At 42.3% G+C, this 142,855-nt stretch overlaps 7 protein-coding genes and 1 long non-coding RNA gene across 13 annotated transcripts in view; 3 read left to right on the top strand and 5 right to left on the bottom strand.

The window, feature by feature from the left end:
* The window catches only part of rrn3 (RRN3 homolog, RNA polymerase I transcription factor), a 23,404-nt gene extending 4,866 nt beyond the window's left edge, over window positions 1-18,538 (top strand). Inside the window, exons 7-17 of the mRNA XM_080905453.1 lie at window positions 1,649-1,718; window positions 2,237-2,335; window positions 3,811-3,906; window positions 5,314-5,437; window positions 5,841-5,971; window positions 10,430-10,560; window positions 10,660-10,847; window positions 11,970-12,078; window positions 12,384-12,536; window positions 14,574-14,658; window positions 17,894-18,538. Coding sequence (XP_080761579.1) covers window positions 1,649-1,718; window positions 2,237-2,335; window positions 3,811-3,906; window positions 5,314-5,437; window positions 5,841-5,971; window positions 10,430-10,560; window positions 10,660-10,847; window positions 11,970-12,078; window positions 12,384-12,536; window positions 14,574-14,658; window positions 17,894-18,043 — 1,336 coding nt within the window. The 3' untranslated portion in view covers window positions 18,044-18,538. The remainder of the gene's footprint in view (window positions 1-1,648; window positions 1,719-2,236; window positions 2,336-3,810; window positions 3,907-5,313; window positions 5,438-5,840; window positions 5,972-10,429; window positions 10,561-10,659; window positions 10,848-11,969; window positions 12,079-12,383; window positions 12,537-14,573; window positions 14,659-17,893) is intronic.
* A 30,168-nt stretch (window positions 18,539-48,706) lies between these two features.
* LOC308411031 lies at window positions 48,707-49,976 on the bottom strand. Its single transcript, XR_013974326.1, has 2 exons — window positions 49,934-49,976; window positions 48,707-49,285 (listed from the first exon to the last, which is right to left on the bottom strand). It is a non-coding gene; the product is annotated as an uncharacterized lncRNA (long non-coding RNA).
* A 22,226-nt stretch (window positions 49,977-72,202) lies between these two features.
* LOC308412206 (ferritin, middle subunit) lies at window positions 72,203-73,903 on the bottom strand. The gene is made up of 4 exons (XM_080906379.1): window positions 73,584-73,903; window positions 73,023-73,169; window positions 72,720-72,845; window positions 72,203-72,615 (listed from the first exon to the last, which is right to left on the bottom strand). Exons 1-4 carry the CDS (start codon window positions 73,683-73,685, stop codon window positions 72,460-72,462), a joined length of 531 nt encoding a protein of 176 aa, XP_080762505.1. The 5' UTR covers window positions 73,686-73,903; the 3' UTR covers window positions 72,203-72,459.
* A 6,140-nt stretch (window positions 73,904-80,043) lies between these two features.
* On the bottom strand, window positions 80,044-81,746 carry LOC308412087 (ferritin, middle subunit). The gene is made up of 4 exons (XM_080906179.1): window positions 81,423-81,746; window positions 80,862-81,008; window positions 80,559-80,684; window positions 80,044-80,454 (listed from the first exon to the last, which is right to left on the bottom strand). The coding sequence occupies exons 1-4, from the start codon at window positions 81,522-81,524 to the stop codon at window positions 80,299-80,301; spliced, it is 531 nt and encodes a 176-aa protein (XP_080762305.1). The 5' UTR covers window positions 81,525-81,746; the 3' UTR covers window positions 80,044-80,298.
* Window positions 81,747-87,216: 5,470 nt separating this feature from the next.
* On the bottom strand, window positions 87,217-98,917 carry aldh16a1 (aldehyde dehydrogenase 16 family, member A1). The gene is made up of 17 exons (XM_080905801.1): window positions 98,645-98,917; window positions 97,358-97,457; window positions 97,103-97,229; window positions 96,859-97,016; window positions 96,696-96,773; window positions 95,961-96,148; window positions 95,240-95,398; window positions 94,998-95,156; window positions 94,670-94,826; window positions 94,446-94,521; window positions 94,090-94,195; window positions 93,666-93,799; window positions 93,398-93,571; window positions 92,226-92,430; window positions 91,938-92,123; window positions 90,192-90,317; window positions 87,217-90,053 (listed from the first exon to the last, which is right to left on the bottom strand). The coding sequence occupies exons 1-17, from the start codon at window positions 98,732-98,734 to the stop codon at window positions 89,880-89,882; spliced, it is 2,397 nt and encodes a 798-aa protein (XP_080761927.1). The 5' UTR covers window positions 98,735-98,917; the 3' UTR covers window positions 87,217-89,879.
* Window positions 98,918-100,159: 1,242 nt separating this feature from the next.
* Window positions 100,160-117,544, top strand: LOC308411621 (histone acetyltransferase KAT7-like). 3 transcript variants are annotated; one of them, XM_080905582.1, is made up of 15 exons: window positions 100,160-100,369; window positions 101,926-102,070; window positions 103,144-103,344; window positions 105,924-106,208; window positions 106,316-106,398; window positions 106,556-106,642; window positions 108,563-108,661; window positions 108,749-108,838; window positions 109,643-109,834; window positions 111,318-111,407; window positions 112,015-112,155; window positions 112,447-112,540; window positions 112,685-112,831; window positions 114,366-114,472; window positions 114,603-117,544. In XM_080905582.1, exons 1-15 carry the CDS (start codon window positions 100,355-100,357, stop codon window positions 114,699-114,701), a joined length of 1,875 nt encoding a protein of 624 aa, XP_080761708.1. In that variant the 5' UTR covers window positions 100,160-100,354; the 3' UTR covers window positions 114,702-117,544. The 3 variants fall into 3 exon arrangements, with proteins under 3 accessions (XP_080761708.1, XP_080761707.1, XP_080761706.1); XM_080905581.1 differs by having other exon boundaries at window positions 100,161-100,369; window positions 105,927-106,208; window positions 108,749-108,859; XM_080905580.1 differs by having other exon boundaries at window positions 100,161-100,369; window positions 108,749-108,859.
* Window positions 117,545-120,983: 3,439 nt separating this feature from the next.
* tac4 (tachykinin precursor 4) lies at window positions 120,984-123,654 on the bottom strand. Of its 2 annotated transcripts, none has more exons than XM_080905889.1 (5): window positions 123,360-123,654; window positions 121,824-121,923; window positions 121,675-121,707; window positions 121,514-121,567; window positions 120,984-121,325 (listed from the first exon to the last, which is right to left on the bottom strand). In XM_080905889.1, exons 1-5 carry the CDS (start codon window positions 123,483-123,485, stop codon window positions 121,291-121,293), a joined length of 348 nt encoding a protein of 115 aa, XP_080762015.1. In that variant the 5' UTR covers window positions 123,486-123,654; the 3' UTR covers window positions 120,984-121,290. The 2 variants fall into 2 exon arrangements, with proteins under 2 accessions (XP_080762015.1, XP_080762016.1); XM_080905890.1 differs by having other exon boundaries at window positions 121,824-121,920; window positions 123,360-123,649.
* Window positions 123,655-124,194: 540 nt separating this feature from the next.
* Window positions 124,195-127,587, top strand: LOC308411859 (uncharacterized protein). 3 transcript variants are annotated; one of them, XM_080905896.1, is made up of 4 exons: window positions 124,195-124,322; window positions 125,835-125,887; window positions 126,145-126,240; window positions 126,809-127,587. In XM_080905896.1, exons 1-4 carry the CDS (start codon window positions 124,232-124,234, stop codon window positions 127,124-127,126), a joined length of 558 nt encoding a protein of 185 aa, XP_080762022.1. In that variant the 5' UTR covers window positions 124,195-124,231; the 3' UTR covers window positions 127,127-127,587. The 3 variants fall into 3 exon arrangements, 1 of the variants encoding a protein (XP_080762022.1); XR_013974461.1 differs by lacking the exon at window positions 124,195-124,322 and adding an exon at window positions 124,548-124,687; XR_013974462.1 differs by lacking the exon at window positions 124,195-124,322 and adding an exon at window positions 124,582-124,678.
* The last annotated feature ends 15,268 nt before the right edge of the window (window positions 127,588-142,855 follow it).

The raw sequence follows: 142,855 nt of genomic DNA, 5'->3' as shown, positions 1-142,855 counted from the left end.
TGTAAATAAAAGACTGAGTGAAAACGTGGCGCTTCCAGCTGATTTATAATCACAATGATCAAACCTGCTGTTTGAGTTTGTGTTGTCTCAGCTGCACACTCGCTGCTGTTTAAAGGTTAAGAGCAAAGATTTCATATAAAACACAGACTCGGTCTACGTACACATTTGACATGAGGTCAGTAATTAGAGTGTCTGTGTCCTGTTCTAAGATCATATATGTAAAATTGTTCTTGGCCAACATGAGACAGTTAAATATAGTTGTGTCTGTGACTTTATATTACTGATAGCCATCAGGGAAACACAAAGACTGGAGGCAGACGGGCTGTTTTCATCATCAACACATTTCCATGTGTTTCACAGTTTTACAGCAGGACCCTGCTGTACATTAAACAGCTGGCACTTTTGTAACTTACTGGCGATATGAGTGTTTACGTTTTTCATTACAAAAAAGTTGTCGGACTTTTTAACTAAAGTTAACTTGGAACACCGGGGCTGTGAGCTCGGTACACTCTGTTCACAGTACGCTCTGCTAACAGTCAGCTGGAACGTTGCCGGAAACATCATGTTCTATGTTGACAACCTGACCAGAGATGTGAAGATTACGCCACTACATTTTGAAATGCATTCTGGGATACCTGCTTCCCCACACTACCACCAGTTCATAGTGATTGATTATCTAGGATCGACCTGTCTTGATTAACTTTGCACAGTAACCAATCAGATGTTAGACAAGCTGCAGCGGCAGCATTAACCCCGCCCCCGGGTTTGCTGGGTGAGGCTGACAGATAACATTGATTCAAGAACACAGCCGCAGGGCCAGGAGTGCCAAAAAAATCATTAAATAATTAATTACATTTGTCATTAATGAAATAATTAAATGTGTCATGAATTAAATACAATTTGGAATAAATAAACACATAATTTATTAAATGTTTTAAATGAAATGAATGGGCATTTATTGAATTATTTAAACATTTATTTAATTAATTCCAATTTTAATGAATTAATGAAAGATTTAATTAATTATTTAATGGTGTATTTAATCAATTCCTTTTGGCACTCCTGGTCCTCCATATTCTTTCAACCCCTTTGTGTGTAAAGGTTAATGTCTCTAGTGCTGTAACTTCACAAAACCTCACAAAACCACGGGGTTGGTGGTACTGACCTTTAATAAACTGCAGTATTGTCCACATGTTCACATGCTAGGTATGTTTTTGGTAGTCATAACATGAGCAAGTATGATATAGATATCCAGCTAGCTTTAAATCTGGCAAAATCCCATTTCCAAATCTGCCCACGGATTTGATTTAACTAGCTTATCTTTTCCCTTTAAGGTGGTATTCTTATCTTGTAATTGCTGCAAGTGTATTTCTTCCCTTTTGTCTCAGCAGGCTTTATTATAGTATAACTTGCTTTCTTCTTATTATTTGACATTAATTTACCTACTAATACAAACAAGTAGCCACTAGCTTGTTACTGTAAAAAAAGTTATCTTGTAACTAATGTTGTTGCATAAATGGATACTTTGTATACACTTTGTTTTATTTGATGTCAGTCAGCCTGCATTGTGGTTTCACTGTGATTTTCACCCCTCGTGTTACATTTTTTAAATGTTTTTGTAATGTAAAGATTTTTCCTCTTCTTTTAGCACAAGTCGCTTTCTGATGCCCATTTTGCAAGAAAACTTTCCCTTCATACAGAAATCCTCAAGAACACTGGTAAGATACAGGCAAGACCCTGACGTCCCCATACTATTAATAGGCTGTGGTCTATAATTTAAAGAGTCCACTCTGTCTTCTTTGTAGATCATTGTTAAAACTTCTTCCTTCCAGGAGGTGCTATTTCCCTTTTCATTTCACCTAATTAAATGTCCTTACATAATTTCATCGTTTTTGTTTCATTATTATTTTGTTTTAGAACTCTTGCTAATAACCTCTAAAGTTGTATTTATTGTAGTTCATAACAGACTGGGATCTCTAGTCTTAATAACAGCTCTTTCAGCTTAATGTGTTTTTATTGATCCTTTGAGACGTCATTTTGTACCTCTGAATATTTTTGTGTGTGTTTGTTTGTTTAATTTGGGTCCTATCAAAGGCTTTTTAATGTAACTTTTTGTAGATTAGACATTGAGGAGATTAAAAAGACTGTACAAAATGGGACGTCATCAGTTTTATCAAAAAAGTTTTTGATTCTTTTTCAAAGTGTACGTCTCTGTTAACTGATGGATGCTTTACAGGAGTGTTACGTCCATAACCTCCTGAGGATAACAGTGTACGTCCCCTCCATTCGACGAGACCTACTTGAGCTGATCATTGGAAAACTGCTGAAGCTGGATGTGAGTGGTGCACCTCCAAATTCTGCTATTTGTAGTTTAATTTGAACGTAACAGTAGTAACTCAACATGAGTTGTGTGGTAGGTGCTCAGGTAGGTTTATTAAGTTTTGGATAGTGATACAGTTTGTCTGATTTTGTCTCTGGTTATCGCTGTAGTGCAGAGCTTTCATTCAAGAGGTTTAACAAAAGAAGCTGCATCCATACAGGGAGTGATTCAGTCATCACGCATCATTTTGAGGCTCCAGTTTCATAGATAATCCTTTAATGGCTGTATCTCACTCAGCACTGTCCTGCACTCTTATTGGTAGTTGCTTCAGCGCGTGGAAGTTCAGAGAAGTTTCTGGTCCTGCCCTCTTCACTTCTCCAGCTCAAAGATAAGAGACAGCGCTCATATCCCACTGATTTGGTGCCTGTCCATTGGGTTTCACCACAGTGGAGTCTGGACTGTTTTCTCTGCTTATGTGCCAAATAACCATTTCATGTCTTTTTCGAGTCTCGGGTGCTGTTTGGCAGTGTGACTGAGACCTGCAGTTTATGTCCATAGAAATCACCAGCATGAGCATGCACTTAGTAACAAGACAACCTAGGTCACAAGTCAATAATTGTGTTATTAACATCAGATCTACCGCCGAGTCCTGTTGAACTTGTTAGCCCGTGGAATGTGGAGGTAGCTGACAGGCCAAGTCTCTGGGAAAGGCTGAAGCAAAAATGTGGGTATGGGAGTAATTCACTGAGAGCCTGGAGCAATAATTTTGGTCTTCCTTGAGACGTTTCTGTCACATAACTTCCTGCTCACCGCATCACTGGTTACCTTTTGAATTCAGAGTCCATTTCAAGATTGTGGTTCTGACTTTTAGAGCTCTTCATGGAGAAGCATCTGCTTACATCAGTGAACTTTCATAGCTATGCATCTCCAGCAGGTTCCTGAGGCCTTGTGATCAGGGCCTACTTATTGTACCTAAACTAAAAGAGACAGAGCTTTTGCAACAGTAGCCCCCAGACTCTGAAACTCTCTCTCCCTGAATTTGATATATGTGTACTCTGTGATTCCACCGAGTCACAAGTGGACTTGATTAATGTGGAATCACCGACAGTACCTCCGGATCAACACTTGCCAGGATACTGGAGAGGAAAGTATCAGTTAGTCGAATCTTGGATCCAGGAGGAACAATGCGGTTATGGAACACATGGGACTTTAGAGAGACAAAATTACACAAAAGTATCATCTTTCAAAAACTTATGGACCTTGTTGTATAGTCTCTTAGAGGCCTGTCAATACCAAAATATGTAGAAACGTATGCATGCAAATAAATTAGTCATATCTGACTTATCTGTTGCAGAAGGACATGTTCAGACATAAAATTGATCAATTCATTTTTTTCTGAACAAGTAGCATCAGTTCACACATCACCTGCTGCTTTCTTCTGGAAACTGGTGAGATATGTCAAAGGTGCACATGTGTGCGGTACATTTTAGGTGAACGCATCCCGCACACATATTGAGGAGGCTGAAGAAAACCGAGTGCAGACCCAGAAAGCAGAGGAGCAGACTGAGGAGTGTCTTTTTGACATGGTAAGAGCCAGCAGGGTTTGATGATAGTAATGTTTTTCCACAGATAAAATAAAAATGACTTATTCCAAAGCATATGAATAATTGTCATGACAGTGAATAAATTAAATAACTTAAGAAGTCAACGTTTTCGGCCAGCATGTATGAGAGCTCAAATGAAACTGTAGTTGGGTTAGGTTATTGGACATTTTTGGCACATGTGAAATCTGATGTGAAGGAGGTGACATGTTGTTGATTGTTGTGCTGTTAAATCAGCGACAGTTTTTTAAAACCAAGTTTTCAGGCTTTAAGGGAAAAAACACCAATATAGAAAATGTCAATAAATGTACTTTCTGCGTAAAACATAACGACTCTGCACAAAAAGTCAGGCTGCTGTTCTTTTAAAAGGTTGAGTCTGGGTGTACTAGTGGTGCAAGTGTCAGGCTGTAGTGGGTGAGTGGGTGTAGGGTTAGGTCAGTGCAGTGGTTTAGTGTGCAGGTGATCTTGTTTAAAAAGTTCAGGGCAGTTGAGGAAAGATGACGAAGGGAAGATCTCTGTTCCTGCAGTAACTCATAAAGCCAAATATGCAGATGATGGAGATGGCTAAACTTCACTGCAGTGGACCGGAGATGATACGCTGCTTTCCAGTGGCCCATAGGCTGTCCACAAGGTGCACAAAGTCTCGTTTGAAGTTCACAGGCTGACAGAAGTCATTAGTATGGACAACGATTGCAAAGGCCTTGTGGTTTTCAACAGCTGCAGATTAGTTGGAGCAATATCTGTCACACAGACACCAGCAGAGCACAAGGTACGGCCACACGTCAGACCATAGAAGTACCAATACCAACCACCATGACTTAATGCAGTCTTGGGAGCCGATGAGGTTCAGCCAGGTGGCAGCAGTAAGGCTGAGTCAGTGGTGTCTGTGAGGCAGAAACCAAGATGGTGTCAGAACCTTCATACTGCTCTGGAGCAGATGATTGTTCCACACCTTGGCTGGTCTTTCAGGTGACCCCGAACTGGAGAGCGTGGTATGATCTACATTTTCCATTTAATAACATTTCTTGAGCTAACATTCCTGGTGTTTCATGAGCACAGAGAGGTGTGTCACACTTCCTTTGCTCACATACTGTCCTCCTTTATACGTTAAAGACCCAGTAATTCATTCAGTCTTTAAGTCTGTGGTTGAACCCAACACCTCGCCACTGAAACTGCATGTGTAAGGCACCACATGAAGTCATCTGAACATGAGACCTGGGTGTGTTGGACTATAACTGAAACATCTAAGTGGACAGCCTGAATAAAACTATTCCTAGACATAAAATCTAAATAAGGAAACATGGGCAGCGTCCTGGACCCAAATTTGAATTTGTTCTCTTTATTCTTTCTTTTAATCCTGATAACCTCTGTGTGTATCCGGGTTTCTGTTAGGATGAAGACGTGTCAGCAGATGAGCCCACCAGGACGACTGTGATGGCCCATCCAGTGGCAGAAAGACTAGATACTCTCATGGCCGTGCTTATGGCTTACATCAAGGATGTCTGCTACGTTGATGGTAGATGCAGAAAAAAAGCTTTTTATACATGTAAATCCATAAATATTTGGACAGTGACTATATTTTTGTCGTTTTGTCTTTATATACTACTAAAGTGCATTTAAATCAAGCAACCTTTGAAAAGGGTTTTATTAAATAAAAATGGCTCCTAATGCATTCATGCACTACTTTAAGTAATTGAATTGAAGCTCAAAGCCTGATTCAATCACATCTTTATTGATTGATTTTAGTCCAAATACTAACCATTGTTTAACCCTGACTTCTTAAGATTAGACCATCTTTTCCAGGCCCGACTGATACTGAATCCTTCAGTTTCTAAACTTTTGTAATGTAGGAAGATGGAGAATATTTATACTAAGCTGTACGTTAATATTTTTATGTATTGTATTGTCTCGTGTTTCAGGGTCTTTTCATGCGGAAAGGACAAAGGAGCTGTACAGAGATTTGTTGACTGTATTTGACAAGCTCATTCTGCCAACACATGCTTCTTGTCATGTGCAGTACACTCTCTTTTACCTCTGCAGCTTCAAACCGGTCAGTACTCCCCACATATACTGGGACCAGTTAACTTTGGTTTTTGCATTTTACTGGCAGTCTGGGTTTCAGCGATGAGATGTACAGGCACAGGAAAGTTTCCAAACTCTTACATCTTAGATAAAGATAAAATAGATAATTTGAGAATGATTTTAAATTCAATTCTGGAGAAGAGAAGCCATATATGAGAAAAATAATAATAATAATAATATTAATTGTGTCAGTCCTCTTACTGTAGCATTCTGGATCAACTCAAGGCTTTTAAAGGAGCATTTGGAGCAGCCTGGTAATTAGAAATTGTAATATTCCAGCCTAGAAGTAGGATAGCTTTATCTGATGTAAACACCACTTTCTGCATCTGTAAGGGCTGCTTTACCTCACAAATGGCACAGTATGACAAAGTACAGCTGGTGTGGGTGCCTGTGGAATCAGGAGACAGACACTATCTCTACTTTCAAGATTAGGCTTCAAACTTTCCTTTTTGCTAAAGCATATAGTTAGGGCTGGACCAGGTGACCCTGGATCCTCCCTTAGTTATGCTGCAATAGACGTAGGCTGCCGGGGATTCCCATGATGCATTGGGTGTTTCTTTGTCACCTTTCTCACTGGGAGGTAGAGCTGGGCGATATAAGATTTTTTCATATCACGATATGTTTTTTTCATTTCAGGCGATAACGATATCTATCACGATATCAGCCAAATAACTATATTTGTAAGATTTAAATGTGCCGTTGCTCACAAGTAAAATGTGAAATAATCAGCAGCTTGTTTTGATTTAAATATTTATTTCCCATAATAAGTTCAACAGGGTAGATGTACTTAAGGAACATGAGACTTTTTCAGATAAATAAAGGCAAATATTGCAAACTACACAAAAGGCAGCCGCTAAAGCGTTTAAGTTTCAAAATAGAACAAACGAAACAGACTAAATTGTCAATTCCACTTAGAAACAAAATATTAATTCTAAAAATAAATCTTAGTTTGTTTTACAGAAGAACAGACAAAACTGACTAATTTTTGTCAATATCAAATAAACTGAGAACTAAAAGGAAATTCTCAATCTCTCCTTGTTGTATAGCTGAGCTTTTCAAACAGTTTTAACAGTTACTTTAGTCTGACAAAAGCCGAATGACGAATTAGCGCTTCCAGTCAGAGACTGAGCTGCACCGCTTTATTGTATTTCCAGACTTGCTTTCGGCACAATTTACAGTGCACGCTACTCTGTTTTTGTCAGACTTGAAATAGCCGAAATACCTTCACACTACGGGACTTCTATGGCTCTTCTGTTCAACAATCTCTCCGGCGTTGGAACCATCATCTGTTTTCTCTTCGGTCACGCTCTCGTTGATTTTTCTCTAGTCAGCGCACTCACTTCCTCCATTACCGCTGGCTGCTTCCCAAACAAATACACATGTGCGGCTTGGCACTTGCGCTGTACGTAACAAGTCACGTGACGTGACGCTGTGGCTGTGATTGGTTCGGCTCTGCACTACTTAATTTGGATTGGCTGTTCTTTTTTTTTTTTTTTAAGAGGACAAGAGCGGTGAGGCCTATCGCGATAGTTTAATTTTTCTATCGAGAAAAAGTTATTTCGCGATACATATCGTTATATCGCCCAGCTCTACTGGGAGGGTTTAAAAAAATTGATTTTCCGTTTCAAATCGAGTTTAGCTTGAATAAAGCCACATCGATTCATTCAATCCTAAATCCATTTTTAAATATAAATGTATTTTGCCAGAAACTCGGGTTAAAGCTCACGAAACTATTTCACCGCCACCAAACAGCTAAAGCAGTAAATGAGAGCAGGAAGACGGATTGTGCACAAAGATGTAAACACGGAGTGTGGATGGAGCCCCGACAGCACGTGTGCAGACACGTCGCTGCTGAACGCCGACACCTCACAGACTCTGATGCTGCAGGTTTCATCACTCGGACCAAAATTCACTGAACCAGCAGCAAAAGAAGATCAAACTACATGTTTGATCAACATCGTCATTAATTCACTCGGACTTTGGCTGTTTAGCTTCCGCCACAATAAGATCTCACTTCCTGCGCAGCTCTGTCTCTCTGTGTACTTCAGGAACAGCTTCCAGTCTCAGATCTCTGTTTTCTGCATTATTTGTACTAGAGATGGCACGATACCACTTTTTTATGTCCGATACCGATACCGATATCATAAATTTGGATATCTGCCGATACCGATATGAATCCGATATAGTGTTTTTTAATCAACAAAACAGTTTTTTTTAAATATCTTGCTGCATTTTGTATAAGTTCATACTCAAGTTTAAAACAACAACTACACTAAAGCTATTCTGTTATACCTGTATGCAAAAAAAAAATATTTATAGTTCAGCAACACTGATCAATCTAATAAACTTAAACCTACACCATCCTCCCTATTCTGGTATTTTAAAGAGTACTTAGCGTAAATATTAAGCAACCTAACTAATAGGGTTCCAACTCCCAGCAACAACAAAAATAAATAAATAAAAAATAGGGAACCACCCCTCACGCTCCACCTCATGATGCTTAATCGACGTAATCAACCTTAATTTGATGCAGTGTGAAAAAAAATGCACAGAAATCAATTATTTTTCAAGAAATATTAAATAGATTCAACATCTTTCTTCAACAAAATTGCAGACTGCACAGATGGTACCTTCCCAAAGGAAAAAGTACTATAGCTTACTAGGGTATATATATTAGACTTAATAGTCACTATATACAGTAATTGACTTCTATTCATTTTACATCAAATTAAAACTTTGGGTGTCAGATAATTATTTATTAAAAGCTCGACATTTTAAATGAGAATAAGAAAGAAAAGTATGTCTTTGTGCCCCCTTTTCCCTGTTAATGCCCTATCGGCCCCCCTGGCTAAACTTTGCTAGATCCGCCCCTGCACAGTTACCAGCGTCAGCTACGTAGAAAAAGATCCTCGAGTAGAAACTAATAATAAATAAATTCTAACAACAGCTGATCAAGCTTAAACGTGCTGCTGTTGTTCAGCCACTGGTTTCCTCTTTCTGGTGCAAAGTGGGCCAAAAACAAACCAGAGAGACGGACTCGCGACAGAAAAGCCGATCAGCTGATCATTAAGCAGTTTCATGATTGAAGTAGCAGCAAGAAGAGGCAGTCGCTTGTTAAGCTTAACGCAGGAATGCTTTACAAACATTCAGAGATGGACTTACACACTTGCTTTACTTCTCTCGGGGATAACTTTGTCGGAGATGAAATGCCGGGTTGCTAGCGAAGCTCCACATGCTATCCAGACCACCGACAGGTCCTGCATGCCACAGCCGCTCTATCACGTGATGCATACTGCTCCGACGTGCTAACGTTCTGAGGTGAGTTACGGGGTGTTGCAAGTTTTGTGAGGTGCTTTCGTGATATTTAATGGATCGGATTACATTTTTTATTTTTCTCCGATATCCGATCCAGTAATTTAGGTCAGTATCGGACCGATACCGATACGTAATATCGGATCGGTCCATCTCTAATTTGTACAGCAAAACTTCAAAAACGACTCTGGACGAGAAAGCCTCATTTCTGCTGTCAATACTGAAGAAATGTCAACTTTTACAAAACTCTCAGCTGTGTCTCTAATCAAACCTCTGTGACTTCAGCAGCATCAGGTCATGTTCAGATGCTGATTCGTGGTTTTCTTCAGTTTTTGTTCTACTGCAGAATATTTTTAAGGCTGCTGTAAAAAGTCGGGCCAGGAAAATCTGCTTCATGTTTTTCTGTTTTATGCTCACTTACTTTGACACAAAGGCCTCTGCTGTGATGAGGTCTCACAAGTGCCAACTTTGTTTTTATACATAGATATAAAAATATGTATCTGATATGGATAATGATCAGAATTATAATATTTCTCTCTGAGTCCAAATGGAATCGAATTGAATCAATTATAGAAATGAGTGATGATACGCAGCCCTAATAGAGAGTGAAGAAGAAACGCTCAGTACATCATAGGAAGGCCCCAGCAGCCTATCGCAGCAGGGATGGTCACCTGATCCAACCCTGACTATAGTCAGGAAAACGCCCCACAACATGACACACCATTAGCCTGACTGATACAGGATGGATCCATCAGACCAGACTACAGTTTGCTTCTATCGTCCAGTCTTGGTGAGACTGGATCTGACAGGAGTGCCGCCCAGTGTGTCTCCTACTGCTGTTGTAGAGCTCTTCCATAGATTCAGGCTTTCAGAGTGCCCTGTCTCTTATATCTCAGCTGCCACTGACATTGCTACGCATATTATATTTACTCATGTTCATGGGTAGACTGGCTTTTTCTAAATCATCCTTGTCCTCAACATTCAGAATATATGATTTATAATGCATGTATTTATTTAGCTGGTTTATTCGTACTGACGTTTATCATTCATTACTTTGAGACTAAGAGCTTCTGGAGTTGTGTATATTATGTGTTTCCTGTGATATATGTCACAGGCCCTGGCAGAGGCCTTCTTGGATCACCTGTGGAAGATCCTGCAGAACCCGTCTCTGCCTGCTGTCCTTCGCCAGGCTGCTGCTGGATACCTGGGAAGTTTCCTGGCCCGAGCCAAGTTTATCCCATTGAGGTGAGTTTATGCGACACCTGCTTAAGACAGCACAAATGCAGCAGGTGCAGGTTTTTAACGGGTTCTTCTCTCATTCTGTGTCAATGATGATTCCTATAGCACTGTGCGGGCCTGTCTTGATTTACTGAGCTCCTGGATCCATCAGTACATCTACAGCCAGGACAGCTGTGGGAAACAAGTCTGCTGTGACGTCAGCTTGCACGGGCCCTTCTACACTTCCTGCCAGGCTGTCTTCTACACGATCATCTTCAGACACAGAGCATTGCTAGAGGCCAACATGAAGAAAGGTAGAATAGAAAACTTTGAGCTAATATCAGTTTATTTGTTTTAATTACAGGTAAAAAAAACAACAACAATAAAATAGCATGGGAGCAAAAATTACCTCAGGCTGCTTGGTTTAATTTACTAAAATCAGTTAGATGTAAGCACAGGTTTCAGCAATGGGTCTGAATCATTACCTGATTTAACTGTCTCTAGTGTCACATTAAAGATGTCTCATTATGTATTTTAATGGCTTTCAGCAAGGCAATTATTTGAGTTCACTCTGTAGAAATCCCTTCATTTCTGGGATGGGTGCTTTCTCTCTTCCTGCGTGCCACAACAGTGATCCTTTTTAATTTTCATGAAGTAGATGGCTGTCAGATCTGTTGAGGCCACCAGATGGGGAACAAAGATTGTTTTCAAAGCACTGTGCTGACGCACCATGACACAATGGCACACAGCATGGTTTAATAATAATAATAATAATAATGGATTGGATTTATATAGCGCTTTTCGGGGCCCTCAAAGCGCTTTACAATGCCACTATTCATTCACACACTGGTGGAGGCAGCTACAGTTGTAGCCACAGCTGCCCTGGGGCAGACTGACAGAAGCGAGGCTGCTATATCGCGCCATCGGCCCCTCTGGCCAACACCAGTAGGCGGCAGGTGAAGTGTCTTGCCCAAGGACACAACGACCGAAACTGTCCGAGCCGGGGCTCGAACCGGCAACCTTCCGGTTACAATACGAACTGCCAACTCTTTGAGCCACGATCGCCCGTTAGGACATTTCCTGTGACTCTTCTCCCTCAGATGCCTCAGGATGTTTCTTAGAACTTGGCGTTGACTAACTTTAAGCCTCTTAACTTGAAAACTGCTTGGTCATCACCAGAAACGATACTTTATGCAAAATTCCAGTCAGTTTGAGATATCCATGATAAAGAATAGCGCACAGTGTAAGCTGTCAGAATGAGGATTTTAGGGAAAATGGCAGACATGCTGGAATTCATTTAGACTGACTAGAACACATGAGCTTGATCAACTGTTTTTAAATCAGGTATGGTTTTTGTTTTTGATGCTCTCCGGACCTTTTGGTCACACCTTGTCGAATATGTTCTGACTCCTCCTCACTGGGTGTGTGTACGTCAGGTCTGGAATACCTGCAGAGTCTGAACCTGGAGCAGGTGGTGATGTGTCAGCTGAATCCTCTCAGAGTCTGCCTACCTTCAATCACCAACATGTTTGCTGCCATCACAAGGTGCACATGCCCCCAAATACCATTGACCTTCCTGTAATCCTGAACCCTCTAGATTATTTTCCAGGAACTTTTCAAGAACTAAATGATTATTAGACATGCTAATATTGAGGGGGCCTCTGGTCGACTTCAAGTAAAAGCTCTACATTTGTTTTCTAACTGATGTAAAAACGCTAAAGTGTACAGCATTGTCAGTAGATCACAGTGCACGCACTAGTGTGTAGACTAGAAGAAAGTCTTTGCATCAGTTATAAAATGCTGGTATTTTTCCTCCTCGTCATTCCTACCAGCAGTTGTTTTTGTTGCAGGAAGTACCAAGTGGTGTTCTGCTACACCATCATAGAGAGGAACAACCGGTGTGTGCTGCCAGTGGTCCGCAGCTCTGCAGGAGGAGACTGTGTGACCACCAACACCAACCCACTCGACAGTTTTTTCCCCTTCGACCCCTACCTGCTCAAGAGGTACACTCATTGTTTGATTTATTTCCATTTATTTTGGTTTACGCACTCAGCAGCTAGGCTTAAGCGACATTCTTCATACTCCGATTGCTCCCTTTGTTCCCCATCACCAATACTGATACCAAAGTCTCTGGAGTGGAGGGGTCGAGTTAATGTGCACCCATGAAGATGGTGCTATCCATCCTTCACTATGACACTGGTGCTGGGGAACACCCATGGGGGAGTTTATCTCCCACTTCCACCATGATGAGAAAAGAAAATTAGTACGAGAGTAAACAAACAGCTAAAATCATATTTGCTTGAAAGTACAAAACGTACACTTTTTGTACGTTTTGTACTAAATCAGCCACTTGAAGCATGTGACTTCAGCTCCAGCAGAAGCTGGAGACATGGGGAAAATGTAACTTTTCTCACATTAAAAGAAACGAACGGGAAGCTCTGCTACGTTTCCATTATTTTCCATACGTCTGTGAAGGTTCTCAGTCATCCAGGTCATCGTGGCTGGGTACTCTTCCTTTGAAAGAGCCAAGAGCCTCTTCAAAGGAAGAGTACCCAGCCACTGGTACAGATATGTGGACGACACCTGGGTCAAAATCAAGACACAAGAAGTGGAATCCTTCACTGCGCACATTAACGCTGTGGATAAAAACAGAAAGTTCACCAGGGAAGACACAAAGGACGACTGTTTGCCTTTCCTGGACTGCGCTGTGCACATTGAAGAGAACGGCAAACTCAACATCGAAGTTTACCGGAAGCCCACACACACGGACCAGTACCTCCTCTTTGACTCCCATCACCCTCTGGAACACAAACTTGGAGTAATCAGGACCCTACACCACCGGGCAGAACATGTTCCCTCTAAGCCTGAAGGAAAAAAGAAGGAACACACACATGTAAAGGAAGCACTCAAAACCTGCGGCTATCCTAAATGGGCGTTCTTAAAGTCAGCAAAGAGGCAGAGAAAAGAAGACCAGACACCAGCGAGGGAGGATAAGAAGGACAGACGCAACAACATTGTCATCCCCTATGTAGCCGGTGTACCAGAGAAACTCAGGAGAGTTTTCTCCAAGCATGACATCCCGGTGCATTTCAGACCCAGCAACACGCTCAGACAGAAACTGGTTCACCCGAAAGACAAAACGCCAAAACACAGACTTAACAATGTGGTGTATGCTGTACAGTGCAGCGAGGAATGCTCAGACCTCTACATTGGAGAGACCAAACAGCCACTTCACAAGCGCATGGCACAACACAGAAGAGCCACCTCCACAGGACAAGACTCAGCAGTCCATCTGCATCTTAAGGTCAAAGGTCACTCTTTCGAGGATGCCAATGTTCACATTTTGGACAGAGAGGACAGATGGTTTGAAAGAGGAGTGAAAGAAGCATCTATGTCCACTGTGAGCGACCATCTTTGAACAGAGGCGGGGGTTTACGACACCAACTCTCTGCCATCTATAATCCAGTTTTGAGATCCCTTCCCAGACGCCTTAACGCCCACTCACATCCTGGGCCATCTGACCTCAGGAATTCACATGATAAGGTGGGGCCAGGTTTCACAATGAGCTCACCCGAAACTCTGGCTGATTGGGACCCACGCCCAGTTTCCCACCTTGGCTCAGGCGATTAGAGGATCATCAGGGGTCCTTTTGTCCCTCTGTGGGGGGAAACTCCCACTAGGTTTATATCTGGGACTCACCACCATTTGACCTTAGAACTGAAGAAGCTTCTTGGATGAGAGGTGAAACGTCTTCAAGCAACTTACAGAAGTCCAGACGCTTTTCTTTGCAAGCTCCTTTGATTATTTTCCATACATTCATTGTTTAAGTGCATCTCGCACTTCTATTATTCTGTTTAGTCCTCTTTCTACTATTTCCACGATTTAGCAGTTAAACCATTTTACTTAGATTATTTTACTCTTTCCAATATGTTTATTGGAAATTTGATTCCTGATTATATGGAAAAAACTGAAGCATGATAGTTTTCCCAGCACTTATGTCTGCACAAACAGGATTGTAAATATAAACTGTATATTTACAGGTCTGGTCAGCTCATTGAACCGTTGTACCAGGTTTGGGATGATCTATCAGACACAGAGCCATTTCCCACCAAAAGAGGGCAACAGGTAAGATGATGATTGTAACAGATTTATGAGGGGTTTTTTAAAAGTAGGGGATTTGGACAGGACAAAAAAATAAGCAGGCCTATAACTTCTTTTTTTTTTTTTTGTTGCCTGTCCCGTTTGGCTCTTCTGCATCAGAATTGTTGTCTAAAGGTGAAGAAAGATGCCCAACGGATTTACTTTACCAAATTGACCATACCAGCCGTGCCGTAATGGTCTATTTGATTCACCTTTTATTGTTTATTTTATTTTCACTTGCTAAACATGGGACAGATTTGACTGGGGGAAAGAAAAGGGAGAAAGAAAGAGGGAAAGAAAAACAGCAGGGAAGAGGGACGGGGATAAAGGGCAAAAAACAAAAACCAACAAAACTAACAGACAAAAAATACAAATATCGATCACCTGGATCAGCTGCTGAGAAAGAAAGAAGAAAAAAAAAGAGCAACATAATAAACAACATCACGATGATATGATAATAAGTTTTCTTCGTCCCACTCCTTTTTCAGGCAAGTTTTGTTTTTTGTTTTGTGTATTTTATGTTCAATATAGGTATTTGTTGTGCCTGAAAATGAATAAATAAATGAAATGAAATGAAATATATGGGAATATAACAGTAAATACTAAATATTAAACATTATTGTGCAGCACGTAAGTTTGACAGCGCACAGTGTGCTTTGAATTTATTTATTTAAAAGGTTCCTTCATGTAATGATCTGCTAGAGCAGTGGTTCCCAAACTTTTTTTGCTGGGCCCACCTTTGTTTTACAAGAAAAATGTTCGTGCACATGCGCACATCCTCCAACCACACACGCCCATATTTTGCTCCATTGTGGTTTATTTCACACCTCAAACATTTAGTAAACAATTAAGCAAATACAATAATCTGCAATAAATTACAGGTAGTAAGAAAATGAACTACTAACTCTTTTACGCTGCGTCCGCACCTACACGGGTGTTTTTGAACACGCAGCTGTTTCGTCCACGTAAACGGCGTTTCGAATCACCGAAAACTGAGATTTTTAAAAACTCCTTTTTTTACGTTTCCGTGTGGACGAGGAATACAGAGTTGGTCACACAACGTCAAAGGTATGTGCCTTTTTCACGTCACGCTGTGGCCACGTTATTGTTTACATGGGATGAATTGCAGAATGACAGATAGAGACGAAATACTGTTAATCTGACTGTCTGCAGGTTTTACGCGCAGGTACTGTCCCTCCATTTACAAAGGCAGAGGCGTCACAGTGTCATTATTTTACTGTAGTTGTTTTTTTCCTGTGTAATAATGTTCAACATTGCATCAATACATTTTTCAAAAAATGCTTCTCTGTGCAAAATAGGTTTAAAAACATAAACAGCTGTGGGATCCTGTTTGTCCGTGATTTGAACCGAGGGAACAAATCGTGTCAGGATCAGCCTGATGTTATTTGTATCCAGCTGTAACTTTTACTGTAGAAAGAGCAAACATCTCCAACATGTCAGGAGCAGTTAGTCATTACAACAAGTGTTTGTGAACTAAAAGTCAAGAATGTGGGATCCTGTTTATCTGTGATTTGAACAGCCCAGCGCTGCTCCCGACACAGGAAAAACTAATCCTGCAGGGAGACCTACCTCGGCACTTGTGCAGGTGAAGCCAAAGGGAAGATTTGCTTCACCATGTTTTCTAGTCTTTGGCTTAGAATGAAGTTGCTCTGGAAACATTTTCAGCGATGCTTCATCTCCTGCTTTGCGTTGTCCCAGAGAGGTGGCGTCTGATACTCGACCTGAGAATCCAAAAGAAAATCCAAGCATCTTACCAGTCTTCCTAACCTAAACAAGAGAAAAGGTTTTAAACAATGGTGGTGCCACAAAAGCAGAAATTTCTGATGCACGATGGAAAAGCGTCACCTGCCAGTCTGGACAGGTCCCAAATTATACTCAGCCCTATTCAGTCTCCAAGCACTGATCAGCTGCCACCTGAAACAACAGACAAAATGAACAGTTACACACCCAGGTGTGGAGGCACACATACCATGCATAAAATTATAACCTGGTTCATAAACTTTTAAAGCACCAATGAACCTAACCCCACTAACAGTGCTAATCATCACACCACTGCGCTTCCCACTGCCTAACATGTAAAAGCAAAATAATGAATAGTTAACTTTTCTCTCTTTTATAGTTTAGAGATTATCAAGTTACATTTATGCTAGTATGATAAATGGACTTATGGTTCTTATATAGCGCTTTTCTTTTGTCTACTCTGCTTGAGCACTTATAGCACTTTTTACAATTTTTTCACACACATTTCACACACAAGCACTTTTTTTTCAACATCTAAGGGCTTTTTATCTAACATTCACTCTGAGTTGAACCTATCTAGAGCAACGTGGGTTTAGTATATTGCCCAAGGATACTCGGGCATACAGACTGGAGCAACCTGCGATGGACCACCAAATCTAGCACCTCAGCCACACTATATATGTCAGATCCACAAACATAAACCCACACCATCATCTTTTCTTTTGTACCATTCTCTGGTGGAACTTTTGTTCACTTGCAGGTGCAGTGAAAGTGCATGCCTCTGACTAGAGAGCACTATCTGCTTCGATCATAACACAAACTGAGATTATATCTCTATAGCCAGCAAGGTGTATTTGCACTGGCACAAGCATAAATTCTTAACAGCATAGAAAATGTAGACATGACAAATACAGGCTTTTAATATTTGTGTGGAAAAGACCTAAAAGCTGAGAGAAGACAATAAAAAGAAACTAATAATAAATGCAGCTAAATTTGTCAAATAGCCAACATGTTAGCTGTTGGGCCTGCTGCACTGTAGTACCAACGACTACTAGAAACCTGGCTGCACAGTTACAGGAGGCTGCTGTTGCTAGCAGTTGGAGGACCTGCTCAGGAGGTAGAGCAGGTCATCTACTGATCAGATGGTTGGTGGTTCGATCCCTGGCTCCCCCCAATCTGCATGCCAAATATCTTTCATATTAACCCATTGCAGTAAGAATCTGTGTGAATGGTAGTTAGGGAGCACTTAAAAGCATAGAAGAAAGTCCTTGTGTGAATGGGTGAATGTGACATGTTGTATAGAGCGCTTTGAGTACTCCAGGAGAGTAGAAAAGCACTATATAAGAACTCAATACTGTTCCCCCTCAGACTGCAACCAACTGCAAGGGGAAATATTAAAACTCATGAGAACATTAAAATGTAAATGCCTGACTGTGATTGTTCATTCTGTGTGTTTCAGGGCTCGAAGGAGGATGAGGATGACTTCCTATGTGGAGAGACGCCTCAAGCCGAGGGCATTGTGGGACTGACGCCCAACTCCTATGATTCAAATTTCCACAGTCCAAGCAGCTTAGGCTCACCACCCAACACCCTCCAGAGGCCATTTTAGTTTCATTTGTATGGCATGTACTAGTAAGGGCTGTTGACTTCTTCAAGTTGTGAAGAAAGACAGCAGATCCTGTACCATATGATGCTTTTATAAGCTCCAACCACAGTCTGGAGAACACCAGCCCAGGACAACATGGTTGTGACTGAAGCACTTTTTAGATCTGGGATAACATTATTTTATTAAAGTGACAGAATTCAGACATTGATCAGTTTTATGTTAATGTTCTTCACCACCCACAAATACTTATGGTAGTGACAGAGAGTGTGCACTAGTACTAAAATGTTCTCTCCAACCTTGTTAGTTTGTTTAGGTGTGTGTGTCTGTGTCTCCGTGCGTGCGTGCATGAGTGAGTGAATCTTTTCAATTGGGAAAATGCATGACGCTGCAAGTTAAAGCAGACTTAGTAAGAAACCATTGTGTACAGGTTATTTATGTTTAGTCATTTTCAAGTAACCAATAAATGAACTGCGACTTATGCAGCACTTTTCTACTCTATTTGAGCACTCAAAGCACTTTTGTTACTACAAGCCTTATTCACACAAACACTTTGTTATATTCCTGATCTCTTTTAACCTAAAATTCTCATACTGACAGTCCAATGCATGGATCGGGGAAATTCAGGACTCAGTATCTTGCCCAGTGAGAGTGAAGGTGGCCCCCCCACCTTCTTCAAATCCAACAAAAGTGGTATCAAAAGTTTGTGGTGGTTTGTGCCACTTTCATTTTAAAGATATTAAAGAAAATTTACAGAGGTCATCTGAGGTCAAGCAGCCCCCCCATTACCCAAATCAAACAAAATTGATGTCAAACATTTGTGCTGGTTTGTGCTGCTATCATTAGGTCTGTAATTTTTTATTATTTTTTTTATGTTTTTTGCCATTTTTTTCTGCATAAAGCTTTTAAGTAACTTTAGTTCTTTTCATAAATATAAAATAGTTATTACTTTTTAAATTTTTAACCCTTTAAACACCAGTTTGTTTGTCCGCTGCACTAGCTGGAAGACAACCTCAAATCTCGCAATTTTATATAATTGCATTGCTACTGAAATTTCTTGTATTATTAATAGTAGAGTCTGGGGCATGTAATTGATTCACATCAACATTGTTTATAATGCATTGTTATTTTTGTGCAGCGACAGAAAAACATAAAAACTCCCTCGCAGCTTGTTCGTGGCCAAAAGTGGCCACCCCTTGTTTACGTTTATAAAATGCTATAAAATTCATATGTATTAAGAAAAAGTTCCACTTTTTTTGACTTGTTTTTTTTAGATTAGCATCAGTGCTGTTCATCAAGACCAAAATTTCAATCAAAACCATAATTTTAACCCTTTAAATACCAGTTAAATCACATAATTTTAATGATTTACATAGGGATAAAAGTAGGGGTGGGTTTTTATAATCGATTTATCGATTAAAATCGATTCTGGCTTGGATAACGTAAAATCGATTCATTAAAATCCTGAATCGATTTTTTAATATTAATTTATTTTGCCCGAAATGCCAGAATCTCAGGTGAAAGATCACAAAAGTTCAACAACCACCAAACAGCTAAGACAGTAAATGAGAGCAGGTACACGGCTTCTGCACAAAGACGTAAACACACAGCGCGACCCGCGGATCAGAATCAGTGAGATGTCGCCTTTCTCAGCTGACAGTCGGGGCTGAAAGCCGACAGCTCGCTGATTCTGATCCGCGGGTCCGCGCTGTGTGTTTACGCCCTTTTTTTAGCTCCCTAGCTGGGTCTAGAGAGTATTTTAAATTCAGGGAATTTAAAATAGAAAGTAGCTCGTCCACAGAAGGACTGGTAGCTCCCCTTACGATAAGGGTTCAGATCGCGCGAACAGGTGTGAAATGTGTGTTTAGTTAGTTTGTTTTAATCAATTTTAAATCATGCTTTTTATTTGTTTTTGTTTCTAATGTCTCTGTAAAGCACTTTGAATCACCTTGTTGTTGAATTGTGCTATACAAATAAATTTGCCTTGCCTTGCCTTTTTGCGCTGATCATATGGCTGTTAGTTTTATCTCTCTCCAAACAATATTGACCGAACCAGCAGCAAAAGAAGATCCAAACCACGCTTCACATAAACATCGTCATGAATTCCCTCTGACTTTTGCTGACTTTTCAGGATAAAAATCACACTTCATGCACAGCTCTCTCTCTCTCTCTCTCTCTCTCTTTTCTGTATTATTCGCTTGCTTGTTACGCACCAGTCTACTGTTGTTTACAGGCTGTCGGCCGACGTTTTTTTTTTTCCCTTTTACTTACTTCCGAAAAGTAAACCTAATTTCTGCCGTTCAATATTGAACAAATTTAAACTTTTTAAAATTAAGCAAAATGCAAAACGCTTAGCCGTGTCTCTAATAAAACCGCTGTAACTTCAGAGGTAATGTTCATATGTTGATTAATGGTTTTCTTTCGTTTTTGATGTACTGCAGAATATTTTTATAAAATCCAGGCCAGGAAAACCACCTTCATGTTTTTCTGTGTTTTATCTTCAGCTACTTTGACACAAAGGCCTCTGCTGTGACGCTCACACCTTTGATAAAGTCTTGCGTGTGTCAGCTTCCTTTTAATAGATACAAAAATATGTAAATGTACTGATCTGAATTATAATATTTCTGACTGTCAAAATTTCCCAGAATCGAATCAAATCGAATTAAATCGAATCGTGGATCGAATCGATTCGGGACCTTGTGAATCGGAATTGAATCGATTCTAGAAATCAGTGACGATACCCAGCCCTAGATAAAAGCATAAAATCCCAAATGCAAACTGATTTATTTTCTAACCATGACGGAGGTTAGATGTGTAGCAATAATTAAAAGTATCAATGAGTTTTATGCATCTTTGTTTTGTTTTTTTTGCAGTGACAGAAAAACAAAAACACTCCCTCTCAGCTTGTTCGTGGCCAAAAATGGCCATCCCCTGTTTGCGTTTACAAAATACTATAAAATTAATATATATTAAAACATTTTTCTACTTTCATTGACTTGATTTTTTAAATTAGCACCAGTCCTAGTCATGAAAGCCAAAATATAATTCAAATTCAGATATTATACCCTTTGAATATCAGTCAGATTATTACTACGCTCACTGCTCGTCTGTGGGCTTTATTAAATGGAAAACTTCCACAACACTACAACTTTCATGTGTTGAGTTTAGAATGAAAGCAATTTTATCTAAATCGCATGATATAGTACTGCCAATAACAAGGGATCAAAAAAGGTCGTTATAATGGGTTTCAATTGGCCAAAATGGTCACGATAGAGTCAAGAGGAACAATTTGGTGTATAGTGAATATTATTGACATTATTAAGGAGCTGATGTTGAAAATTAAAAAATCTGAAAAAAATACACACCTTTGGGAAGTTTCATTCCATTAACAGAACAAAAATGGTTGAAAAAAGAAAAGTGAACTGGCCACAAATGGCCAGGATAGAGCCCAGAGGGTTAATCATCCAGGTAAGTAAATCCCAAAAGGTTGATTCTGTTCATCTGGACGTAGCGTTTTCAGTGGGAGAAACCTTTCTTCAGTCTCAGCTGACTGCAGGTTTCCCCAATCTTATAAACAGGACCTGTACAGTGAAGAGAGACGTTATATCTCTCTTCACTTACATCCCAGTCACGGAAGCGTTGGAGGTAGTCCTATTCCTCTGCGGGGCAACCTGCATATGGCCAATAAAGCATTCATTCTATTCAATGAACGCTGAGGTAAAAACAGTAACTACTAAACTGAGGACAGGCTATGAAATGGTGACCAAATTATAAAAGCTATGACGAGACTATGGTGTAGGAAAACGGATGACCTGACAATGAAGCACAGAAAACAGAGGACTTAAATACACAGGAGGTAATCAGGGGAAGTGAGAACACATGGGGAAACAACTGACTGAAATTAAACATAATGATGTCACAGGGAAGTGAAGCTAAACACAATGACAAAAACACACCATACCCTTTCAGAATAAAACAGGAAACAGAGTTAAATACAATAATCAACAAAATAAAACAAAAATACACAAAACACTGGGTCTCAGACCCAGTACCGTGACAGTTATCCTACCCAGGAACACCACCAAGTCATTGGTTCAGGTATGCGGATGACACCAGGGTGAAAATCAAATCTCAGGACATACCAAAATTTACGGATCACATTTGGTGGACCAACACATCAAATTCAGTAGGGAGGATATGAAAGTGGCAGGTTAGCCTTCTTAGACTGTGAGATTTCCATCATTAATAGGGGACATCTAAAAGCTGACGTGTACCGTAAACCTACGCATACGGATCAGTATCTCATCATCCACTGGAGCATAAACTGGGTGTCATCAGGACGCTACAACATAGAGCGAACACCATCCCCACTGACACAGCAGCCAGGGAGGCAACCCAGTACCATGTTGTCATGGTACTGGGTCTACGACACAGTGTTTTGTGTGTTCTAGTTTTATTCTTTGATTATTGTTATTTTCTCAGTTTTTCTTGGTTTATTTTGAAAGAGTCTTGAGTAGGGATGGGTACCGGTGTCCAGTGCCTTGATGGCACCGGTTCTGACATAAACGGTAGTAACCAGACGGAAAAGCAGCGCACATTTCGGTGCTTTATTTCGGTGCTTTTTTTTCCTGAGCTGTGATACACTTTAGATTCTAGCCAATCATTTTACGTTTCCGAGGATAGTAGGCGGGTCCAGGTACGTACGTTCTTTTAGAGCAGAGCTACAGATTAAAAATGCCCAAGGCGAAGCGGTCAAAAGTCTGGCTGTACTTCACAGCAAAAGATGCAAACTCAGCAGCCTGCAACAAGTGCTTTAAGCTGATACTGTGATACTGTCAAAGGAGGTAACACCAAGAATCTGATGAAACACCTGGAGACGCATAGCGTTTTTTTTAAAAGCCGAAAAATGCGCCGTATTTGATAGCTTGCTGCGAGACCTCACACCGAGCACATCTACTGCGGGTGTGGTGCCTGTTATGCAACATCCCCCAAAAACACGAAGAGGAGAGTCCTGGCCCCTAGCCCTGCCAGTGTAGCAGAAATGATGAGGATGATGATGCAGCAGCAGCCGTTCTTCTCTGCGTGAGTAGCTTAATGTTGTTCGTGTGTAATTTACGTTGAGTAGGCTAACCACGTTATTACATTAATGCATGTAAGGTGAACTAGCAAACATCATCATAGCTACATGCTGCTGTCTTCTTGTTTGATGGCAGATACTCCCTTCACCCTGGCCAAAAAAGCTAAAATGACCAAAGAAAAAGCGGAAAACAGTTAAACATGAGAGGTTTTTGGACAAAGTTTGTGTTTTTTCCATTGTTTAAGCACTGCTTCCAGCCAAGAGTGATACCATATATGCCCCATAGCTGCAGAAAAGGCTAACATTGTTATATTTTTACAAAAAACAGCTGAACATGAGAGGTTTTTGGACAAAGTTTGTGTTCTCCATTCGTTAAGCACCGGTTTGAGCACCGTTTAAGCACCGGCACCGTTTCAAAAGTACCGGTTTGGCACCGGTATCGGATAAAACCTAAACGATACCCATCCCTAGTCTTGAGTGTCTTTTTCAATGTGTTTAGTTTCTCTTTCCCTGTGGTGTCATTATGTTCATTTGTGTCATTGTTTTGTGGACAATGTTTTCACCACCCAGAGAGGAGATTACAAAGGCCTCTCCCTCCCCCACCTTGGTGCCTCTGATCACATCACTGTTGTGCTAATGCCAGCATACAGGCCCCTGGTCAAAGTCACCAAACCAGTTCGTAAGCAGGTACGTGTGTGGCCAGAAGGGTCCTCAGAGGCACTGCAAGACTGCTTTTCCACTACAGACTGGGAGATCTTTAAACAGTCTGCGACACACAACAACACCACAGACTTTCAGGAATATACAGAAACTGTCACTGCCTACATCCCAAAATGCATCGATGATGTCACCTAGACCAGGACTATTACCAATCAGAAACCATGGCTCACAGGTGAGTTCTAAAGGCTCCTAAAGTTGAGAAATGCAGCCTTCAGAGCTGGGGATTAGGTGAGCCTAAGAACAGCAAGGACAAACCTGTCACGTGCCATCAGAGGCAATACAAACCATCACAGACTACAAGCCCACTCTGCAAACCGTGGCGACATAATCCCCAGACAGTGTGTGGAGATCCCTTGCCAAAATCAATACATGCAAAGCTCCAGGTCCTGATAATATCCTTGGACGAGCTATGCTGTGGAACTCACAAATGCCTTCACAGACATCTTTGACACATCATTAGGGTCAGGCTGTCGTTCCCACATGCACTGAAGCCTCCACCATCATTAGTGTACCAAAGAAGTCATCTATCTCCTGCTTTAAGGACTACCGTCCGGTTGCACTCACCTCCATCATTATGAATTGCTTTGAACAGTTAGTCATGCATCAAATCAAATTATCTCTTTCCCCCAACCTGGATACCAGTCAAAACGCTCAACCGATGATACAATTTCAACTGCCCTTCACTCAGCCCTCACACATCTGGACACTAGAGACTCATATGTTAGAATGCTGTTCATAGACTTCAGTTCAGCATTCAACACCATCATTACCTAGTAACTCATTCACAAACTGGATCTGCTGGGGATCAGCACCCCACTGTGTAACTGGATGCTGGATTTCCTGACAGGAAGACAGCAGACAGTACGGGTCGGCAGCAACACCTCCAGCCCAAGAACACTGAATACGGGGACTCCCCAAGGATGTGTGTTGAGCCCCCTTCTCTTTACTCTGCTTACCCACGACTGCACACCATCACACAGCTCCAACCTTTTCATCAAGTTTGCAGACGAAACAACTGTGGTAGGTCACGTCAGCAACAATGATGAGGCCTACTACAGGAATGAAGCTAAACATCTGGCCAAGTGGTGCAGCAACAACAACCTGCTGGTTGACTTCTGATGACCTCTAGAAATTTTTATTATTATCTTTAAAATGATATCAGCACAAACGAAAATTTTTGCAACACCAACCAGCACAAATGTAGCACAAATGTTTGACATCAATTTTGTTGGATTTAATTAATGTGGGGGGGGCTGCTTGACCTCCGATGACCTCTAGAAATTTTCTTTAATATCTTTAAAATGATAGTGGCACAAACAAAATGTTTTGCAGCACAAACCAGCACAAATGTAGCACAAACGTTTGATACCACTTTTGTTGGATTTGGAAAAAAAGCGGCCTCATACGGCGTGCGGCGCGCGGTGAGAGATGCCAAACGCCGGTACCGGGAACGTGTGGAGTCCCGCTTCCACCAGGGCGACACACGGAGTATGTGGCACGGACTACGCACCATTACGGACTACAAAGCCAGGGACACTGCGCCGATCAACGCCGACTCTGCATTCACCAACGAGCTGAATCGGTTCTACGCCCGTTTCAAGGTTAGCCAGGCGGCTAATGCTATCTACCGCCTGACTACCGAGGACAGTGACGTCATCAGCGAGAGACCGGTGACCAGCATCGCGGAGCATGACGTCCGAGCGGCACTGAGGAGAGTGAACACAAGGAAAGCGGCGGGGCCAGACGGCATCACCGGCCGTCTGCTGCGCTGCTGTGCTGACCAGCTAGCAGGTGTGTTCACTTACATCTTCAACGAGTCCCTGGCGAAGTCTGTGGTCCCCACATGCTTCAAAAGATCCACCATCATCCCTGTGCCCAAGAACAGCAAACCCTCATCCCTGAACGATTACCGGCCAGTTGCACTGACCTCGGTAGTAATGAAGGTGTTTAAGATAAGATAAGATAGAACTTTATTAATCCCTCGGGTGGGTTCCTCTGGGAAATTCGACTTCCAAAAAGCACAGCAACGACCGAAGTTACAGTTACAGAATTGTTATATATATATATATATATATATATATATATATATATATATACACACACACACACACACATATATATAAATACAGAGACAAATATAAATAAAATATACAAAGGGGATAAATAGAATAAATAGGAATAAAAAATAAAAATACAAGTGAATTGCACATTTCAAGTATTGAGTCTATTGCACTGTTGACTATTTACAAAAAGTATTGCACAAGGTATTGCACAGTGAGGTGAAGAGGCACTACAGCTTAGTTGTTCCCCCCTCCTTTGTCCCCCTGTCTCCCCTCCCTCTCCCCTTCAGAGAGGAGTTAAACAGTCTGATGGCGTGTGGGACAAAGGAGTTTTTAAGTCTGTTAGTTCTTGTCTTGGGGAGAAGCAACCTGTCACTGAACAGACTCTTCTGGTTGTTAATGGCCGTGTGCAGAGGATGCCCAGCATTGTTCATAATGTCCATCAGTTTCTTTAATGTCCTTTTCTCTGCCACTGTCACCAGAGTGTCCAGCTTCATGCCGACCACAGAGCTAGCCTTCCTGATCAGTTTCTCCAGCCTGGATGAGTCCCTCTTTGCTGTGCTGCTCCCCCAGCACACCACAGCATAGAAAAGTACTCCAGCAACCACCGACTGGTAAAACATCCTCAGGAGCTTCCTGCAGATGTTAAAAGACCTCAGCCTCCTGAGGAAGTACAGTCGGCTTTGGGCTTTTTTATACAGGTGCTCTGTGTTGCATGACCAGTCCAGTTTATTGTCCACCCACAGCCCGAGGTACTTGTACTTGTTGACCACCTCCACCTCCTCCCCCTCTATCTGAACCGGCAGTGGACCTTCTCTGGACCTCCCGAAGTCCACAACCAGTTCCTTAGTCTTTGAGGTGTTGAGTTGCAGGTGGTTTGTGTGACTCCATGCGACAAAGTTCCTCACCAGACTTCTGTACTCCTCTTCCTGATCATCCCAGATACACCCCATGATGGCCGTGTCATCTGCAAACTTCTGAATATGGCATAATTCAGAGTTGTAGCAGAAGTCAGAGGTGTACAGGGTGAAGAGAAGGGGGGACAGCACAGTTCCCTGTGGTGCTCCTGTGCTGCTGACCACTGTGTCAGACGTGATGTCCTTCAGCCTGACGTACTGTGGTCTGTCGGTGAGGTAGTCGGAGATCCAAGCCACCAGGCAGGGGTCCACCTCCATCCTGTTCAGTTTTTCCTGAAGCATACAGGGCCGGATGGTATTAAAGGCACTGGAAAAGTCAAGAAACAGTATCCTGACCGTGCCTTTTCCCTCATCCAGGTGTGAGTGGGCTCTGTGTAGGAGGTACAGGATGGCATCCTCCACTCTGACATCTGCCTTGTATGCAAACTGTAGTGGGTCCTGGGCATGTTGTACCTGTGGTCGGAGGAAGTTGAGGAAGAGCCGCTCTAGAGTCTTCATAAGATGTGACGTCAGTGCCACCGGTCGGAAGTCATTCAGCTCATTGGGCCGGTTCTTTTTGGGGACCGGGACGATGCAGGATGTCTTCCATAGGGCGGGCACTCTCCCCAGTCGCAGACTGAGGTTGAAGACTCGTTGTAGCGGCTCCCCAAGTTCAGCAGCACATGCCTTAAGCATCCTAGGACACACCTTGTCTGGGCCTGCTGCCTTTCTGGGGCGAAGCTTCCTCAGAATAGAATTAAATGAGATAATTGATAAAAAACACAAAATTCTTAGTACAAAGACTACGCCTACAAAATTATGAACATGGTAATAAATCCGGACAATTTCTAGCAAACCAGCTAAAAATAAATAAAGAAAAAACAACTATATGTGCTGTTCAAGATTAATCTGGGAACACATTATATGAACCGATACAAATAAACAACATTTTCAGGGATTTCTATAAAACGTTGTATTCACCACAAATAAACCCATCTAAAAAAGAAATTGATCAGTTTTTGGACAACATAACTCTTCCAAAATTATTAGACACTCAAGCAATGGCACTGGATTCGCCACTGACACCAGGTGAACTCCAGGAAGCCCTGATAAGTATGCCCAATAATAAGGCTCCAGGTCCAGACGGCTTTCCTGCAGAATTCTACAAAGAATTCTGGTCGATTCTAGCACCAGTTTTCTACAGAGCGTTGTTGGAAATCAAAGAAAAGGGCAGACTTCCATCAAATATGAATTCTGCAAACATTAATCTCCTGCTAAAACCAGGCAAAGACCCTGTATATCCCTCAAGCTATCGTCCAATATCCCTTATAAACGTAGACCTTAAAATAATCTGCAAAGCTCTCTCAAAGAGACTGGAGAAAATAACCCCCCTCTTAATTCATCCTGACCAAACTGGTTTCATAAAAGGTAGGCACTCATCAACAAATACACGTAGATTACTTAATTTGATAGACTACTCATACAGTAAAAACCTAGAAACTACAATATTCTCTTTAGACGCAGAAAAAGCATTCGACAGAGTTAACTGGAAATTTCTATTTGCAACTTTACACAAATTTGGTTTTGGATCCTCTTTCATAAACTGGTTAAAAATATTATATAATTCCCCAACAGCTTGTGTTAGAACAAATGACCAAACATCCTCCAGCTTCTGCCTCCTGAGGGGACCATGTGGATTCATGGATTTTTTTTTCACATTCTGTCTCTCACAGTTGAAGTGTACCTCTGGTGCAAATTACTGACCTCTGTCATCATTTTAAGTGGGGGAACTTGCACAATCGGTGGCTGACTAAATACTTTTTTGCCCCACTGTATTAAGATGAATGTGGTGAATGGATGTTTCATTTTTCTCATTTTAGCACCTTTTCTTACCTTAGTTTTTAAATTTTTAAACTTTTCTTCCCCTCACTTATGTGCCATGGCTGTCCCAATGATCCTTTTCTGCAGGATAAAATCTGAAAGTGTCTAACTACAAAGGACATCTATGCATGTATAATATCTACTTAATTGGCTTAGCACACTGTATACACACACACTGTGTATTGGACCAGTGATTATTTATTGTGGTCTGTTAATGAGGAATTCAGTGATAAATGTATTCATTGTGATAATGAAACAAAAGCTGTCGTCAATATTGGCCACTGAATGGACTGCTTTAAAAGGAGCAGGTTTTTTGTTTGTTTGTTTTTGTTTTGCACAATTCAGCTTTTAAATTAGCACCAACATTGATACATGATATGTTTATATGGTCTAAAAGTGACTGATTCTTAAATAAAGTCTACATTTCTGGGAGTTTTTGAACTGGCTGCAAGCATTTGTGCCATTTTACAGAAGCTCTGATGGTAAGTACAGGTAAGAAGTGACTACAATCCTTTAGGGTTCTCATTTATTACACTTTATTACACAAGAAAACATTGGACGCAGAGGTTACATTTTACTTTTTACTACAGAATTTGTAGTAGCACAAACCTCGAATACAGGAGGAACAATGTGGTTTTCGTCCTGGTCGTGGAACACTGGACCAGCTCTCAAGGATACTTGAGGGTGCATGGCAGTTTGCCCAACCAGTCTACATGCGCTTTGTGGACTTGGAGAAGGCATTCGACTGTGTCCCTCGGGAGGTCCAGTGGGGGGTGCTCCAGGACTATGAGGTGCCTGGCCCATTGCTTCGGGCCATTCAGTCATTATATGACCGTTGCAAGAGCTTGGGCCGCATAGCCGGCAATAAGTCAGACTTGTTCCTGGTGGGTGATGGGCTCCGCCAGGGCTGCCCTTTGTCACCAATTCTGTTCATAATTTTTATGGACAGAATTTCTAGGTGTAGCCAAGTGGCTGAAAGCTATCACTTCAGTGGTCTCAGGATCTCATCTCTGCTTTTTGCAGATGATGTGGTTCTGTTGGCTTCATCAGGTGATGGCCTCCAGCTTGCCTTGGAACAGTTCGCAGCTGAGTGTGAAGCGGTGGGAACCAGAATCAGCACCTCCAAATCTGAGGCCATGGTCCTCAGCCGGAAAAGGGTAGAGTGCCCACTTCAGGTCGGGGATGAGTTCCTGCCCCAAGTGGAGGAGTTCAAGTATCTCGGGGTCTTGTTCACAAGTGATGGGAGAAGGGAGCAGAAGATCGACGGACGGATTGGTGCAGTGGCTGCAGTGATGCGGATACCGTACCGGTCTGTTGTGGTGAAGAGAGAGCTGAGTGTAAAAGTGAAGCTCTCAATTTACTGGTCAAATACAAGCGGCGGAAATCGGCTTCCTTCGAAGGGTGGCTGGCCTCTCCCTTAGAGATAGGGTGAGAAGTTCGGCCATTTGGGAGGGGCTCAGAGTAGAGCCACTGCTCCTCCACATTGAAAGGAGCCAGTTGAGGTGGTTCGGGCATCTGACAAGGAAGCCTCCTGGGCGCCTCCTGGGTGAGGTTTTCCGGGCATTTTCCGGGCATGTCCGGATGTCCGGAAAACCTCACCCGGGAGGGAGCAGGCCCTGGGGCAGACCCAGGACACGCTGGAGAGATTATATCTCTCGGCTGGCCTGGGAACACATTGGTGTTCCCCCGGATAAGCTGGAGGAGGTGGATGGGGAGAGGAAGGTCTGGGCTTCTCTGCTTGGGCTGCTGCCCCCACGACCCGGCCCCAGATAAGCGGAAGAAAATGGATGGATGGATGGACTACAGAGTTTAACTTATCTGAAACCATTAAGACAGGAAACATGAGCTCAAATGTAAAATCCTACATGTTAATTTATAACCTGGAGCAAATGGCAGCTTTAATTTGAGATAAGAAGGCTTCTGTGTTTGACTATGTTATAACAGTATCACAAAGTTGCAAAAAAAAGCTGCAAAACTGCAGATTTGTCAGCTGCACATTCACGATCCATGAACCTCCTGCTAAACCACATCCCAAAGATGCTCTAATAGACTGAAATCTGGTGAATGTGGAAGTCATTTATGTTCAAGAAAGCAGTTTGAGATCATTTGAGCTTTGTCATGTGTTGCATTGTCCAACTGGAAGCAACAGAAGATAGGTACACTGTGATCTTGAGGGGCTCGACATGGTCAGCAATAATACTTGGGAAGGCTGTGATGTTTAAACAATGCTCAGCTGGTATTAATGATCCCAAAGTGTGCCAAGAAAATATCCCACACATTATTACACCACTATCAGCCTGAGCTGATCAGGATGGTTCTGTACTTTATGTTGTTTGCACCAAAATCTGACCCAATACCACAAATGGAGACTCATCAGACAAGGCGATACTTTTCCAGTCTTGTATTGTCCAATTTTGGTGAGCCTGCACAAATTATAGCCTCAGGTTTCTGTTCTTAGCTGACACAAGTGGCACCCGGATAGGTCTGTGTTTGGTGTCTGAAAACAGCTGCATTTTTCCTGAGTACAAAAACAAAACAAGAAGCAACAATTGTGTCCCTTTGAGCAATATGGCTCATTTGAAAGAACCAAATTTAGTATTGCGGTCTAGACAACCCAAAATGGGATGTCCCCATATGTGGATGCCAGGTCCTAGGAGGTTAAAATTTATGACGACTCAAAATTGAAACCTGACAAATTAAAACCCTGAATCATCATCACTAGTGTGAACTAAAGGGTGTCATCTTTTTTCTTTTCAATCCATTAACTGCCACATTTTGTAGACTGAGCAAGAAAAGAAGTAAGCTCTTCATGGTGACCCCAGAAAATTTCTTGTATGACTTTCTAGCATACAGCTGACACTGTTGGACATCTTACGGAGTCCCGCCACAAGGAGGCACTACAGGCTTTCAAACCAACTGTTTCTGTTTCCAAAGCGGCGCAAACCATCACCACCGACCATGGTATTCTAGCCTATGGATGTATGTTTGTGTTGATACATAACTTAAAGCCACCGCTGTGAAGGCATCACATTACAGGGGTTGAAAAAAAAAAAACCCTTTGCACTGACTATAGAAGTACTACAACCCGGCCTTTAAAAAAACAAACATTTTTTGCAGTCCTATATTTGAGAAATGTTGGTCTTTATCTGCTAGAATAAGGATTCGGGCAAACACTTTTGATTGTTTGTTTTTAATCAAATATGTTTTATTATTGATATTGAAATGGGTGTTAATCAGGTTGGTACAATTATTGTTGGGTTATTTCTTAGTTACACCGTAGCAATGTTACAATAATTAAAAGCTACACTTCAACTGTGGTGTGTCAAACAGCCCACTATGACCTTAAGTGGGTCGCACCAGTCAGTCAGTCAAAGTCAAATTTATTTATATAGCACGTTACAACAAACAACAAATGTTGATCAAGGTGCTGTACAATTAAGATAATCAAAAGCAATAAAACATGATAAACAGACATGATAAAAGTTAAGGAAACAATCATAAAATAAGAAGATTTGAGCAAGAAGTAAGATAAATAAAAGTAAAACAAACTCATTCTGATTTAAAAACCATGGCGTAAAAGTGTGTTTTCAGACGGGGTTTTAAAAGTGTCCCGTGTTGGGGAGGTCCTGATGTGAAGGGCCAGTTCGGTTCACAATTTAGGAGCAGTTACAGCAAAGGCCCGAACTCCTCTGTGCTTTAATCTGGATCTCGGGACAACCAGGAGCAGACCTCAGTGATCCGCAGACCTCAGTGATCTTCAGCCTCAGTAAAGATTTTTATACTGACTGAAGATCACTGGGATCTTCAGTCAGTATAAATAAGTTACATGTTTAACTGTTTTTCCACAGGACAAAGAAAAAGCTGCTGCAACAAAGAAAGACATCTGTCAGCACAACTCTTTGGTCTTAAATTGTAAGAAATAAACGTGTAAAATTACAGAAAAAATTCTGGTAGCTCAGACTGTCCAGTTTATAACTGCTCCTGAAGGTAATTCTTTTTGATGTTTGGAGTAGAATAAAGGGCCATGCTCCAACTTATGTTTAACCAGTATTTTAATCTTCTTTTCACCAGCAAACACCGTGAAAATATACGGTGAAATAAGAAATGAAAACACGGATATTATGTCAGCAAAATAAAATTACAACATAAAATGTACACAAAGTAAAATATACAAACGTACTGTGTGCGCCTTTCTTTTTTTTTTTTTTTTGTTTTTTTTTTTTGTTTGTTTTTTTGCCTGTCCCGTTTGGCTCTTTTGCCATCAGAATTGTTGTCTAAAGGCAAAGAAAGATGCCCAACGGATTTACTTTACCAAATTGACCATCCCAGCCTTGCCGTAATGGTCCATTTGATTCACCTTTTATTGTTTATTTTATTTTCACTTACTGAATACGGGACAGACTTGACTGGGGGAAAGAAGGGGAGAAAGAAAGAGGGAAAGAGAAACAGCTGAGAAGAGGGACGGGGGAGAAGGGCAAAAGACAAAAACCAACAGAACGGGCAGAGAAAAAAAATGCATATATCAATCACCTGGATCACCTGCTGAGAAAGAAAAAAGAAAACAAGCAGAAGAGAACAAGAGTAACAGAATAAACAACATCACAATGATATATGGGAATATGACAGTAAATACTAAATATTAAACATTATTGTGCAGCACATAAGATCAACAGAACACAGTGTGCTTTGAGGTAGGAGCTAAAAAGGGTGTAGTTTGTGGGTGTGATCACCCGTGTGTACACCTGTGAGCATGGACGCGCTTGTTTTTTGTTTTTTAAAAGGTTCCTTCATGTAATGATCTGCTAGAGGGTGTGGGGGGGCCACAGCCCCGTCCTCCAGGGCATGAAGCAGGTATGGAGGAGATCAAAACTCCAGACATCCAGAGGCCCCCAGAACACAAGAGACCAAGGAAGACCAACAGAGGGGCACCCGCGCCACTGTCCCAGAAAGAGCTGAGGAGAGTCCCAGATGAGGGCTCACTCAGCAGCCGCGGAGCAGAAGCCAGGGGGGGTTGCAGTGACGCGCCCGTGAGCTCCGCCGGCAGCCAGCCGCGCCTGAGTGACCGAGCCCCAGGCCGAGAGGCCGGGGGCACCCCACCTCCGAAGTGGCCCGAGCGAGCCCCAGGCTCCAGGCCCCGATAAGCGGCCGCCAAGGAGTGAGCCGGTGTGTACCTGGACGCCCATCCCCGGACACAAAGAACCACCAACGCACCGATGTCTGAGGGGGTCCGCCACTGGCAGGGGAAGTGGTGGTAGGGGGAGATAGGCCTCCAAACCTTGGAGGGCCTGAGATGTCCCCAGAGAGGTGGCGCCTGACACCCAACCTGACATATAGACACAGACATACAGGCACACACAGATACAAACATCCATTCCCACCCTCATGCTCTCATATGCACTTACTCCACACTCAACCAACGTGGAGACAGACATAAAGAGACGCTGTACACACGATCACACTCCCCAAGCGTACTCTACAAACCGGGTCTAGGTACCCTTGCCCCTGGAGGGGGGAACTGCACCCAGACCCAGGTGGTGTTACCCTTTTCCCTGCGGTGGGGGGAGGCAGACCGCCCCGACTCCGCAGCAGCAGGAAGGCCCCACACTCCAGACCGCAGTCGGACGGCCAACTCCTCCTCTTAGCCCCCCCGCTCCAGCAGGTCGCAGAGAATGGGGGTGAGAGAAGACTCCAAACCTCCCTCCACCCGCTCATTGTAGTGTTGATGCATGTGTGTTCTAAGGTGCATTTAAAACCCAGGAGGGCATGGAGCTACCTGCCAGAGAGCAGCAGGTAAGCGCATGGTCCCTCCTGCTAGCCCTCAATGTCTACGTGTGTGCGCCTTTCTACCAAACATCCATGGGCACTTTCAGTCCACAATATCGGTACACGGCCAGCTTGCTCTTTCTGGCTCAAGTCCTCTGTCTCTGGCGGAATATCCGCTTAATTGAACATCCGCCAAAAGCATGCACACCACAAGCACTCTCAACTCTCAAGTCCACCAGTAGGTGGCAACAACACAACATGCAACCAGATAAAACACCCAACTTTGAACATTGCAGTCACATAATAATTACATTTCAAATCGACAGCTACACAGTTAATTTCTTTCTTGTTCTTTTTAAACACTAGTCGAAAAAACAAACAAAAAACACCCCTTTCATATATTTTATTTACTTCATCTATTTTTAGTTTTTTTTGTTTGTTTGTTTTTTATTGTTTTTTGTCAGCTTTTCAGCTCCACTTTTTCGCCACTTCTTCCACACTAAAACTTTTTGACAAACTGCATGAGGACAGTGAAGGCATAGAAGGGGCCGGTCGCATTAAGATATTTGATTGGCCAATCCAGTGTCAGTAATGAAGATAAATGGGCTGTTGTATGCATGTACAGCTATGCTGTCGAGCAGAAGGCAAGAAGCAGAAGAAGAGACGGGGAGCAGCAGAGATGGCGGATGGTGGCAGGCGGCGGCGGCCACAAGAGGTGGCGGCGTTGGTGCGGTTTGGTGCAGCAGTGCGTGGCGACGGCATACGACGACCAGTGAGCGGAGAGGCAGAGGGCGCTGTGCTGCTGCTGAAGTAGCTTGATGCCAGACGACACTACAGTGGGGAATTGGTGGGCAGCGGGACAGCGCCCTACCTCCTGCGGCGAGACCACAGTGCTGGCGTGACACAGAAAGGTGGCGGGCGGAGTTGAGAGCTCTGCCCATCCGGGGTAAGTCCCGAAACGTATTGCGCTGCAATAATCCGGTCCACTCGAAGGAACAGTGACTGTCGCTGGCCCCTCTCTTTTCCAGTACTCCGGAGCGGAGAGACTGACAGGACGGCCAGGGACGCCGTCGGGTTTTCCTTGCCCCGCTCCGATTGACTGTTAAATGTCTCCTGACATTTCTGTCTGCATCATCTATTCAACCATAGCTTTAACACACTCCCACAGCCCATGGTCTCCAGAAGCCATTACAGTCAATAACTTGAGCAGTAATCACTGTACAGTTCCTTTGAACCAAAGTTGGCTGACCTAAAGTGTCATAGCTCAGTGCAGTTGGTTGCTGTCTTTGTCTTTGAGGTCGCTGCCTCACAGAGTCAGTCTCACCACCAGTTGCAGCTAGAATGTCAGTCATAGCATCACAACTCAGTGGCCTGTCAATGTCAGGGTCAGGGCCTTGGATCTGCCCAGGCACAGTCTCTTCGCTCTGTAGTGGCACATCCTCTTCTTGACAGCGGAGAGGTTGAGGTTGGAAGGACTCTGCCAAAGGGTTAACCGGAGTCTGCCTCTGTCGTCTCCCTGGAACCAGCCTGAGGTACCACTGGTAGGTGCCATGGTGTGTTCATCTGATGTGTCGCCATTCCCTGGCTGCTGCTGTCTACGTGGAGGTTTGAACTTCTTCCGTGTCACAGTCGGAGAGTCTTTTTGGGGCTGAATAGTAGGGCTGCCACGATTAGTCGACTAGTCACGATTACGTCGACTATCAAAATCATCGACGACTGATTTAATAGTCGACGCGTCATTTGAAAGATCACAAAAGACGCAGGAATAAGTAGTAGGATTTAAGAGCTCAGTTTACAACCAGTTAGTTTTAATATTACTCTTATTATTCTTTCTGGGTCACAAAATAAACGTTTAACATATTTTCAGGCGAGAATGTAGCTGTGGAAACCTCAAATATCTGCTCAGTTTATCAAGACACCACATATTTTCAAAAGCGCTCCGACGTTTCCGGAGACGTCTGTTACCCACTGGCTCGATAGCTAGCCGGGGGCAAGGTCACTAGAGCCGTGAGAACACCGGAGTCCCGGCAAATCATTTTCAAACCCACCGCCGTCTTTCGCTACTCAGGTTAAATATATATAAGTCACTTAGATAACTTAGAAATGTTATTGTTTGGCTTTTTTTTAGTATTTTATTTGTTCCTGAGTAAATCGGTTTGGCTGAGATTAAAGTTATAGTTTTTGCACAGCTGAATAAACGTCAAGCAGACAGCTGATTATCAGAAGTGTGAGATGCTCGAGAATTTACTCTGGTGTCCTGTTATATTTTAGATAGCAAGGAGTTTATTAAACTTCACCGAAACAATCTGCAAATTTCATTAAAATTTAATAAACTATCATCTTGTCTTTATTTTTAGTTAGCACCTTAAACACTTAAAGCTGTAAGCTAATGATAGTTATATAAGAGCAGATGCTGCTGGTGCAATAAGCTGTACGTTTTACGTCCAATGGATGATGATCTGATTAGTCGACCAATCGCAAAAATAATCGGTGACTAGTCGACTATCAAAATAATCGTTTGTGGCAGCCCTACTGAATAGTCTATGTTGATGGCAGGAAGTCACAGGGCAGTAGGAGATTTCTGTGCACCACTTTATCTCTGCCTTGGCCATTTTCAGGGCTGATCAGATACACTGGACTGTCATCTACTTTCCTCTCCTTCACTTGGTTCTCCCAAAAGGACTGGATCTTTGCGGGTCCACCTCTAGGAGTGAGATTTCAGAGGAGCACTCCATCCCCAGGCTGAAGATCCTTCCCTTTAACTTTCTTGTCATAGTATGCTTTGCCTCGAGCAGCTTCCTTGGTCACAGTTTGAGAAGCCACTGTGTACGCCTCCTGCATTCTCTTTTTCCAGCAGCTAACATTGTCATCATAGTCCACATGAGCTTCATCACTTTTCAGGTCGAAGAGCAAGTCGATGGGCAGGTGTAGGGAATGTCCGAAGATGAGGTAATATGGAGCGTAGCCTGTTGCGTCATTCTTCGTACAGTTGTACGCGTGGACGACTTTAGCTAGCGACTCTTCCCAATCATTCTTCTCCTTGTCCTCCAGGGTCCGCAACATGGACAGCAGGGTGTGGTTGAATCTCTCCACCTGTCCATTACCCTGCGGGTGGTAGGGTGTTGTGTGGGAGCCCTGGATACCTGAGAGTTCTTTCAATCTTGCCATGAGTTTGTTTTCAAACTCCTTGCCCATGTCGTGGTGTAGTCTGGTCAGGAAGCCAAACTTGAGTGCAAAGTCATTGAAGAGCTTGTCAGCGACTGTTTTAGCTGCTTTGTTCTTCGTTGCATAGGCTTGGGCAAACCTCGTGAAGTGATCCATGACAACAAGTATATACTCGTAGCCCTGCTTACACTTTTCCAGGTGAAGAAAGTCTATGGACACCAGCTGGAATGGGTAAGTGGACTGGATCGGGGACAGAGGTGCACGGGTCTGCTTACTCGGTTTCTTCTTCTTAAAACACTCACATTCTTCTGTAACAAAGTGTTCAACCTCTTTCGCCATCTGCGGCCAGTAGAACCTGTCTCGAATCAGGTCGAGCGTCCTTTCCACCCCTAAGTGGCCCATGTCTTGGTGGAGTTCTTTAAAAACCAGGGGACGATAGGCTTTAGGGACCAGTAGCTGCTCTCGGCGTGATGTTTGGCAACGCAAGACACCATTTTGGTCGACGTGAAGCTTCAACCACTGCTTGAGTAGTCCAGCTACTGCAGGATGCTCTGACTTCACCTCAGTTCTACTCGGTCTTCTACCCAGCGACTTATACCAGAGCACCCTTGCCAGAACTTCAGCTGCTTCCTGGGCTCTGTAAATCTGGTCTGGTGTAAAAGACTGAGTAGTGTCAGAATCTTTGATTAACTTCAGAGCACTCACCTGGATAACTCCAACGCTTTGGCAAGGGTCTCTCTCCTCGACCGTTACAGACTCCATTGATGCGCTTATGGCTTCCTGTCCAACTTCAGCTGTACAGCTCTTCATGTAGCTGTCAAAGTCCAGCGGCATTCGCGACAGCCCATCAGCATCTGCGTTGGTCTTGCCTGGACGGTAGCGGATGGTGAAGTTGTAGCTGGCCAGCTCCGCGACCCATCTGTGACCTGTGGGTTAAGCTTTGCAATAGTAGGCACATATGTTAGTGGGTTATTATCAGTGTACACCACAAACGATGGGGCATGGCACAGATAATCCTGGAAACGTTCACAAATCGCCCACTTCATAGCCAAAAACTCTAATTTGCCAGAGTGCAGGTGGTACTTTTTCTCTGCTGGACTCAGGGTGCGTGAGCCATATGCTATGACTCTCATCTTGCCTTGCTGCCGCTGATACAAAACAGCACCTAGCCCAACCTGTGATGCAACACAATGTAGCACAAAAGGCTCTGTGAAGTCGGAGCACCTGAGAATGGGGGGTCTTGTAAGTGCATCTACAAGCTGGTTCAATGTCTCTTGGTGGGAGGTCGTCCACTGAATGGGCGCCCGTGATGGTAAGTGCCCTTTACTTTTCTTCACTTCCTTTTTGGACTTGTCGACTGAGACTGGAGCAGAGTTCTCAGAAGATGGAGGGCTGAGCAGGCTGTAGAGTGGATGGGCTACACGGGAGAAGTTGGGGATGAACCGCCTGTAATAAGAGAGGAAACCAAGAATTTGACGTACCTCTCCGACGGTTGCAGGTGTCTTTTCCTTTAAAGCCATCACCGGGGCCAACTCTCCCGGGTCTATTGTGTAGCCTTCACCTGTTACCAGCTTTCCCAGAAACTTGACACTTCGCCTGAACTGTATTCATATGCACCACATCTATAAACTGCTTAAATCACAAAAATACATTTTACTATACACATGAATAACATAGTGAACTCTGATTATTGTTTTATATTGTTTTTACTACTGTTTTAATCTATTTATGAACCTGTCTTCTTAACTGTATTTTTCAAACTAGATCTCTTTCAAATAAATGTTTTTTTTTAACACATTTCTACAGCATTCACTCTTCATGAACTAAACATAAAGCAGTTCACATTTTCTCTTATTGTGCAAAATATATATCTTGTGGCTTTAACCCAAAAATACCTGCACCGGGTTCACAGAGTTTCTGTACTGTCTAACACTTGGATAGGCACAGGCTAACAACGGGATCGACTTGGAAATTAGCTCTCTAGCTTAACATTCGGCACAAAGAAGACATTTATCATTAATCGCCATTGCTGTCTGTCACATTTAGAACCTCTGTTTTATATTATCAACCACCCAGCTTACCTGTAAAAACAGAAAAATATGACAATCAGTTCTCTTTGGCGCGCGGGCCGCATGCTGCCTCTTCTTCTTCAGACAAGTTTAACGGCAGCTTGCATCCAAAACTGTTTCATTACTGCCATCTCCTGGCTGTTAACCGTCTGTCACTCCTGAACCCTCAGATCCTCTTGATGAGACCAGTACTTCTCAAAAAACGAAAAACCACCACTTTCCCTTCGCCATGACTTAACTTTTTAACCACTTGTTCAAACGTAAGTTCCCTTCCACCACTCAGTTCACCCCACATCACCCTCCTGTGACTTACATACTTCCTACAACTAAGGAGTACATGCTCAACCGTCTCCATATCAGTGCACCCATCACACAACCCAGTCGAATGTTTCCCTATCCGAAAAAGAGTACCATTTAAAAAGCAGTGGCCCGTTCATATTCGACTGATAACAACCTCCTCGCGTCTCTGCAATCCGCTACTCCTCTTAGCTTCTATTGTGTTTTGCACCCTATATAAATGTCTCCCTTTTGTTTCATTATCCCATGCCATTTGCCACAAGTTCCGACTTTCTGCCCAAACTACACTTTTCCCTTCAGATCTTGACAATGGTAACTGTACATCTATGTCGACTCTTTTAACAGCCGCTTTGGCCAACCTATCCGCTCTTTCATTACCCAAGATACCCACATGAGCCGGAGTCCGCATCATTACCACATGTTTATTTTGGTCAGACAGTCTATGATGAGCAAAAAGAATGTCATACAGAATTTGCTGATGGGTAGTTGTGTAACCCTGTTCAATACTTAATAATGCGGACAATGAATCACTGCATATCAGTACTTTTGAGACCCTGCTGTCCTCCACCCATTCTAGAGCCAGCAGTATGGCAAACAATTCAACTGCATATACACCCAGACAGGTTGATGTCCTTTTCGCAATCTTGATATGCAACACCGGAATTACCACTGCTACACCAGTTGCTTCTGTCTTAGGATCTTTTGACCCATCTGTATACACCTGTAAAAAGTCACAGTATTTGCTGTCCAATCTGTCATAGAATTTTTGACAAATATCTGTGGTCACTTTCCTCTTTTCAGTGTCCGTTAATGAGCTGTCCACGACAAGACACTTCAATGTCCATATGGGACGCAAAGGTCACAACACTGTCTGAGTAAAGACTATGTCAGACACTTGAAAAGTTCTGGCACTATCATCTCCAACCCACCCAAAACTATTTTTAAAAACCTTTCCTCTTTCCCAACAAGCCCCTAACACTTTCTTAACAGGATGGGTGTCGGCATGACCTTTCAAATTTATCCAATAATTAATCAACAGCTGTTGCCTTCTAATACACAGCGGCATTTCTCCCGATTCCACTTGTAGAGCACATATTAGCGTTGTTTTAACTGCCCCCAAGCAGAGTCTCAGTGCTTGTGCTTGAATTACATCCAGCTTCTTCAAGGAAGTCTTAGCCGCTGATCCATATACCACACACCCATAATCCAATCGTGATCGAATCAACGCAACATAAATACTCTTAAGTGCAGCAAAATTAGCACCCCATGACAGTCCCGCTAAACACCTCAAAATATTAAGAACCTTTTTACTATTCCCCACAACGTGCTCTACGTGACGTTTCCAAGTCAATCTCCTGTCAAAAACCACACCCCAAAAACGAAAACAATCCACCCTTTCTAACTCTTTCCCATACAAGTACAACAGGTCATTACCCCCAATTTTCTTATTTGTGAAAAACATTACTTTAGTTTTCTCAACAGAAAATTTAAAACCCCAGTCTACACCCCACTTTACCAATCCCCTCTTGAAGTTTCCGGACGAGATGGTCAACATTCCTCCCCCTCACCCATAATGCTCCATCGTCAGCAAGACGTGATTTACCATAACTACCAGACACATCTTTAAAAATATCATTGATCATAAGTGAGAAAACTGTTGGACTAACTACACTTCCCTGAGGAGTTCCATTTTCTATCACACACGGCTCAGAAACATGCGACCCTATTTTAACTTGAATTGTCCTGTCACATAAAAAGTCCAACACCCAATTAAACATACATCCCCCTATCCCAGCTGCATGCAGCTTAATCAGTCGCATGCTGCCTCTTCACCGCTGACACTACTTCTTCTAGTGTAGTCCGCTACCGATGAGTACGAGACTGAGCGCCCTCTGCTGGTGGAACTTATACAACAGTAAAGCTGACATTGCAGTGGCCTTACTAAAAGAAAGTGTCTCTGAGCATAAAATTAAATGGGGGGGATAATATTTTCATGTCTCTGTCGTTAACATAGTGCCACAACTGGAATTTAATTCTGTGGCTGACGCCACCGCACTTTTAATGTTTATGTTTTATTAATGAAGTGAAGAAAGTAATAAGGAAGCATACATGACTGTTAACCATGTAGCATGCATTAATATAGTGTTTGAAATCCACGCTGCGAGCAGCTTTTGACAAACTGTAGAAGAGAAGCTGGTGTCCGCCAGTTCTGTATTTCAGGTTTTCTGTTGTTTCATGTTTTACCGCCATCATAAGCTGTTTGCCGGTGGAGCAAATACACGACCGGCACAGATCGGTGTGAGACACGGTCTGCATCTATAGAGTGTAGTGTCTGGAGCGCAAACAGGAGTGCCGTGTTTTACTCTGAGGCAGTTTGGTCAAGGAAAAGTCAACACATCACAAATCATGTTCAGTAAATCTTTGACTCGACGTTCATCGGTGTGGACTCTGACACGATCCTTCCGCAAAAAGCAACGTTGCCAAACACGGTCGGTACGCCCGCTGAGCATTATAGCGCAGGCGGCGCATTGTGTACAACACCATACCTGGCAGAAAGTTTCATGTATGTTCCATTTGAATTCAAGTAGTTCATAAAACAATAGCGGCACCCAAAGTCTGTGCGTAAAAACACCAGGAGCACCGCTGCGCACGGTGTGCTGGAGTGGTGTACGTGTAAAGGGGGAGAGTGACACCGGTGGCGCGAGTTTCCTCGATGCACATTTTGTTCTTTACTGCCTGCGCTCTGAACCACGTCAGGAGAGGAAGAGCAGAGACTCCAGCGAATTCATGCACACTGAAAGATGTGCTTCAATTACGATAAAAGACACCGTACAGTAGAAATCTTTGAAATTCGTGTCAGTGAAGGGAAGACAGTAGTCGTGTATGCTTTCACTGATGAAAATCCACGCTGTGAGCACAGCAGGGGAGCGACGAAATGACTCTGGCAGTTGCGGGGAAATGCAGGCACACACTGACTCGCGGAGAGCCGGTCGCTGTGCACTCAGCTTCATCAACCAGCACCTGCGCGCACGGCCTCGTCCACGCTGCGAGCAGCTTTTGACAAACTGTAGAAGAGAAGCTGGTGTCCGCCAGTTCTGAATTTCAGGTTTCATGTTGTTTTATCCCCATCATAACCTATTTGTCGGTCGGGGACAGAGATCATCCAGTGGGGATGTCGGTGGAGGGGGAAAATCCACGACCGACAGAGAGCGGTCTAAGCCACCATCTCGAGGATCTTAACGACACCCTGAGATTCAGTGTTTGCAGCTCATACGCGGTTCCCATTACGACCTCTTTAGACAGACATCATTACGCGGGGATTTCCATCGAGGACGGCACGAGATCGGTGAAAGACACGATCCCGAGGACCTAGACTGACATCCACAGTACAGTATGTGGAGCGCAAACAGGTGTCCGTTAGTGGCGGAGGTGTGGTTCCTGGCTCAGCTTCAGGGGAGGGGCGGTACAGTGAGCTCAAGTGCCGGGCAGGTGAGTGGACAGGTGGTGGTGATGGCACTGACGAGCTCTCTACTGCTTTTAGTGACGCTGGAGTGGAGAAGAGGAGGCATCGAAAGAAGCTGTGCGCGCCACACCGGGAGAGCTGCAGTGCAATTATGTGTGTGCCAACCCAGAAAGTACATGGCTGTGGGTCGTCAATTAAAAGAGAAACCGTGCACGCTGTGTGTCTGTGGGTCCTTCTACAGCGGTGTTTTACTCTGAGGCAGTTTGCTGAATCAAAAGTCAACACATCTACTCCGTTCACGAAGAACGCCACAGATATTCTCGTGATGTGATTTGTGATGACATGATGGAAAGCATACACGATTACAGTCTTCTCTTTGCGGACACAAGAGAGTTATTCCCATACAGCTTATGACAAAATTTGATCCGAAGTGATTGATGGCCCTAATCACGACCTTTTGACCTCCCGCCCCTCCCCTCCGTGGGAAACCCCCCGCGTGACGAATCGCATCCGGAGAAAGGGGGGTGGGAAACCCCCCGCGTGACGAATTATATCCTGAGAAAGGGGGGTGGGAAACCCCCGCGTGACGAATTATATCCTGAGAAAGGGGGGCGAACCCCGGAAGCGCGCCATCTGTTGCTAACCGTGTCGAATCGCATCCTGAAAAAGGAGGGGTGAACCCCCGGAAGAGCGCCATCTGTTGTTGGGAAAAAAAGTTTTTAGTGGGAGGGGGGAAACCTCCGGAAGCGCGCCATCTGTTGGAGGGGAATAAAAAAGCAGAGAGATGAGTCCGTCACAATTTCTAAGGCTCAGACACAAGATGGATTTCCTTCTGCAGCCCCGCAGCGTTCCTGTGTCCGATGAGATCTGCTCTCCCAAAGAAGAAGGTTTTGAATATGACATATTCAAATACAGCATATTTACTATGGAAGGCATCGATCCGGACCTTATGACCCTACCGGAAATACTCCGGAAGTGTCTAGTCATTTTCAGACCTGTTGCATCATGTTCCCTAAGCACAGCGGTGATGCAGCAGATGATTCTGTGATGAAAAGAAGAACTTTCTATCCGCTTGTAACCTTTAAGATACACCATAGCTTGTGATGAAAAGAAGAACTTTCTATCCGCTTGTAACCTACAGGCTGCCTATGTGTAAAAAAAATTGAATAAATATCGCTTAGTGAATACTACTTTTCCTTTTGAGAGTCCTTTTTTACAAGAGACTGAAAAAACAAACCAGCGACAGGCGATCTTGTTTCACACACACACACACACACACACACACACACACACACACACACACACACACACACACACACACACACACACACACACACCCCGCGGGCCAAGGAGGAGTTTTTTTCTTCAATACTTTAACAATAAGTTTTCTCAATAGATAGAAAATGATGACGCTGAGGAGTCAACATCCGATATTATCGTTGCTTGTAACCCGGTAAATAATTTCGTACATCTCCCCATAAAACAAGTCTTAGTGGAAAAAAGCTCATATTCAAATAAGTTTATTCCCCTCTGTGGGAAAGAGTCAACCATGAGGCGAGTTTTGTCAACAGCAATTGTCCATTTGGTAAAACAAATATCCGCCTCTAAGTCGTATTTTACCGTTGCAGAATGTGGAAAACAGACAGCCCTCACAGGAGGCACCATAGTTAAAATATTTAAATTTCAACTAAATTTGTAGTAATGATTGGATTTCCTCACTTATCTACACCACACTCCTTGTCCTTGATTTCTTATCGTTTCTTATCGTTCCTCTGTCCCTTAATAGAAACCACATATATAGAAACTATCCTCCCTTTCAGTTGTCTTTTGCACTTCCATATCGCAAAGCAGTTACTGTAGGTTATTTTCTGCTTATGCATTAATGTAATTAATTAACTTATTTATCCTTAAGTAAGGTAATGACTTGAGTTCTAATGCTTTTTGTCTCTTGAGTTAGCTGTCAATGTGGGATTTTTTTCCCCTTTTGTCCAGTTAAAAATGCCTTTCATTCTTCAACACAGCTTAAACTCTAATAGGTAAGCTTTCTTGTAATTTCTTAGTTCTGCAGGCTTCTTGAAAGACATCCGAGACTCTTCTTTGGATGCTGGCTGCCTTTTGTTTTGTTTTCTGTCAAGATGATCCCACACTGCTTCGATTATCTTGAGGTTCGAACCCTGGAGAGATCAATCCATGACTGATGCGTTGTTTCATCCAGGCATACTTTGACTACATTGGCAGTATGTTTGCGATCATTGTCGTACTGAAAAATGAAGTTGAAGCCAATCAGACACTACGTGGTATTACATGGTCGATCAAAATCTGGTGGAACTTTTCTACATTCATAATTTGATTAATTTGGATAAGAGCTCCAACAACACTGGCTGAAATCCAGCCTCAAAGCACGGTAGAGTATCCACGCTGTGTTAAAGACGGCTATAGACATTCACTGTTGTATCTCTCTTCGGACCTCTTCCGTGCATATTTCAAATTTGGATTCATTACTCCATAAGACATATTACAGCTGATTTCTTTTTCCAGTCAATTTCTTGTGTAATTTGGCACACCTCAGCCTTATTTTTCTCTGTTCTCCTTCCTTAAGAATGGCTGATTAACAGCCACCCTTCCAACTCAGATAACTTTTGATGAGGTTTCATGAAATGTTTACAGCACTTGAGTTACTCGCCACGGCCATCCTAAATGCTAAAAACACTAAACTTTAATTCTAAATTACGTAATTAACGTTAACCAGAAAAAACAAGCCAAAGTCGAAATGTTGCTGAGCTGACCTGTGGTATGCTATGTCTTCTAAAGCACGTATAATGTAAACAGAACTGGTCTTTGCACAGAAGCCTGTGGAGCTTCATAATTAACCTCAGTGTGTGAAGAGGACTCTCCATTTAATAATAGCTGTAATAAAATGTTCTGGCCGACGGTGTTAAACGCTGCACTTGGGTCTAGCAGGGAAGATTTCAACTTTTCAATACGAATGAAGGCTGCAAACTGATTAGATTAATGTCTGATGATCTTTTCCGTGCTTCTTCAAGTTTGTAACACCAAACATATTAAAGGATGATGTAAGGCTCACAGGAAGAGTTTAATTAGACACACATTTACTATTTTTCTTTATACTCTTTCTTTCTTGACATGTTTAATATGATTACTATCAGAGGAGAAAATGAACCTTGTGTAGTTTAAAAACTTTTTTATTTAATCAAACTGTAATGTTGTTGAACTCTGACGGACGTGTCTTTTAATCTTGTCAACAAATCCTTAATCATCTAAATCTGCCATTTATCATCTAGTAAAATGTTCCCTCTGCTTCTGTTGCACATCTCCCCCCCGACACTCTCTGCTTCACCTGTCCTGTGCAGGTGGTCCAACCCCTGCCTGCCTCCTTAAACTGGGGTGTTTAAATCTCTTTACCTCTGTTGTGAACTTCACACAAAGTTTGTGGTAACAAAATCAAACTGACGAGGATCTCGTTTGAAAAACACACACACTCACGAGACAAAATAAAAACAGACTGCTCAAAGCAAAAGCAGAGCCCTCACAGCTGGTAGTACAAACACAGTGACAACATGCGTATTAGATACCCTCAGTGCCAAAAGCATAAATATGAAAAAAATGTGATCACCAAGAATATCCTAAAAATGGCATTGAGGTGCGTGTTACAGTAAAGAAAAAAAAAAGTAGCCAAATTTTCATCGGAAAATGTTGAATTTTAGTAAAAACAATGCTCTGTAGTTTGATACTGTCGTTACAGACAAAGCAGATGTTTAAAGCCTTTGGACGCACATTTGAAACGCACTCATTCTCCTTATCAGCTGGAAACATTAAAGCCGTAAAATGACTTTTTCAAACGGATAAAAACTATTGAACAGCAGCAATGTTGAGCCTGTTCCAAAATTTGAATGTACATGTGTTGAAGGTGCGGGTCTTGTTGAATTATTAAACATACTTTCTTTAATTTTTCGAGCCACAAAAACAACAACTTTTAATTTTCTTCTGCTTGAGTCTCGGCCTCGGGTAGCTCTACTTATCATTGCTCAGTCAGTTGTCTGTTTGTGCTACTTTTTTCAAGGAGCAGTGGATTATTGGTAAGGGTGACTTTATGTGTTTAGCTACTTAAGTGGAAGTACTGTGGAAAGTTTTACCTTACATACATAGATCTACCAGTACAGCTTCTGAGGTATCTGTTTACAAAATGTTATAATCTATTCAAAGGTTCTTTGCAATTTTACATTGATAAACATTATCCTTAACACATTTGGCCCACATAAAGTACTATGGCCATCACACGGTCATTTAGAATTGTTTAAATAACTCGTGTCTTAAGTCCTTCCATCAAACAGAAAATTAAAAAAAAACATGGTTCACTTTTACATCACAAAATGTTAGAAATATAAGCCGTTCATAACAACCTGAAAGGTTGTTATGAACGGCTTATATTTCTAACATTTTGTGATATAAAGTCGTTCATAACAACCTGAAAGGTTGGGAGTTTAAATTGCAAACCGATGGAAGCAGAAGTAGAAGACTATAAATGTCTCAGAGCACTCGGTGTCTATTAATGTGTAGACATGTATAAATAAGAGCTTAATAAAGATGCTTAATTTCTTAAGAAATAAACAGGTGGAGTGATCTTTATCAAAAGTGGATGTTGCATCTGTGGCTAAACCACTGTACCCAAAAAAACTTTAAAAATCTACTGTGTGTGAGGCTGTGTAAGTAAAGCTTGCCCTTCACACCCGTGTGTAACAAACCATTTGTTGGGGGTTGTGGATTTGGCACCTCAGCATTGTGAAAGTGGGGAAACATGTTTCTGGCTGTGCATAAGATTCCTCCTTACAACTTAGAATCTCAGCTCTAAATGTAATTCAGATGTTTTTTTAAGTATGGCTAATGTATTATTTGACTTCTAAGGCACACACACACACACACACACACACACACACACACACACACACACACACACACACACACACACAAGCAACGGTTTAACAAATTTCACTGCAAACTATAAAAGGAATCTGGATTTATATAGAACATAGTAGTGATGGATTAAGTGCAGGAAACACTAGCATAAGGTGTCTATTGAACAAATCTCCTTCAGCGTTCAAAATGACCAAAGTGAGGCCTACAGGCGTTTCTCTCGGTTGGTTGTGTTCAGGGAAAAAGCAGCTAAATACACTGAGACTGCTCCACATTGTTAGCGAGTTAACTCTGGATATCTGTAGGTTTTGTCAAACTTGGAGTGAACAAAAGCAGAAAAACAGTAAAAGATGCAGACAGTGAAAGTCTGGTTTATTTCATGAACACAATGAAACATTTTACAGTCCACAGAGCAAAGTAGCATACATGATAAATAGATACACATAACATGAGAAGTAAAACTCGTCGTCTTACCACATGTTATATTCTGTAAACTTAAAATAACCACAGAAATTAGAGTTTAGTGTTTTAAGTCATCTATTAAAAAACATGAGTCAACATTACTGAAGTGACGCTTTAACGATGCGTCTTATCACCGTGTTTATGATGATAAAACATGTTCTCTCGTTAGTAGATGTCAGCGCTGTCACTTGTCATGAAAATGTCCAGAGCCAGGGTTCCTCTTTAATCACCATTGATCATTAATAGGGTCACAAAAGATTTGTCACATTATCCCCATAAACAAAATTGCTTTTATAGAAATCATTGTGATACAAATATTTAGATTCTTGATTCACAATGTGCACGAACTCAAAATCTTTAGAGGTTCATATTTATAAAGTATCGCAAATAATACATTTATACCATTGTATGAGCTACTTCTTGTAAAAACTGATTGAAAAAAGCTCCTGTCGTGACCTTCCTTCTGTGAGGACACACACACACACACAGAGAGAGAGAGAGAGAGAGGGGGAAGATCATTAGGATTGGAGGCGTTTTTGGATTTTCACTTATTGTTGGCTTTACAGTCACATAAAATTCATTCCAATTTTTTTGCCTTTGCTTCAATTAAGGTGTTTCTTTAAATCTACAGCAGCTTCCTTTTCAAAAAGTTTACTGACATAGTAAGGAAGTAGCTAGGGAACTCAGTAAGTATGAGCAACAACAGCTTAGGGACTGTTTCTACAATAAAGAGGAATTCATCATCATCCGCAGTTCATCAAAAAAAAAAAAAAAGTGCCATTAAAAACAATTCAGCAGATCCTCAAAGTATGGATACAATCTGTTTTCAGCTGTAGAGGTACGCTTCATGTACTTATCAACATGCAGTTTAGAGGCTTGCATTAGAGTGCTTTGGTACTTGGGCCTCTTTTATTTAGCACGGTTATACCATTGTGTATTTAGCTATATAAATATGCTCAAGAGTCTATTGTATGTTTGTCATGCAATTAAAAATTCAAAAATATAATTTTTAAATCAGTAACTTTGCAAATTTAGAGGAAATGTTTTTGGATAACAAATGTGTCACATTTTCAACAGGGTTTGAATAATCAGCGTTAACAGACATCCTTACCTTGGAGCAGAGAAACACGGTGTATTGTTGCTTTTCTCTATTGTCTATTGTTCTTTTCCTTGGCTTCTCTTTCATATTTCTCTAAGGTCCTCTTGTCTACCATGCCAGTCAGATACCTGTGGTACATGAAAGGAACATGTCAAAGGCACGATGTGATGGAAGCAACTTCACTCACCTAAAGAAAAAAGGAGACTACTACTCACATGATTTGTCCTCCAATGGTCGACTTGCCAGCATCTGGAAAAGCAGCATATATTAATCAGCTAACCTACACCTTCCACGTAATAAACCCATTTTTACCATACCTGATGTGCGTACGAAACTAAGTGTGCGATTTAGTTTGTAAATAACAACCAGAGCGGGTACAACCGGAGCCCTAATACACCAGTGAAAACAGCCCCAACAAACTAAATGTTTGGACAAAAATCTCAAAGCCGTCGTTGTTATGCGTGCCGGTCACACTCACACATGCTAACTCAAAACAGCAAACGAGACTTTCCACTAACCTACATGTCCAATGAACACCACATTGATGTGTTCCTTTTTGGGAGCATCCGGCTGTGTGGGTGGAACCTTGGGCACGAGCACCTCCTCTTCCTCCTCCATCATCTCTGGAGCGGTCTCGTCTGGCACTTCTGGCCCCCGGTCCACGCACACGCCGCCTCCTGGCTCTTCCTCGCTGGGTTCTACTTCTTTCTGGTCCCATGGCTCCTCTGCGGTCATTTCTGCATCACCATTTTCCACGGGCGCTGCACGGACAAACAAAGCACATCTTTTTTTTTTTATGCTCATTTTAAAAATGAAAATAAAGAGCATTTCTCACTTCCACCACCATTACTTTCTCTGCCTTGTGCCACTCAAAGGCTCTCTTAAGGCATTTGCACAAGAAGTCAAAGTTCTTTACAGGGAGTGCAGAATTATTAGGCAAATGAGTATTTTGTCCACATCATCCTCTTCATGCATGTTGTCTTACTCCAAGCTGTATAGGCTCGAAAGCCTACTACCAATTAAGCATATTAGGTGATGTGCATCTCTGTAATGAGAAGGGGTGTGGTCTAATGACATCAACACCCTATATCAGGTGTGCATAATTATTAGGCAACGTCCTTTCCTTTGGCAAAATGGGTCAAAAGAAGGACTTGACAGGCTCAGAAAAGTCAAAAATAGTGAGATATCTTGCAGAGGGATGCAGCAGTCTCAAAATTGCAAAGCTTCTGAAGCGTGATCATCGAACAATCGAGCGTTTCATTCAAAATAGTCAACAGGGTCGCAAGAGGCGTGTGGAAAAACCAAGGCGCAAAATAACTGCCCATGAACTGAGAAAAGTCAAGCGTGCAGCTGCCAAGATGCCACTTGCCACCAGTTTGGCCATATTTCAGAGCTGCAACATCACTGGAGTGCCCAAAAGCACAAGGTGTGCAATACTCAGAGACATGGCCAAGGTAAGAAAGGCTGAAAGACGACCACCACTGAACAAGACACAAGCTGAAACGTCAAGACTGGGCCAAGAAATATCTCAAGACTGGTTTTTCTAAGGTTTTATGGACTGATGAAATGAGAGTGAGTCTTGATGGGCCAGATGGATGGGCCCGTGGCTGGATTGGTAAAGGGCAGAGAGCTCCAGTCCCACTCAGACGCCAGCAAGGTGGAGGTGGAGTACTGGTTTGGGCTGGTATCATCAAAGATGAGCTTGTGGGGCCTTTTCGGGTTGAGGATGGAGTCAAGCTCAACTCCCAGTCCTACTGCCAGTTTCTGGAAGACACCTTCTTCAAGCAGTGGTACAGGAAGAAGTCTGCATCCTTCAAGAAAAACATGATTTTCATGCAGGACAATGCTCCATCACACGCGTCCAAGTACTCCACAGCGTGGCTGGCAAGAAAGGGTATAAAAGAAGAAAAACTAATGACATGGCCTCCTTGTTCACCTGATCTGAACCCCATTGAGAACCTGTGGTCCATCATCAAATGTGAGATTTACAAGGAGGGAAAACAGTACACCTCCCTGAACAGTGTCTGGGAGGCTGTGGTTGCTGCTGCACGCAATGTTGATGGTGAACAGATCAAAACACTGACAGAATCCATGGATGGCAGGCTTTTGAGTGTTCTTGCAAAGAAAGGTGGCTATATTGGTCGCTGATTTGTTTTTGTTTTGTTTTTGAATGTCAGAAATGTATATTTGTGAATGTGGAGATGTTATATTGGTGTCACTGGTAAAAATAAATCATTGAAATGGGTATATATTTGTTTTTGTTAAGTTGCCTAATAATTATGCACAGTAATAGTCACCTGCACACACAGATATCCCCCTAAAATAGCTAAAACTAAAAACTACTTCCAAAAACATTCAGCTTTGATATTAATGAGGTTTTTGGGTTCATTGAGAACATGGTTGTTGTTCAATAATAAAATTATTCCTCAAAAATACAACTTGCCTAATAATTCTGCACTCCCTGTACTTTTAGATCACCCAGGTCTTTATAGTTTATTTATTTATATAGCACATTTAATTACAACAGGAGCTTTGACCAAAGTGCTGTACAAGAATACAAAATACCTAATAAAATAACTTAGAATATTGATAGCAAACATCAAATATGAATTAACAAACAACTCTCATGCTGTATTAAAAGCCAGTAAATAAAAATGTTTTTTAAGATAAGATTTAAAAAGATTGACAGTGGGAGCCTGTCTGATGTATAGGGGTAAATTATTCCACAGCTTAGGCGCTATGACTGCAAACGCTCGATCGCCTCTATGAACCAGCCTCGACCTTGGTACGGCTAAAAGCAAAAGATCACTTGATCTAAGAGATCTAAGGGGGGTATAAGTCTGCAAGAGGTCAGACAAATACCCGGGAGCCTGTCCATTCAGGGCTTTGTAAGTCAACAATAAAATTTTAAAATTAATTCTGAAGTGGACAGGGAGCCAATGAAGAGAGGCAAGCACCGGGGAAATGTGTTCACATCTTTTAGTACGTGTCAGAAGACGAGCTGCAGCATTCTGGACCAACTGCAGCCTTGCCAGGCCGGTCTGGCTGACTCCAGCATATAAGGAGTTACAATAGTCCAGCTGGGATATAATGGAAGCATGAATCGCCCGTTCAAAGTTTTTAAAATATAAAAAAAAAATCTCACCTTAGATAAAAGCTAGGGGTGCAACAATACACAAAATTCACGGTTCGGTTCGGTTCGATACTTTGGTGTCACGGTTCGATATTTTTTCGATACAAAAAAAATGTTCATGCCTTTTTAATTTGTCATTTATTAAATTTTCACGGCACATTCCGCACCACATCTCTGTGCGTTCATCATTTGTTTGAAGCCAGCTCACCTCCTGCAACTACTTTTCCGAGAATACGTGCTTCTTTTGTGGTTCGGACTCCTTCTGACATTTCTTTGGAGGTGGAGGAACATCACAGTAATTGCTTAAAGGAGCTTCTTCGACATCTTTAAGAGTTCTAATCAAATGTCTGTCCTCCTCCTGAAAATCTTATGTATGCAAACACGCGTTGCAACTTCTTATCTTGTGCCCGTTTTTTGTTTTGACAGCGAATGCGCACCTGCGGACCACTTATGTGCAGCCCTGGTTATTTCGCTTGTCATATTGCAGCCACAGAAATTCTTTTGTCCATGAAACCATAAAGCTGCACTTTCTTTTTGCCTTATAGTCTGATTTGTCATAACTTTTCCGTTTTGTGGTAAGTTTTTCTTTGGCTGTCACTTCTTCACCCTGACCTGTCTTATTTGGCTCAGCAGAACTAAAATATTGTGGCGAGCTCAGACAAGGAGGAGACGGAGGTATCGTTCGGTCTTGCTTCCCGTGAGCTAGCCAGGGAGCACAGCCGTTTATTGACATCTGCAGAAGAACACTGCCGCTAGCTAACTGCTCAGCGCGGCAACAGCACAGCAACAACAACAACAACACCACACAGGGCGCCCTCTGACCCCGGAAGGACACACCGTCGCAGCGAGAGGGCGTCACCCGTCACTATGGCAACATAAACAAAACATAACTGTACAAACAGAACCCCGAACAGCCCTGATCCGCTACAATATATATCCTGCTGCTTTTACACACGCACTCACATAATGCTCAGCGATTCTCTGCACGATCAACCTCTCACATGTTTAAGCTTGCTGCGGGAGATTTCACTTGTCATGTTTGCATAGTAAGCTAACGATTGATAAGACGATGTCAGAGGAATTGGTGCGCAAATTATCATCACTCACCAATCAGTGCTGTCGCTCTCTATACACAGTTCGCGCGATTGCAAAGTGAAAGCAAAAAAACAAGCGCAAATTCAAACGCGATTTTAATATGTCACATATTGACAGTGGCTCACCGATGCCAATGACATAATTACCCAGCTACATTTCCGAAAGAATGCAAAAGCATTGACATAGATTTTTCCTTCCTACAATAGCCCGACGGGCAGGGTAGCCGTCTGAAAAAAATCGCTAGCCCCAGGACGTCGGGCTAGCGATTTTGCGAGCCCTGTATCTGATTGAGGAATCACTCATCTTTGGAAAAGAGAGTTTATTACAGAGAAATGGCTCTTTCCAAAATAAAAGCTATACTATCCGCTTCTTCTGGGCTATATTCTCAGCAGCATAAGGAGAATCATGTGCTAACAGCTGTCTAAATGACTCGGCTAAAGTTAGTAGCATGCTTGTTGTTTTTGTCTTTGCACTAGGATGATGTCAGCGTAAATGTGCAGTCATATTCGTTGTGTTCCCACTAGTGCTTTCAGGTTAATCTCGTTGAAATGACCTTAACGCCACAACACGGCAAATCTCCGTTAACGAGCTACCGCCGATCGCCCCGTGCATGGGGCTAGACGGCCAACACGTTAACGAGCTAACTGCGCTAACACTAGTTCCCACCCATGTAATTGAGCATTGCATGGCACATCCAACATACTGTTTTACTTTAGTCCATGACTCGCTTACCTTCAGGGTCATACGTCACATGAAAACCAAAATAATTCCAAACGCCAGATCTGAATGAGGGTGGGGGAGGTCCATGTTGCAAGGAGAGCTTAACTTCTGTCTCGCTAGCTTGCCCTGCGCTCTTCCTTCTGACTATGCTGTCTGTGTTGAGCGCTCAGTGGATCTGCGCTCGACTACTCCGCCTAGGCTGCACTGTCGAGCCTAGGCGGAGTAGTCGAACGCAGATTCACTGAGCGCTCAACACAGACAGCATCGTCAGAAGGAAAGTTGATAAAATAAATTACAAATTTTGTATTGTTCGATACATATGCGTACCGAACCGAAAGCACTGTATCGAACGGTTCAATATCGATACGAATATCGTTGCACCCCTAATAAAAGCCTCAGTTTGAAGAAAGACCACTGTATGACTGAGCTAATCTGTTTTTCAAAGGTGAAATTGCTGTCAAATATAACCCCCACATTTTTGGCATGCGATTTGATAAAAAGCTCAAGACTGTGCAGGTTAAAATGGGAGGTGCTGGGATTGCCACTTGGTCCAAAAATTATCACTTTGGTTTTGTTCTCATTGAAGTTAAGGAAGTTAGAGGCCATCCAAGATTTAACTTCACAGAGACACTGAAGTAAGGGTTCTAGTGAGGCAGGACTGTTTCCCTTCAATTGAAGATAGATCTGAGTGTCATCAGCATATGAATGAAAACAAATGTTTTATTTTCTAAAAATTAGACCTAGACGCAGCATATAAATGGAGAATAAAATTGGCCCCAGTATAGATCCCTGGGGAACACCACAAGTAAGGGGAGCTGAGGAAGAGATAAAATCTCCAAAGCTCACAGAGAAGGTCCTGTCAGACAAGTATGACCTGAACCACTCTAATGGAGTGCCCTTTACGCCACAATGTTCCAAACGTGAGATTAAGATGCTGTGGTCAACAGTATCGAAGGCAGCGGTCAGATCCAAAAGCAGAAGCACAGCTGAATCACCTTAATCGGTGGCTTCCGGCGCCGCTCCAAGCTGGCAGCCAGTATCAGCAGCTCCAACCTGACCGAGTCCTTTTTTCTCTTTAATATATGTTTCTCTGTTGTTTTGTGTTTATTGTTTTTGTTTTTCTATTGTGGACTGCTGTCCCCCACAATGGAGCTCAGAATTCTATCGACAATGGTGTTCTTTTACGGTGTCTTTGTCCGGAGAGCGCGTGGAGGTCTGACCTCCCATTGTTTACAGCAGGGATCAGCTGTTAACCCTCGGAGCCTCCGCTGCCCTGCCTACCGCCGAGCAAGCTAACATCCCCCGCGAGGTGAGGAGGAAGAGACGCGGTACTCGGGCCGGGATCGGGCATCGCAGTAAAGTTAGGAGGTACCGGCCAGCGATTCCATCTATTATTATGGGGAATGTGAGATCTCTCCCCAATAAAGTAGACGAACTGGCAGCCCTTACCCGACATCAGAGGAGCTACAGGGAGTGCAGCCTGATGTGCTTCACAGAGTCGTGGCTAACTGCGCTAACTCCGGACTCACACGTAAACATGGATGATTTTCATCTGATCTGGGCCGACAGAACAACGGAGAGTGGTAAGAAGGGAGGTGGGGGTCTGGCTGTGTTTGTGAACGATAGATGGTGTAACTCTGGGCATTTATCTATCAAAGAGACGCTATGCTGTAAGGACATTGAGCTGCTAGCGGTTAGCCTGAGACCGTACTATCTACCGCGAGAGTTTACACACGTGATTATGATAGCCGTGTATGTCCCGCCTTCTGCTAGCGCTGCAGCAGCCTGTGAGGTCCTGCACACTGTAACCAGCAGACTCCAAACACAGCACCCTCAGGCCCTTTTCCTGATCTCTGGGGACTTTAATCACATCTCCCTGTCCTCCACTCTCCCCACCTTCACCCAGTATGTTACCTGCCACACCAGAGACAATAAAACATTGCCAACACCAAGGAGGCATACAGCTCATCACCTCTCCCTCCCCTGGGGGGCTCAGATCACAATCTGGTTCATCTCCAGCCTGTGTATAAACCTCTAGTACACAGGGAACCAGTAGTGAAACGCACAGTAAGGAAATGGTCGGCAGAGACTGAAGAGGCCCTGAGGGACTGTTTCCATTCTACTGTGTGGGACGACCTCTGCAGCCCCCTGGAGGATGACCTCAACAGCATCACAGACTGCATTACAGATTACATGAACTTCTGTGTGGACAACACCGTACCCATCAAAAAGGTACGGTGTTTTTCTAACAACAAGCCATGGATAAATCCTGAAATTAAGGCTCTCCTCAAGGAGAATAAGAGTCTTTAGATCTGGAGACAAACAGGAGCTGAGAGCTGTCCAGAAGAAGCTGAAATGGAAGATAAGGAAAGGGAAGGAAAACTACAGCAGGAAGATGGAAGAGCAGCTGCAACAGGACAACATCAGAGGGGTTTGGAACAGCCTGAAGACAATCTCAGGACAAAAACCAACCCCCCAGGCTGCAGGAGACTTGGGGTGGGTGAATGACCTAAATAAATATTTTAATAGGTTTGATCAAACACCCACCCCTCCCCCAGCATCGTCCCCCCTGCTGCAATCTCCCTCATCTTTAGGGCCTGCCTGTCCTTCATCTCAGGACTTCACACCTCTCAGCTTCACACCCACCCCCGGCTTCTGTGGACTCCAACATACACCCCCCTCCCCCGAAACCCCCTCTCTCCATCTCAGCACTTCAAGTGAGGAACGAGCTTCGCAAGATCAAGGTGCGTAAGGCTGCAAGTAGGGCTGGGCGATATGACCCAAAATTCATATCTCGATATTTTTTAGCTGGATGGCGATATAAGATATATCTCGATTTTTTTTTTAAAGCCATAAGTTAAGAACAAAAAGAGAGTTCTTAGTCACACTGTGTCCCAGATGTCACACGGGCACTTTTATTTACATACAGCGTAGATGTACATGAAGAAATTACTCAAAAATAAATTATCAGCATTTATTAAATAATCATGAACCATAAATAAAAGAAAATGTTGTTTTTGTGCATAACAAAAAGCTCACAATTGTGCAGTCAAAATGTAAACTAATAGACGCTGAGCATAATAACAAAGAGACAGATTTCACAGCTGCACCACGTCTCTGAACAGGTGCCGTTTGTGGTCCTTATACACACACAGTACGTATCACTCCGCGAGGCTCCTCCCCGGTAGCCGTAATCCTCCGACAATCCATCAAGCGGTGCAGCTCCGTAGCTTAGCAAAGTCATATTAAAAATTTTTTTGACAGATTGCTGAGCGCTGTGTAGCACATAAAATCGGTTTGCGGTCAGAAAGCACAACCAGAATTCATACATAAGGCGCACTGTCGATTTTTGAGAAAATGAAAGGATTTTAGGCCGTGCAGCCCCTCCTGGCTGCATGTCGTTAGCGCGGTTAGCTCGCTAACACGTTGACGCCGTCCAGCCCCACGCACGGTAACTCGCTAACGGAGATTTTCCGCTTTCATCTAGTCATTGCCTGCAGGTGAAGCTATGGGGGAGGCGGAGTTGTGTTCAGTGAAGGAGAGGCGAGGCCGAGTAACGTTGAGTAGAGACATAAGTGGACGAAAGAGAGGCAAACCTGCGGCTCCACAAGTATAATCATAACGTAACATAGACTATATCGATATAAACGATATTGTCACATCTTATATCTCGTATGAAAATATATCGATATTTTTAAAAAACTCGATATATCGCCCAGCCCTAGCTGCAAGTCCAGATGACATCAGCTCCAGGCTCCTGAGATGCTGCGCAGATGAACTGTGTGGCGTCATAGGATATCTGTTCAACCTGAGCCTGTCACTGGGGAAAGTTCCACAGCTGTGGAAGACCTCCTGTGTGGTACCAGTACCAAAGACCTCCCATCCCAAGGATGTCAGCAGCTACAGGCCGGTAGCCCTGACATCACATTTGATGAAGACCCTCGAGAGGTTGGTTCTAAACCATCTGCACCCCCTGGTGAGGTCTTCATTGGATCTGCTGCAGTTTGCTTACCAGCCACAGGGAACTGTGCTGGCACCGTTCCTCTTCACCCTCTACACCGCAGACTTCTCCATCCACTCCCCACGCTGCCACCTACAGAAGTTCTCTGACGACTCTGCCATAGTCGCCTCATCACAGGTGAGGACGACTCAGAGTACAGACAGTGGACTCTGGACTTTGTGGACTGGTGTCAGCAGAACCACCTGCTGATCAACGCCGGGAAAACCAAGGAGTTGGTGGTGGACTTCCGGAGACGCAGACCCACCACACTGACACCGGTGAACATCCAGGGAGTGGACATTGAGATAGTGGACTCTTATAGGTACCTGGGTGTTCACCTGAATAATAAACTGGACTGGAGCCACAACACTGATGCTTTACAGGAAGGGTCAGAGCAGACGCTACCTGCTGAGGCAGCTGAGGTCATTTGGAGTCCAGGGAGCGCTTTTAAAGACCTTCTATGACTCTGTGGTGGCATCTGTCATTTTTTTACAGTGTTGTATGTTTGAGCAGCAGTTTGTTGGCAGCTGAGAGGAAGAGGTTGGATAAACTCATCAGGAAGGCCAGCTCTGTTCTGGGATGCACCCTGGACCCAGTGCAGGTGGTGGGAGACAGAAGGACTCTGGCCAAAATAACATCTGTGATGGACAGAGTCTCCCACCCCATGCATGTAAATGTTGCTGCAGAGCTGCTTCAGTGACAGACTGCTGCATCCTCGATGCATGAAGGAGCGTTTCTGCAGGTCCTTCCTCCCTGCAGCTGTCAGACTGCACAATCACAACTGCTCCCAACAAACATAAATGTTTACGTCAGCGCTGTAACTGCAATAAGTTAATTAACCGATTCGCACTACAACCTGGTTTGCCTCTTATCTGTAGTTATTTTTATTTAATTTAATAACTGTACCTGAGCTAAGGCTGCTATTAAAAATAGCTAAAATGTCAGAGATGACAACCTTAAAAATCTTTTAGCGGATTTATTTTACCAAGTGGATCATCATGGCCTTGCCATATTGGTCCATTTGATTGACCTTTATTATAATTATGAATTTATTTTATTTTCAGTTGCTACAAACGGGACAGACATGACTGGGGGATAGGACAGGGAGAAAGAATGAAAGAAAGAGAGGGAGAGAAAGAAAACCAAAGGGGAGAAGAGACGGTGAGAAGGGGGAGAAGAAAGAAGAAAAAAAAAAAACACCTGGGTCACCTGTATGGAGAAAAAAAACAGAAGAGAAAGCAAACAACAAAGAGCAACATAATAAAAAAAACGGAACCATCACAATAAACTAGCTAGCAGTAGATATCAGTAGATACTAAATAATAAACGATATTGTGCAGCACGCAAGATAGACAGCGCACAATGTGCTTTGAAGCAGCAGCCAAGAAAGCTGTAGTCCGCGTCTGTGAACACCCGTGTGTACACCTGTGTGCATACCTGTGTGGATCAGCATGCTTGCATTCCAAAGGTTTCTCCATGTAACAATCTGCTAGGGAGTGTGGGGGGGCCACAGCCCCGTCCTCCAGGGCATGAAGCAGGTATGGAGGAGATCAAAACTCCAGACATCCAGAGGCCCCCAGAACACAAGAGACCAAGGAAGACCAACAGAGGGGCAGCCGCGCCACTGTCCCAGTAAGAGCTGAGGAGAGTCCCAGATGAGGGCTCACTCAGCAGCCGCGGAGCAGAAGCCAGGGGGAGTTGCAGTGACGCGCCCGTGAGCTCCGCCGGCAGCCAGCTGTGCCTGAGTGACCGAGCCCCAGGCCGAGAGGCCGGGGGCACCCCGCCTCCGAAGTGGCCCGAGCGAGCCCCAGGCTCCAGGCCCCGATAAGCGGCCGCCAAGGAGTGAGCCGGTGTGTACCCGGACGCCCACCCCCACACACAAAGAACCACCAACGCACCGATGTCTGAGGGAGTCCACCACTGGCAGGGGAAGTGGTGGTGGGTGGAGATAGGCCTCCAAACCTTGGAGGGCCTGAGATGTCCCCAGAGAGGTGGCGTCTGATACTCAACCTGACATATAGACACAGACATACAGGCACACACAGACACAAACATCCATTCCCACCCTCATGCTCTCATATGCACTTACTCCACACTCAACCAACGTGGAGACAGACATAAAGAGACGCTGTACACACGATCACACTCCCCAAGCGTACTCTACGAACCGGGTCTAGGTACCCTTGCCCCTGGAGGGGGGAACTGCACCCAGACCCAGGTGGTGTTACCCTTTTCCCTGCGGTGGGGAGAGGCAGACCGCCCCGACTCCGCAGCAGCAGGGAGGCCCCACACTCCAGACCGCAGTCGGACGGCCAACTCCTCCTCCTAGCCCCCCCGCTCCAGCAGGCCGCAGAGAACGGGGGTGAGAGAAGACTCCGAACCTCCCTCCACCCGCTCATTGTAGTGTTGATGCATGTGTGTTCTAAGGTGCATTTAAAACCCAGGAGGGCATGGAGCTACCTGCCAGAGAGCAGCAGGTAAGCGCATGGTCCCTCCTGCTAGCCCTCAATGTCTACGTGTATTCAAAATTGAGAGGTGGGCAACGACGCCAGGGGTGAGGTGTACACCCTGATGGTACTTTGGATTCCGTGTATCGTGCCCACCCCCAAGATCCTATATGTATGTGTAATGAGAGTGTGAGTAAAGTGAATGTCTAAGTTGTGGGATAAAATTGAGGCAGAGGCAGCCAGAAGGGGACAGAGGAGGGGGGGGGGGGGGGGTAGCCTCCTCTGCACCCTGGTGACATACCCCTACTCCAAGGTCCTGCATGTGTGGGTGGTTGTGGTGGAGCGGGAAGAGGGAGGCAGCTGGAGATGGGAAGGGAAGGAAGGGAGGGGCAAGTGACCCCATCTTTTTTCCACTTACGTTCAACCTTCCTGCACCCTCGTCTGGCTGAACGAGTGGCCTTATTTATCCATGGGTCTGATTGTGGTTTCGAGCTCATACTTTTAAAAGGAGCGACCTCATCAAGGACAGTTTTGCAGTTTTGCATCATAAAAATTAACTGTCATTTCCTCGGTACCAAAGCCAAGGGGAGATCTTAAAACTTTTTTAAAAGCAATAGAAAATTGTTCTGTTGCAGACAGTGTTGGGTAAGTTACTTTAAAAAAGTAATTAATTACTAATTACTAATTACTTAATCAATATTGTATTTAAAATACTTATCTAATTACTGTATCTGAAAAGTAACTTAATTACTCAATAAGAAATTTAACTAAATACTTCTTAAAATCCCTACAAACCTTGAGTGGACAAACAATAGAAATTAAACTCTTTAAATAATAAATAATTTTTTTTAAAGACGGAGACTCTACAGCAGCGGTCCCCAACCTTTTTTGCGCCACGGACCGGTTTGTGCCCGACAATATTTTCACGGACCGGCGTTTAAGGTGTTGTGGATAAATACAACAAAATTAGTACCGGTACCGAAAAAAAGAAGATTTATTAATAACACACGTGAAAAGACCCAGGAAAACAGAGTTAACGGGGGGAAAAAAAACGATAACAAAATAACGCTAAAAACCGATAAAAACCCTGAAAACCATACATTTCACACCCGAGTCTCACTCTCACGGACCGGTCCGTGGCCCGGGGGTTGGGGACCGCTGCTCTACAGTACGCAGCGGTAGCATCTCTTCCACAATGTAGCCTGCAATTATTTTTTTAAGCTCACCTTCAGATGCTTTCTGTGCTGCTGAAGTAAAATCAGGTTTTGCTGTTTAGCAGGAGTTGCCACGGTGTTATGCATGGATGATGAACAAGGATCACTCAGAAGTCTTTCTCTATGCTCTCGTGTCAGGCGCTTCAGTAGATTACTCGTGCTATTAACAGCGGCCGACAGTTTTTACATACTGTATTACTGTAATGTTCTTGTCTGCTTGTTATGCGTTACACCCAACACTGGTTGCAGACGGGTTAAAAACACGACAACGGTGTGTTGGAATAAGAGGTGTAAAATGGAGAAGAGATAAAAGTATATCAAACAAAACAGGACAGTGATCAGAAAAAACAGCATCACGTATTTTCATGTTTAGGACCGGTAACCCTAGAGACAGCACAAGATCCAACGTATGACCCTGTTTCTGGGTTGGCCCCAACACAAATTGAGCAAGACTAAAGGAATCTATCAAACTTATGTCTTTAAGACATTCATGCAATATAACTAATTAGTCATCCGGTTTCATGGATAGATAAAGTCGGGTATCTGCATAGCAGTGAAAATGTATGCTACGCCTTCTTATAACGCTGGCTAAGGGAAGCATGTATAATGGAAAAAGTACTGGTCCTAGCAAAGAACCCTGTGGAACTCCATAATTAGTCTTCTTTAAATTAATTTCTGAATCCTTCAGTATAACTGGTTTCCTTTTTTTTTTAATGATTGCCCATTCCATAAAAGGCTCTTACGTCACAAATAATTGGTAATACTATCCTACACCATGCACATGTTGAAGGGGGGTGGGGGGGTGCCTGCCTTTTTCCTGGTGGGTGCCCCAAATGCCCTTTTCTTAAGCCTTTTTTTTTTTTTACTTCGTTTTTTTATGTGTGTGTGCATGTGGAGTCCTGCCTGTGCCCATCAACAATAACATTTAATTATTAATCCAAATTTTGCTCAAATAAAATGAACTGGCTTGCATCAGTCACATAATGACCATTAACCAATGCTCACCCTTGATGGCTGAGCACGCTGGTTCCGAGCTCGCAACGAGCTCATGCATTTTGGGGCATCTGGGCGGTGCAGAGTTGTAAGAGAAACACAAATTAATTGGGAGACACAAACTGATGCAACAGAAACTAGAAGTAAGGTGTACAGTGTACACTATAGTCTATAGCACACAGAAGTATTAGGTTATTATGTACACATTAGTAAGTCGTCTTGTGGCAACTGATGAATTGAAACAAATGAGCATGCTGTGTGTGCAACAGCGCAACAGACATTACCTGTTCTTTTATTAACTGCACAAGAAGTGGTGGTCATTAGCTGCTAGCTAACTTGGTAAAGGTATCATGGGTCTGTAGCTCTTTCCACCGGTTTCGGGAACATATTTAATATTTATTTATTATTTATTTAATTTTAAAGTAAATTACAAAGCTTTTCCCTACCTTTCTTGAGAGCTTACATTTCACTAAAAACAATCTAATATGTATATCCATAATTATGGATTATTATGATTACAATATTAATAAAGCACACACGATATTAGACAAGAGAAGATTTTTGGCCGTAATGCACAGCAGCATGTTTGGAGAAAAACAGCCACAATATTTCAGCACAAACAGCTTGTACCAAGTGTCACGTACGGTAGTGAAGGGTTGATGATGTTCCAGCCACAGGACCTGGACATCCTGCAGCCATCGAGTCAAATATGAGGCCAACAGTTCGAAACCTAAAGATTAGCCCAAACTAGCTCAGCCAACAGGGCAGGGAGACAACTTAACAAGTAAAACAGTATGCAATCCTCACATTTACCTGGGATTTCTTTTTAAAAATCATTTATTTTTTAAGCAATTTTTCTATGCATAAAGTGTGCACAGTTGTGGCTGTTGAGACATTTTGATCAGAATTGTAATCATGGATACTTTCCAAAAAATGTATATAAATCTGAGCAAACACCTGGATTTTTAAGAGAAGAGTGAGAGATGATTTCTTTATGGTGTGATTTTATTTCTAGATAACATTAATACAAATGTCTGTGAAGGTTCTCAGTCATCCAGGTCATCATAGTCTAAGGAGCTTGGAAAGAAAAGCGTCTGGACTTGTTTAAGTTGCTTGAAGACGTTTCACCTCTCATCCGAGAAGCTTCTTCAGTTCTAAGGGTCAAATGGTGAGTGTGTTGCTGGGTCTGAAGTCTTTATTACCAGCTGATAAAGGAAGGTGCACCGTGGTACTGAACACAACGGATTACCATACAAAGATCACTACTCTCCTCAGTGACAACAATACCTACGAAGCCTTAAAGCGAGACCCCACAAGCAGCTACAAAAAGAAAGTTATAGCTTGCCTTCAAGACCTTGAAAAGGACAAAATCATTGACCGCCTCACATATCACCGCCTTTACCCAGGGGATGCCATACCCTGCATTTACGGACTTCCTAAGATCCACAAAGAAGCTGTCCCACTCAGACCCATAGTCAGTAGCATAAACTCAGCTACTTACAACATCTCGAAACACCTTGCTACCATCCTGGCACCTCTTGTGGGGAACACCCCACATCAAGAACTCCACCGACTTCACCGTCAAGGTCCAGAAACTTACCCTGGATCCAGATGAAACCACGGTGTCCTTTGATGTAGTCTCTCTTTTCACTTGCATACCCACCACGGAGGCCGTGGAGACTGTTAGAAAACGACTACAAGAAGACAGCTCCTTGGAGGACAGGACCAACTTCACACCCGATCAGATCTGCACACTGTTAGACCTCTGCCTCACCACTACATATTTCAAGTACAACGAAGGCTTTTACAGACAAAAACATGGCTGTGCCATGGGCTCCCCCGTGTCACCTATTGCAGCAACCTTTACATGGAGGAAGTGGAAAGGAAGGCTCTTGGCTCTTTCAAAGGAAGAGTACCCAGCCACTGGTACAGATATGTGGACGACACCTGGGTCAAAATCAAGACACAAGAAGTGGAATCCTTCACTGCGCACATTAACGCTGTGGATAAAAACATCAAGTTCACCAGGGAAGACACAAAGGACGACTGTTTGCCTTTCCTGGACTGCGCTGTGCACATTGAAGAGAACGGCAAACTCAACATCGAAGTTTACCGGAAGCCCACACACACGGACCAGTACCTCCTCTTTGACTCCCATCACCCTCTGGAACACAAACTTGGAGTAATCAGGACCCTACACCACCGGGCAGAACATGTTCCCTCTAAGCCTGAAGGAAAAAGAAGGAACACACACATGTAAAGGAAGCACTCAAAACGTGCGGCTATCCTAAATGGGCGTTCTTAAAGTCAGCAAAGAGGCACAGAAAAGAAGACCAGACACCAGCGAGGGAGGATAAGAAGGACAGACACAACAACATTGTCATCCCCTATGTAGCCGGTGTACCAGAGAAACTCAGGAGAGTTTTCTCCAAGCACGACATCCCAGTGTACTTCAGACCCAGCAACACGCTCAGACACAAACTGGTTCACCCGAAAGACAAAACTCCAAAACACAAACTTAACAATGTGGTGTATGCTGTACAGTGCAGCGAGGAATGCTCAGACCTCTACATTGGAGAGACCAAACAGCCACTTCACAAGCGCATGGCACAACATAGAAGAGCCACCTCCACAGGACAAGACTCAGCAGTCCATCTGCATCTTAAGGATAAAGGACACTCTTTCGAGGATGCCAATGTTCACATTTTGGACAGAGAGGACAGATGGTTTGAAAGAGGAGTGAAAGAAGCATCTATGTCCACTGTGAGCGACCATCTTTGAACAGAGGCGGGGTTTACGACACCAACTCTCTGCCATCTATAATCAGTTTTGAGATCCCTTCCCAGACGCCTTAACGCCCACTCACATCCTGGGCCATCTGACCTCAGGAATTCGCATGATAAGGTGGGGCCAGGTTTCACAATGAACACACCCGAAACTCTGGCTGATTGGGACCCACGCCCAGTTTCCCACCTTGGCTCAGGCGATTAGAGGATCATCAGGGGTCCTTTGTCCCTCTGTGGGGGGTCACTCCCACTAGGTTTATATCTGGGACTCTCCACCATTTGACCTTAGAACTGAAGAAGCTTCTCGGATGAGAGGTGAAACGTCTTCAAGCAAATTAATACAAGTGAATAAAATGATTACAGATCTTTCTTTAATTCCTGAAAATAAATGACAAAACAGTGCAAATGCAGTGTAGCATGATATGATGTATGAATCAGTAGTGTTGGGGAGTAACAGAATACATGTACCACCGTTACGTATTTAAAATACAAAATATGAGTAACTGTATTCCGTTACAGTTACCATTTAAAAAGGTGGTATTCAGAATACAGTTACTTTGTTGAAATAAAGGAATTACACGGCGGTTTTTTCCTGTTTTATATGTTAGGCCAGGGGTCGGCAACCTGCGGCTCTTTAGTCCTTATATTTAGTCCCGCGTGGTTTGGGAAAATAAATTAGAAGTATTTAGCTGAAGTGTAATTTATTTATGTTAGTTCTTTTTAACTTGTAGTTCTAAATTGGAAGATTATTGTGATATTGAAATATAAAAATAAAATTATAATTTATTACATTTTCATCACTCAAAATAAGCGTCACACTCGCGGAAGCCGGTGTACCCGCCGAAACGCCGTGCATTTATCGAGACTTTCAACCCCAGGTAGGCCAATTATGGATCTTCGGATCCACATTATGTCAGCAGCTCCACCGTGAACTATGTTAAAACAAACACCGCTCACGCCTCACAGACGACAGCTTACAGTCCTGTAAAGATGAAAGTGACTTCGTACAGCCCCGACCTGCAGACGCTGTGCGCAGAGGTTCAGGAGCAGAAGTCCCGTTGTAAACATATCACGGCAGACCCGACGATGTTTCCATGAACATGCTTTTCAGCATCTCTTTATTAACCACTTTTTACACACGGTTGCTGTACGCACACAGCCGGCTGTAGCTTTTCAGCTCACACACCAACAACAACAGCATAGAGAGCACAGACATGCAGGAAGCATGTAAATATAATAATAACCACTGCAGCCAAAAAGAGAGCCTGACGAGCCCAGTTGTAAGTAAGCTATTAAGACTCGACTGTACACTTTTTTCGTGTTTTTCTCCCAAACAATAAGTCCTGTTGCAGCAGCCTTTCAACGCCTCTCTCTGTCTCTCGCAAGCAAAGTTGACCCAGACAACAAAGTAAAGCTAGTTTTCGGCTATGACCCCGACATAAACCCGACGTATTAGCCAGAGGTCCCTTTACTACGGTTCGGAGCCGCGGACCTGTTTTATATACGCGCTGAATAGTTTTCTATACGAGCAGTGGCGTGTCTAGAAAATTTTTGTTGGGGGGGCCAGGAGGGGCACAGATTTGGAGAAGGGTGGCAGATGTATTGGCAGATAATATTTAAAAAAAATTCTACCAACCATTAACCATAATTCAATAACCCTGTAAACCTAATAACTGAATGCGCTTTTAACTCTTATTAGAATGAGATTTCAACCACTACGGTGCAAAGTTTTTAGATACTGCGTTGATAAAGTACGAGAGATACAATCAGTGCTTTGTCAGTGTTTACTCAGCATTCAAGGACAGCAATATTTGCATAGTATTTTTACTGACATATAGTGCACATATGTTTTGGGCAAAAACATTTTTTAATATTAAAATATGAACATTTGTAACAAACAATTGACAAATTAGCCAATGCAAAACTTTATCTGCCTGTTAAAAAAAGAAGATAATCTTCTCACAAACTGGTGTTTGATTTTGAAACAGGAAAAAAGTGGGGAAACAACTGAAAAGACTAACATTTGAATAAAACCTGAAAGCAAGTAAATACTTTCTATGCTGCCTTATGGTAAACTTTGGTAATATTGATAAAGAACAACACTGGCTGATGATGAAATACAGTCAGCTGGCATGGTGACACTGCCAGTATTAACCTGCAGGGCTGGACTGGGACAGAAAATCGGGCATTTTGACTACAGACCGGCCCACCAGGTATTAAAGCCATAAAGCCTTTGAATAAAAACAAATGCTGTTGTGACAGTGATGTACAGTCTTGTTGGTATATGTATGATTTCTATACATTTTACGTCAGATAAAAACTTTGGTTGTAAGATTTAGATAATTATTTAATAAAAGCTAGGTATTTTAAATGAGAATAAGAAAGAAAAGTATTTCTTTGTGCCCCCCTTTCCCTGTTAATGCCCTACCTGGCCCCCTGGCAAAACTTTGCTAGACCCGCCCCTGCACAGTTACCAGCTGTCAGCTACATAAAAAAGGATCCTGGTGTTATTTGTCTCTCAGAAACAGTTCATAACTTCCCTTCAACTCATCCATGTCACCTAAAAGGTAAACCTGTTTCTTCATCACAGCTCTGATGATTCAGTAAGGACATCTCCTGGTTTCATCTTCATGTTTCCCTCTCACCACATATCCAAACCAATATCATGACCAGCAGCTTTACAGCTGTGGCTCCAGCAAACATCAGCTGATACTAGAAATTAATATTAAATACATTCTAACAACAGCTGATCAAGCTTAAACGTGCTGCTGTTGTTTAGCGTGACATCCGCTGGTTTCCTCTTTCTGGCACAAAGTGGGCGATAAATAAATGAGAGAGAAAAGCCGATCAGCTGATCATTGATCAGTTTCATGATTGAAGTAGCAACAGGAGAGGGAGGGGAGAGAATGAGAGAAGAAGAGGCAGCTGTGCAGCGTAACGACAGAATAACTCCAGCTTTGTGTCTTTTTCCATTCTAGCTAAAGTTCGGGACAAACTGCATCTCTTCTCAGCTCAATACGAAACGTGTAATATTTTCTCTGATTGAGGGACCATTCCATTTTTTTAAGGAGCCGTTGGCAACTCTACTAACTAACCTTATGAATAAAATAAAGTTCACTATCAGTAACATCATAGCACCCACCCACCTAAAAACTCCGTCAAGCTGGCTAGAACGCAGTACGAGTTATTGCAACTGACGGTAAAAAGTCAGCACAACGAAAATAAACTCCACCTAAACTTGGTTTATATCTGACTAGGGATGGGTATTGATAAGATTTCAACGATTCCGATTCCATTTTCGATTCTGTTTAACGATTCAATTCTTTATCGATTCTTATTTTTAAAAAGGAGAACACTAAGGTCGATTAGCTTAGAACTTTGTTTTTTATCTTCTCTTTGAACAAGATAGAAATCTAGGAGTAACATGGCCTTACAAACCCAACAGTGAGATCTTAAGAGATCCAGCCTACGGCTCTTCAATGGGGTGTCACAGGGTCCCCAGGAAAAAAAATGTAAATGTAAAATAATAAAATAAATATTCTTCTGTAGCAATAACAAAGTGTAACATAAATTATTCTGTAGCAATTACACAAGAATATCCAGTAATGTCCTGCCTACAATTAAACACATTCACTTACCAAAGTGAAATCGGGGGCATCTGCTGTGGCAAATGGGTGCAAGCCTTTGACCACAAACTTAGTCACTGCTCGGTGACATTCGTCTATCCTGGCCTGAAAGGAGACGCTACCGGTAGACTGCAGCGAGAACTGGCAGCATCTGAGCCAGACTCTGTCTCTCTCATCATGGTCACCTTAACGCACAGTAATGGCAGGTTTTGTAATAAGGCAGATCGCGCTAACATAATATGCACTGTTAGTTGATTATTTACCTGCCGCATTAACGGGAGAGGACGTGCAAATGTTACCGCTGCTGCTGGGTTGAGATTCACGAGTCCGGAGCGGAATTAAAAACACGACATTCATTTAAGGTTATCACGTGTTTTGTGAGCAAATGCTTTTGCATATTCGTAGTGTTTCCTCCCTTAAATGAAATATCTACTTTGCAAGTATTGCAAGTTGCCCTGTTGTCATCCGTTCTCGTAAAGTATAACCAAGCTTTTGAGCACTTGAGCCGCTGGCGCCGTGTTTCCTGCCAGGTAAATGACGCTCCGCAACGTGGTGACGTCATTTGGGGCGACTGGAATCAATAAGGGAATCGTTTGCAAAAATGGCAAACAATTCCAAGGAATTGAAACAGTGGGAACCGGTTCTCAACAAGAACCGGGTTTCGATACCCATCCCTACACATCAGTGCTGACATGTCCCTAACATAACTGGACAGGTGGATGACTTTTAATGAAGGTGTAAACTATTAATAGAGGTCTAAACTTTTTATTATTTTTTATTATTTTCTTATTTATACCTGGCTTTTTGACCATGACTGTTCTGTTTTCCGTCCGTTAGATCAATCAGCTTTGCTTGATTAACTGTATTCAGACTAAAATACTTTAAAGGCTAGCTTCAAAGCCAAATGGTGCTCAACTGTTTCTTTGTGACAGGACTGGCAGCCAGTATGACCCAAAACACAAGAATCAGTTTTTAATGAAGAATAAAGTCTATAAAAATATGATTTTTGAGTTCTAGAGGTTGTTCCTTTAATGAATGTTGGCAATCTTGATAACCCAGCAAACCAGAGTTTTCACACAATATTTTAGGTTACATTATAACTAGGGATGGGTATCGAAAACCGGATGGGTATCGAAAAAAATCTAAATTTTAGATAGAAGCTAGCGAGCTAACTCCCTGCTAACTTCTAACTCCGTTAAATGTCATAAATTCCGTTTTCATGGATGCCTGGATGTTAAACTCAATTGTTACACCTGGTAGAGCAGAACGCTGATCATTTTATTAAAGATGAAAGACTTTAGATAGTTTTTCAACTCTCAGTAATGCCACAGTGATCGTTTGATAAATGGACCTGCAGCGGAGTTTAGGCCCAGACACGACGTCAGACTGAACAATCGGATTAGGGGGGAAATTCCAACAGTGTGCACTATGTGCTTCGAATATTGTGTGTAGTTTTTGTTGTATACAGTTGTCAGCCAGGCATCTAACTATGAAAAAATTACACTCCAAAAGACCCCGGGCTTCTGAAAAAACAACCCCAGCTTAAGCCCAGTAAGCCACCCCGATCCAAAGTATTCAGAATACGTTACTCTCATTGAGTAACATAACAGAATGTTACAAAATACATTTTGGGCATGTATTCTGTAATCTGTAGTGGAATACATTTTAAAAGTAACCTTCCCAACACTGAATCAGAATTTGCACAACTCATTTCAGTTGTTCTATATTTGGAAGTAAACTTGGCTAGTGTTTTGTATTGTGTATTGTACTGAATAAGGCATAAGGTAAAAAAAAAAAAAAAATGCAGGCTGTAATGTAAAACACCTTTACCTGCTTTAAAGATGTTAACAGAAACCGAATATCTCCAGTAGATGGCGATGGTGCATTACAGTAATATCCATAACAAGGCAAACAAAGATTTGTACCAAAAAGGAACACCCACCAAAGATTCATCATAGTAAAACATTAGATCACATGTCCACTTTATTCCATATTAGTTATTGGCTGTTATATTTAGATCTTAACATGAAGTTATATACTTTTGCCATTTCGGATGTGTGGTGCTTGTTGAAGCTGCCATAGCGATGTCCTGCAAGTCCAGTAATATTTACATCTGATATGGCCTCGTTTGTATTTGGTGCCAATAAGTAGAAATATTAACTGAAAGACCATCTTTAATCTGACAAAGTCAGTAATGAAGTTGTGATTTAGTTTTTGGACTGCTTGAACTAATCAGTAAAATGAGTCAGATGCAGAGAGACCAAAAATCCAGCTCAAAAGGTTTATTCAGATGAACAGATCAGAAACATTTCCAAATGTCAGACAGCTTAGAAGCAGAGCCATACCCTGATAACATCCATCGCTCCATGTGACATTTCACACAAAAACACCACAACATACAAGAACTGATGCCAGCTTTAAAGCCAGGAAATCAGGAAAGAAATCAGCTGGAGCAGAAGTGAGTTTACTTCAAAGCCTGTGTTGTTAACATGCTGACTCCAGGCTCACTTCTACGTCTCAGCATTTAGCTCTTGTCACCCAGAGTGTGCTTGTCAAACAGGTACTCTGCCATCTTGTTGTTGTGGGCATCCATGCGGGTGAGGTTAGTGATGTGGTCACCCAGCTTCTTGATGGACTTCACCTGCTCATCCAGGTAGTGGCTCTCCAGGAAGTCACACAGCTGGGAAAACAAACTACAGTTAACATTTGATGATTTGTCAAACATACACAGCATCAACTAGTTCAGTCTTTAACCCCAAACTCTTCCCTCCAACTCCCACTTACATGAGGGTCATTATGCTGAGAAGCCAGCTTGTGCAGGTCCAGCAGAGCCTGGTTGACATTCTTCTCCAGCTGCAGAGCACACTGCATGGCCTCCAGCCCGCTGCCCCACTCATCACGCTCTGGTTTCTGCACAACAAACAATTCTGTTAGAGACTGAACACTTGTTTTAAGCTCTGTGTACACATTACACACTAACGCTAACAACAAGAGAACAAGTGTCATAACACTGCTCCTTAATCCCAGTTTCTGTGTTAGAGACACAGTCAGGTATGTCACAGCAGGACTGGTTCAGTTTGTACACACCTTGATGTCCTGGAGTAAGACGCGACCTCCTCTCTTGTTCTGGAAGGACAGCAGCTTGTCAGCGTGCTCCCTCTCCTCATGGCTGTTCTCCTTGAAGAAGTGGGAGAAGCCTGGCAGGGCCACATCATCACGGTCAAAGTAGAAGGCCTGACAAATCAGACACAGGTTATTAGTACACAGCACCAATTCTTCTGCAAATACAGCATCGTGACAAACAGTTATGGAGACAGACATGATTCATGATGGACAGTTCAGCTGGTTTAGACCGAGGTAACTGCTGAACTCGAGACTAAAGAAAAGCCAAACGAAGCACGACGCAGCATTTGGGTTTTTCGGTGATGTGTTTGGGGTGAAAATACACTCCGCATCTGGCAACCTGCCCAACTGTGATAAACAACCAACAAACGAGCTGCGACTGAAATCATGCATTACTGAAATTAGCAACAACATACCGGACTTTACATTTAACGACTCTACTCCGTTCTCTTTGTCTAGCATTAAGCTAATATAGCTTGAGACTAAGGTTATTACAGACATCAGCATCACATGACGTGTTCTCACCATAGAAGTGTAGGTGTAAGACGCAAACAGCTCCATGTTCACCATCCGGTTGATGGCGGCCTCGCAGTCGCGGTGGTAGTTCTGACGCACTTGGGACTCCATTTCGGCTGGCGTTTCTTGTGCTTTTTATTAACAAAAACGGTGCAAAAATAAAGCTTCACGTCGACTTTATGTGTAGTGTTCAAGTAGAAAAGGGTTTTTCTTCCGAAGTGCAGAGTAGCTGAAATACAAAGCGGGACGAAGTCAAGAAGTTCCGTTCAAACACTGTTGAAGCAAAAACTCCTCAAAGATTTCTCCCCTGGTGTGAAACGGCACACTCGCGGGTCCCTGTATTTATACTCCACCGGAAGTGCTCGTGCAAGATGTGACGTATGTTTCCACCAATCACTGAGCCGGGGTGTCTGTACCAGCTGTGACTCACAGGATGAAGTTGCATTTTTTTCTCCTCCTGATTCGTAGAAATCTCATCATCCACTTTAATGTTTAATGTGACCTGCTGGGAGATAGTCAGGTGCAATGACAAAGCATTTTCCGTAGTTCAACAGGTAACAAGCAACATGGGTAAAATATATAAAGATTTTCTCAAAAAACATGTAGACGTCCTGATGGACATGAGAGCCGATATGCACACGCACATGGTATGAATGTATTTGTTTAATACTGTTTAAAAATACTGTTTAAAACGTTTATTCCAAACCTTGCTTCCAATGTGCCAGACCGTCCGCTAATTTTTAAATAGCAGTACTTTCCTAGCCTTTTCAAGGGCTTTTAAGCTCTAAGTTTTAATATGGAGATTGGTGGCTTTTTTACTCATTTTCATTCCTGCAATGATTCATGCATAAAAAAAAAGGAACAAAACTCAAGTGATGAATCAGTCGTGTCTACTCCTAACAGAGAACTTAGCAAAGAACCTATTTTAAATTATAGCTTTTGGCACTTTGTTACTAGCTGTGTATAACAAAGGACATAATTTATTTCAATTTCTTTAGTTGAATCTACCACCAGTCCTGAAGATAACACAGATTAACAGACATAAACAGACATTTTCTCCCCCATCAACATCTATCTTCCGGTACCACGTTACTAGGCTGCCTATTTAAGCGGCTCTTACTCAGTACCTGTGTGGTACCATTACCACAGATCACACGTCCAAAAGACCTCAGCAACTACAAGCTAGTAGCAGTGACCTCACATCTGAAGAAGACCCTCGACAGGCTAGTACTGAAGCATCTTCAGCCCCGGTTAGGTCTCCATTGAATCAACTGCAAAAGCCTATCAGTCTAGCATTGGGGTGGATGATGTCATCATCTACCTCCTGCACCGAGATCGTGCTACCTGAAGAAGCCTGGAAGCACAGTTAGGCTAATGTTCTTTCTCTAGTTTCTCCAGTGCTAACCCCATCCAACCTGGACTTGTGAGGGACAAGCAGTCAGGGGTGGACTACTACCTGTCCCAATAGATATTGGACTATCGCACTGGCTACCCACAGTATGTGAGGATGCAAGGCTGTGTTTCTGACAGGCTGGTCTTCAGTACAGGGCCCTATAAAGAACTGTGCTAGCACTATTCCCGTTCACTCTCTACACTGCAGACAGTTACCAACCTAGACTGTCATCTGCAAGAGTTTCCTGATGACTCTGCCATAGTTGGCCTTATTAAAAGTGAGGATGACTCAGAATAAAGACAGTGGACTCAGGAGTTTGTGGACTAGTGCCAGCAGAACCATCTCCAGTTCAACACGGGAAAACCAGGAGCTGGTGGTGAATTTCCACAGGGGCAGACCCACCACACCAACACCAGTGAACATCTAGGGAACTGAGACCCTGAGTCCCTCACCCAGTGGTTTTGGAGAGCTTGCCAAAGTGATAGAATTATGATCCCTCTTAGCCATGGACTGACCTCCCCAAAGCTCGACCTTAACATTACTGAAGCAGTGTAAGAGTACAGAACAGAAAGAGGCCAACAAAGAAGAGCTTTGCACGTTCTTTAAGAAGAAGCCTGGAGAACTATTCCTAAAAACTGCATAGAGAAATGACAAGAATGCTATCTACGAGAGTTCAGCCTGTGGTATATAGAATATGTAGGATAAAGGTTTTCATACCAAAGTATTGACTTTAAAGCTCGGTAAAAATGTGAAAACTAGATTTTCATGTATGTATGCAGATGTTCCAGTACATCTTTGAACGTCCTTTTTTGTGGCAAAATATAAAGGACAGGTGCTTCAGGACGGTATATTCAGGACTTTACTGTGCTGTATAAAAGTTAGATTATTTGAGTTAACGCTGGCCTAGTACATAAAACCTGCACAAACTGAAGCTGATTCAGCTGATGTAACACATGACATCCAAAAACTGCTGATAATGGTGCTTACAACCAAAGTGTTTTTTATTGCATTGCTCAACACCACAGTGCTGTGGACAGGAATTTCTCAGGCTAAAGCATTACTACTGCTGAGTGAAAACAACCTAAGAAATGTATTTTTATATACTTTTATATCAGCCTATTTATGTAAAAGTAGCTTTTTCAATGAAACCTTCAAGAATATCATCGCAGCAGAGGTATGTAACACACATTTGAAGATTATTCAGTGTGCTGCAGTCTCACATACTTAATTCATCCATTCTCTTCTGCTTATCCTTTTTCATGGTTGCCTAGGACGGGCTTTTTCAGAGCCTATCCCAGGTGTCCCAAGAGGCAGGCTACACCCTGGACAGGTCGCTACTCTGTCGCAGGGCTAACACATAGACACAGACAACCATTCACACTCGCATTCAATTTAGAGTTTCGAACGAACCTATCCCCGCTAACTACATGTCTTTGGACTGTGGGAGGAAGCCGGAGTACCCGGACAGAACCCACGCAAACACACGGAGAACATGCAAACTCCACACAGAAAGACCCTGGCCTGATGTCAGAATTGAACTCAGGACCTTGTTGCTTTGAGGCAGCCATCGTGACACCGTGCTGCCCTACCCCTGGATTTACTTACTTTAGTTGATCTGTACCAGGAACCCAAGAACTTCTTATTTGAGTTCTTTTTTCCTCTTGTTTCTGTACCAGCCAATCACCATCTCACTCAAGAAGGCATACTCATCTTAGACTATTTATTATCTTTATGCGCATTAGTATGTAAGCCTTTTGGCTTAACATGGCATTTCACACACAGTGGGAGTCATGCTTTCAGGTCCACAATGAATGACCGTCTTCATGTCTGCGGACGACAAAACAGACGTGGAGACGGTCATTCATTGAGGACCTGAAAGTGGTCGATCTTTCATGGGACGAGGCTGAAGATGTGGCTGCAAATCGAGCTCGTTGATGATCCCTTGCCGCCCAATGCGCCATCTGGCGCAGGAGGAACCAAGTCTAAGTAAAGGGAGTCATGCAGACCAACAAGGCTCATCTTTAAAATATGTCTCAGAACAGGTTCGTTCTAAAACACACCAAAGGTATTCCAACAATTTTTTAGCATAGCTGCAAGAGTTTGAAACCAGATAATATCACTATGTAACACATTCCTCAATCAAGGAAGCAGCACTTGTTTTCCATAGAAATCAGTTGTACTAAAAATATCACAGAATGAACTGAAAGTGTCAGAGCTATAAGTATGATGTGATGTTTCTGAGATATTATTACTGCTGCATTATGTGTATGTTGCATTTTATGTCTTAAGTGGACCTTCTTTTAAAAGTGTTTTTAACTATTTTATTTAATAACGGGCAGTTTGACCAACAGCGATACATCATAGTCATCATATTCATCCAGTTTGTAGCACTACTGTCCAGTCAGGATCGGATAACCATAAGAGGCGTTTTCCATGAGCTCAGAAAAAAACTTTAAAAATCTTTATATGTTTTAAGAAAAGGGAAATGTTCATTCTATAAAGAAAAACACAAATCAAGTAATTTCATCAGAAAATTTTAAATCATCACAAGTAGAAAAATGTGGTTTTCATTAGACAGCAGGGGTAAGAAAATAGTAAAAGAGTTAACTAAATACAGTACTATAATGTACTTAAGTAGAAGTATAAAGTACTATAAATTAAATAAAAAAATTAAGTACACGTGCTTCCATGTTTGGAAAAGATACATAAGTACACTAACAGTAAACTTAATTACATGTCAGTTTTCAATGTAATTTAATTCATAAGTAAATTTGTAAAATGTTCGCATCAGGTCAAATGAAATTTGACCTGATGCGAACATTTGTGCTGGGTATGAACTTTCCGCACATTTCCTCAGTGATTAATTATAAATAAACCATTAATGTACTCAAAATTATTGCCTTGTTTTCATGATGGGTTTTTCTGTTTCTGCTTTTTTTTCCATTGTATGTTCCAACACTGCCAACCCAGCAGAAACCTCTGTTTCCATATGAGACAGCTTTTTTTCACTTAGGTCTTATAACTACATGTTATCATCCTGCATGAGGATTTGTGAATGTTAGTAAAACGTTATCACAGTATAGACAACAATCTCATAGCTTAGTATTCTGTGAAAGGACATCACAGAGGTCAAGATAAGAAAGACGAGCTAAAGACAGATCCAGAGTCAGTTTCCTGTCAACACTGACCTAAAAACTATAAGATGTCCAATCCAATCCATCTTTATTTATAAAGCACTTTCTGGGGTGGCTGTAGCTCAGGTGGCAGAGCAGGTCAGCCACTAACCAGAAGGTCGGTGGTTTGATCCCAGGCTGCCTCCTGGCTGCATGCCAAATATCCTTGGGCAAGATACTAACCCCGTGTTTGCCTACTGGTGGTGGTCAGAGGGCCCGGTGGCGCCAGTGTCCGGCAGCCTCGCCTCTGTCAGTGCGCCCCAGGGCAGCTGTGGCTACAACGTAGCTGCCATCACGAGTCTTATCTCTAAAGGCAGATCGTTCACAGTTTTGGATCTGCTACAGGAAAAGCACGATCTCCTCGAGGTTTACGCTCAGTCCTGGGTACATTCAGGAGCAGCTGATCAGCTGACTTGAGAGAGCAGGTGAGTGTATAAGGCTGTAGCAGCTAAGAGAGATAAGATGGGGCTAGGCCATGGAGGGCTTTAAAAGCAAATAAAAGAATTTTTAAATGAATCCTAAAATGAATGGGCAGCCAGTGAAGTGAAGCTAAAATAGGGCAAATGTATTCAAACTTTCAAGTGCCAGATAAAAGACGAGCTGCAGCATTTTGCACCCTCTGTAAACGAGTAATGTATGAATCACTGATCCCTATATAAAGTGCATTACAGTAATCCAGCTGAGTGCTAACATAGACGTGGATCACTGTCTCAAAGTGCTGCTGTGACAGCTGCCTGAGCTGCAAGAAGCTTGATTTTACAACTGCCTTAATCTGTCACGTTCAGAGTCCACTTTCAGCCCCAGGTTTGTGACAGTTGGCTTATTATACTGGGCCAAGGTATCTAAATACACGTTGGAGGTCAAAAACCAAAAACATTCACCTCAGTTTTCTAGTCATTAAATCTGAAAAAGTTAAGAGTTAAGCTTTAATGTCATCAAGACTCTGAAATAATGGCTGTATGGAATATGTGCCTTTTTCACTTTAACTTTATTAGTAATTAACATCGTTTCACATGTGTGGTTCTTGTCAATGTTGAAGCTACAATTAAATTATAATTTCCCACAAGGGACTCAAGAACCTATGGAATCCCGTTTCCGCCACTAAAAAAAAAAAAAAAAAAAAAAAGATCCATAACTCAAAATTTCGAGTTATTTTCTCGAAATTTCGACATATTAACTCAAAATTTTGAGAAAAGCAACTCGAAATTTCGAGTTAGTGCTGCCAATCAGTAATCTACGTGAATGACGTCATTTCCATGTTACCCGGAAGCTGAAGCCCTCAGCTACAAATGCTACAGCTAAGCTACCGGTATTACATCCAGTCGTGAATGCACAGATTGCTGAGTGTTTTCAGCCTGGCTTCACAAATGATGAAATCCCTGTTATTAGCCGAATCACATGGTGTTACTATCAGCAAACATACTTTAATTTGTTGGGATCCGTTTTTGAGTGCGCGGTCCTGCGCCATATGCTTCCGGGTAACAAGAAAGCGACCTCATTCACGTATATTTTTGATTGGCAGAGCTAACTCGAAATTTCGAGTTATATTTCTCGAAATTTCGAGAAAATAACTAATTTCGAGTTATGGATACTAGCTTTTTTTTGTGGCGGAAACAGGCTTCCATAAGAACCTGAAGCAATCTGGGTGTTATGAAAGAGGCATTTTGGTTCAACAACCTCACAGGATTTTTCCTCTTACACTTCCAGGCACGGTAGAGAAATCCTGTAACAGTTTCTGAAATACTTGGACCAGCCTGACACCAAACTCCTTCTGAAGCCATTTGAACTGAAACACTATACTTAAATGCATTGTCTGTTGAATAGGCATACATCTGACAGAGCAGTTGATCTAAACTATAATAAAATGAGTCATGATAAGTGACTGATGCAGACAGACCAAAGATCCAGCTCAAAATGTTTATTCAGATGAACAGATCAGAAACATTTCCAAATGTCAGACAGCTTAGAAGCAGAGCCATACCCTGATAACATCCATCGCTCCATGTGACATTTCACACAAACACCACAACATACAAGAACTGATGCCAGCTTTAAAGCCAGGAAATCAGGAAAGAAATCAGCTGGAGCAGAAGTGAGTTTACTTCAAAGCCTGTGTTGTTAACATGCTGACTCCAGGCTCACTTCTACGTCTCAGCATTTAGCTCTTGTCACCCAGAGTGTGCTTGTCAAACAGGTACTCTGCCATCTTGTTGTTGTGGGCATCCATGCGGGTGAGGTTAGTGATGTGGTCACCCAGCTTCTTGATGGACTTCACCTGCTCATCCAGGTAGTGGCTCTCCAGGAAGTCACACAGCTGGGAAAACAAACTACAGTTAACATTTGATGATTTGTCAAACATACACAGCATCAACTAGTTCAGTCTTTAACCCCAAACTCTTCCCTCCAACTCCCACTTACATGAGGGTCATTATGCTGAGAAGCCAGCTTGTGCAGGTCCAGCAGAGCCTGGTTGACATTCTTCTCCAGCTGCAGAGCACACTGCATGGCCTCCAGCCCGCTGCCCCACTCGTCACGCTCTGGTTTCTGCACAACAAACAATTCTGTTAGAGACTGAACACTTGTTTTAAGCTCTGTGTACACATTACACACTAACGCTAACAACAAGAGAACAAGTGTCATAACACTGCTCCTTAATCCCAGTTTCTGTGTTAGAGACACAGTCAGGTATGTCACAGCAGGACTGGTTCAGTTTGTACACACCTTGATGTCCTGGAGTAAGACGCGACCTCCTCTCTTGTTCTGGAAGGACAGCAGCTTGTCAGCGTGCTCCCTCTCCTCATGGCTGTTCTCCTTGAAGAAGTGGGAGAAGCCTGGCAGGGCCACATCATCACGGTCAAAGTAGAAGGCCTGACAAATCAGACACAGGTTATTAGTACACAGCACCAATTCTTCTGCAAATACAGCATCGTGACAAACAGTTATGGAGACAGACATGATTCATGATGGACAGTTCAGCTGGTTTAGACCGAGGTAACTGCTGAACTCGAGACTAAAGAAAAGCCAAACGAAGCACGACGCAGCATTTGGGTTTTTCGGTGATGTGTTTGGGGTGAAAATACACTCCGCATCTGGCAACCTGCCCAACTGTGATAAACAACCAACAAACGAGCCGTTACTGAAATCATGCATTACTGAAATTAGCAACAACATACCGGACTTTACATTTAACGACTCTACTCCGTTCTCTTTGTCTAGCATTAAGCTAATATAGCTTGAGACTAAGGTTATTACAGACATCAGCATCACATGACGTGTTCTCACCATAGAAGTGTAGGTGTAAGACGCAAACAGCTCCATGTTCACCATCCGGTTGATGGCGGCCTCGCAGTCGCGGTGGTAGTTCTGGCGCACTTGGGACTCCATTTCGGCTGGCGTTTCTTGTGCTTTTTATTAACAAAAACGGTGCAAAAATAAAGCTTCACGTCGACTTTATGTGTAGTGTTCAAGTAGAAAAGGGTTTTTCTTCCGAAGTGCAGAGTAGCTGAAATACAAAGCGGGACGAAGTCAAGAAGTTCCGTTCAAACACTGTTGAAGCAAAAACTCCTCAAAGATTTCTCCCCTGGTGTGAAACGGCACACTCGCGGGTCCCTGTATTTATACTCCACCGGAAGTGCTCGTGCAAGATGTGACGTATGTTTCCACCAATCACTGAGCCGGGGCGTCTGTACCAGCTGTGACTCACAGGATGAAGTTGCATTTTTTTCTCCTCCTGATTCGTAGAAAACTCATCATCCACTTTAATGTTTAATGTGACCTGCTGGGAGATAGTCAGGTGCAATGACAAAGCATTTTCCGTAGTTCAACAGGAAATAAGCAACATATATAAGATATTTAACGATAAATCTCAAAACGCGTAAAATCGCTTCTTTGTTTAATACGTACAATGCTGTGCAAAAGTCTTGAGCCAAAGCTGATATTTCTTTTTCAAGTAGCCAGACCTCAATAATTCCCAGTTCTGAAGGGCGTTTGAAGTTTTTATCTGGACAAGTTTTTTAAACAAATGTTTTTTGCTTGTTTAATAAAGGGACTTAAGACTGATCTTTGAAACATTCAAGCCAAAAAGGCACAAAACCCAAAGGTTGACCCAATTGTGTCGATATATAACAGAAAACTTTTTAAATTGCATCTTTAGGCGCTTTGTTACTTGCAGCCTGTCAATAAAACACATACTGTGTTTCCACTTCTTTTGTTGAATCAGTGAAAAATTCCAAAAACAACCTGTTTAGACGGGCATTCGTTCTAACCAACAAGTACAAAAGAAGAACACTTTTGCATATTATTGTAGTTAATGGTTACATAAAAGCAGCATAAACTGAGGCAGAGTTACGCCATAAATCTAACACGTGACATCCAAAAACTGCTGATAATGGTGTTTACAACCAAAGAGTTTCTTATTGCATTGCATTGCTCAACACCACAGCACTGTTGGCAGACATTACCAGCAATAGTAGAACCTCCCAGGCGGAAACATTACTACTGCTGGGTAACACAAAACGAAAACTAAGACATGTATACACATTTTTGTATTAGTCTGTTCATGTAAGAGTATTTAGTATTTAGTATTTAGTATTTATTTATTTATTGTCATTGTCAAGAACAATGAAATTGCGTTTGGGGCTTCCATACAACCCAAAAAAAAGAGAAGAAAATAATAAATACCCCTTAAAACCCAAGTGTACATATTTAACCCAGTGTGACTCCAATGCAATAAGACAATCCTTAGCAATAATGTTCGTAGAAATTCAGACAAAGACCTGAGAAACATGACAAAATACAACAATGCAACCCATTCAATATTATTGTACTGTGAGATATGATATCAGATATGATAGTTATCTATTTAAGAAAGGGGGGGGGGGGGGCAGGAGGGGGAAGAGAATAAAGATATGATGCACCAATGCAGACCAGTTCATTGCTATTAAGAAGTTGGATATGGTTATTGTCCGTGAGAGGGGGGCAGAGAGTTCAGGAGCCTCACAGCCTGTGGATACAGGCTGTTGGCCAGTCTGGATGTTCTGGCCTGTATAGACCTGTACCTTCTCCCTGAGGGCAGCAGATGGAAAAGGTGGCGCGCAGGGTGATGTTGGTCCCGCAGGATACTGTGCACCCTCCTCAGACAGCGAGTGGGGAAGATATTACTGATCTCTGGCAGACTTGTTCCAATAATTCTGCCAGCTTCTTTCACCACCCGCTGGAGTGCTTGCTGATCGGCCTTGGTGCAGCTGGGGAACCACACTAGAAATCCATACGTCAGAACGCTGCTGATGGCACAGTTGTAGAAGTTCAACATCAGAGATCTGGGAATGTGTGCGCTCCGCAGTCTCCTCAGGTAGTAGAGGCGCTGTTGGGCCTTCCGTACAACTGAGGTGATATGGTTGCCCCAGGACAGGTCCTCGGTCACAGTTACCCCCAAGAATTTAAAACTGCTCACCCTCTCCACCGCCTCACTGCCAATGAAGAGAGGCAGATGGTTGTTATGACCCCTCTTCCGGAAATCTACAATGATCTCCTTGGTCTTTTTGGTGTTTAAGACCAAGTTATTGTCGTGGCACCATGACTCTAGTTGTTGCACCTCTGTCCTATAGTTTGTCTCATCATTGTGAGTATCGTGTTAGATGAAACTTGTCCTTGAATAGTCTCACTGCAGCTGAGGTATAAGTGTAACACAACGTCACATACTCAATCCTTTCTATGTAAAGTGCATGTAGAAGTAAATCCACTCATGATATGTTTTTAATAGAAAGCCCAAAACACATACAGTAAGCTTTAATATTCATCTTCATGTAATCATAAATATCTCTTCTGTACGTTTATCTTTAACTTGACTTTGTCTTTACATCAAGTCAAGCACTACAAGACAACACCTACAGCGGTGTGAGCAGTACTTTTCCACTGTGCCCGAGAGACCTGCCAGTCTGAACAGGTGTGCTGGTAATCACGTGTTCCCAGCACGAGGACGGAGCCTGCATTTTCTTTGCTGCACCCTTTCAGCTTCATTTTCTAATAATAAAATGAATGAAAGAACATCACTAGACTTGCTTTTAAGCAGTTGAAATGACAGAGAAAGCCTACTGATCTACTCTTTCTTTCCCAGTGAATAACTTCCACCATGTCTGCTTGTCTTAGAGTAATTGATACCTTCCTGCACACTAAGGAGAACATATGTAAGCCTTTTGGCTGAACGTGTCATTTCACACACAGTGGCAGTCACGTAGGCCGACACCGCTTGTCTCTAAAATATGTCTCAGAACAGGTTTAGTTCTCCTTATGATTTGCTGTAGTGTGTGATTTTAGCTGACACGTAATGTACGACAGTAAACAATACCTCTCTCAAACACATCAATGATATTGCAAAGGTTACATCTTATTAGTTTGACACATTTTAAATAGTGGTACAAAATTATGGTTTTTTTTTCAAGGTACAAGAAGGAGATAGTTTTGTTACTCGCTATCTACACAGTATATATGTGTTTGCACATCTGTAAATAACTCTCCTGCCACGATGTTGGAATTATAAAAGCAAATGCATGTAACAAATTCTAAGGACGGATTTATTGTAGGACAGGCCATTAATCACACTGATGATTATTAGTTATGACTTGTGGAAACATGCGTGGGATTAAATAAGCGTTTCCTTCTTCTTACTTCGTTTTGAAAATGTTGTTGTTATTTTTTCCTTATGTTTCCTTTTGTTTGTTTGTGCTTTTCTTTGTAGTTGCTGTTGTGTAATTTTAACATGTTCAAAATAAAGCCACATTACATTTTTAGCATAGTTGCAAGAGCTAGAGACATCATTACATAACACATTCCTCAGTCAGAGAAGCAACACTTGTTTTTCCAGAGCGTCAGAGCTACAGGTGTTACATATGATGCATTTATACCTGTAGACGTTTAAGTTGGAGCTGTTTTAACTGTTTTATTTGCCAATGGGCACAGCAATCATCATATTCTATAAGATTTGTCAGTAGCGGCGCTGTCCAATCAGGACCATGTACTAATAAGAGACATTTTCCATGACCTCAGAAAAAAAAACTTAAAACACCTCTACATATATTTCAAGATAAAGGAAAATGGATTCAGAAAAACATAAAGGTGTTAATTTTGTCAGAGTATTCAGAATCAGTGGAGAAATTTGTAGTTTTTGGTACAGAGCAAGGGTAAGAAAACTGCAATCTGAAAAGTTATAAAACTGTTAAATAAATAATGACCTGAGTAAAGACACCAGTTCCTGTGTCATATTAAGAAATAAGGAAGTAGACATAAAAAGTTCCATAAAATGAAAAAAATCAAATACATGTTGTATTTAATGCCAGCCCAATAGATAGCTTTGTGTTCACATGGCTTTTATTTCACTCTAGTCTTATAACTAAATTTCATCCTGCAGTAAAAATGATTGTTAATAAAAGGCTTTCACAGTATAGAGACAACAATCACATAAGTTAGTGTTCTGTGAAAATGGAGGAACCACAGAGCTGAAAGGAAGGAAGGACGAGCTAAAGACAGATCCACAGTCACTGCTCACTTATCATCGTACTAAAAAGCACTGTAAGCTGTCCTGTGTTGACTGTACTTCACCAACACCTGCAACAACACATAAGCACTCGTCATCAAGTGGCTACACTTGCTTTGTTTTCCACTCTCATGCTTAACAAAGATGACAGAGCAGTTCAGACAGCAGCTTTGCCATCTTTATTTTGTGCACTCTCGTGTAAGACGATGAGTCCGGGTTGTACCATCAGGTTCAGCTGAGTGTTGTGCGATGTCATCGCTGTGAGTCAGCATTCTGCAGCCGCCAGCACCCGTCTTCCTTTTTCTCTGTTCTGCTTTTGTTGTCACAGGGCCGTGAGAGGGAGGACACCTCGTGATCGCATCTCATTGTACGTTTACCTCAGTGCTCTGCTGGATGGGACCGGTTTGGAAAAACGAACAAGGAACAGAAAGTGTGAACGAAGGAACCAAAAGTGTACTTGAGTTACCGAAACTGTTTTTGACCAGTTATCTGTGTGAACTAGTAGTAATTAACGAAAAGAACTGTATTCATACTTTCTCATGTTTGTTAGGCACATTTGTTCAACTCATGTAGGCATGTAGACGTGGTGAAGATGGTTCGCTGATGTTCAAACCGAGGATCAGAAAATGTGATTTACTCTGAATGTGGCACGGCTGTTGGTGTCAGACTGGCTGGTCCGAGTATTCCTGAAGCTGCTGACCTGCTGGGATGTTTCCAACCAAGGTTTATTTAAAGGAAAGAAGATATACAGTGAGCTGCAGTTCTCTGGGTTAAAATGCCATGTTGGTGTCAGAGGTCAGATGAGAAAAGTCAAACTGCTTGAAGTTGACAGTAAAGCAACAGTAATTCAAATAATCACTTGCAGAATAATATCTCCGAACACCCAGCATGTCAACCCTTGAGCTACAGCAGCAGCAGACCACACCAGGTGTCACTCCTGTCAGCTAATAACAGGAAACTGAAGCTAAAGTTTTTGATGCATGCATCCAGCAGGATAAACTATTTCACAAAGCTCAGGTCATCGCAAACTGGTTTCCTGAGCATGACAGTGAGTTCACTGCACTCAATATCAATCCAGTCGAGCACCTTTAGGATGTGGAGGAATGGGAGACTAGCATCATGGACGTGCAGCTGACAAACCCAAAAGTGTCTGAGGCTTGTTTCCTGCACCTTGTTGAATCTGAAGAAGTAGAGATGTTCTGGAGACAAAAGGGGGCCGAGTGTATATCACCAACTCACAACGGTTGCCTCGAGGCACTTTTACAAAGGAAAAACGCTACAATAAGAGAGAAAACTCTAACAATCAGAAGCACTTGGATACAGTGGAAAGAAAGAACTCCCTTTTAACAGGAAGAGACCTCCAGCAGAACCAGGATCACAGTCACAGTGCCACAATCAAACATATGAGCCAGTAGGTTTACAATGTGCAGTGGCGGCGCTGCTGTTTTCTTATAAAAAATAGATAATGCAGGAAGCACATTTATATTTCTTTAACCTATTCCATGCATAAAATAATTTGAGACGCTGATCAAATCAGTAGTCCGGATTTATTCATTTAAGAAGTGTTGATGCAATACGTGTAGCAGAGAAAAACAGCTTTCAAAGAATCTACAGAAGAATTCTGCAACAGCACAGACAGCTGTAGAAACATAGCTTAAACATTAGAAGCTAGAAAAGCTAATGTATTTGTGAGTAATGGGAAAAGAAATAAAACAATAAATATACATTTCCAGATAATCGTTTTCTTTAAATATTCGTTTTTAAACAGACACACTTGACATTTGTTTGTTTTATTTCACAATGTGAATTTGGAAACAAATGAAATGTCACTTGGAATGTTTTTGCACGACAGAGTCAGATTTGACCTTTCATGGCTACAAATTACAGTATTAATGTACAGCAAAAGACACATGACACAGGAAGTTGGATCCATGTACTGCTGCTTTTTGTTTGTTTTGCTGAGTCACTGACAGATCTGTAAGGCTGACGCGGCTTCTAGTTGCAGAGTATGCATAGTTCCCCCCAGCTGAGATATTTCAATGGAGAACTCTTTTCAGTGCAGTTAAACTGGACTCCCTTTGGTGTGATTTGATTGCTCAGATGCGAACAGCATAATTAGCACCAAGATGCAGACCATAATTCTTTAGAAGCTCCAGGAGTGCAAACTTCAGCTAAATGCTTGTTATTCTGACACCGGGGCAAATCACACAAACTGTAGCTGCTTCTGGCAGCTTGAGAATAAAGCAACATTTTAGCAAACACGGCCGCTCTGTGGAGTTCAGGGTTTTTATACGGGGCACTCACAAGACCGTTCTGAATGAACAGTGGACGACAGAGATGCAGTCCAAAATTTTACATTTTGGGTGGACACTTTTCTTTGGAAAATATCATTAGATTTTAAGTCGAAGGGCTCTGCACATTTGATTTGTAGTAAACCAGTAAGTAAAGAAATACATCATAGCTCCACAGAACATTTGCAGGCATGAAGTGTGCAGGAGCCGCCCGAGTGGTGCACTGCGAAGCTCGATTAAATCCTCAGTCAGCGATGTTGAGCTTAAAGAGTTTCCTGTGTCACAAAAGTTGCTCTCTTTCTACTAAATCACCATGGTAACTTATGCTGAACACAGCCCGGTGCTTTGGTTTAGAAAGATCCTGAAGTAAAACATTTTCTCTGGATCCGTTCTTTACAGCGTGTTTTAAGTACCTGCATGATTGTTAAGCCAGACTTTATTAAACTGACTGAATGAAGGCCAGCTGTAAAGTTACAGAAGTGCAAACTGCAAAAAAATGAACAAATGTTTTTATACTTCATTCAAATCTGCTGCCTAATCTTATGCACATAGCTGGATTTGCAGCTACGACAGGAGGAAGCTGAGAACCAGCGTCGAGGTTCCTGTTATCTCCAACTGGGCTTTTAGGTTTTGTCAAGCCAGCGAACACAAACAATGGCTAGCTGTGTTGAAGCCTCTGATACCCGCTGCTTCCTATACGTGTAAGGTTCTGTTGTAGTTAAACCGCACATCTAATGTGTGTTTTAGTTGCTGTTTAGAAACAGGAGCCACAAAGGGTTTTTTCGAGGACCTCTCAGCATACGTCACCAGATTGGAAGTATTTTTTTGGCTTTTCTCTCAGAAAAACTTTAGTACATAAGTGTTGCTGTATTGTCAAAAACAAAATAAAAAATATATATATTGTTCATGTTTATCTGTATTCACTCCTGATCACTGAGAACTACCTTGTGAGCGCCCCCTGCTGTGACCTTTTCTGAATTGCACCTCATTTCTGTCTGTCTTAACTTCTGAGCAGGAAGTGGAATGGCCCCCACAGAACACGCTCAAGCCCATAACACAACTTTATCTATTTAATATGCACTGACCCTGCAACACAGGCGCAATAATCTGAGCCAAAGTTCTCCTGAGGTTTGTCACGGTTCACGTGGATTATTCGTTAACGTGGAAAGAAATGTGAACATGACCTACTTTGAAATAACTTGTGATACCTGATCAGACATGTGAGGGTTAATTAAAAAATGCATAACAGAGGTAGAAAATCAGCAGGGTTATTATCATGATAGCCTGTTATGACTAAAATAAAGGAATTACTAAAGAGCAGCTGTTGTTAATAAACCTGCAGGTTTATTGTTTTGACTAATCAAGCAAAACGTTGCAGTAGTTCTAATGGATGTTACTTTGGCTAGCATTGTTTTTTATATTTATTTAAAAACCAAAATGACAAACTCAACAATGAATCGATTCTTCTGACGGGCAGCTACTGCTCTGCTCGATAATCTTCAGTAAACCGACATACATTTAAATGAAAACAGTGAAATGTTTTTAGGGTCTCTGCATTGACCGTCACAGGGACGTAAAAGGGAAAAACCTTTCGTCTTAATCACAGTGAATATCTATCGCCACATTTTCCATGTTAGGATCATTTTTAAACCATGTTGGCAACAAAAATCAGCTCATAAGTCAGCAACACTTAACGTGTGAGCTGCATTGAATCCCTCGTCTGTCTATTAAGTGCTTTGTGTCAGCCATTCCTAATATAATCTCAAAATGTAATTTAACATCGAATGTTTTTGCTTTTAAAAGCCCTCCTCCCCTTCTGTCGCCGTCTGGCCTGTGATGATTTCTGCTTTTTCAGGTCACAGTCAAACGCTCCATGATCCAAACTGTAACTCTGTTCCTTCTTCCTGCCGTTCTGTTTTAAGCTGTAGGAATCCACACACTCTTCCACTGCACAGCGCTTCTCCACATTTCTTCCAGGAATGACGGACGGCACCGAGTCCAGTCTAGCTCCCCGTCTTTCCCTTCCTGGTCCTCACACAGGCGCAGGGTTTTTAGCGGACTAGTGCAGGTGTACTGGAGGTACTGGCAGCCCTGCAGCAGGAAATCAGAAACAGTGAAGTGAGTGTAGGCGATTATATGAGGCAGGCCTAATTTGGGAGAAGGAAGTCAATCCTACACTCAGGAGCTCAGTTTAATGCAAAATGAGTTAGCTAAAAGAGTTAGCCTCACCTCAGCACTGCCCCAGTACCAGATGGCCTTGATGACACTGTGATTAGCCAGAGCCACAGTCAGCTGGTCTCGACTTCCTGTAATAACGTTTACCAGACCTGCTGGCAAGTCCGAGGACTGGAGCACCTGAGAAAGAGGAGAAGGAAAAGGTGCAATAAAGATAACAACCGGTTTTTATGATTCACGGTGCTTTTTAATGCAGGTCAAGCTGAGGAAACCGAAGACTTGCTTCAACTCTGCAGTCAAGTTTTCATCTTAAATGAAAACAGATCTGCACACAAGTTCACACTGACAGCCTCGTGATCGACTGCAGCTTAAGCTGCGCTGACCAAGCACTTTTAATGCTGACCAACTTAGAAAAACTGGCTAGAAACAGGCCCGCAACATTAAGGTACAATTTAAGACTTTCAAACTCTCCATTAGGAAGCATTATCTAACCAACAGTCCACTCACCTACGTCTTTTTCTTTCTTTTTTTTTGCTTAGGCTGTACAAAAACATTTAGGCACCATGTCTTACAATAGCAGGCCAACCAAACATCTGGGGGAACCCAGAATAGATGCAACACTGAAAGGATCTGGAACTGCACATAACTAAAACAATCATGACACTATAAGCAGACTTTTCTAAAACCTTTGCACATTATTTCCATTTGAGTAAACAGCTGTTCTTTCCAAGGTTTGACCTGATTAAAAACATCTTCAGAGCTTCTTTGCAACACGTAAAGCAAAACACGTGCACGCATGTTAGACGTGACCTGACAAGGTCAGCCGCACAGAGCTGTGCAGATTTAGGGATTACCCTCAAACAGCTAGGTGCAGACATGTAACACTCATCCGGTGATGATTTATTTCAGTTCAATTCATTTCATGTGTTCAACGCATGAAGACTCCTTTATCCTCGGCTCACATCCCTTATGCCTGCACAGCCTGTCCTCAAATTATTATTAAGAGGCTAACACTTAGACAGATCACTATTTACCATCACACCAACAGCCACTTTAGAGTCACATGTTAGCTGAGCCACAAGCTCAGCTTCATGGTTGTTAGTATGCTCGTTGTCGTGACCGGTGATCAATGGCTACGAGGACTGTTCACAGAGCTGGTGAACGGCTGTAATCACAGCGCAGAATGACATACTGAGAGACTCTTCGTGTAATTGGTCTCTTTGACTCCCTGCCCAGGACGTGCACCTCGAGTGTAAACAGAGTGCAGCGTCCTGAGCAATGTGAGCAAACTGCTGCAGTAAACGAGAAACGCCAGCAAACGTGGCGGTGGACACAAAATGGACAAAAGCCTTTATTACTATTTTTGCTTAACGGCGCTTCTTATCACGTCTGACTGGCGTTTCTGCGCGTGCATGATTATGTCATGCTGACGACTGAATTTAAAGTTAATCGACATGCTCACACAGGTGCCCGCGCATGTTTAAAATGGCTGCAGGGTGGCGAGCCTTTCCTCTAGAATGACAGCAGCTCTGCTTCTGACCCACACAGTGTACTGACATTCATACAAACCTGGGCAGACTTTTCTTTTTGTGTAGACTTTTCTATTCACTTGTACAATCACTAGTTTGACCCCCAAGTTAAGACGATATTCAGGTCAGCTGCCTCTGAATAACAAAGACGTATTGCTTCAGTTCGTGTTACTTTTGTTCCACCGTGTTTGACTTTGTGTTCCGACTGAAACATGCAACTTCTTTCTAAAGGTTCCCTGCCACTTGCCACGCAGCACATTTATACACTTACCTTAATGAATGCCAAGACAGGCAGTGGATACTTTTGACTGGGGACCATAATAACAGCATTGCCTGTGGCAATAGTTGCCCCAAGCACGGTTACCATGGAGAGGAGGGGATTGTAGTCAGGTAGGACGACCCCCATGACTCCCAGGGCTTCAGGGATGGAGAGAGCGGAGCCAGAGTTTGGCATGGGCTGAAGGAGAGGGAAACAACGAGCGATCAGACGGCCTCAGCTGATACTTTTCTATCATGTTTCAGCATCTTTAGCAGCTTTGAGTAACATGAAAGGTCTCACCAGCGCTCCTCCCTGGACTTTGTCACAGTAAGCGGCCCAAACGCTGAGCCTGGTAATGCTGAGCTCCACCTCCTTCTCAGCCTCGTCCATTGACAGGCCGGTCTGTGTGTTGATTGCTGCAGCTATGTCCCGCCTCTTCGCCTCAAGGCCCTTGGCCAGAGAGTAGAGTGACTGGGCACGTGCAGACGGGCTCTTTTTCATCCAGCTGTAAGAGACAAAGGCATTCAAAGAAATACAACAATAATAATATAAATAAAACAAAAGCCTGATGCCATTTGTTGGGATTTATGTGTCCGTCAGGTTAAGCTTCATCACGTGGATAAAATCTATCAACTGTTAAAGACTGCCGATGAGTAATGGCCACACGTCCTGCTTCACAGCTTGTGTTTGTGAGATTTCAGTGAACTCTGTAAGCAGTTTGTGTCGAGTTCATGACTCTGCACTTTGTCTTCTTATCTGTTCCCACAGTCAAGTTGTACATTGACTGATGGCAAACGCACACAGCCCGGCCCTACAGTAACCAGCTGATAAGAGCAGATTAAGAACACAATGTTCTACATGGAAGGCTCAGAGGACTCATCTACATGTTGTGTATATGGAGTAAAATGTAACAAACAACATTAAAGTGGATCTACGCTGCTCAGTTCACTCTCCAGATTTCTGCTTTGTGACTCTACTCGTCGAACAGCCTCGTCTGACTCCAAGTTAAAAATATTAACATTTCTTTAGTGGCTCTGTCGTAGACGCAGAACTTCATTTTAAATCCTTCAAGGTCTTAAATAATCACATCTTAAAATCCTCATATTACCGTAGTATACCAACAAAGCACTCTGCTCTCAGACCGGCAGTGTCTCAATGCACAATCAGCTTTCAGCCCTTCTGTGGAAGCAGGTGCAGGTGTGGGTCTGGGAGCTGAACCCCGTCTCCACTTTAAGAAAAGACTTGAAAGAACCTGTGAAACCATCCAGAAATACTACAGGGATGATTTGTACCTACGTCATTACTTGATGGCTTTTCCACTAATATAGTGACTACATCTTGGAAAATCTGTGCAGTTTCATAAACTCTCAACAGCATCTGTTGTGCGAGTACACAAACCTCAGTTGTGTTTGTGGTTTTTTTGAATGACCTGTACGTGTTTGTGAACACGTACAGGTAGTTTGCGCTCTCACCCTGGCTGGACTTTGACAGCAGCCTCCACAGCATTGCGAACGTCCTTCCGGCCCCCGTCTGGGCAGTAGGCCAACAGACCACCACTACCACCTGGTGGCTGCACAGCCACACTGCAGCCAGACACTGACTTACATGCTTTACCAGCAACAAACTGCAGGTGGGACTGAGGGGCTCTAGAAAAACGAAAGAAAATGTAATGATGCGATTAGTGCTGTGCAACACATTTTTCCTGCAACATTTACCAGCTATAATGCTTCACAAACATACCTGGCAGGGTCCGACTCAGCAGGAATGATAGGTGGGGACGTTTCTGTTCCGAACTGCGTGTAGTCCATGGAGACGGGAGAGGAGCGAGGAAGAGGGGGGGAGGAAGAGGAGGGGCGTAGAAACTGGTACAGACCCTGACAGGATAAAGAGGGGATATAACTATCGAGTGATTTATGTGGGCGTGTTTAGTAGGGATGTTTTGCACTGCAGGAGCTGGTGTCTACGGAGCTGGAGACCAATAAGAACCTCATATCTAAAGACCGAGGTTATTAGTGCTGCGGGGCTATATGAGCCTAACAGAAAACACTAAACTAAGGACGGTGAGACGACACCCAGGGGACGTTGAATTCAAACATTGAACTACAGCAGCATGTGCAAGCAGTGTTACTGATCCAGGCTCTGTCGGCCTGTCAAAACAACAAACCTCCTGTCCTCCATCGGTGCAGGTCCCGCTGTCTTTGTGACCGGAGACGGGCAGACAGGGGTCACAGATGGAGTGGGAATTCACCCACACAGAGCCAACTGACAACCTGGCAGGACACGAAGAAGAAATATTCATTTTAAAGGAAATAAATATGAATGTTAGTACTAAATGGACAGTCACGAGATGTGAAGCCGACCATGAAAGTCAACGTATTCGCTTTACACCGAGCACAGGTGGTTGTGACGAAACGACTGTATATGAAAGTAAAAAGAAAAGTCAACAAAGAAACGAAGAGAAGGAGAAAGAGGAAACAGACAGCAGAACAGAAGGACAGAGAGCAGAGAATGCAGATGCACCTCTGAGCTGTCTCCAGAGCGAGGGTGAGGTCTTCGGTCCAGATGGATGCTGCCTGACCGTGAGGACTGTGGTTCCCTGCACAGGGCAGAAAATGTTACTCCGGCGCCTTGTTCGACACAGGCCCAGGTCTCTGATTACGATGCAAATGCAACCCTTTAAAAAACCCTCAAACCTTATTCACGTTGGTGTCTTATAGGAGACGTTTTCACATGAAGCTTCTTACCAAGAGTCACGGCTTCTGTGTTGCTTCTGAAGGTCATGAGGGGCAGCAGTGGTCCGGGACAGGGGTTGAGCACACATGGTGAGGAGGGGGCCACCCCACAGAGCACAGTGGAAGGATACTGGGCACCTGACGTGGGATCAGCACAGGACTGAACCAACTGAGGAGAGATCATTTAAAACTGCTAGTTATGGGCAGTAAACTCAGAGGAAATGAAGACAAAGTGGTGCACACCATCAGCAGACGAGTCTAAGGGAACCTTCAAGTTCGTTGAAACTTTTCCTGGCATTAACATTTTTAAACCCTGATGTCTCAAAGTCTTCTTACTAACCGTGGCTCCCAGCTGCTGAGCCTCCTGCACAGCAGCATCCACCCGTTCCCTGTCTGCCTCACTGGGCAGGGTCACACATTTCATCTTGGCCATTCGCAACCGGAGATGGGCAACAACACTGTCCACCACACTCTCCTGCACACACAACACCCAGAAGACCTGCAGGCAGAGGGGAGTCCCGTCAAACAGGCTCAGGGATGCATCGCTGGAATAGGAGTTACCTCGTCGCTCTATGAGCGTACCTCTTTCTTCTTCCTGAAGGCGGCCTCCATCACCTCATCCACGGCACTGTTAATGTCTGCCGACTCAAAGATGATGAAGGGACAGGTGGAGCCTACGCACGGTGACACCGCCACAGGAACTCCCATCCCTGCTGTGGCCTTACACAGCATCACTCCGTCCTCGAAGAGCAGGGAAACATTTTCTTACACACAGCTCAACCATTTGGACTCCATTTCACTCACTCTCACAAAAACACACACAGTCGTGTTTTCATATCTTAGTGGGGACGTCTAATTGACAATGCTTTCCCTAACCCTAATCATCAAAAAGCAATGCCTAATCCAAACCTCGCCTAAGCCTAACAGTAACCCTGACACCAAAACCACATTAAGAGTCTCAAAAATGCCCTCAAACTCGAAGGGGCAGGCATTTTGTCCCCATAAGGCAGGGGTGTCCAACTCCAGGCCTCGAGGGCCGGTGTCCTGCAGGGTTTAGATCTCACCCTGGGTCAACACACCTGAATCACATGATGAGTTCATTATCAGGCCTCTGGAGAACTTCAGGACATGTTGAGGAGGTCATTTATCCATTTAAATCAGCTGTGTTGGCTCAAGGACACATCTGAAACCTGCAGGACACCTGCAGCTCCGTACCCCTGCCATAAGGGCTGTTGGTCCCAGTATAGTAACATTCCCATTTCTGGTCCCCACAAAGACATGCAAACATGGCACACAAACACACCTCCTTGTTGCCGCAGTAGTTGACGTAACTGATGCTGTGGTTCTGGGCCACTTTGACACCCAGTGTTATGTCACTTCCTGTTAGCACATTAAGAGCCCCAGCAGGAAGTCCTGCTCCTGTAAAAAGCTGAGCCAGTAGTAGTACTGGGGGGGCCGTGCTCTGACCGGGGACAACCACCACAGAGTTGCCTAGAAGGAAGAAGCATTCATTTATACCTCACAGCTCCTCTGACACCACAAATAAAGATATAAAACCTAAACGATTAAGATGATAACAAATTACAAAAAGAGATAACTGGCTTCTCTCTCATGACTAATCTTAAGCTACACATCTTTGGCCTTTGGATGAATTTTCTGGTATTTAATAAACCATATAATTTATTAATCAACTAAAGCATGAATCGATGAATATAACCACAGGCTGCAGGGCTCTTTGGTGGTTGATGAGAGAAGTGCTTTGATGTTTTTCCCATATCAAAGATCTGGATACATTTGATAGTAATTAAGATCTAACAGCGGACCACAAAGACCAATTCTGAAAAAGTTGGGACACTGCAGGAAAAGTAAATAAGAACCAAATGAAGCTCTTATAAAATAGTATTTCATCCCAAATGTTTAAACTGAGACATTTCAGTATTTCACTTTTAAACTCAGGTATTAAGACGATTTTGAAATGTTCAGATTTGATGTTAGAGTCAGATTAGGGTTCAGCTACAAACATCAGTGTGTGTTTTACCCATAGCCAGTGCTGGCAGGACTTTGAGCAGAAGAGAATAGAGAGGACAGTCTTTCGAGGTCACCACTGCCACCACACCTGGAAGATAAAAAATAAGAAAAATTACGAAACACCACAATAAAAAGACTGAGAGCATTTTGTAAAGATAGCTGAATTCACTTACCCAGAGGTGTCCAGTCAGTGAGGAGTGTGTCTCTGAGCTGCGCCCAGCTGCTGTAGAACTGCAGCAGCCTGACCAGGGCGGCAGTGGCGCAGGAGGCCTCACAGAGCTCACACAACTCTGAGAGACACTGGCTGTGCTGCCCGAGGACACTCACCAACCTGTTAGAGGACAGAAATTCATCTTTATGTTAAACTGGTGGCTCAAAAACAAAGCAGCGAGGTGTGTGAAGGTGTGTTTGTTGGACCTGAGGAGCACTTTGGCCCTTTGGTTGCAGCTCAGGCTGCTCCAGGACTTGAAACCGTTAACAGCAGAGGAGGCACACTGGGAAATATCAGCTTCTTCAGCGCATGCTGTGCTGCATACAATACTTCCTGGAGAGCAGGCAGGCAAAACACTGAGACCATCATTATCATTAGGATGTTTGTAAAAAGTCTGAAACACTGACTTGTAATGAAGAGGTTTTAACTTCTGTGTAACTGTGTGCTTGGGCTGCTCTCACCTTTAGAATCAGCCAGGGAGCAGCTCCGTCCGTCTGCTGAACAGACAAATTTACCGTCAATGAAGAGACCCAGAGAACGGGAACGATGCTCCAGCCAGGCCTGATGAAGAAGAGAGGGAACAGGGGAAGGATCAGCTCCAGAACAGAGAGACCAACACTCCCACACAGATTCAGTTTTGTTAAAAGGTTACTGCAGATTTATGAAAATCCTTGAATTAAAATAAAAAAGTCTTGCTTCCCTTTTATCAAACCGTGCCTGTATGAGTACAGAGGATGAGGATGCCGAACATCTCAGACAAGCTGTTATCTGGAGTCTTACAGGTAAAGGAGGCCCTTCTAATGTTTTTGCAAATCTAAGCATTTGCATATAAGAGATGTGCATTATTTTGAAAATAAGAAAAGAAAACTACAGTCTATCGTGCTCTCAACATTTTAAATCCACAACATGTTAACATCGTCATTAGCACACTCGTGAAATTATGGCCTGCAGATGAGCAGCACCCAAAACCAAAAAAACCTTTTTACTGGTTGAAGAGACCAATATACATGGCAGTGACTGATAAAGGCGGGTAGGCAAAGTGAAGAGTGTCAGCTATTTACAGACTGAAGACCAAAGTACAGAGCTCAACTCTCTGCAAAGCACCAACGGCATTTTTTAGCAGTGTGTATTAACTGAGCCGTGGTGCTGGTACTATGGTCTCTCATGCGCTACATGATGTGGGCTGTCAAATGACAGCATGCTAGTGGTTTGAGTGCTTCTCCAGTAATTTAGCACTCTTTGTAAACCTTCAATGTCCTGACAGCCACAAAAACCTTTACACAGCTGTTTTTACACAGCTGTTTGCAGATTAGCAATCATAGACTGTACACAGAAGATGGGAGTAGCCAGCTGATTTTACTTAGTTTTAGCAGGCCTGGCACCATGAACGAGGGGTAAACCTTTATTGAGAGATCCCATCTTCTACATTTGGTATTTGGCAGAAGCTCCTGTTAAACTCTTTTCAAGTTCAGGTAAAAAGAGGAAACCCCTACAATGTTTTTCACGGACTACGGTGGGATACGGACATAAAAAAACAATCTACATGAACAGTAATCCCTCGACACATTATAATGTAATTATGTGTCTAGTTCTGTCACATGTTTGTCTTGTGAGGTACACTGGGCTAACGGTTAAGCAACTTCACGAGTCCAATAACTTATATATAGGTATCCGCTAACTCCGCAGCACAGCGTGCTGTGAGTAAGTTTAGTTTCAAAGCAGTCTCCGAATATGAATCTGAACGTTACCTGTGCAGTAGCAGTGCTAGAAGTTGCTGCTGGCCCGTACTCCATGCTTTGGAAAATCTCGTACACTGTCTTGGTGCTGCTAACAGCCATAATAAGAAGAAACCACTGTGGGAGCAAATCTCGCCGTCGCTGTGCGTGGTCGTTCTTGGATGGAGTTAGGAAGAATACGAAGAGAGAAAGCTGGCAGAAGGGGAACTCGAGCGTCACTCCGACTCTGAAAGAAACGTGCTAGCTTCCCTGAGCTGCCAGAAACGCGCAGGTCGATACGTGAGAGCGAGAGGATTCACTCCTCCCGACTTCCGCTATTGTGTGCGCTAAGTTCACGAGAACGCAGATAGACCGTACTAGGATGTATGGACACTGAGAAAATGAAAATAACCTTTTTTAACTTCGTAAAGCACAATCAATCCAGTTTTTAGTTTTAGTTTTTTCAAACTCATACAAATTATTGTAATAAAACGTGTGACATAATTTCAAAATAAAGCCTAATTTCCGGTGTTTGTGCCAAAAACTGATTTTTGGTATTTGCCAAAACTGATATATAACTTGTTGGTCTATAATATGTGAAACATATGTCAAATGTATCCGCCATGACTTATATGAAGTCATCTTGAGCCACAAACAACATTATTGTAACAAGGCAGAAGCTGCAATCAGTTTTTGGCAGTGACTTTTATATATCCTTTATTTATCCAGTTAAGAAAATCTTGTTGGCATTAAAAATGTTTTTTTAAGGTTAATCTGCCCAAGAGGACAGCAAATATTACAAACAATATCACAATAGTTCTGTAAACATATTTTAAGTGGACAAAAAGGACCGGATTGGTTACAATATCAAAGAGTTATAAAGATACTTGAAAAACATGTAAATTTTAAAGTTTAGATTTAACCCCTGTGTAAACCCTGTTCACCGAAGTCTATTTACCAACGTACGTAAAGTTTAAAACACACACACGCACACACGGAAACATTCGGTCACGTGTCCAGTCTGTCATGTAGCTAAATAAAATAATAATAATTTAATTTTAAAACAAAAAGTGATTTTGAATGATTAAAAAATGAAAATCAATGATAATAAATGAGGGGCAATTCGCTTTAAAAATGACTCATCACATCTTAGGAGGTTATGGTGTTAAATTTTAAACTTAAATCACTTTTTTTAAGTACATGTGTAATTGTGTTGTCTGCCGTTTTGAAGACTTCCTCCAGTTAAAAGATTCATAGCAACAATACAAATTTGGTTTAAAGACGCAACGTGTTTTGGTGCGTTTAGTGGTCCACGTCTATAAGAACGTTATTAGTTGTGACTAGCGCAGCCATTACTTTAAACGGCTAATTGTTTTACATTTATTTATTTATTGCTTTTATTATGACTATTACTTTTTACGATGCTGTACAGTTTAAAGCAATCCCAAATACCCAATTGAGCGCATTCAAATATGGCTGCAAAAATCTTAATGCACCATAGTAACGTGATTTGACGGTGTATGTTTCTCCCCGGAGTCATTTTGTCACTGTACCGCCCAAAAAGAGCGAGTTTGCGCTGTCCTCACTAGGAAGTGCGGAGAATTTTATGCGCTTTTTTTCAGCTGGGTTGGCTCATGTCAGCTGGTGGTTATTTTTTCGTTGTTACAGTTTCAAAAGGCTGCCATAAATTGCCACAGCACGGGATAATAATCCGCCAGAGGCGTTACGGCAGATCTTTGAAAAATGCCCCGGAGAAAGGTGAGGCAGACTCAACCGTTAATGCAGATAAACAACAACATAACGTCATAGCTAATGTTAGCCGACATAGAGGTAAAAGCAAACAAACTGTGTGGGAAACAAACTTAAGGGGGCTGCAAGCTAAAAAACGTTCCTACAAGACAAAGTGAACGGCTTGTAGCATTCATAGAATATCAGTGCTTATAGAATCGCATAAGTGAGCTGTCGATCTGCGGTTGCTATATGGCTAAGCTAGCTCAGGCTCATATTGCTGAGTTGCAAGAATATGTTGTTGTTTTTGAACCGTCGCTTCTTTCTAGTACCCAAATAAGAGTTTTAAACATGCTGGTAACTTTGTTCAAATTTGTAACGGCTGCTTAGTACAGTGGGAATCCCGAGCACACTTTAACGTAGGTAACAGCAGCAGCTTTAGCTTACTGATGAAAAAGCAATAGGCAGTTCTTGGGGTGCGAGGAGGAACGGGCGCCCGCACCAAAACAACAGCTGTGATTGGACGGACGCCTGACAAGCGTCGCGTTCATTGGTTCGCATTCTCTAACGCCCGCCTCCTTTTTAATTTAATTGGTCGTATGTAAATTGTGCGCGCAGCATCTTGTTATGAAGTTGTCAAACATAGTTTGCGGTAATAGCCCGTGCTGTACTGATGTTGTGTTTGATCTTTGGGTTTCTTTTTGGCTGTGTGGATTTTAAAAAGTAACTTACATTGTTATAAATTTACATTAATATTAAAAGACAATTAGTTAGCCTAATAACATGTTATTACTATTATTTTATTGCTGTTACGCTAACGTCCATAAAGCAGGATAACCACATTGGCCTGGATCTACCTCTCCATTTTTATCAAAGTCTGTAACTGTTCATTTGTTTTCATAAATAGTTAGCAAAACAATGAGAAAAGAATGGGAAGTGAATGTAACAAAGTAGTCACTGTTTCTACATTTCATTTAACATAAGTAAGGACAGATTAGAAAAGTAACTAAATAAATACTGTGACAATAATAATGTTTGTAATGAATTAAACAGAGAAATGTGCACATTGTTTGATCCTGTTTTCATACTTTTTGTGTTTGTTTTATTTTTTAGGCTAGACCGAGATGACAGGGATCAGTTTGTGCAGTGATTGACAGCCCTCACTGCTTAATTAGTCTAGTGTGAATCGTCAGAATAAAACAACATTACATTCATTATGCTTATTAGCTAACCTGGAGGTGTGCTGATTTGAACAAATTATCCTGAATCGTTAGGTGCTGGACTTCTAAACAAACCCAGTTGTTATAGGTTGTGCTTGGTACAATAGATTAGCTGTCCGGACCTCCCGTGGTGATACTGGTATTAGGCTTATCTGAAGTATTTACAAGTCCTTGGTGGGAAGAGGGGGTGAAGTGCCGGAGGAGATTTGAAGGGGGTGACGCTCCTCCCCCCAGAATGGGATCTTTGTTGGATTATCCTCTGGTAAAGAGGGAAAAAAAGTAACTTTGTCACACGCGGTTGTGTTGGTCGTCCATAGTTGTTGCTTCTAACAGATTGCTTCTAACTTCTAACTGCTGCTTTCCCAGAGGACCGCTGGCAGCAGCTCGGACGGGACGGAGGACTCGGACTTCTCCGCTGATGTCGAGCATGCTGAAGCTGCTGAGATTGTGCACAGACGCAGCAGCACACGCCTGACTCGCGCGTCTCTGCGACTCAGCCGAAGTTCACAAGGTAAACATTCACATTTGGACAGAAATACAAATTAGAAGAGAGATCACTTCAGTCAAATTTTGAGCCAAAGGTTTGCACAAAAAAACTGACCAAAATAAAAATTGCATGAAATGGAAAAAACATAACTTGTTGACATAAAGGTGTACATCTATCCTTTTCACATTGTTTAGGTTACTGTGTAGCTTTTGGGTGTTCTGGAAGCATAAGAATCCAAGCATGCCTACATGCTGTGTAATTCTGTCTCTATAAGTAATATAAATTAAAGATGCATTCATTCAGAGTCCAGCCTCCTCACTACACTGGTTTAGACATAGCTATTGTATATGGGCAGCCATAGAGGATGAATGGCTTTAGACAGACTGATCTCCCTCATGTCTCTCACACACACACACACACACACACACACACACACACACACTCCCACCCCCACCCCTGGGTGACCTCGTTTTGCTCTGGCTATCAGAGGAGATTTAAAACAGAGACTGACACTGTTTCCTCTGCTTTTTGTCAAGGAGAGTTGGCTACTCCTTCCTTGTCGTCGTCTCCCCCCCCCCCCCCCCCCCCCCCCCCCCCCACACACACACACACACACACACACTCACACACACACACACACACACACACAGACAGACAGAAACAGCAAAGAGGCTATTTATCTGCAAAAACAAAGTGGATTCAAAGGTTCACTGCTTCTGTTTTGTGATGGGATCAGTCTCTTCATAGCCACTGAGGCCGTTTGCATCTTTTCTTTTCTTTTAACTTTTTCGTTTGGATTCAGTTACTGACAAACTACTTGCACAGTTAACGAAATCGGGCATTTCAGTCAAGTTCCTTCTTGGAAGAGGAGCAGAGTCCACTCAGGGCTCCAACAGCAGCAGATTTCATATGCTGATAATTTTTTCATGGTTTGGCAGAACCTTTCATTTTAATGCTTGAAAAGTACATTATAAAGTAACTGGTGATTACTCTTCTGTTGATTAATGAGTTGGTTGAGTAATCCCCTGAAAGGCCTCTTAAGTTATTTTACTGCAGTAAATAAAACACGTTTGACTGACTTCCCCTCTCTTCTGTAGATAACTGCAGCTCTCCTGTAACTGTGGGTTCTGATGAAGCTCTGGACTCAGCCGTAGAGTCAGCGCCGACAGCTGTTGCAGCATCAGTCTTCTCCTCTGGGCGCAGGGTCACACGCAGCCAGCAGGGGGCGGCAAACACCACAGCCAAAAAATACCCACTACGGCAGAGCAGGTCGTCCGGCTCTGACACAGAGGCTCACGGTAAGATTGGTACAGTACTAGAATTCAGAACTGTCAAATGCTCTAAACATGCTTTAAACATTTTTTCTTATTAAAAGTTGAGCTTGGTCATTGCCAAGCTCCACTTTAGTTAGAGGATGAATTTGCAGTGAGGAAAAAACGGGAAGGAGGGGTTCAGGGAGAGAAAGAAACAGGACAGGTGGAGAACGAGAGTGTTAGAAAAGCAAGAGGGCAAAAGAAAAGAAAGAAGAACATGAATGTGCAGCGGAGTCCATCTGACATCGTGATGCCATTCAGCTGATGTCACGAGGCTTGTCTGTGATCACGGTGTGTTCCTGCTATCAGTAGATATCCTGGGCTTGTGTTTTGTCACTGAGATGAATGAATTACTTCATAGACACCAGGAACTGTTATCTAACTTCAGCGGATGCAGGATATGATCATCTGCAGGTTCAGGTTACTTTATTGTACCTGTAGAAAGGTTTGGTTTGCAGAAGGTTATTAGGCTGTTCGTTTTAGCTTCATTTATCAATTGTTATATACTGCACATTCAAACGTGCAAATCAGTGGTGGTGGAGCAGAAAATGTTCTTAAAATGGATGATTTAGTGACCCAGGTCTTAAAAATGAAAAAATATAGATATATTTAACTCGGTTTTTTTCTGTGTTATAATCAGAGCACCATCTAGAAACTCCAGCACGTTGTTCTACTGGTACAATTTGTTGTATTTGCTCAATCCAACATGAAAGTTGAATGAAATCAGGGAGTTTTATGTTAAAACGTATCCCACATGCTTTATCTTACAGTATTGTGTAACTGAGCTACATAGAAAACTGAACTATACAGAAATCATCACAAATTGTTTTTTTGCAACTTGAAGTTTTTATTAATATTTGCTCAAATATGGGACATTGCAGGAGGGCTGGACATTTTTTGTATCTGTTTGAAATGACAAATTCTGATTCACTGTGATGAAGAAAAACCAGTGAAGCATAAAAAATTAAAAGCTATTTGATATATGAGCTTAAATTTTGATTGTATAATGCTATGATTGTAAATTATAACACATAATTTCCTTAGGGATTAATAAAGTATGCTGAAATTAGGGCTGGGTGATATGGCCTAAAATCCATATCGCCGTATAATTTGAAGCCTGTGCTTTAACTATATATATCGTGATGCATTAGTTTCTTCTGTATATTGTATTTTCCGGTGCACTTAAAAGCCTTTAATTTTCTCCAAAACTCGACAGTGCGCCTCATATATGAATTCTGATTGTGCTTACTGACCATGAACCGATTTCATGTGCTACACGGCACTCAAACATCTGTCAAAAATGTTTTAGTACGACTTTGGTAAGGTACGAAGCCGCACCGCTTGATGGATTGTCGGAGAATTACAGCTATCGTAGTCTGGAGCCTCGTGGAGTAATCTATTCAATTCAATTCAATTTTATTTATATAGCGCCAAATCACAACAAAAGTCGCCTCAAGGCGCTTCATACATACAGAGAAAAGCTCAACAATCATATGACCCCCTATGAGCAAGCACTTTGGTGACAGTGGGAAGGAAAAACTCCCTTTTAACAGGAAGAAACCTCCGACAGAACCAGGCTCAGGGAGGGGCGGGGCCATCTGCTGTGACCGGTTGTCTGGGTCCTAAACCCCTGTCTGTTCAGGTCCCACAAACAAACTCTGCGTCATCACTGAGAGTAAAAAACTGTCTAAATTCTTTCATCTTTAATAAAATGATCAGCGTTGCTGCTTTACCAGGTGTAACAATTAAGTTTAACATCCAGGCATCCATGAAAACAGAATCGTGGCTCAAGAGTTGGGAGTTCGCCTTGTAATCGGAAGGTTGCCGGTTCGAGCTTGGACAGTCTCGGTCGTTGTGTCCTTGGGCAAGACACTTCACCCGTTGCCTACTGGTGGTGGTCAGAGGGCCCGGTGGCGCCAGTGTCCGGCAGCCTCGCCTCTGTCAGTGCGCCCCAGGGTGGCTGTGGCTACAATGTAGCTGCCATCACCAGTGTGTGGATGTGTGTGTGAATGGGTGGATGACTGGATATGTAAAGCACTTTGGGACTAGTAAAAGTGCTATACAAATACAAATAATAAATACAAATTTACCATTTACTGTAGTGACTGTGTGTTAAGTTCTGAGTGTTTCCAACATGTAGCTAGCATATCATTTAACCCTTTGCCTAAGCACCGTCTCGCCGTCTCACTGGACAGAAATCACTTGAGCTGCTGCTGGTGCTTTCATGCTACTTCTACTGCGTCCGCTCTGTAGACACAGAGTTGGACTGACATGTTGACTCGCCCTACATGAGTGAAAAACAGAAAAAGAAAAGTGTTGATGTGCCTGCTTCAATTGAGCCGCTGGGGTCTGTGAGCTCAGACACTGGTGCACTAATATGTTCCTTGATATTAGATTTTTCTTCGTCGTCGCAGGGTGTTAGCTAGCTGTGTATGTGGTGACAAAAGTTAACAGAGGCCTCCCATGAGATATAAGACAGTTGAAAGTTGGTGGCACGCAAAAATGATGGGACTTTTGTAAGAATGTCTGTTTGACATTTGACATGTCTTCGTTGTCACATTCAGTAGACATCAAACAAGGGGCGGATCGTGACGAGACCCCTCCTCGCACACCAACAGGCAACGCCCCGTCATCAGAGTCGGACATTGAAGTTTCCAGCCCGAGCAATGACCTCGTGTCTTCTAGCAACGACATTGTAGTTTCACAAGAGGAAGACGAGAGGTTAGCCAAAGAGCTGTCGCTCAAAGAGGCCGCCGCCCACGACCTTTCCCACCGGCCCAAACGACGGCGTTTCCACGAGAGCTACAACTTCAACATGAAGTGTCCCACACCTGGCTGCAACTCGCTGGGTGAGTGACAGACTGACACATACTTCACAGCATCGCTTCCTCTTCAGAGCATCTCCTCATCCTCTTCCCATTCCACCCCTTCCACTTCTTCCTTCGGTCTCTCTCAGGTCATCTCACAGGGAGGCACGAGAGACATTTCTCCATATCAGGATGCCCTCTCTACCACAACCTTTCTGCCGATGAATGCAAGGTACACGCACACACAAACACAAATAAACATGACGATACATCAACGGGGAATTCAGGATAAGAAGTGAGTGTGAAACTATGATGCTACGTGCTGTGATGTTCCTGCTGCGGGGTCAGTTGTGAGATTTTGGTGGCAGACGGTGTTGATGTTTTGTCAGGGCAAGACTTCGACGCGCGACAAACAGGCCGAGGAAAGGACGCTGTCGCACCGTCAGGACGAGAACAGACACTCCACGAGAAACCAGGTAACGCGTGGACGGCACGCACGCAAGTAAACAAATAAAACGTAAACAAGTCCACCAGTTCGTGCACATGCTTCTGTTAAGTAATTCCCTTTGTCAGCTGAACTCAGCCTAAGAATTTAGATGCAGTGGATTGTTACACAATGCTGTCTGTGTGTATGGGAGGGAATCCCCCCTCACCCACCCACAAGACAGCACAACATCACTCTTAAAGCAGCAACACCTCCCATCATGCTGCGATTTGTCAGAATAGCAGGGTCAGAGGCAAAGTGATGAAGAGCTGCTGCTGGTAACTGGTAGGACCCCTCGCTGCCTGACTGTATCTGTAAGAGTAGCAGCAATGTGACTGATCTGTTACGCTTGTTTATTCTCTGCACTGGCTTCCCTCTGATCCTGAGTAAACCCAGGTCACATGCACTAACGAATGATTACGCTTACACTTGGTTACCTCCTCTCTGTGGACGCACGGAAGGCCAAATGACATTTCCCTGGTTATGTTTATGACCGCTGCATTAATAAAGACACTTGGTTAAGGATTTATACTTTAAGCACATACGTTTGTTTTACCTTCCCGGTTATTTGTATTTGTCTCTGCTCTGTGAAAACTGTTTGGTTTCTGGAACACATTTGTAAAATTATAATTTTAGATAATTATAATATAATTATTGATTGTGCTTGGATGATATGTGAAGTGTTGAATGATCATTTATATTGAGGAGCTGTTTTTGAAGTTAGTTACTACACATCAGATTAATTACACTTATTTAATGTAATGAATGACTTATAATCATTTATCTGGTACTTTAGACTGAACTTGAGATATGACCCAATGAATGGGTTTTTAAAGGGCTAAACTACTGTTTGCATATTAGATCACATGGTTAACAATATGTCGTTATTTCTCCTGGCTGAAGGCTGATCAGCCAAACGCGGTTACATGCAGCCAGCATAATGCCAGGTCGGTTATACATCCTGTGGGACGTCAGTGCAGATGAGAAAAAAAATGAGATTTTTAGAAAGTTTTGTGTTCAGAAAGCGATAAAGTGTCCATTTTAGGGTCTTATTATGTTATTTAAATCCTTTTATTATATTCATGGAGTCTACTAGTGGAACTGTGCGTGATTAACATTTCCAAATAGCACTTATTTGTCTCACGCTGCACCTTGGTGCAGCCACTTAGTTCATTATCTGAAAGAAGCAGTTAAGCTTCTCGCCCTTTAAAGTTACAGTGTGTAAAATCTCACCAGCAGATGTCAGGAGGTTGCAGATTGCAGTCAACTGAATTCTGTTTTCTTACGCCTCCCAGTTTTAGTATATAGTTCTAGCTACGGTGGTCTCTGCAGGACAAAGACCTGCCCACCGTTCATTTTACTCCACATGTTAAATGCTGTTTGCTTCACGAGTCAGTGTGCCGGGTGTCCATGGCTGTAAACCTTATGAAAGCAAGTCGATGAGCTGGTGATAAACATTTTTGTCAGTAAGCACTGTTGTTTTTGCCTCTGTTAGCTGCTGTTAGCTCATTTTAGTCTGTGGAAATAACATTTTATTATCTCGTTATTATGTCAGTGAATAAACTCTCATACCATAAGCAAACTGTTTATCGGAGGGAAAGTGTGATTATGTTTTTGGCTGCATTCAAAAGGGCGGGCCAACATGGTGGTCGACCATGAACACGACCACTGCTCCTGCGTATTTTTAAGGGATTCATTTTAAGTTCATGAGAAAGCATCAGTTTGTCAGAAGACATAATTACACACAAATCAGTGTTTATTTATGAGGACAATATTCTTTTTTATATCGATGACTTCTGAGCTTTTGACTCATAGACATTCTGTGAGTTTATTATTTAAAAGTTGGGGCATGTTTATTATGAGCATCACCTTTGTGTGAGTGTATATATAAGTGTGTTTTGTGTCCTCTCAGGCCCCTACAGAGCGTCAGCTGCGCTACAAAGAGAAGGTGACAGAGCTGAGGAGGAAGAGGAACACTGGCCTCAATAAGGAGCAGAAGGAAAAGTACATGGTAAGTGGATTAGATAAGAGTCAGTGTGTGTAATATATCACATATCATTTGATTGTACCGTCTTCTCTGGTCCCCGCTCACCACCAGGAGCACCGTCAGAGCCACGGAACGAGCCGCGAGCCTCTGCTGGAGAACATCACCAGTGACTATGACCTCGAGCTGTTCAGGAAAGCGCAGGCACGTGCCTCGGACGACCTTGTAAGAGAGAAAACTCATCTTCATCTCCCCCCTTGCACTTTGTCTTCTTCCCTTTATTTTTGGCCTTATCGCTCTTCTTCTCTGTTGCAGTCTGCAGACCCTCCCCTGCAGCTGCAGGAGGCGTCTGAGATATTTTTGGTAGTTTGGGAAATCACTTCCTGTCATTCCGTGTTGGGTTTTTCCCCTTCTGTTCTGTCACTTTGTGGCCCATTCAAGCATCGTTATTCTCAAACAGACATACTTGAACTATCACATAGGATTTTGGAAGTATTTTGGTCTTTTAACTGCGTTGCTCTGGCGATACATTTCTTTACAGAGGTAAATGAATGACTAGCTTTTCAATTTCAAAACAAAGTCATCTTGAAAGCATCTAAGTTAGAATTGACATCACATATGCGTGTTTTTACTCTTTGCTTGCAACTTTAACAGTTATCTGATCATTTTTCTTGCTGACTATGTTTTTTATATTATATTAACAGTAGCTTGTTTGTTGATTCACTTCCTCATGAACAACATTTACACTCAAGTATTTTCTAAAGAATTTGCTTCATACCTTTTTTATTCGAATTCTTTTCTTTTTAGTTCTTCCTTTAAATTTTCTTCCTGCATCGTTTTCTTTTGTTTTTCCTCCACTGAGGTTTCCCTGAGCGTGACCTTTGATTCGCCCGATCCTCTTCGACAAATAATTGAGATTTGTTTTTCTCTCTTTCTCTGCACGCCTGCCCTGTCTTCTTGTCCTCTCTGTACCTTGTCTTCCTGTCCCTTCCTGTCCTGGTTGTGCAGGAGAAGCTCCGTCTGGCTGGCCAGGTGTCGGAGGGCAGCAACATGATAAAGACCATTGTGTTTGGACGTTACGAGCTGGACACCTGGTACCACTCTCCATACCCAGAGGAGTACGCCCGCCTGGGGAGGCTTTACATGTGCGAGTTCTGCCTCAAGTACATGAAGAGTCAGACCATTCTACGCAGGCACATGGTGAGGCTCACCACTATCATCATTATCATCATTGTTATTATTATTATCATCATTACATTAAGATAAGATAGATCGCAGCAGACTCTTACCAGATTAGCTTTGTTGGAGTCGCCTACAGTAGCTTGATAACTTCTTCCCCAACTCTCCACTGATTGGCTATCACTCACAAACACAAGGTTTCAACAGCAGGTGGGTGGGGCTTCTGTGCTGAAAGGCAGAACAGCATGACTGAGATGGACCATGTTAGGACTACGCATTCAACACTGCTAGTGTTTGAAGCAGGCTGAGCTGTTGGCTCAGGGATGTGTGGCTCATACACTGACTTTGTTATCACAAACATTGGCTCATTTTTTAAAAACTGGTTTTAAGCAGTAATTCTCCGGGCTTTCAGAATATTGTTCAGTCTTTGCTTTTTCATTGCTTTTCAGTCCAGGTCTTCATTTCTCAGCCAACAGCTTTAGATGTTCTTAAACACACTGCCAAAGCAGTAAAAACATACCTGATCACTCGTGGGCTGGTCCTGTCCAGAGGCTGGACTTCAGTGTTACTGAAGCAAGAGAACAGAACAAAAGGCAGCCGACATCTAAAGAGGACTTTTGCATGTCCTTTAAGAAGCCTGGAGAACTATTGCTGAAGACTACGTGAAGAAAAGTCGAGTAATAAAATGCCAAGTTTGTAAAAACTGCACAAACTCTGATTTTGTCTTGCATACTGTACACATGTATGTTGGCAGATACTGCTTTAAATTCCTGCACCCATTTCCAATTTTCCTGCAAATTACAAAGACATGAGGTGGTCTAAGATTTTGCACGGTGCTGTAGGTCCCGCTGTTTTTGTGCACTGCAGTTTGGCTTCTCCTGTCATACTTAAAGTTGTTTTTATGCTTTAATTCTGTAATCAGTAAACGGGGGAAATATGCAAATGATTCCTCAAAGTGTTGAGCTTCAGTTTATCTCAGTCAAAGTATCTGATTGATTAGAAAGTATAAGGTGCCAGTCAGTGACACAGAGGTATCAAAGTGAGCCTGGGCTATTGTCTTAGACTGTCTCAGTGCCTCAGGTGCTCTATAATATTATTCCTACACCGTTTAGATAAAGTGTGTAACTTTGGCCTTTCTGAGACGTTCAGACTTTTTCTGTATTTAAGTGACAAGGCTGACGAGAACATTTTTCCAAACTGGGTGCTTGGCTGAAGTCAGGTGTTTGGAGCCTGACTGTCAGACAGATGAACTGCACAGCCACAGCAGGGCAGTGTTAGTGATTAAATATTAAAGCCTGAATATGGGGGGGGACAGAGCAGCTACAACTGAAATAAACACAAAAGATAAAATTAAAAAAACAATTGGCAAACACTGAAAAAATACTTTTTTAAATTATTTTTTATTTATTATTTTTAGTGTATTTTTAGAATTTTGCACCAGTTGAAGATCTGAACAAAAGTTACTTTTTGTCTCGATTTCTTCACGTTTGTCTTTTTTGTTAAGGCCAAGTGTGTGTGGAAACACCCTCCAGGTGACGAGATTTACAGGAAGGGGAACATCTCTGTCTTTGAGGTGGATGGAAAGAAGAATAAGGTGAGAGAGTCTCAGTGGGAGGATTTTCCCACCAAATACTGACCTCTAAACTTGCTCTGCCAAATATTCTATCTAAACCTCACAGCAAGTCTGCAGGCAGTGATAATGGCAGTTACATTTCGATTTAATGTACTTGAACTTTAGGCTAAATTTGTTAACAAGATCTTAATATTTCAAATCTAAAGGCCGTTACACACCGAGTGCACTGTGAGGGGGAAACCAACAGAATTTAGAATTCGTAACACAGAAAATGTCTAATGAGCGAATCCTGATGATTCAAAGGAAGAAACTGAGATTCTGGGTTCATCCAATGAATCCATCCAAATAATTACCTGCAAAAAAGCGCAGTCGAGGTGAACGGCTGCGATAGATTTTTTTAACACACCAAACATTTGCACATTTACACATCCGGTGTGACAGAAAGGCCTTAACAAGTATTTCCTCCCTGTGGAGGAAGGCAGGCTGTGTGGCTGAGGTGTGGAAGACTCTTAATGTATTTATACCTGATGGGTAACGTGAAGTCACGAAAGTCAGTGCAGGATTGTTTGACTGGCTAAAACTTCACACACTTTTGCTGTGCGACTTCTTCACGTTGTGCTTTCTGCAGATTTACTGTCAGAATCTGTGTCTGCTGGCGAAACTCTTCCTGGACCACAAGACTCTGTATTATGATGTGGAACCGTTCCTTTTCTATGTTATGACTGAAGCTGACAACACAGGGTGCCACCTTGTCGGATACTTCTCCAAGGTAACTCCAGAGTATTTTACATGACTGAACTCTTCTTGAAAATAGGGAGTGTTAACAGAGTTTGCAGAGAATGACTACAACAAATCACAAATGTCTTAAGAAGTGCGAGCTGAATTTAAAACCGTGTTTCTGATGAAGTTTCACACAGGTTGTAATGTCAGCTGCTCTGTGATGTTGGGCCAAAGCAATCAGATCAGAGATAATGCATTTTCATACTGCTGCAGCCTCCATAGTCCTGCTATGAGCTTTGATTCAGCCTGTTACCTTCATGCGTTCATTCTCCTCCCATAGGAGAAAAACTCCTTCCTGAACTACAACGTATCCTGCATCCTCACCATGCCGCAGTACATGAGGCAGGGTTACGGCAAGATGCTCATAGACTTCAGTGAGTACCCACTTAAATGTAAACGAGCTCACACACTGGCCAGAGATTCTGCACAGCGCTACACAGTAACAGCAGGTGTAGGAGCTTCAGGTCGCTCCTAAGTGTAGCCATCCAAAGCACTGCTCTCTCGGTTTGTCCTGCCAGGTTACCTGTTGTCCAAAGTAGAGGAGAAGGTGGGCTCACCTGAGCGGCCCCTGTCGGACCTGGGACTAATCAGCTACCGAAGTTACTGGAAGGAGGTGCTGCTGCGCTACCTGAACAACTTTCAGGGCAAGGAGATTTCCATCAAAGGTCAGAAAGTTCAAAATGCTGGATGGAGAAAGACAAATATCTGACTTCTAGTTGATTCTGTTTGACTATGGCTGCTGGTCAAAAAGCTTATAAAATACAGTGTAAGACACAAGAACAGCTCCTGAGACCGTGTGTGTGTGTGTGTGTGTGTGTGTGTGTGTGTGTGTGTGTGTGTGTGTGTGTGTGTGTGTGTGTGTGTGTGTGTGTGTGTGTGTGTGCACACATTCAAGCGTGGCCACTTTTGTGAATGGGTCAGAGAGCACTGCAGCCATATCGAGTCAATGTACTGGTGATAAATGAAGGCGGGCGCACGCGAGGCTTCCCCTGTGGTTTTCTGCCAAAGAAGCGGTGACTCGGAGGAAGCGAGGAACGCCCTGCTCCCATGGTGCATCGCGTTTGTTTGCGCTGCTCGTTTCTGCTTCTGTGATTAAAAACAAACAGTGCAGCCACACGCTCACATCTGTGTAAGGCATTAAAGCACAGCAGTGCTTTGAGTGACACCGGCCTCAAACACACGACACATTCATTTTCCTTGTCTTCATGTTGCAGTCCAGCTCACATGCTGCTTGTATTTCCTTCTTTATATGGAGGATTTTGGAATATTTGAAGTTATTCACACCTCTGTTTACTTGCTTACACTTGTATTGTTTCATGGTGCTTATGCATCCTTTGCATTTGATGGGATTGACATCATCATTTAACAGCACTATAATCATCACGTTGTGTATTCTAAAGTTTTCAATAATTTCACTTCAATATCCAATATTGTGTTTCGTTGTTACCCCTCTGCTGTAACAGGCTGGTGGGGTTTTATATTCACAGACACCCAAGTTTGTGAATGCAGTAACTCGAGAACGATGTTCGATATCTTAGGTGTATCCCTAAAAATCTCAGACGGCTTTGAATCTCAGTGACCTCATCCTCAAGGTCAGGGGTCAGAGGTCAAGTTTTTATGAAACTGTTGTCAATGCAAAAAGTTGAGAAGGACGTGACGTAGGATCTTGAAAATGCTAGCTACCATAGGTGTATCTAATTGGAGGTTGGAAGCACTGACACGCCAGTATTTGATAGGAGTTACTTTTCATAAATGACGACTTCACCGCGAGCGTCCTTCAGTGCAATCTGTTTGACACGCGGAATAAAGAAGAATGTGACTAAACAGTGAATGGTTCAGTGATAACACTCTGTTCCTTCACTTCTGAGCATCTTTTTGTCCTCTTTTATTTGTATTTTTTCTTTTGAACTCAGAATGTCTTCTTGTTATTTTGAATCTAGGAAAATGTCTCCAGCTCGCACAGAGTGATGACAGTGACTCTTCTCAGTCACCCCACTCTGCTGCTCTGATTGTCCCTGTGCCACAGATAGTAAAGTTACATCTGAGCTTTCTGAAGACCTGAAGGGAATATTTTAATGAAAAAAAACTTTTAAATATGAATTTTTTAAAGATGTTTTTTATGGGTGTAATGAATGCAGGGAAATGATTTGAAAGCTGCTGATGATTCATCCTCAGTTTCTCTCACTTTTATGTTCACAGAGATCAGCCAGGAAACTGCAGTGAACCCGGTGGATATAGTCAGCACACTGCAGTCCCTCCAGATGCTTAAATATTGGAAGGGGAAGCACCTGGTTTTAAAGAGACAGGTATGAAACACAGCCATGCCGTTGTCTCTGTTTAGTAGATTAGCCACTCTCTCCCAATTAGCAGCTGGTTGTTGTTTATGATTCTAATAACCAGGGTTCCTTTGCGGGGTGTTTCCTTCTTCCTTTAAAGGACCTTATTGATGACTGGAAGGCCAAGGAGACCAAACGTGGTAACAGCAAGACCATTGACCCCACAGCCTTAAAATGGACCCCACCCAAAGGGACGTAGAGGAGCTACCAATACACACACTCCAAAAACACACAGTCACGCACAGATCCTCCTCTGTACACGGGCATGCTCACAGACGCTGAGTCTAAACCCTCACTCACTATTGTACGAAACGCTTTCAGCAGCTACAGCGCAGTCACAGACATGGACAGTTGCTACTCTGGGTTCAAGTAACCACAACGTTAGTCCACAGGTAGGATTCCTGTTAAAAGAATTGTTTGGAGATTTCCCTAAAATTTGAATTAGAAAAATAAGGAAAATCCATATGAGTCTGGGAATGACTTCTCAGACACTTAACTGTGTGTTAGTAAAAACCCTGAGTTGCCAGGTGTTTAATAGCAAGCGATCAGAAACGACGTCCTTTTGAAAGGAAAGCTACATAAATAAAATATGTAAAGGAAGAGGGCTAATGAAAAGCAATGTTTAATTTCTGTGAGCGGGAAAACTACATTTAGATGTATCTCGAGCAATAAGCAGTGAAATAAAGACAGATTACAGAACAGGTCCTAACATACAACATCCAATACAGTACTTAACACATTTATAAAAAGGAAATATAAATTTGCTTTATTTGTGGCGGGATGCTGACAAGTTAAATAATTAATTAATGATTCAAATCTTGTTTTATTACTCTTTTGATAGGGGTAGACATTTTTACGACAAAGCAACACCGGGGTTGTCGCTGTCTTTTCATTTTTTGCGTATTACATGCGCTATGCTAAAGCTAGCAACAACAGCTGCTTAAAGTTAGCTGGTTTGTTTGGGCCAAAAGTGGGCATTTAAAAAATAATATGGTGAAAAATAGGAACGATATTCAGTCACAATTTTAAATATTTATTTCCCTGTTCAGGATGTAGAACGACCCTTATCTCATGGCAGCCAAAATAGCTACACTCCCCTGTATAGTATTTTATAAGCTAGCAAAAACCACTACTAAAGTTAGCTGGTTAAGACTTTCCTGAAAATGGGCATTTTGGGAAAAATGGCAAAAATAACACAGATATTCAATAAAACTGATGAATATTTCTTGATTAAACAGTATTTTATAAGCTAACTAGCTAGCTATAAACTATTGATGTTGAGTTTAGCTAATTAGCTTTTGATTAGCTTTTGCTATAAATTATTTTTTAAAGTGGGGGATAACATGAGAATGTTAATCAATACAATATTGAATGTTGGATTGTTCTGATGAAATGGGCTTTGAGTTTTATGTAATTCTTTAACATTTTCACAAATGCAGTTATACATTTTACACAATAGAACAGACAGGTTTTATTATACACTGACCACAGCCACTATTCATCTTTAGGTTCTTTTGACGTGTGTATACGTAGCATGGCCGCTGATAGCTTCTTGACCTCATTTGTTCTCTGCAAAGTGAAGGTAATCGTGCATCGTTAGCGCACCTTCTCCCAGACACTTAATTAGCACGGCGCACCAGGCCCGCTTGCTAATCCAATCAGTGGCATGTGGTATCAAATCTGCAGTGCATTTCAGTCTGTCATTGAGACAAAATGCAGGTCGGCAACACTTTGACTCGTGTAAACGTGTTTTTGCAGACACAGACCAGCTGGTTGTGATTAAACAGGACCATGTCTGGGCTTGCATGTAATACTGCCATCCACATGATTAAATGGAGAGTTTTCAAACAAACTGGAGAAGAAATAAGGTTGATCATTCCTCTGGGACGAGTGATGAAATCTAAAGAAAGAAAATGTCCAAAAGTATCAAACCACAGTGAGCAAACAACACTATGTAAATTAGTGTTCACATATTTGACACATACACAGGTGAAAAGTAGTGAAAAGTGATTTGATCTAACTTAACTTAATCCATTTTATCAACTAGATGCAGTATTGAAAAGCTAATATGGTTTTAGGTCAGGTGTTTTACCTTACGGCCTTGTGGCTGTTTGAACCCAGAGCCGATCAGTAACAGAGCTTCTCATGCAACAAAGCCTCACATTGTGTCCAGCATTTAACCCCGTCTCATCCATCTCTTGGTTAGCAAAAAGCTATAGCTGCCACTGGGCCACGTTTGTACCGTCACCAAGGAGGAACCTACCCACGATGTGTGTTTTTGTGTGTTTTCCGTTTGTTTTTGTAACTCATGTTTTAAGACTTTTCTCTCAGTTGTGTCTGCAGTTTCATTTTTTATCAGTTTATAGAGTTTGGGAGCTCTTGTGTGCTTTGTTTGGTTTTGTTAAAGTTCTCAATGATTTTCATACTTTTTCTACCTCTGAGGTTTTACCACTGTATAAAAAGCTAAAATGGCGCATTAAGCTTCTTGTTTTGTTGTGTTTGGGGTTTTTTGTTGTTGTTTTTTAGTTTTTGTGTGTGTATTAACGTGAAAATCATGTAGATGTTACTGCCCAGCAAGTGTTTTGGGGTTTTTTATAGATTTTTTTTTTTAAATAGCCTATTTATATTCTTAAAAAAACCACATTAACTACATAGAGCGTAAACAAGCGTAGAGGAATCTCTCCTTTCTAGGGAACTGATTTCCTGGTGAATCAAATATTTTAAAAAATCTAAAAAAAAATTGTACGTGCTTTTGAATGTGTCTACAAACTGGGAAGTACAGGAAGAACAATCCAGAGCATTTCCCCACCAACAAAGGCGATGAGTCATTTACATTTCAGAGATTTATTCCATGTTATCAAAAGTGACGTGATTGAGTCAAAACATGTCACTGTGCACATTGTCACTACCTATTACCACCATAGTTGATGCTGTGAGCTGTTAGAAAAGGGCAGCCTTGTTGTGTAAGCTCAATAAGCATGGTTGGCAGCACTTTAAATTTTTTTAATTTGTTCTATATGATTGATTAAAATATTATTTTAATTCTATTGACAATCTCTACATTTATTGATCTGGATCAACATGTTGAAGAATTTTAATCAGCATTTAATGTTTTGGTAAAGGAGTAGCTGGCTGTTATTATCAAATGTGGATCTGTGAACATTGATCTGTGATCGATATCTCTCTCGCGTCTGTTCGGTAAATATGAAGCTGTTCGCTTATCTTAGACTGGAAACTGGGAAATAGCCGTTCTGGCTCGAGCAAATAACCGACTTTAAAACAGGAAATTCCCTTTTTGTTCAGACTAAACATCTGCTTGGTCCAACAGAGGATTCACATACATCCTAACAATCCTCAGTTTAGGTAACTGAAGGAAATACATATTTAAACACTGAGTGGCTGCAGGCACTAAAAGCGAAACAAGCTAGCAGTTGTAAAAATACTACTAGTAGTTTTTTGTTTGTTTTTTACCAAACAGACACGGGGGTGGTTTCAATCGTGCCGTCTAACACTTGGTAAGAGTCAGAAACATTGTGCATAAGTTTAGACAGCAGTTGGCTGTGAAATTAGAGGTGTGTTGCCAACAATGTCACATTGAATCAACCATTATCTTTTTTATTTTTATATTTTTTCCTGTAGCTTTTGTGTCACACTTGAGCCATTTTCTTTTCCCAACTGCGGCTTAAAGTTACATTTCTTCTTGTGTTGAAACAACTGTTGCCTTTAAAGTTCATTAGTTTAAAAAAATCAATGTCTTTTTGTCCTGTTTTATATACTGATCGTTTCTGTGTACGGGTTATCTGCATTTGACATATTAATACATATTTGTGTTATCCGGTGGTTAATGTGGTTAAATGCACTGTCATTGGGTCGTACAGCACAGGGCAACAGTGCTAACAGACACTCCATTTATCCTTTTAGCATGAGCTCTCAATAAATCACTCACAAATGTGCTGCTGCCTGAATTTACTTGTTGGTAGGTTGTTGTTGTTGTTTTTAACTCATGTGCATTAACAGCAAAGTGCGCTTACTTACCATTTTCTCCTCTCTTTTTTTTTGCCTTTAAATGAATCTCCAATGAATAAAAAGCATCCTCAAACACTCCTGGCTACAGTGTTCCATACATGATTGGGATACTTGTGCTCTCGAGGTCTTTTTTGGCTGAGATGACTGGTAAGCAAAAGGCTTTGGTATCAGAGAAAATATTATAGAGGATGGGTTCCTTTTTTCAGGCCTCCATTATGCTGATATTTAAGAGTCTTACAAGAAGAAATCCCATCATTAAGGGTGTACTCTTTTCCTTCTTACCTGAGCAGAAAATGGACCTAATTATAATGCTGAATACAGCCCATTAAATCTGTAAATAACTGGAGTGTTTTGAACTTTAGAAAAAAAATCAAATTTACCCGTGTGTGTAGGGTCCTTGTTTTCAAGAAACCTGTCATGACGTTGTTGTGCTTGTGTCTATTTTCCAATCACCTCTTCATTCCTCCCCCTGGTGCCAATGGCAGCTATAGATGGACAGTTTTAGAGCATTTTGCTGGTTACTAACGCACCCATATGCTATCACGACTCCCTGGAGAAACAAAGATGCATTCCTTTGCCTTTCATAGGTCACCAGAAAGCTGTTGTTGTAGTGCTACCTATTTAAACTACTCACACAAAGAAGTGACACAAAAGTAGCGTGACATTGCTGTGTAGCTCAGTTGTGCTTTTGTACCTGCTTCTCCTCTTTGCCTTCCTCTTCAATAAAGACAAATGGTGAAACAAACAGATTTCGCCTCATGTGTTGACTGTGTCCCGAACAGCATCCTTAAAGGTTTAAGGATTGTTTAGGCTCGGTCAGTTTGCTCAGCTAATAAGGAACTTATAGACAAAAGAATATTTCTAAGTGTCGTGCCTGTTTAAATAACTAAATATGCAATGCCACTGATAGCTTAAAGGGGCATTTCAGCAATAGCAAGTATCTACTGCATGTCTAATCTGACTAAATAAATCCTGGCACTACTGCGGTCATGTCGGCTTTGAAGAAGATGATCGAGTTTTGTCCACACTGGAGACTGAAAATCAAGATATCCCACATCCACAAGAACACAATTGGCAGAAAAAAATAACAAAACTGCACAAAATACACTTAATTTAAAAAAAATTGCAAAATTCCAACAAACATCAGATCATAAAACTTAAAGAGCTACAAAGAGAATGTAGGTCTGTGGTTTGAGTTTATTCAGTTTGAATAGTGCTGCTGAAACCAGTTCTACCCAACAGGTGGTTTCATTGGAGAGCATCTGAAATTAAAATGTCAATTTATTGTTAATTGTTGTTACAACACTTAAATGAGAGATGTGTGGTTTGGAGGCTTTACAAAGGAATACCACACGAGGGCTGTTAATTGTTCAAGGGAATCCATCCAAGCTTTTCCTTCAGAGCTCAAAGAAGCATGATGACATACGGGGTTTAAGTGATGGAGTGTTGTTTGGGCTGCATGAATCTCTTCATAGGCCAGGACAGTTATAGAGACTGACTGCACAATAATACTGCAGCTGGAAAATGAAAGACAACATTTCTGTACGGTGCAGTGTTTGAGCCCCTCGTTGAACATGAATCTCAAATGAACGTTTTTCACACGCTATTAAAAAAAATATTTATAAGATCCATTTATTTTATTTGCACAGGATGTAAAGGTTTTCAAAAAGATTATTTTAAGATCCTTTCTGCATTTATGCTGATTTTGAGCTGCCAAAGAGAGATTGAGGGGATTAAGATAAATCAGGGCCTGCAGGCTCTTTCTAGCATATATTATTGTATCATCAGTTAAAAAGAAGGTTGAACATAAAGTGTTGGTTTGGAATAACAATGTCATTATTATTAGATTAAATAACTGGATCAAGAACAGATCTCTGTGGTGCCTCAAAATGTTTAAAGAGCAGAACTGACTCAGAGTTGTAACACTTGCTAATTCCACACATGAGGGATATGATAGGAGACCTTTGATCTTTGATCTGCTCTTTTTCCTGGTCACGCTTTCATGTTAGTTAGATGCAAAGATGTAACATGTGATTTATTAATTGTAATATCTTTACAGAGGGCTGATGCAGGGGAAAAGAATGTGCCTGTCAGTGTTTTAAATAAAACATCTGTTACCAAATGTTTATTTCGGTTGCAAATTCTAAATATTTATTAATTAATGAATTAATTTACTTATTAGATAAGCAAATGTAGCCTAAAGCAGAGCTGAATATTAGTGTGGTTCCCTGTAAATACACTTAAAAATGCCCTCGTATACTCAGGGTTTCTATTCCACTTTTATTTTAGTGAGTTTAAATAACAATAGGTAATAACAATTAACACCAAACATCTTTTTTGCTTATTTCTAATTATTAAAACGTAAATTAAGAATTAGTGGACCAGTAGGGGTCATGAACACGAGAGAATGATATTCTGCAAGTAATGCATGACAGAGAAAGAAAGCACACTTAGCTAATGAAATCATCTTTAATGAATCTGGCACAAACTGAGCGAACCCTTTGAAAAGACACGAGACTTACATATGCATTAAGTTTAAATGTGGCAAGATATCATCAGCTACAACATACAGCAGTGCAGTTCATCAGATCGACGGGAGTGAAGTTAGCGATTTTTAAAAGCATTTATTTCAGCTCATTGTAACAGGTGTTTGGACCGTGTCGGTCAAAGTGCATCATCTCAGTGTCCTGTTGGTCAACAACGCATGGCTGAATAAGACGTTATAACTGAAATGGAGTTTGGTTTCTTTTCTTTTTTTGTCTTCAGTAAGAGTCCGATTTAAATTCTTCTTCCATGTCTGTAAAACAGAAAGAAAACAGCAAAAACAAATATTAGAATGAACATTTAGATTTGATTATAATCAAGCTTGAAAATCACTTTTTAAATGGCAGATTCAAACATGATAACAGAGCCGCTTCTCTATCTAAAGAGTTATGCAAAGCAAACATTATATACAAATAGACGTGGCTGTAGCCGGACATTTACCTCCTCCTAAACTCCTTCTGCCCATGAGTCCAACAAACATCTCCCCTTTATTTCCTGTAAAAACAAACCAACACACAGAGAAAGAGGAACACAAAGATTTTTAGGCTCGCTACCAAAATAAAACAATAAAGAAAAGTTGAACTCTAATCTGTCTTACTCACTTTTCCTGCCCAGTCTCACAGCGTGGGATACACCTGTAACAAGCAAGAGATAAAGAAGTCTCGGGTATTACAGGAAGCAAAAAGGACTGTGGAGCACATCATCAACTCTAAACCATGCAGTACAATTATGAGCTGGTTTATTTGCTCACCTGAGCTTCTTCCCATCAGACCGTGGAACTGCTGCGCTTTGGACCGCTTGATGAGATCTGCCAGACGAATGGTTAATCCTCTCTCCACTGGGTAACCCTGCTTACACACACACACACACACACACACACACACACACACACACACACACACACACACACACACACACACACACACACACACACGTACATATAGTACAATAAGTTATTGCTGATATAAATACTAGGATCTAGTCAGATTGTGGAAATAAGCAGAAATGGGAGTATTAAGCTCTGCATACACTCGTTCTTTGTGTCTCATAAAAGTCTGTTACAAAATTCTTCACCAGCATCTGGACTAAAGGTCACCACATACTATAGATATACCACACCAAACACACAAAACACTATTTGTAGTCGTGGAGACTTCATAACCCTGTAACACATCTACTTCTCAGACTTCTAAAATGTTTCCGAATGACACATCTTAGCTGTAAGAATTACTCGTGAACATGGCTTTGAAATGCTTTGCCACAGAAGCAGAGACATTAGCTGAGACTCCAGCTGTTAAATATGGTAATAAACACGCCATCTGTGCCTGCTAGGCCTTCATTTCTACGCGTCAAATCGCAAATAAACCACCGCAGATTTTCTTATTTCGGAGGCATGTGATTCAGCGGATCTGCAGATGTGTCCCAGAAAATTGCACACACAACAACAGAAGACTGAGGCTCGCCACACTCACGTAGATATAAAGCACAGCATCACGCGTGAATTTATTTCCAAAAGTCTAAAGTTTGCAGTCAGCACGAACACGTCTCTGCCCTGGACGAGTTCTCCTCGCTTTCAACTATTCCAGCGGTGACGCTCACACGGTGACCCCTTACGCGTCTGACGTCACTGAACACACTTCACTGTCTGTACTTCAGTTTTTGGCTTTAAGTGAAATGTATGAATAAAGGAAATTAGCATGTTTACGAGGAGATAGACCAGGTCAGATAGACCAGGTGTGTGTGTGTGTGTGTGTGTGTGTGTGTGTGTGTGTGTGTGTGTGTGTGTGTGTGTGTGTGTGTGTGTGTGTGTGTGTGTGAAGCACTGAATTGCTCGGTTAGAGTGGAAAAGCGTGAACGAGCCCATTTACCATCTAATTACCAGTTTGGCGGACACGCTCGGTTGTCATGTTCACATTTCTCTGAGGATTTGTAGCTGCAGGCACATTCGACAGAGAACTATTACCAGAACTATTTTTTAATATCGGCTGCTGATGATTTTAGATGATTGGCTCTAACAAATAAGGCGATGATCCTCCAGCCTCTGTTGGACTTTCGGTCTCTGTCTGTGGTGCTGAAAAGCAAGTTAGTCAAAGAAACTGCAGAAGAAGAGAAAGAGAGAGAAGTTTGTTTTGTAATATTTATACAGCTTAAACAAATTTAGACTTGATTCTGATAAGAAAATATCTTTTTCTCTACAAAGCTCCGTAATATGGGGATGCAACCCTCAAATCTGCGTCTCTCTTCCTCTCCCTTTTCTTTTCTTTGAGGGGTCGGGGTGGGGTTGTACCTGCCAGTCCTCCACCGTCCACATTTCTCCGTCGTTTTCTTCCCCGGAGAGCGGAGTCCCCAGCGCGCTGCAAACCTGCACCAGCACGACCACCAGCATCACTACTACAAACTTCAGCGTCTCCATGGCTACCTAAGGATGCCAAAGTAATAACAACAATAATAAAATATAGAAGTGGCTGCAAATAGTCAAGAAGAGTCTCCCTGATTCGGACGCATACAGGAGCCAACAGAATTCAACCCGTCCACGCGTGGTTATGTTTCTGCACTTTGTGCTCTGGTCTTGAGGCGAGGTCCGTGCTTGCTCTTATAAACGCCCTGTGCTCGCTCCTCCCCGCTTCCTCCAGCAGCCTCGTATTAAACCGAACACATCCTGCGGGCCAGATTTTTTCCCACCCCTCTGTCTGACTCATGAGCTGTTGACTGTGAGTAAACTTCATCTAATCTAAAACCAACTGACCCAAACTGTGAAGGATGGGTGTGCTGATTGGTTAGCTTCTGTTTCATTTACCCCACACGTTTATGGTAAAATGTGGCAAAGCCATGTATGACACAGTGTGCCTTTGAAATGTCAGCTCGATGAACCCAAAGGAAGAAAAATGGTGCGAGCGTACACTGTAATCCCTAACAGTTGTCCTAGCTCATAACTAATAAGCTCATAACACTCAAATGTCGTTTTGTAGTTGAGCAAACTATAAAGTAGTGAGCTCTGTTGGCTTTTATGCAGCTTTAATTGAATAGGGCTCAATATTTTTTAGCTAATTTTTTTGGAAAGCTCAAAAAGTTTAAGAAGCTTAGTTTAGTGACGTTCTGGTGGGTGGAGTCTTGTCGCTCCCTCAGGAAAGCTGAGTCAGCCATCTTGAATTTACCTTGATGCGGGGAAGATTTGGCCAGCCCGTGTGGATTAAGAGTCCCCAACTTCAACCCACCACCTTATTTTTTTTCATCAACTGCCCTAAATTTGGTAAGTCTAACGTGTTTTTGTTTTGTTTAAATTTAATTTCGATAAACATTCTTTTTTTATTTTTTACTGGAAATATATTCGTACTTTGTGCACAGTGAATGTTTGTTATAAATGAATTCGAATCCAAGTAATTGTAATTTTAGAAGTTTTCTAATGTGACAAATACGTAATGTTATTTCAAATTAGAATGGTGTAACGTTTTGGCGGTTTTCCGTGGGGGACAACATTTCCCATAATGCATTGTATTCTTGCCCGGGAAGTTGACGGTTGGCAGTTCTAGCTCCATGCGTTTGAACTTTCTACTAAAACTTTCTACTGTCCGTTTCTACCGGTTGTCGTATTCGCCGGTAATGCACGTGCGTATTGTGAGTATACTTATTTCAATAAGTGTCCGTGTTACACAGTCAGTAGTTTACGCTGTTGAGCTGTGTGTGTGTGCTAGCATGAAGCGAACAATAATAAACAACGTGAGTGTGTTATCATTATGGTAATTAGACACATGTTTGTATTTTTTTCGTAGTCTCAAATGTGTGGTTGTGAGATAATCTCGAAATCATTTTAACAGTTTAGAGGGGTATTCCACTAAGCGAGCTCTACAAGTCAAGGCTTGCGGAAAAATGCATCGCCTGATTCAGCCTAACATTACACACTGGTCGAACTCGGTGCTACGAACGACGTTCAGCTAAATTGTTCACGCTAATTCGACAAGGCTCAACCAGCCAGACTGAGGTGCCTCCTTGACACCTTTAAGCCAAACCCTATCGATCTTTGCTAGATAAATTGAAATGAAATGAAAATAAAGAGCCGCGTTCTGCTCCCAGGCTAAGAAAGAATCATTGATGCAGACTGTGCGGATCACAAATACTCCCTAACCTGTAAGGCAGGGGTGTCCAAACTTTTTTCACTGAGGGCCACTTACTAGAAATTAGGTAAATAACCTTAACTTTAGTGTATTAAAGATCACAAAATCACCTAAAAGTGGTCGAATATGTTATATTGTTGAATATAATTAAAGACAAAACTGCCTTCATCACAGCTTTCCATAATTGGATCTTTATTGATTCATTCAGAAAAAGCTTTGGTAGCTTATTTTCAGAACAGCAGCCTCAGATTTCTTCTTAGACAGAAGATTTACAGCACAGAGAAAAAACAATAAAGGGGAAAATAGGACGGGTAAATTTCAAGTTTGTTATTTAAGTTATTAAGCTTAGCAACACACCTATCAACATTAGTTTGAAATGGTTAACATTTACAGACTGAACTGGACTTAATAACAGGAGTGCATATAATCTTAGTAAATTATTGTGGTGAGTATCAGCTGCGCTGGGTATGTAAATCGGGCCATCCAGCTGCGATGCTGATTCGACGTCACTCGTGCCAAAAATCCGGACAAATGTCACTTGATCAAGGAGCAGATCTGCATCAGATGAGATCAGCTGACTACGTGTGTGTGTTGTGCAAAAAATGTTTTTGAACATTAATAAGTCGTCTTTGTGCACATATTGTTTACAGATATCAGACTGCAAAGAGTGCTACAGAGTCAACATTTCACCAGTTGTCAGTGGGTGAGTTTTATAATTTGTCCTAATTTAAATAAAAAATAAATACAAAGAAATTAGAGAATTTTGCCCTGAATTAAAAATTCAAAATTTTTAGATTTTTTTGGGTTACCCTTCTAGATTGACAAGTTTAGCCCATTACACAAAAAGTTTGGACACCCCTGATCTATAACAATGACAATCAGAACATGGCTATCCAACACTTTGTTTTTACTCTGCATTTGTGTAAATACTATTCTGATAGATATTGTATGTTCATCTAGGAACAGCATGATGTAAATACAAGACGGGCCCTCGTCCTTCGTGCACTTCCTGTGTACCTGCGTGAAGATGCCTCCACGTTATTCAGGACTTGTGATGTAAGTGTACTGGCCTCAGCATCAACCCCTTTGCCTAGCTGTTCAGTCAAACATATGACATCACTCAGAACTCAAGGAGAACCAGGGTGTATATCAGGAAGGAGGTTCAACACAGTCCTCATCTGACTTGTTTTCTCCCATATATCAACTATTGTTGAATAAGATTGCAAGAAGATTGTTACGCATAAACCAGAAAACATGAAAATAGTTGAAAGATTATTAAACAAAGACAAATCCACAGATAAAAACTATCTCCCTTTTAAAATTCAAGTGTTCTATTTTTTTGGAGGTGCCATGTTGTGGTCAGAGAAATGTTTGGTAAATAACAAAAACAAATATCTTGGCATATATTTATTATTGAAAACATTTATTTAAACATATGTTTTGAAACCAAACCCAAATTAAGGTTATTGTAATGCATCATGATGTATCGCAATATCAAATTAAATCGTTGACATTATAATCCTAAAAGAAACGTGCGACTTATGAAGATTCACAGCTCTAATCAATAGCATGATTTGTGTCCTTGAGGGGCTGAACTCATTCTTGTATTTTTTTTGTTTTGCAGTCAGCAGATGGTCCAGACCTCACTGACACTCCTGTGGCTCTGCTGACAGTTGTCACGGATGACACTACTGATTCGGCCCTCTTCAGTCCCGAAAGCATCTGCATTGTCGTTGAGGATGAAATACTTGTGAATGGTCCCACAAATCTGGCTGAGTCATTTCTCCTGTTCTTTGGGTACATCTATGCACTAGACCTACAATACTCAAAGAAACCTGAGCTTACATTCACATTTATCCAGAAGGTTGTGATGTGCCTTGAGGACAACAAACCACTGAAAGGGAGTCTACTGATGCTGAAGAATGATTTGTTCAATGAGTGAATCACTCAGAATGGACTACTTGTTGAGCTGAGTATTGAGGAAGCTTTTTTTGTTTGTTTTTTTCCTAATCATTTGCCTCTTCTACCTCACATTTAAGATGAATGACTGTTCAGTTCATGCACTATTCATGTTTAATGTTCTATTGCCTAATACGTAAATGCACTGCCTTGATGTTTGTTCCCTATAAGTACAGCAGTGGAAACAGTACTGTTTGTTTTCATGTATTTTTAAAAAAGAAAGTGAGCTGCAGCTGTTAAGGTACAGTAAGTGTTAAATGCCTCAATGTTCTAATAGCTGCAATTGCTGTTAATACTGAAAATGTTATTGAATTTTAGAATTGAGATGGAGACCCTTGGAGTCTTCTCTTGTTTTATTTATGAGGCACTTTTTTATGAGTGAGCTCTGTTGTTTGTGCCTTTTTAAAAGCACATTGTGTTTAATAAAAAGTTGTTAAATTGTTAGTATGTGTAATTTCATGTTTTCTAACACTTTTAGCTGATTATAATTTACTGGGCAGTTTAGAATTATTTGTAAGTGTATTTCACACCGTATTTTAAAAATATTGAAGATTTTAAGGGTTATTTCCCATATTATAAGTTAGAAAATATGAAAAAGTTTGAGTTTATTTCCCACATCGTATGAGTTGCAATATCTAAAATATTTTGAGTGTATTTCCCACCTTAATTAAGTTGAAAAATATTGAACATTTTGAGTTTACTACTCCCTAATTATAAGTTGAGGAATATCAACATTTATGAGTTAACATTGAGGTAATTTAAGGCAACTGCAACTATAATTTTTATTTTAGTTAAACTTAAAACTTTTGAAAACACAACTAAAAAATTGTTGTGTAATCTGTTACACAACAATTTTTGAGTTCTGTGAACTTATTAGGTTTTACAGTGTAGGAAAAGACAGGATGTGTCTTTATTTTACAGGCTGAGCACAAGACGCCAAACCAAATCACAACTCCAACTGACACGGTTATATTTCCCTGAACCAGATCATAATCGTGTTTTGTGACCTCTTTATGGTTCGTGTCGCCTTGTCCCAGTGCAATTTGATTTTCGGGGCTAGATGTATTCATGGTTTGTTTGTGTGACTCTGCGGGTGAGTGCCACAGTATTATGATGGGTTTATAATCATGATCAGTGCAGCTTCTGACGAGAATCCATCCTTTGACTTGATCTGTGACAAACACACAATTGTGCATCAGCCCCACATGTGGGTTTGGACCCACCCGCTGGGTAAAACTCAACTGGTTCTGCTCTGAATGTCCTATGACTTCAATTTTCTTTCATTTTCAATACAGGATTCTTCAGCTCACCAGAACTCTTTGAAAAAACGCTGTTAACACCAACAAATTATTCTGCTATTAGTATCCATTTGATCAATCAGTCTCCACCTCTATGTGTTTTAATGAGTGGCACAAGTAGCTACACCCACGCAAACAATTTTGCACATATTTATTTATTTATTTATTTATTTATTTATTTATGTGGCATAACTGATTCATCTCTCAGCAACAGTTAAGGAGCGCTCACTTCCTTTTGGGGAAAATAGCTTTACACAAGCTCTTCATTCAAGACTCAGTGAGGAGAGTGAAAGATGGAGCAAAATTGGAGTTTTCTTTTGGGACAGGAGTTAAGCACACCGGGCAGATTTCATACTTGAGACACATGACCAGAAGTGTTTACATGTGAGGGATCTGAAAGACTTCTCCCAGGAACCTGTGAGTATCAGACATTTCATTTCCTGAATTTTGGTCAATTTTGATGCATCGATTTGTATCAACATTTGAAGGAAATGTTTTTATTTACTATAAAGAAAGCACAAAATTCAGTCAGCCACGTCACTAGGTACACCTTACTAGTACCGGGTTGGACTCCCTGATTCAATAAGGGGCTGAAAAGAGATTTTGGTCCATACATGACAGCATCACCCAGTTTCTGACATTTGTTAGCTGCACATCCATAATGTGAATATCCTGCTTCGCCACATCACAAAGGTGCTCTATTGGATTGAGATCTGCTGAGAGTGGAGGTTATTTGAGTGCAGTGAACTCATTGCCATGTTTGTGAAACCAGCGTGAGATGATTTGAGCTTTGTGACATGCTCCTGACATATCCTGCTTGAAACAGCCATCAGAGGATGAGTACAGTATGGTCATACAGGGTGGACAAGGTCAGGAGCGATCCTGAGGTAGACTGTAGTGTTTAAATGATGCTTAGTTGGTACTAAAGGGCAAAAAATTGCAGCAAGAAAACATTCCCCACACCAGTACACCACCTGCAGCAGAGCCACTGGCACAAGGCAGGATGGTGCCATGTTTTCATGCTGTTTACACCAAATTCTGATGCTGACACCAAAATGCTGCAGCAGAAATTGAGACTCATCCGAGCAGGTAATGGTTTTCCAATCTTCCATGGTCACGTTTTGGTAAGCCAGTGTGAATTGCTTCCTGTTTTTAGCTGACAGGTGTAGCCCTGATGTGGTCTTCTGCTGGTGTAGCTCTTACTTATCTTACTTAAAGCATTTTTTTACCATTCTGATGCTCAATTTGGAAATTAGCAACATGTCTATGCAACTAAATTCACAAAGAAACACTACTGCTTTAAATCTGCAGCTTATCCTACACCACATAGCCGATGCTATGGCCACCATTCAACACTGCATTAGTCTATAAGTTTTTCGTCTAATAGCAGGTGCTGCTCTATACAGCTCTACAGCCTCAGGAAGCTGTGTGTAGCTTTGATGATTTCTGATGTAGCGATTGCTGTTCTTATGAGCAGCTTTCAGGTAAAAGCTGTGAAAAGGTGAAGATTGCAACGAATTAGCAATTAGCATAGTAGCCAAAGCCTTTCTGGCCATTTTGGAGGAGCGTTAGTGCAGTTTTATTCACTCTTTGAGCTCCGATTCTGGTCTCAACCAACTAACAAACCCACATACTTTGTCTGTCTGATGCTCAATATGCTGTGTGCATTGATGTAACTTGACCTTCATCTTCCTCAAGATGTAGCTGCATGTTGCAGCATGTGTTCAAAGTGATGCAGAGCTCAGCAGCTGTGAGTTTTTTCTGTCTGTCTGTTGATTAGTGCACCATCTGTAACAGGCTTGAACTATATCTAGCTTGGCTGTTAGTCTTAATGCAGTAGCTTGTTTTCTACCAGTGTCAACATTTTTCCCATTGTTGTAGCTGACATTCATGCATGGACTCAACCTGTTCAATCTGTGCTTCAAAATAATTCTTTCAGATTTAACAACTTCCAACGAGGATTTGGGTTCTTGGTGTTTGAGTTTGTCTTTTATTGTTCTTGAAGTTTGTTATGTTTTGGGATTCCTGGTTTTTTTTTTGCTTTATTCATTATGCTAGTTTTAGTTCCTGCTTTGATTTCACGTGTTTCATCATTTCTTCCACCCTCACCATCTCCCTCTCTGTCTTGTTTCAGTGATATTTCTTTTGCCTTCCTGTGATCCCTTGTCTCCGTCACCATGTTGAGTTGAATATTGATTTATTGATTAGCATCTCAGTGAATACAGAATAAAGATCTACCACAAAGCGAGAAAGCACGAGACAAAGCTGATCAAAAGGTATTGGCTGAATCATGTGCTTATTACGCTTTAACAAAAGATCTTCTAGCATGCAGCTCATATACACAGGGCTCGAAGCAAAGAGTAAAACAAAGCAAACAAACAAAACAAAATAAAAAACCTTTCCACCTTAGATAAGTAAATCGATTAAATTAAATTTCATTAAAATAATCAAAGCAAAACAACCAAGAGTTTCAGTATTATTATTTTTGCTCTTTTCATTCTTGATTTATATATTTTTCTAATAATCTATTTTTAAACATGTTTGTAAACAAGTGAAATGAACTCCACCTTTTTAAATCCCTGTCATAACTATTGCACAGGTTTCCTCCTCTAACAGAAGCACGTCTCTGCTTTATGTTCGTCCTCATCTTGTTCTTTTTAAAGAAATCTGTTGCCCTTATGTCATATTGACTCTCTCTGACTGCAGCAAAGCCAGTTGTTTTGTGCTTTATAATTATCTGTGCCATTTTATATTCAGCTAAATCATAAAATTTCAGGGTATTCAGATTAATAAACAAAACATTAGTTGGTTCTATATAGTTTGATTGGTTTATAATTCTTATAGCTCTTTTTTGTAACTCCAAAATGGGAAGAGTATTTGTTTTATATGCATTAGCCCGTATCTATAGACAGTAAGTCATATATGGAAGCACAGAGAACAATAGTGTGTGTAATGATTTCTTGTTCAGGACATGTTTGTTTTGTAGAGAAAATCAATGGTTTTTGACATTTTTGTTTTCACATGGTTTATTCTTTCAATTTCAATTCCAGCAACCCTGATTTTAGATAAATCTTTCATTTGTCTGGTACCAAAATTAATACATTTTGTTTTGTTTGTATTTAATGATAACTTATTTACATCAAACCAGTGTTTTAAATATATTTAACTCCTTTTCCGCTGTAGTCAGAAGCTGTTCCTGGTTTTTACCTGAGCAACACAGAGTGGTGTCATCAGCGAACAATACACATTTTAACAGTTTGGGAACACTACATATGTCATTTATATATAACATGAATAATTTAGGGCCCAGCACAGAGCCCTGAGGAACACCACAAGTTACCTTCAGCTGATTAGATTTTACATTATTGGTTTCTGTCATCCAGGTAACTTTTCATCCACTTGTCTGCTATCCCTCTAAGACCATATCTCTCTAGTTTATTCATTAATATAGATCATTTGTATCAAACACCTGTTTTAAGTCTATAAAAACACCAACAGTATATTCTTTATTATCTATTGCAGTAGATATCCCTTCTACAAGTTCCATCACTGCCACTGAAGTGGGCCTTTTTACCATGTTGGTTATCACTTAGGAGATTATGCTTCTCAATATATTTATCAAGTCTATTAACAAATAACTTTTCTAAAATTTTTGAGAACTGTGGGAGTAGTGATATTGGTCTGTAATTGTTTACTGTCTGTCTTTCGTATTAGTCTTTTGATTGCTTCCCATTTTAGTTTTTGCCCGTCTTTGTCATTGTCAGCATCGCTCTAATGGTCTTTACAGATGTTAACTGTTTTCACTTGACCTCACCAGCCTTCCACAGTCCCATAATCCTCACATGTAGCCCTGTTATTCTGTAGGATTTATCTTCCTCAAACCTTATACGGCACTGAACAGCACAGCACACCAGTATAAATGCAAACTACAACAGGGATTCAGAGCAGTGCTATAAACTCCACTCGACTCCTTTGGGCTCCACCTCTGTGTGTGTGTGTGTGTGTGTGTGTGTGTGGGGGGGGGGGGGGGGGGGGTGTTGGGAAATAACCTGCTTAAGTGTGAAAGCAGCAACTATTCAGCTGAGTGATAAATTCACTTGTTTTAATTTATAAACCACTTAACTTTAATAGCTTGTGTGTTTCAGCAGGGTTACTGTTATTGCTCATGTTCAAAGTTGTTGTGCATGTTCACTTTTTTAATTTTTGTCTCTGCTTCTCATAGTTCTGTTGCACAATCATGTTGTCTTAATGTTTCAGTCTAAGCCCATGGCTCTCTATAATAACAAATGAAAATACCAAAGCTCCAAACATTTTAATGTTTTTAATACCTGTTTCTTCTCACGTCTCCTTTCCAGCCAGTCATGCGTGTTCAATTAAATTTATTTATTTATTTTTACATAGCACCAAATCAAGCATAAATAATCTGAGAGCATCCAGAAATCAGAAAGGACCCTCTGATGGAACTGATGAAAGAGTTTGCAGTTTTAAAACAAAGACAAAGACAGAGGAAAGGAAGCATAAGGAAATGCAGTTCAGAGACGCCTGCAGCAAAAGAGAGAGTGAAAGAGAGGTTTGTATAATTCATGCCCTAAACTCCTGACTTTAAGTAGTTTGATTACATGTAAATCTTATAATGTAATTTTGTTACATAAGTACTTAAAATCTTAAATTGAATGGGATCTGTTTAAATGAAGTGTCCTCAGTTGGGAAACATTCAGTTTCATTTTATTATTATTATTATTAATGGAGTGTGCACGATGCATCTTTGGATGCGCTGGGACGCATTTTCAGTGATGTAACATGGGGTCATCTGGTGTTTCGGGTCTTTCAACATCAGACACTATCATCCAGGCACCCAGCTAAGGTTGAGCAGACCCCAGCCTGCGTCCCAGCGACAGCCACCCACGGATCAGCCCTCTTCATCCACAGCCACCTTGGGGCCTTCTCTGCGGTTTCACCCTCTTCCTAGCCACTCCTGTTAGGCCCAGTTGGTTTAGGACTTTGCGGAGTGAGCATCATGCGAAGCCTTTAGAGCCCACCTCTATTGGCTCATAGTACATCTTCAAGCCGCCTTCCCGGCACTTCTTTACTTCTTTCATTTCCCTCTTCCTCTTCCCAGGACGTGGCGAGATCGAGGACAATAAGCTGTTTTGTTGCCTTTGAGACATAAACATGTCTGGTTGAAGTGATGTTTCAGTGATGTGCTGAGAGAACATCAACTGCATCCTTAGGTCATCCTGCAGCTGCCAGTCCGAGGCTGTATAGAGGAGACCTGACCTTATTCTTTGCTACCGACAGGGCTCTTCTCCAGCTTTGACAAGGGCGAGTCTTGTCTTTGGGCCAAGATGGAGTTTGCCATGGCGTTGCCTACTACTTTCTGGAACCGCCTTCAGCATCTGGTCATGGCAGCTATTCACCCCTTCCAAATCATAGCTGACATGCTGGGCTTGGTAATAGTGATGTGTAGGTCGCAAACGAAATGGCTCTTTGAAGTGAACGACGCACTACGTGCTTTGTAGGGGCCACCGTAAATATACTTTTATTTATTCACTCCACATAAAACGTAATAAATAAATGTTAAAATACAAAAAACAACAATTTACATTTCAACTTTTAACTATTTAAATTTTCAGCTTTTTCCTTTTAAACAAATTTAAGTGAAACAACACAAAACACTGCAAACCACAACACAATCAAATATAAATTAAAATATGAAAACAAAAGAGAAGATGCACATTCTCTGTCATGTAGGCCTGGGATGATATTTTGGGAGAGTGTTTTCCTGCTTGGAATTGCATACATAGGATTCCCTGCATGAATAAACTTGCAGAAAGAAAGAAAGAAAGTAATTCTCCTCTCCAGGGACTCCACAGTAGGACAGAGTGCAGGCCTTGAATCTACCTGACTTGTCAACCTTAGTGAGCGTTTGTTGGACTTCTGGATGGCAGTCAAGCCTTTCAGAGATGTCAGAGGACCAACAGGAGCTTAATGGAGTCTAATGTTACTGCGATTGTGTTCGTTTGTGCATTTGTGTTCAAATAAATACATTTACTCAACCTGAACCATTGTTTTTAAATCACAGGCCAGAAGAACGCTTACATTAGTCTTCTGCCACACGTGAACTTAAATCTATGTAATGTTGTATTAACTGAATAAAATGGGGATGGTTAGACACGAAGTAGCGACTAGAGCCGCATTACTTTCTGTTTTATAGAGAACTGCAGGTCTGACAGGGTTTTTTTAAACACCCTGAGGGTAAAAAGAAAATAATCCTAAAGGAGAAAAACTACAGAAAGAAGCGAAACAGCTTTCTTCCTGGAGATGTGTGTCCACTTAATTTGAACCCTTCCTCACATTTCTCATATGATAACCTGCAGGGTATTGAACGTGGGGATACAAGGGAACCATTAAGTAGCACCTTCCAGAATCAAAGAAAATTGCCATGGTCCCTCAGTCCTCCTGTGCTGGCTCACCATTTTCTATCCTTCTGTTGTTTTGTGTGAGTGAGCTGACCTCAGCGTTGTGTTTCAGGAGCGGGACGTGTCCTGGGTTAACACCATTCAGTTCCTCTCACCTGCAGGTAATGAGCTCACCCATTTGCAATCAGCTGCTACTTAAGATCGTCTTCAGGCTTTGCTGGATCATTGAACTGACCACAGTTAGTGAAGCAGGCTTTCTCGCTCAGTGTTTGCTGCTTGCTTTGTGTGTCTCTGTGCAGAAGGCCTTTGAGATCTTAGAGAGACAGAAAGAGGTCTCGATTCTGTGGAGCTAAGGTGTGGATTTTCTTGTTCTTTCTGGGCCTTGGACTTCACTGACTGGACACCTTTACCTTCACCATGTGAGCTGTGTTTGGGAAATAAACTGAAACTTTTCTCCAGACTGCTGCATTTGAGTCCAATGCATTTTGGGAGGCCTAATCGAATGTGGACCGAAACGCAGACACAGAGATGCAGGTGGATGTTTAACAAAGAGTGAGCCTTTATATTGGGCGGCAAAAAAACACCAAAAACAAAAGGCGACGGGAGACTGCGAAAAACTAACAAAAACCTAAACTGGGGAAAACTACGAACAAGTATAAAGAAAGTAAGAACATAAAACGTGAAAATCAGAGATGAGGGACAGAAAATGCAGAAGATCCAGCAACAAAAAGAGGAAGACAAAGGACTTAAATACACGAGGGAGTAACGAGGGAATGGGAAACAGGAGGGAAACACAGCAAGACTAATCTGACATAATGAGACAACGGGGAAGCAAAACTCAGCACACTGAAAACAGGATACGAGACTATCAAAGTAAAACAGGAAACAGAAATCAGGAGACGCAGACTTGAAAAGGCGACACGGCTGACAGTGGAGGCGAACATTGAGCACACGAACATAGACAAGAAAGCACAACTGACTCGACGTGACACGTGGAACACACGGGAGGTGCAAAACCCAAGATCTAAAAATCAATAAAGTCGAACCAGAAACGAACAGAAACCAAGAATACTGATCATCAAAAACCAGACTCAGGAACGGGACATTGTTACTGTGACGGCCTGATCACTGCTGATCCTGGACTGGACAAGTGGTGAAGAAGATGGATGGATTCACTCTTTACGTCACATTTCTATTCAGCCTTGTGTGCTTTGATTGATCCATGTCATCCATTAACAGTTACTGCATAGAAATTATTTCCCTGTTATTTCACTCATTCCTCCCAGAGGACGGACTCGGTTATGTTTCACTGCCGTATTTGACATTTTTGCTGACACTCCGTCTGTTGCCTGAGCAGGGATCAGCCTCACTAACTCTTAACCTTCATGATCACAAGGGAGGGTTTTTTGAGCTTCATTAAAAGACTCCCATCCTTCTGCTGTGCTGGGAGTGCTGGGAAATTAGTCTGGGGTTCCAAAGAAGTACACACAAGAAGAAGAAGAAGTAATCCTCAAACAGGTGATTGAAACACAGGCACACAACTGTACGCACATGTCAGACGAGTGTCTAAAAACTCTTTTCTTTTTTCCCTTTCTTTGAAACCATATCTTCTGGTTATTAGTTCATCATGTACGATAAATAGATAAACAGATATTTAAAGCGTTCAGTGAGCCTCTGGTTCTTCTGTCTTAAATGTTCTTTGTAATGTTGTAATGTGTGTTTCAGCTTATGGAAACACATCATCTAAAAATACATCTGTTCTAAGAATACTCATCAAACACCGTCAAAGCAAATTGTAAAAAGAAATGCATCCTGTTCCCAGAAACATCATAAAGCCAGTGTGTGCAGATGCTCATTTGGGAGAAATTGCACCTTCTCCCCAACGGGAGCAAAAACCACGATGGCCCCCATCACTGTGTTTTCTTCATCCACGCTCCAGTCCAGGCCGGAGCTGACCCTTAATCAGCTGCCTTCAAACTGTGTTACACTTGGACCAGTTGATCAGTCATTTATAGAGGGGTGTCTTTGCTCTAATGACAGTGGCACAAGCTTCTGCATCTCTCATTGTTTTGTGTTCTTTAAAAAAAGTACAATCGTGCAATCAGTCTCTTTTCAATCAGTGTCCATTATAAATGGAAGTGAGCATCATGCCTGATCCAGAAGAAAAAGACGACCTTTATGAACTGACAGCTAACCTGGCAGCTTTGTGCGTCTGTGCATTTTACAGCTGCTGTTAACATGCTAGCGTGATCACAGGGACAGTGCTAAGATGCTGATGCTGTTTAGCGTGCTGTGTAAGCCGTGAGACCAGTTTTCCCGTGATTCACTCGCGTACGTCAGTTTGAAGAGGAAAAAGAACTCCACGGGACTCCGATGTGAAAAGATGTAACAAAAAATTTATTCCACAGTTTTTGCATCTTACAGGAGTGGTCAGGTTTAACTTGTCCTCAACAAAATAACCTACTACGGTAGGAAAACCGTGTGGCTCTGTTCTACCCTGCTGCCCCGTATAGCTTATGCCGTGTTAACTCCTTTTCTCTCTCTCTCCCCCCTCCCGCACCGCATGCACTAATTTGCATACATCCGTGATGCCCGGATTTTACTATAAACACGAGTCTTTAAGGCACATGTATTCATGGTACTACGTAACCTAGTTCAACCATAAACATGCATCTATTTCCTAAAATTATTAATTACACAAACAAGCTTAACAACAGCGAAATATAAATACTAAAACATATGAACTATCTTAACTTGGCTCCCACATACCGGCCCCTAATTGTGACCCTATTACACAATTACCAAATTACACTTGTGGAGCCAAGGTACACAAACTTCAGTCTCTGCAGTTGATTACTTCAGTCCGATTCCTGCAGAAGGCAAATCTTCGTAATGGGCCTGTCCAGTACACTCGTCTTGGTTTTGATCCTAACCTGCCGCACCATTCCTGCCTTGTCTGAGATAGCATGGATTACTTTCCCTGTAATCCAAGAGTTGCGTGGGGCTGTATCGTCAACAATAAGCACAATGTCTCCAACCAAAAAGTTGCGAGATGGACGGGTCCACCTTTGCCTCTCTTGAAGTTGTGGTAAATATTCCCTTGCCCATCGTTTCCAGAATATTTCCGACATGTATTGCACTTGCCTCCATCTTCTTTTTGCGTAGAGATCTTGCCTGTCGAACAATCCGGGAGGAAGAGATGGTTTGTTCCTGAGCAGCAACAGGTGATTGGGAGTGAGTACTTCCAGATCATTTGGATCACTGGACGCTTTGGTTATTGGCCGACTGTTAATAATGGCCTCCGCCTCACACAGAAGTGTATGCAGGCTCTCTTCATCCAGTGTCTGCAGCCTCAAGGTAACGTTTAGGATTTTCTTCACTGACTTGATCAATCTCTCCCAGACCCCTCCATGATGGGGTCCTGAGGGAGGGTTGAACATCCACTGAATGCCTTGTTGTTTTAGGTGGTCTTCAATTTTGGACACATTCCATTCAGCAATGGCTCTTTTAAGTTCACGCTCTGCACCAATGAAGTTAGTTCCATTGTCAGAACGAAGGGTCTTTATCTGGCCTCGTCTGGCTATGAATCGACGGAGAGCATGGATGAAGGAATCTGTGTCCAGCGAGGCTGCCATCTCCAAGTGTATTGCACGAGTGGTTAGGCAGGTGAAAATGACTCCATACCTCTTCACCGTACTTCGACCACGTTTGATCTCGAACGGACCAAAGTAGTCCACTCCGCAGTTAGTAAATGGAGGGTCATCTGGCAGAACTCTGTCTCGGGGTAGGTCGGCCATTTGCTGCTGTCCTGCAACTCCATGCTCACGCCGACAGGCAATACACCTAGCGAGTATTTTTCGTACTGCAGAGTTGGCACCGGGTACCCAAAACTTTGTTCTCAACTTGGAGATAACATGATTGCGACCACTATGAGCCAAGTTCTCATGTATTTCTCTGAGGATAAGCTTCGTGACGTGAAGATCCTTGCTCAGGATTGCTGGCCGCTTAGCCTCCTCGGGTAGTGCTGCTCTGCTGAGTCGCCCTCCGACCCTAAGGATGCCTTGTTCAAGTACTGGACTCAGTTTGAAAAGACTACTAGTCCTCTTCACCCCCTGACCTTTAGAAAGTACGCTGATCTCCTTAGGAAATGTCTTTCTCTGACAGTAGCGAATGATTGCTTCTTCAGCCTTCGCAAGGTTCTCTACCGTTAGCTTGTTGGTGTCCCCTTGAAACAGGCTATCCTTGAAACCTTCCATATCCCTCTCGACTTCAGGTTGTGTTTTAACAGCACACAACTCCTTCCTTTTGCGACACAATTGTAGCAGAATGCTCTTGACTTTAAGCATCCATGCCACTGCCCTTTTAAGTTTAAACCAGGATGAGAAGTAGTGCAGGAACTCCAGCACTACATCTTCACATTCCTTGATTGTACTAGCACACACCAGGTTACCCTTTACCTCTGGGTCATCTGTAGTCAGGCCTTCAACTGGGTGCACCTCTTCTGGCCACTCTTCCATGGGTTTGGTGAGAAAATCCGGCCCCTGTAACCATGTGTGGGATTGCATGAAGCTCTCTGCTCGGAGCCCCCTTGATGCAAAGTCGGCAGGATTCAGTGAGGTGTTGATATACCTCCATTGCTCTGGACTGGAGCATTTCAAGATTGCATCCACACGGTTAGCAACAAAGGTACGGAATCTACTTGTTTGATTGCTGATATACTTGAGTACCGTGGTACTATCTGACCAAAATACAGATGGTTGGAGCGGAAGCTGCAATTCAGATGTCAGAACCCTGTCTATGCGTGCTGCCATGGTTGCTGCGGTAAGTTCCATGCGGGGAACTGTAATGGGCTTAAGTGGGGCCACTCTTGCCTTTCCCAACATGAATGCGCAGTGGACTTCGTTACGGCTGTTCCTCTGTAGCAAGTAGCTTACTGTACCGTAGCCCTCTTCACTGGCATCAGCAAAGTGTTGCAGCTGATTGTATACTGACTCTCCAAAGCCCACAGGTTTAAAACATCTTGGAACACTTATGTTCCCTAGCTGGCGGAGCTGGGTCTTCCACTTGTGCCACTTGTGAGCTAGGTCTGCAGGTATGATGACATCCCAGCCAATCTTTCTCCTGCAAAGCTCTTGCAGAATCTTCTTTGCTTGAAGCGTGACTGGTGACAAGATACCCAGTGGGTCGTAGACAGAACTCACAGTGGACAGAAGGTTCCTCCGAGTGGATGCCTTGTCTGGCATTACAATCTTGAACCTGAAGCTGTCAGATTGAATACACCATTGGATTCCCAGCGCTCTCTCAATGGGGAGTGTGTCCTGATCCAGATCGAGATCTTTAACCTCCGATGCCCTTTCTTCTTCTGGAATAGCAGACAGAACTGCTCTGCTATTGCTTATCCATTTTGTGAGCCTGAATCCACCCCTCTGACATACAGCTCTAAGAGTGTGGTATAACTGTATGGCTTCCTCTTCTGAGCTCACAGCCTTCAAACAGTCGTCCACATTGTGCAGGACTGTGTCAACCGCTTGGTTGTTGGCTGGATCTCGGTTGTCTTCAGCACATTTGCGCAGAGCAAAGCTGGCGCAGCTTGGTGACGAAGTTGCACCAAAAATGTGAACCACCATCTTGTACTCCACCATATTCTGAGTAATGTCACCAGATGTCCACCACAGGAACCGAAGAAGGTCAGAATCCTCATCAGGCACCTTTACTTGGTGGAACATTGCTTCCACATCTGCCATGATGACCACTTCCTCTTGTCTGAACCGGATAATTACCCCAAGAAGGGTACTGGTAAGATTTGGTCCTTGTAACAGCTGATCATTTAAGGTGGTGCCTTTGTACGATGCTCCACAGTCAAAGACCACTCGAAGCTTGTGTTTCTTGGGATGGTAAACTCCGTGGTGCGGTAGGTACCAAACCTTTCCATCGTCACGATCAAGGTCCTGTTCTGGCACTTTCACTGCGTAACCGTTGGTTATGACGTTACTCATGAAAGCCGAGTACTCTGCGTGGAATGAAGTATTCCTCTCCAACTTCCGCTTTAGGTGTAACGCACGTTGCTCAGCCACTTTGCGGTTGTTGGGCATCTTAATGCGCTTGTTCCGCAATGGCAGAGCGATGCTGTAGTGTCCGTCCACATTAGTAGCTGACTCTGTCGCTATCTCCAGAAACTGCAAATCCTCTCTTGACATTTCCTGTTTCTCGTTTCTTTCACGCTCAGGGAAGTCACTTTTAAACTGCTGGTCCCAGAGTTCATCCAGTTTGCTAACTGATATTCGGTTTGCTGCAACCTGAATCAGTCCGCATGGTGCCTTTTGTGAACTGCTTCCTTGGAGGGGTTCGCTGATGGTCCAACCGAGCCTTGTCTTCACAGCATATGGACCGCCATTCTCGCTGGCTATAACTTGCCAAGGTTCAACAGCTTTAGGTGCATTAGCCCCGATTAGCAGTCCAATCTTTGCTTCAATCCTAGGTATAGACACCTGCTGAAGGTAGGTCCACCTGTTCACGTAGTCTTGAGAAGGAGCATTGTCGGCAGAAGCAGGAATGTCACTGTGACTGTACATTTCTGGCAACTCAAAGAAGTCATTGCTGTCTAAGCTGCTTATTTCCAACCCAGACACAATGTGGCTACTGACGACCTTTTCCTCTCCCATTGTTTTCAGCAAAATCTTTGTCTTTCTGCCAGACAAGTTAAGCTCATGCATTAACTCTTCAGTACAAAAGCAGGCAGTACTGCCAGGGTCCAGAAAAGCATAAGTGTGTGTCACCTTTTGTCCTCTTTTAGGTTTCACTTGTACTGGAACTATTGCCAAAATGTGCTCTGTTTTCTCTGCAGCGTGAGCAGGTGCTTCCATTTCAACAAATCCATTCACGATTGACTCTGTTTGGTCTTCTCTTTCTAATGATTCCACTTCAGAAGCTACCCTTTTGCTTGTAGCACTGGGCTTAGTCTTCATGTGTAACACTGTGGGGTGCGGTTGTGCACAAACCTGACAACTTGCCTTTTCTTGGCACGAACCACTCATGTGTCCCTGCTTAAGACAGCTGAAGCATAGTCCTTTAGTTCGCATGAAGTCAATCTTTTCCTTATGAAGTGACTTCTTCATCCTCTTGCACTGTTCCATGGTGTGCTCTTCACCACGACAGAAAAGACAGGGTTTGGAAAATGCACACACCTGCTTCCCGCTGACCTTGTTCCTTTCTTTAGAGGGTACGTCCTGTGTAGTGGTGATAGTTGCAGCTGCAGTGAATCCTTTTCTGTTTCCACTTCTCCTTTGCAACCTCTCATCCACTTGCCCTCTAACTTGGACCTTTAATGTGCTGTCCTTTATATCACCGAACAATGGATGCAAAACTTCTTTGGCCTGCTTATTGACAAACTCCACCAGATCTGCAAATGTGACTCTGCGTTTTGCCTTGTCTAAGACCCCACAAGCATATGTTCTCCACCTTTCTCTCAGCTTGTACGGAAGCTTGGAAACGATAGCACGCATGTTGGCCGTGTTATCCAACTCCTCCATGTACTCCACATCCATCATTGCATTACGACATCCAGTAAGATAGAGGCCGAAAGCATACAGAGCCTCTCCATCATCTGACTTGATGGTTGGCCAGTTAAGAGCCTTGTGAATGTATGCCACTGATATCTTGTAGGCATTTCCAAAGTGCTCTTCCAACAGTCTCTTAGCCGTTTGATATCCATGTGTAGGTTCCATATGAAGACAACTCCGTATCAATTCTCGTGGTTGCCCACTTGTGTATTGTTCCATGTAGTACAATCGATCCTTGTCGCTCTCTGTTCTGTCCTCCACACCATGTTCAAAAGCTCGCATGAACAGCCGATACTCTAATGGGTCCCCTTTAAACACAGAAATGTTCTGCGGGGGCAACGTAGCTAACTTCTGTTGCTTAGTTAGCGCTTCGACCACATCCTGTAGAGCACTTGGTGTCTGCGATGGCTGGGAGGTAACAGTGTGTGTTTGCTGT

Source organism: Rhamphochromis sp. 'chilingali' (genome assembly GCF_963969265.1).
Source record: "Rhamphochromis sp. 'chilingali' genome assembly, chromosome: 15".
In the NCBI taxonomy this organism is placed as follows: domain Eukaryota; kingdom Metazoa; phylum Chordata; class Actinopteri; order Cichliformes; family Cichlidae; genus Rhamphochromis; species Rhamphochromis sp. 'chilingali'.
This window is presented reverse-complemented; position numbering and strand designations above follow the sequence as displayed.

What these genes read in the sequence shown, in the direction of transcription:
- LOC308411859 (XM_080905896.1), top strand. Translation starts at nt 124,232, where the DNA reads ATGCGGGGAAGATTTGGCCAGCCCGTGTGGATTAAGAGTCCCCAACTT. An exon ending in ATTTCACCAGTTGTCAGTGG is followed by an intron (nt 125,888 to 126,144) that starts GTGAGTTTTATA and finishes ATGTTCATCTAG; the next exon opens with GAACAGCATGATGTAAATAC. An exon ending in CGTTATTCAGGACTTGTGAT is followed by an intron (nt 126,241 to 126,808) that starts GTAAGTGTACTG and finishes TTTGTTTTGCAG; the next exon opens with TCAGCAGATGGTCCAGACCT.
- aldh16a1 (XM_080905801.1), bottom strand. Translation starts at nt 98,734, where the DNA reads ATGGCTGTTAGCAGCACCAAGACAGTGTACGAGATTTTCCAAAGCATG. An exon ending in ACTACTGCGGCAACAAGGAG is followed by an intron (nt 95,399 to 95,960) that starts GTGTGTTTGTGT and finishes CTGCTCTTCGAG; the next exon opens with GACGGAGTGATGCTGTGTAA. An exon ending in CACAGAAGCCGTGACTCTTG is followed by an intron (nt 94,522 to 94,669) that starts GTAAGAAGCTTC and finishes TGCCCTGTGCAG; the next exon opens with GGAACCACAGTCCTCACGGT.
- tac4 (XM_080905889.1), bottom strand. Translation starts at nt 123,485, where the DNA reads ATGGAGACGCTGAAGTTTGTAGTAGTGATGCTGGTGGTCGTGCTGGTG. An exon ending in TCTGATGGGAAGAAGCTCAG is followed by an intron (nt 121,708 to 121,823) that starts GTGAGCAAATAA and finishes TGCTTGTTACAG; the next exon opens with GTGTATCCCACGCTGTGAGA. An exon ending in TGTGAGACTGGGCAGGAAAA is followed by an intron (nt 121,568 to 121,674) that starts GTGAGTAAGACA and finishes TTGTTTTTACAG; the next exon opens with GAAATAAAGGGGAGATGTTT.
- LOC308412206 (XM_080906379.1), bottom strand. Translation starts at nt 73,685, where the DNA reads ATGGAGTCCCAAGTGCGTCAGAACTACCACCGCGACTGCGAGGCCGCC. An exon ending in TCTTACTCCAGGACATCAAG is followed by an intron (nt 72,846 to 73,022) that starts GTGTGTACAAAC and finishes TTTGTTGTGCAG; the next exon opens with AAACCAGAGCGTGATGAGTG. An exon ending in CTCAGCATAATGACCCTCAT is followed by an intron (nt 72,616 to 72,719) that starts GTAAGTGGGAGT and finishes TTGTTTTCCCAG; the next exon opens with CTGTGTGACTTCCTGGAGAG.
- LOC308412087 (XM_080906179.1), bottom strand. Translation starts at nt 81,524, where the DNA reads ATGGAGTCCCAAGTGCGCCAGAACTACCACCGCGACTGCGAGGCCGCC. An exon ending in TCTTACTCCAGGACATCAAG is followed by an intron (nt 80,685 to 80,861) that starts GTGTGTACAAAC and finishes TTTGTTGTGCAG; the next exon opens with AAACCAGAGCGTGACGAGTG. An exon ending in CTCAGCATAATGACCCTCAT is followed by an intron (nt 80,455 to 80,558) that starts GTAAGTGGGAGT and finishes TTGTTTTCCCAG; the next exon opens with CTGTGTGACTTCCTGGAGAG.
- LOC308411621 (XM_080905580.1), top strand. An exon ending in AGCAGAAGGAAAAGTACATG is followed by an intron (nt 108,662 to 108,748) that starts GTAAGTGGATTA and finishes GCTCACCACCAG; the next exon opens with GAGCACCGTCAGAGCCACGG. An exon ending in CAAGGAGATTTCCATCAAAG is followed by an intron (nt 112,832 to 114,365) that starts GTCAGAAAGTTC and finishes TTATGTTCACAG; the next exon opens with AGATCAGCCAGGAAACTGCA.